The sequence below is a fragment of the Sminthopsis crassicaudata genome, chromosome 3, assembly GCF_048593235.1.
Source record: "Sminthopsis crassicaudata isolate SCR6 chromosome 3, ASM4859323v1, whole genome shotgun sequence".
In the NCBI taxonomy this organism is placed as follows: Eukaryota; Metazoa; Chordata; class Mammalia; order Dasyuromorphia; family Dasyuridae; genus Sminthopsis; species Sminthopsis crassicaudata.
In genome coordinates this window covers 249355867-249500045 of record NC_133619.1, presented here as the reverse complement: position 1 = coordinate 249500045, position 144179 = coordinate 249355867, and the positions used below count along the sequence as shown (strand labels likewise).

The window sequence follows — 144179 nt, the reverse complement described above, 5'->3', positions numbered from 1 at the left end:
ACTTTTCATAGTCCTACAAATTCAGTTCAAAACCTTCTATTGAAACTGAATCCAAATTTCCAGTTCCATTCCAGCAATAACTCACATTCTGCTTCTCTATCTGTTTTCCTCTGTTTTTTTTTCTCTCTCTCTGTCTCTCTTTTCTACTTTTCTCTCCTCTTTCTTTCTTTCAATTGCAATCTTTTAAATTTTATCTTAAGAAAAATTGTTCTGTTGCATTTTTATCGTCTACAAATGTCTCATTGCATTATCATCCTGAACCTACATCACTGGATTGGCCTGAGTCCTGACCCAGTGTAATTTGATGTTAATCTGCAGTGGTTCATTGCTATGATTTCATGATTAAATTCACTTTTGAATTGGGAAAAGGATGGTATGGAAGTGGTATGGATTCTTGCATGATTGGATGGTTGGATATAGTACCTTAGCATTCTATAGTGATAACAAGTGTTTTAGGCTGGTATAGGAAACCCTCTTAATGGGATAAGAGAGAAGTTCCCTCTGATCCTGGAGGGAAAGCAGAAATAGTACAAGACTGATTATCCCCTGACTCTTATTAACTTTTTTTAAAAGTGTATAATAGCATAAAGAAAATGAAAATAAATTCTCTTTGGGTTTTCAACAATTAGAGGCAGAGGAAAATGCATTTTTTTAAAACTTTTTAAGAACCATGCCTTGAAAGTAGAAAAGATAATGTATCTAATAATAATAACAAAAAGGACCATGTAGATGGAAATAGGAATTGATAGGCTGAAGATAGGAAGCATGATTTCTGATCCTTAACTGACTCCTGAGGAAATCAGGGCCATAAAGGACACAAATGAGATAAATCCTACTACCCTCTGTATCTGCATTCACCACAACAGCCCTATCAGAATGTCCCTATAGGGTTCTGGGAATTCCACCAAAAACTCTATGCTGCAGGCAAGAAGAAAGAGAAACTAATGATGATCCAGAAAAGGGCTTCCCTACCCTCTTAAAGGGGAACTAGTCAGGTCTATATAAAACAGACTCCACTCTTACCAGAGTTTTTCTTTTCTTTAAAGTGAAAGTATTGGACTAGGTGGTCCATCTCTGAGGTCTCATCTATTTCTACTTCTATTATTACTGTATGATCCTATCACCAATATGTGTAGCTGCAGAACTCACCTGACTAAAATAGGCCCAATTTTATAAAATTTTATACATGAATCTGGTATTTTAGGGTCTTTATAACACTAAAATCATTGGAATAAATGGATCTTTCTTTAATGAGTATCTTCCTCCTTTGCAAAAGTTGGGGGTCATGGATGTGGAACTCTGTCAGATTATTGACAGATTAATCAGTTTTACTCAACAACTATTTTTCCTTCCTTTTGTATTTTTTGTTACAAGGATGGCTTCTTGGGTGGGTAGATGGGAATGCAGGTAATGGAAATAGAGGTAATTAAACAAAAGATAACAAAAATTAAAAATTAGAAATATTCCATCACGTTGGTTATTAGGCAATGCATTTTTTTCTTTTGGTTATACCAAATCGTGAATATGGCATGACATGGAAATGTTATATCCTATAAAGGTGGAGAAAGGACACATTTTAATGAATCATAGACTTATCAGGTATTGGAATCTTGGTCTTGCACAATGTGCTCTAAGGTGGGAATTTGAGGAGAAGGGAATGCTCTAAACATACATAACCAAAGATGGATACCTACCTCCCAAGACTATTGTGACATTCAAATGAGATAATATTTGTCAAGTGTTTTACAAACCTTAAGACATTATATTAACTGATAGTTTATTATTATTATCATATTCATTATTGTTATTGTTGTTGTTTTTGATATAGTTCAGAAAGCAGTTGGAGAGAATAAATCTTTTAAATGGGACAATAATGAATTTTTTAAAATAAGTGCTTCAAATTTCCCTATTTTCTTGCTTTTTTTTGGTGGAGGGGAAGACAGATTGAAAGAAGGACAAAAGAAAAAAGGAAAAAGAGAATAAAAACTCTATAAAGAGGCATTGCTTTTAGCTCTAGAGGGAGAAAAAGAAAGCCTGGAGAACTGGAATGAAGAAGAAAAGGATGTATTCCTGGGCTTATGCTGAATATACATGTCCAAAGAAAGACTTCCATGAACTGATGCTGAGGGAAGTGAGCAGCACCAGGAGAACATTGTACACAATAAGAGCAACATTGTGAAGATGATCAACTTTGATAGATTTAGCTCTTCTCAGAAATACAATGACAAAGACAATTCCAAAAGACTCATGATGGAAAATGGTTTCCACATCCAAAGAAAGTTCTATGGAGTCTGAATGCAGATTGAAGCATGCTGTTTTACCTTTTGTCTTTCTCTTGCTTTTTCTCTTTCTTTCATAGCATAACTAATGTAGAAATGTGTTTAATATAATTGTACATGTATAACACATCTGATTGATTGCTGTCTTGGGGAGGAAAGGAGAAAAAATGGAAACCAAAATCTTATAGATGTTGAAAGCTAATAATTTGCCTCCCTTTTATAATAACAGTCTTTTATTTTCTTTTTAAAAATTTTTATTTTTTTAAATTAATTTTATAACGATAACATTTTTTTTGACAGTACATATGCCTGGGTAATTTTTTACAACATTATCCCTTGCACTCACTTCTGTTCCGAATTTTCCCCTCCTTCCCTCCATCCCCTCACCTAGATGGCAGGCAGTCCCATACGTGTTAAATATGCTATAGTATATCCTAGATACAATATATGTGTGCAGAACTGAATTTTTTGTTGCACAGGAAGAATTGGATTCAGAAGGTAAAAATAATCTGGGAAGAAAAACAAAAGTGCAAACAGTTTACACTCATTTCCCAGTGTTCCTTTTCTGGATGTACCTGATTCTGTCCATCATTGATCAATTGGAATTGAATTAGATCTTCTCTTTGTTGAAGATATCCACTTCCATCAGAATACATCCTCATACAGTATTGTTGTTGAAGTGTATAATGATCTCCTGGTTCTGCTCATTTCACTCAGCATCAGTTCATATAAGTCTCTCCAAGCTTCTCTGTAATCATTCTGCTGGTTATTTCTTACAGAGCAATAATATTCTATAACATTCATATACCATAATTTACCCAACCATTCTCCAATTGATGAGCATCCATTCATTTTCTAGTTTCTAGCCACTACAAAAATGGCTGCCACAAACATTTTGTGGCACATACAGGTCCCTTTCCCTTCTTTAATATTTCCTTGGGATATAAGCTCAGTAGTAGCACTTCTGGATCAAAGAGTATGCAGTTTGATAACTTTTGGGGTATAATTCCAGATTGCTCTCCAGAATGGTTGGATTCTTTTACAATTCCACCAACAGAGCTTCAGTGTCCCAGTTTTTCCACATCCCCTCCAACATTCATCATTATTTTTTCCTATCATCTTAGCCAATCTGACAGGTGTGTAGTGGTATCTCAGAATTGTGTCTTAATTTGCATTTCTCTGATCAACAGTGATTTGGAACACTTTTTCATATAAGTGGAAATAGTTTCAGTTTCATCATCTGAAATTGTTCATATCCTTTGACCATTTGTCAATTGGAGAATGGCTTGATTTCTTATAAATTAAAGTCAATTCTCTGTACATTTTGGAAATGAGGCCTTTATCAGAACCTTTAACTGTAAAAATGTTTTCCCAGTTTGTTACTTTTACTTCCTTTCTAATCTTGTTTGCATTAGTTTTGTTTGTACAAAAGCTTTTTAATTTGATGTAATCAAAATGTTCTATTTTGTGATCAATAATGATCTCTAGATCTTCTTTGGTCACTAATTCCTTCCTCCTCCACAAGTCTGAGAGGTAAACTATCCTCTGTCCCTCTAATTTATTTATGATCTCGTTCTTTATGCCTAAATCATGGACCCATTTTAATCTTATCTTGGTATATGGTGTTAAGTGTGGGTCCATGCCTAATTTCTGCCATACTAATTTCCAGTTTTCCCAGCAGTTTTTGTCAAATAATGAATTCTTATCCCAAAAGTTGGGATCTTTGGGTTTTTCAAACACTAGATTGCTATAGTTATTCACTATTTTGCCCTGTGAACCTAACCTATTCCACTGATCAACTAGTCTATTTCTAAACCAATACCAAATGATTTGGTTACTGCTGCTTTATAATATAGTTTTAGATCAGGTACAGCTAGGCCACCTTCATTTGATATTTTTTTTCATTAATTCCCTTGAAATTATTGACCTCTTGTTCTTCCATATGAATTTTGTTATTTTTTCTAGATCATTAAAATAGTTTCTTGGGAGTCTGATTGGTATAGCACTAAATAAATAGATTAGTTTAGGAGTACTGTCATCTTGATTATATTCACTTGGCCTATCCAAGAGCACTTAATGTCTTTCCAATGATTTGAATCTGACTTTATTTTTGTGGCAAGTGTTTTATAATTTTGCTCATATAATTGCCGATTTTCCTTTGGTAGATAGATTCCCAAATATTTTATGCTATCAACAGTTATTTTGAATGGAATTTCTCTTTGTATCTCTTGCTGTTGGATTTTGTTGGTGATGTATAAAAATGCTGAGGATTTATGTGGATCTATTTTGTATCCTGCAACTTTGCTAAAGTTATGAATTATTTCTAACAGCTTTTTAGTGGAATCTCTGCGGTTCTCTAAGTATACCATCATATCATCTGCAAAGAGTGATAGTTTGATTTCCTCATTACCTACTCTAATTCCTCTAATCTCTTTCTCGACTCTTATTACCAAGGTTAGCGTTTCTAATACAATATTGAATAGTAATGGTGATAGTGGGCAACTTTGTTTCACTCCTGATCTTACTGGGAAAGGTTCCAGTTTATCCCATTACTTATGATGCTTACTGATGGTTTTAAATATATGCTCCTGATTATTTTAAGGAATAGTCCATTTATTCCTATACTCAGTAGGAATGGATATTGGATTTTGTCAAATGCTTTTTCTGCATCTATTGAGATGATCATATGATTTCTGTTAATTTGGTTATTGATATAATCAATTATGCTAATAGCTTTCCTAATATTGAACCAGCCTTGCATTCCTGGTATAAATCCCACTTAGTATTATCCTGGGGATGAATTTCTGTAATCTTTTTGCTAATATTTTATTTAAGATTTTAGCATCAATATTCATTAGGGAGATTGGTCTATAATTTTCTTTTTCTGTTTTCAACCTGCCTGGTTTAGGTATCAGTACCATACCTGTGTCATAAAAGAAATTTGGGTAGGACTCCTTCAATTCCTATTTTTTCACATAGTTTATAATAGCATTGGAGTTCATTGTTCTCTAAATGTTTGGTAGAATTCACATGTAAATCCATCTGGTCCTGGGGATTTTTTCTTAGGGAGTTGGTTAATAGCTTGTTCTATTTCTTTTTCTAAAGTGGGACTATTTAGACTATTTACTTCTTCCTCTGTTAATTTGGGCAAGGTATATCTTTGAAGGTATTCTTCCATTTCATTTATCAAATTTTTTGGCATAAAGTTGGGCAAAGTAACTCCTAATTATTGTTCTAATTTCCTCTTCATTAGTGGCGAGTTCTCCCTTTTCATTTTTAAGACTAACAACTTGATTTTCCTCTTTCCTTTTTTAAATCAGATTTAGTAAGGGTTTGTCTATTTTGTTGGTTTTTCCATAGAACCAACTCTTAGTTTTATTAATTCAATAGTTTTTTTACTTTCAATTTTATTAATCTCTCCTTTTATTTTTAGAATTTCAAGTTTCATGTTTGTCTGGGGTTTTTTAATTTGTTCCTTTTCTAGCATTTTTAGTTGTAAGCCCAATTCATTGAACTTTTCTTTCTCTATTTTATGTAAGTAGGCCTCTAGAGATATAAAATTTCCCCTTATTACTGCTTTGGCTGCATCTCACACATTTTGGTATGATGTCTCATTATTGTCATTTTCTTGGGTGAAATTATTATGTCTATGATTTGCTGTTTCACCCAATCATTCTTTAGTATGAGATTACTTAGTTTCCAATTATTTTTTGGTGTATTTTCCCCTGGCTTTTTATTGAATGTAATTTTCATTGCATTGTTGTTTGAAAAGGATACATTTATTATTTCTGCCTTACTGCATTTGAGTTTGAGGTTTTTATATCCTAATATATGGTCAATTTTTGTATAGGTTCTGCTAAGAAAGTGTACTCCCTTCTGTCTCCATTTAGTTTTCTCCAAAGATCTATCATATCTAACTTTTCTAGTATTCTATTTACCTCTTTGACTTTTTTCCTATTTATTTTGTGGTTTGATTTATCTAATTCTGAGAGTGCAAGGTTGAGATCTCCCAATATTATAGTTTTACTGTGTATTTCTTCTTGCAGCTCTCTTAATTTCTCTTTTTAAGAATTTAGGTGCTACAACACTTGGTGCATATGTTTAATATTGATACTGCTTCATTATCTATGCTACCCTTTAGCAAGATATAGTGCCCTTCCTTATCTCTTTTAATTAACAATTTTTGTTTTGCTTGATCTGAGATGAGGATGGCTACCACTGCTTTTTTGGCTTCACCTGAAGCATAGTAGATTCTGCTCCAACCTTTTACCTTTATTCTGTATGTATCACCCTGTTTCAGGTGTTTCCTATAAACAACATATTGTAGGATTCTGGCTTTTAATCCAGTCTGCTAACTGCTTCCTCTTTATGGGGGAGTTTACTCCATTCATATTTATGGTTAAAATGACTAATTCTGTATTACTTGCCATCATGTTAACCCTTGCTTATGCTTTTCTCCTTTTCTTCCCTCTTCCCCCCCTTCCCAGTATTAAACTTGTGAGCACCACTTGCTTGTCACAGCCCTCCCTTTTTGTATCCCTCCCCCTATTTTACCTCTTTTCCTCACAATTTCTGTATTCCCTTCAGCTTAGCTTACTCCTTGACTTTTCACTTTTCACTGAAGTGGAAGGAGTTTCACCATAAGTCGAATGTCTATATTTTTCTCTTTAAGCCAATTCTAATGAGAATATGATACACACTTTGTTCATCCCCCTCCATTCTTTCTCTCAGATATAATAGGTTACCTTTGCCTCTTCTCAAGATGTAGTACCACCACTCTCTCCTTTTTTCTGATATAATTTCCTTTCCACTTCTAGTTTCTAGAACAAATTATACATGTGATCTTTATCTATCTTTATGGCAGAAATATAGTTCTCAAGATTTCTTTTTACCTTTTTAGAAATCTCTTGAGTTCTGTATTTGGAGATCAAACTTTTTGTTTAGATCCAGTTTTTTCATTAAGAATAGATGGAATTCATTTATTTCATTTAATGTCCATCTTCTTCCCTGAAAAAAGATGCTCATTTTTGCTGGGTAAGTTATTCTTGGCTGCACATTGTTTTATTTTCAAAACACGCACTTTTGCATACATATTTGCAAAACCCTGTGTCATAAATTTTTCCCTCTCTTTTCCCCACTTTTCCTAGATAGCAAGTAATCCATCCTGAACATACACAATTCTTGTCTTTGTTTTTGTAAAATGTCTGTTATGTAAAACGTCCGTGTAAATTCTGTTACTCTGAAAGATTCAAAATGCAGCCAGACAGAAAAAACTGTGGACTTAGTATTTTATTCTCCCCCAGTTACATGTAAAAATAATTTTTAATATTCATTTTTAAAACTTTTGAATTACAGATTCTCTTTCTCCCCTTCCCCCACATTGAGAATGAGAGCTGCCACAAACATTCTTGCATAATACCCTTTCACCCAGCAGTGTTACTCCTGGCCTTATATCCCAAAGGGATCTTAAAGAAGGGAAAGGGACCTGTTTGTGCAAGAATGTTTGTGACAGCCCTCTTTATAGTGGCCAGAAACTAGAAACTGAGTGGATGCCCATCAATTGGAGAATGGTTGAATAAATTGTGTTATATGAATATTATTGTTCTATAAGAAATGACCAACAGGATGATTTCAGAAAGGCCTGGAGAGACTTACATGAACTGCTGCTGAGTGAAATGAGCAGGACCAGGAGATCATTATATACTTCAACAACAATACTATATGATGATCAATTCTGATGGATGTGGCCATCTTCAACAATGAAATGAAACAAATCAGTTCCCATAGAGCAGAAATGAACTGAGTCAGCTATACCCAGCAAAAGAACTCTGGGAAATGACTATCAATCACTATATAGAATTCCCAATCCCTCTATTTTTGTCCACCTACATTTTGGAATTCCTTCACAGGCTAATTGTACACTATTTCAAAGTCCGATTCTTTTTGTACAGCAAAACAACTGTTTGGACATGTATACATATATTGTATTTAATTTATACTTTAATATATTTAACATGTATTGGTCAACCTGCCATCTCGGGAGAGGGGGAGGAGGGGAAAAATTAGAACAAAAGGTTTGGCAATTGTCAATGTTGTTGTAAAATTACCCATGCATATAGCTGGTAAATAAAAACTATTACCCCCCCCCCCAAAAAAAAAAACCACAACATTCTTGCACATACAGGTCCCTTTCCCTTCTTTAAGATCTCTTTGGGATATAAGCCCAGTAGTAACACTGCTGAATCAAATGGTATGCACAATTTGATAACTTTTTGAGGATAGTGATTCTTCTATTCTTAAATGGGATTTGGCGGACAAAGACTTTAAGTAAGTAAAAGTCTGGTAGCTACTATTAATGGTTGGTTATAAGGAGAAAAGATGATGGGAAAGGACGGTTTAAAAAGATCAGTTTCTTTACCTAATCAAGAACTGACTTTTGACAACTTCTTTGAAGGTTGTAATTCTGGTCTTTGATTTATATTAAAAGAATTTTTGAAAGCACAGTTGAATATTACCTATTAATTGAATAATGGAAAAGATTACTGTTAGCAATTCAAACATCTAAGGAGGAGGCTCAGTTAATGAAGACAACTGATGTTTAAAACATTTTAATAAAAATGTGAAGAATATTTAAAGAAAGTAAGGAAGCAATTAGGCCTTAATTGCCTTTTGTTGCATTGGCTTTAGATGCCACCGAACTACTAGTTCACCTGTGGTCTTGAGGCAAGTTTCTGACATATCTTCTTCTGTTGGAAGTCCTTGTGGTAATTTTAATGGCTGGATTCTACAACATTAAAAAAAAATAGTATTTAAATTAAATTTAAATTAAAATAGTATATAAAATGTTATTAAAAGTTATTTATAAGAATGATCAAAATTTTAAGGGAAGGGGCAGCTAGGTGGCGCACTGGATAGAGCACCAGCCTTGAGTTCAGGAGGACCTGAATTCAAATTTGATCTCAGACACTTAACACTTCCTAGCTGTGTGACCCTGGGTAAGTCACTTAACCCCAGCCTAAAAAAAAAAAAAAAAAAAAAAAAAATTAAGGGAAAAAAAGTAATTATTCTTAAAATTCCACAACAAACCTTACTAGATGCTTAACCATTTTCAATTTTGCATTCACTGAAGGGATATTCTTATGCACTTGTGGAGTATGTGCCTATAAAGAAAAGACAATTTTACAAACTCCTGAAAGTACTATGAGATTAAAAACTACACAACGCAGTCACTAGCTTAATAACAAACTTAATAAAAAAACCCTGCACCTTAAAGTAAGAAACAGACTAAATTCAAAACAAGTATAACCATCAAAAAAGGTTATTTACTTTTTCCAGTCCAAGAACCTTTATGATTTCCTTTTCCCAATATGGTCGTCTTTGCACACTTTTAATTCTGGTAACAATGTGTAATTTATGAGGGTGTTGAGGGTCCCCACCATATTTTTCATGAGCTTCAGGTGAAGGCTGAAAAATCTGTAAAAATAGAATAAAAAATAAAGTACTTTCAAATTTTTCAGAAGCCTTTTATATTCCGCCATCCCCTTACTCTCTAAAATAAACATTTTATTACTACATATATAAACTAGTTGCAAACCTCCCAGCTCAAACTTTTAATATGAAAATTTAAAAATGAGCTGTTTTCAATTTTTTTCTTTCCTAAGTCAACAGTGGTTTTGATATACAGTAACCTGAAGTTATAAACAACTGTGATAATTTGCCCAGATATATATGGTTTCAGATTTTTATTCTCCTTAGAAATATCATAGATGTAAGATGACTGTATGACTATCACTAAAGGAAAAGTGACTAGACTACACCAGAGTTCGAAATGAGGAGAAAGTGATTATTTTTCTGAAATCTCCAAGTTTACTTGTTTCCATTTGCCAATTAGTTGCTTAATACTGATTTATCTATGATCACATTAATGTGTTAAATTATCTCTTCTTTAAAGTAAAAGTAATCTTAATTCCAACAATTACTAGCTGTGAAACCACCACTTATCTCTCCTAAGCTTACTTTTTTTATTAGCCAAATTGGTATTCTAATACCCACACTATCTACATTAAAGTAATATGAATTTGCAAATCACAAACCAGAGTTTATCAGTACTATCATCATCATCATTTCTCCTAGGAAGATATGACTTAAGAGGAAAGCTAGAGGACTGTTTAATTGTTTAAGGGGCCAAGACAAACATATGTTTTTGGGACAAAAACAGACACTGTGAAAATGGTTATTATTCCCATTTCATGGATGAGAGATGTTGCAGGAGTAAGATCACTAAGACTTGGCAAATATATAGCCTATATTAAATTGCTTACTTTCTAGAGGGGAGTAGAAAAGGAAGGGATAGAATGGGGAACTTAAAATTTAAACTTTTAATATGTAATTAGGGAAAAAAATTTAAAAAAAGAATTAGCAAATAATTAGATATAGGGGCTGAAGGAGAAGTTGAGTTTGATGCCAAGTTAGTGAACTTGAGTGAATTCAGAAATGTCAACAACATTAACAAAAATGGGGAAATTTCAGGATGGGTTTGGGGAGCTTCCCTACACAAGTCTGAAATGTCTTTGGGATATATCTGAGTGGAAATGTCTAATAGGCAGTTGATGATGCAAGACTTGAGTACAAGAGAGAAAATGCAACTGAATATATACATATGGGATTTATCTGCTTAAAGTTAACTGAGTCCAGAGGACCTAAAAACCAAGATAAGTATAAAGAGAAGAGATAACCCAGGATTAAGAGTTATTATTGCAATTTCTTATCCTCTTGCCAAAACAGTGGTTTTAATACAATACAATAACTTGTGTATTATTAACACCAGAATTCTAAGCATTAGTTCATCTCTGCCTTTACAATAGTGATTTCATAATTTTTCAACACAATGACATTTATCTCACAAGCAATTTCACATAACCTTTGATTAAAAAAAAAAAAAAAAAAAAAAACATACACTGGAAATTTTTAAAATGTAAAAAGATAAAAATCACACCAAACTCAAAAAATGCTCTTACTTTATCTGGAATTCTTGACTTGGTAAATTTATGCCGAATCCAATCAGTTGAGGAGAGAGATTCCAGACTTTTTGTCACATTCTAGAAAAAGTTAATAATGTCAGTTTTTGAGTACTTGAGCTAATACAGAAATCTACCAGTCACTTCAAAAATATAAGTTTATAATACTTTTATACTCATGAATACTAAAAGCTTCATCCCAATTCTCTTTTAAACATGATTATATCACATTCTACAATAAAATAAGCAGAAAGCTACAGTTCACCTTTCATATCTTTTCCACAACTGATCCATAAAAAAAAAGTTCACTAATTTTCATCTTGTTTCTGCCTAATCCCGTTTGCTTAAATAAGCCATTAAATTTTGTGTTACCATCACTACTAGTTTCCAATAGTCATGGTACAGTTTATGAAAATTTATTTATGTCTACAGTTAATGCCCTTTCCTTGCCTGAGGATATATGCTAATCCAGTGTTTGCATGCACAAACTTTACTTCCTATACTATCTCCTTATTTGCATACTCACTTTTTTTTCATGCAAAGAACCTATACAGCAAATGTATTTGGCCTAAGGTTCAATCCATACATCCATTCCTAGAATGGCAGAACTAAAAGTAATGTGTGGAATTTGCAAAGAAGTAGATTTAAACTAAAGAAAAACCTCCTAATGATTAGAACTGCTCAAAAGTAGTTGTTTTCTAGTGCAGGCTGGATGACCACTTGGTGAGAAATTTGGAGAGGGGATTCCAGTTCAGGTAAGACAATCTAACTCAGAGAGGACTTCTTATGGAACTCTGAAAATTTTCTGCGACCCCTGTATATAGGCATATAAAATAGGTATACAAATCAAGTATTTATTCATGATAAATTATAATTTTATGACCCCCATATTTAGTTATGAGACCCCATCAGCTTAAGAAGCTGGGGATTAGTTGACCTCTTAAGTAATTTCCATTTCTGTGGAAATATAAAATTGAGAATGAAGATGAAAAGGAACTGGAATATACAATGAGAACTGTTAAAAAAAAAAAAATACATACCTGTACTCTACCTGGAGGGCTTTGGGCCACTAAGCGCAAAATCCCTGCCATTAGATATCACCACTAATGGTATTACTGTCCGAAAAGCTTCAAGTTAATTCCAAGTGAATATCTGAAAGTGGTCATAATTTACTGTTAATAATTAAATAACATTATGCAAAAGTATAACAGCAAAGTTTTGGTTATACTTAGAAGATAAAAACAAAAGCTGGAATGGATTTTCTATATTTTAAAAAAGAGCTGAATACATATAATATGGTAAAATACATATATAATACATAATATGGTAAAATAACTTTTGACAAAATGAGTAATAAACCAAATCATTGGAAACTGACATTCAAAAAATGTTTGAATCATATTAGAATTTCCTTATATTTTATTATTTTGTAGTCTTTAAAATATTTATTCTGAACATATTTATTTGTGGTCATCCCCTATTAGAATGCAAACTATTAGAGAATTGGAATCATTTCATTCTTTGTATCCTAGTACCTGGCACACAGTAGTTGCTTAATAAAATGCTTATTGATTGACTAATGAAAGACAAGAAATATTTTATAGCCTAATAAATTAATTAGGGGGGCAGCTAGGTGGCGCAGTGGATAGAGCACCAGCCTTGAATTCAGGAGGAGCGGAGTTCAATGGACACTTAACACTTTCTAGCTGTGTGACCCTGGGCAAGTCACTTAATCCCAGCCTGGGGGGTGGGGGGAATAAATAAATAAGGATACTATCACTTTATTTATTACATGAATACTTCATAAACATCTTAAACGTTCAGCAATCACTTTCCATTTTATACAACTGGCATTTGTTAAAACAGTATTGTACAAAAAAGGAACTTTGCTATAACTTTTATTTGTGTCATTCCTTGTCAGAAAATTATCAAATGGTAGAATGTCAAAGTTTATCCAACTTCCATATTTTACATGTGATGAAAATAAGGCCCCAAGTCAGACCACAAATTGGTGGTAGAAGTAAAACAAAAAACACAAGTCTTCTGATTCCCAGTGTGGAATCAGGAAGACTCATCTTTTTGAGTTCAAATTCAGCCTCAGACACTTACTAGCTATATGACTCTCAGCAAGTCACTTAACTTTTTTTTGCCTCAGTTTCCTCATCTGTAAAATGAGCTGGAGAAGGGAATGCAACTACCAGTCTGTGCACCACACTGCTACTAAAAAAAAATGAAAGAAGCTAGCTATAGCCAGTCACCAAGAATTTTGTATGTAAATAACTATGCATAATGTAAATATTAAGTATTATCAATGAGAAGATATCTGAGAGTATATCAGAAAAAGCCTGTTGCAGGTAGAATTTGAAGGAAACCAAGCTGAAGGTGAGGACATATTTTCCAGGTTTGAAATCAGCTGAAGAAAAAGGCTGAGAGGAGATGGGAGTGTGATAGAACAAATGCTAAGTGCCTGGGGTAGTTAAAGTACAGAATTCATGGAGTGTGTAGGCAATGGAAACGTATTAAGAGGCCAAGTTATGATGGGTTTTAAACTCAAACAGGATTTTACATCTGATTCTGGAGATGAATTGCTGAACAAATTATGATTATGTTATCTGAACGATAAAAATTAAAATGCAACTTAAACAAATTAGTATTTCTCTTTTTTTTTTTAATTTTTATTTTATTTTATAATTATAACATTTTTTTGACAGTACATATGCATGGGTAATTTTTTACAACATTATCCCTTGCACTTACTTCTATTCAGATTTTTTCCCTTCCTCCCCCAACCCCCTCCCCCAGATGGCAAGCAGTCTTATATATATTAAATATATTACAGTATATTCTAGATAAAATATATGTGTGTAGAACCGAATTTTTTGTTGCACAGGAAGAATTGGATTCAGAAGGTAAAAATAACAGTTTACATTCATTTCCCAGTGTTCCTTTTCTGGATGTAGCTGGTTCTGTCCATCATTAATCAATTGGAATTGGATTAGCTCTTCTCTATGTTGAAGAAATCCACTTCCATCAGCATACATCCTCGTACAGTATCATTGTTGAAGTGTATAATGATTTTCTGGTTCTGCTTGTTTCACTCAGCATCAATTGATGTAAGTCTCTCCAAGCCTCTCTGTATTTCTCCTGTTGGTCATTTCTTATAGAACAATAATATTCCATAACATTCATATACCATAGTTTACCCAACCATTCTCCAATTGATGGACATCCATTCATCTTCCAGCTTCTAGCCACTATGAAAAGGGCTGCCACAAACATTTTGGCACATACAGGACCCTTTCCCTTCTTTAGTAGTTCCTTGGGGTATAAGCCCAGTAGTAGTATGGCTGGGTCAAAGGGTATGCACATTTTGATAACTTTTTGGGCATAATTCCAGATTGCTCTCCAGAATGGTTGGATTCTTTCACAACTCCACCAACAATGCATCAGTGTCCCAGTTTTCCCACAGCCCCTCCAACATTCATCGTTATTTGTTCCTGTCATCTTAGCCAATCTGACAGGTGTGTAATGATACCTCAGAGTTGTCTTAATTTGCATTTCTCTGATCAATAGTGATTTGGAACACTCTTTCATATGAGTGGAAATAGTTTTAATTTCATCATCTGAAAATTGTCTGTTCATATCCTTTGACCATTTATCAATTGGAGAATGGCTTGATTTCTTATAAATTAAAGTCAATTCTCTGTATATTTTGGAGATGAGGCCTTTATCAGAACCTTTAACTGTAAAAATGTTTTCCCACAAATTAGTATTTCTCATCAATTGCAATTCCTATGCTCAGCAAGATTTTCTGGGTATGTCATTTTCTATCATTAAAGTCCAAAACTGACAAGGAGATCCAAGTTTAAGCCCAGTAAACCCAATTCGGGGCTTCCAATCACTGCTTTTAGCCTTCCCTGGATGACAAGCTAACTCGGTTTTTGAAAGACTAAGGAAAAAGCCAGAAATGTTTGTGTGGTTTTTTGTTTGTTTGTTTTTCCTAACAAATAATCCACTATACTGGATAACCTATCCATTACAGAAAACCGCATGCAAAGATAACAAACAGGTTTTCGGAAGAATCATCCCGCACCACTGGGACTGGAAGGGGCTGGAACACCGGGACTGAAGTCCCGAAGTCTCACCTTCCTGAGTTCAAATCTAGCCTCAGACACTTCCTACCTAGTGGGATACAGGGCAAGTCACTTAACTCTATTTGCCTCTTTTTCCTTATCTGTAAATGAGCTGGAGAAGGAAATGTCAAAACACCAGTCTCTTTGCCAAGAAAACCCCAAATCAAATCACGAAGAATTGGAGATGAAAAGACTAGCAAAAAAAAGGTAGTCACCCCGCTCCCGTTACCCCTCAGGAGCCCTGGGCGGCTAAGTGACCTCACTCCAGGGCCACAGGAAACGTTCCAATCTAGCCACAGGCTGTTCCTTGGGCGTAGTGGTTTCCCAGAGTCCCGACCTGGGGGGGAGGGGGAGTAGGAGGGGAGTTAGCCCGGCAGAGAGAATTAACTAACAATAGTCCCTAGCCCTGTTACTTTCCTTTAGATTTACGGGCCCGTAACGCCCGGGAAGTGAGGGAATTTTCGGAGGCGTCTCCCCCACTCGTCCCACACTCACCAGCTCCGCCCAGCCACGGACTCTTGTGGTTCTTGCCTCCGATTTATTTCTCCTGAAAGTGAGAGAAATCATGGACCAAGAGATCTTCAGGAATCACCCGGCCCAGCGCGCGTATATCACGCTTTCTTCCCAGGCCTGGATTGAGAATAAGAGGTCACGACTTTTTTCGGCCCAGGACAACGCGCTCGAGTGTCCCGCCCCACATCAGACGCCACGTGACTGCTATTCGGCCGCGAGCGGGCGCATGCGTGCTCCTGGCCGGGGAGGGGAAGCAGTGGGGCGGAGTGAATGGGCTATCGGCTGGGATGGCGGCCAAGGGCTCGGTGCAGCAGCCCCAAGATGCGGCGGCGGCCAGTACCCTCTTGAAACGAGCAGTGGAATTGGACTCTACTTCCCGGTACCAGGAGGCTCTTGTGTGTTACCAGGAGGGTATCGATATGCTAATGCAAGTACTTAAAGGTGAGTGGAGAAGGAGGCACACGCTGGAAGTGCAGGGTTCTGTGAACATTTAACGTTGGTTAAAAAAAAATTCTGAAATTAAATAGCACCAAACAAGACAGAGTCATATATACATCACTCAGTTAACCAAAAAGTATTTTTATGTTAAATGCATACAACCTTAGAAATTCTAGTATTGAGGAACACTTCCTTGCAATTAGTTTGTTCTGAAAGAGGACGGTACCTTTAAAAGTTTGCTTTTTTCTTTTAAAACGTATCTCAAGTTCAACAATTTACTTCCAAAGTCGTTCTGCTTGACTGTGATTCTCTCGGATTTCAAGTGCATTTTTTTTTTTTAAAGATTTCAGTAATCTCTCAATTCCTTCCTCCCTCAGTCCATTCCTCAAGGTATTCTTCCTTGAGTTGGTGTGGAGAAAACGAAACCCAAACTTCTAAGAAAACACCTACAGCTGCAGTGTCACAGAACAGATTCCCACACTGGCCGAGCCCTAAAACTATGTTTTATTCCGCAGTGAGGAGTAACATGCTTCATCGTCACTCCTTTGGAATCGTACTTGGCTATTGCATTGATTAAAGATCTTGTTTTTGTTTTTTGTTTTAATCTGTTTTTCTTTGTGACAATGGTATTGTGTAAATTGGTTTTCTAGTTCTGCTGTTTGTGTATACATCCTCCCCTCCCTTCTTTAGGGAAGCATTTTGTCCTATCAATAACACAGTATCTGGCAATAGTAAGCTATTATAATAAATAATATTTACATGTTTGTTGATTGCTTTAGAGGAAGTGGTATGGGGCAGTGACAAAAAGATGTAATTACCAATACACCAAGTACAAAGGGCAAAACTTGATACATTATAAAGAAAGTGTGTGTCTAATTTGCTTTATAAGCAGACTATACACTTTTTGGCCAGGAAAAGTGCTGGTGCTTTAGGGATGCAGAAGTATAAAATCTGGCCCTCACTCTAAATGAATTTATAATCTAGAGAGTTGGGAAGACAAAACTAACCCACATTAATAACAGTGTAACCCAGCGGTGGAAAAAGATATTTGCATAACACTTGAACCTGATATATAGTCTCATAGCCAGCTTCAGAAACAGAATATGAGCCAAGGTCTTCCTAACCCTGAGGCCAGACAGACTCCTAAATAATGTATTTACCTTAATCTACAATAATAATAATAATTGATTTTTAAAGTTTGCAAAGCATTTCAATATATTTCAGTTGGAGCCTCATAGCAAACAGGTGGGACAGATGGCTTCTCCTCATTTTACAGATGAGTAAACTCTCATTTCTTGTGTATCTGTACTCATTCTGACACAGATACAAATTTGCTTTCAAATGTCTTGTCTTCATCCAGTTTCCTATTTCTGGAATACCTTCCCTTCTCTTGTTTGCTGGTATGATGCCTCAAGTACTTCTTGTAGGAAAGCTTCCTTCTGGTTTCTAACTCCCAGTCCCAGCCAGTAGTGGTCATTCCCTTCATATCTCATTATAGCATTTTGTTTTGTGACTTTGTGCCCCTTAGCAGACTGCAGTTGTCACTAAGACAAGCATACTCTCCCAGGTAAGCACCATAGGATAAAATGTTTTGTTCCATAATAGTTTTGGCTCTGACTTATTTCTGTCTGGAACCATAGATTGTGGAATGTAGAAAGAATATTGGGTTTAGAGTTGGAAGATTTGGGTTCAAATCTTACCTGTATGACCTATTTGTGTGACCTTGGGGGATGGCAGTTTTCTTATCTAAAAAGTGTAGTTGGCCTAAAATTTCTTCTGATTCTAAATTCATAATCCTATTTTCCACCAATTTAGGTTGGTGTTTGGATAGCAGCAGTCTTTCATCAAGACAGCATGCTGGCAATCCCTATGCTTGGTTGATTTATGGATCCACCTGGGTGAACCAGGCATAGCAGACTCCCTTCCTAGGAGGGTTTGTAAGGGAGATAAGACCCTCCTTAATTATATAAGGACTTACAGTTTACCTTTTGGAAATAAACCAGATTGGTTTGTAGGCCTTTAAAAATTACAAACATTTTACAAGAGCTGAAGGTATGGTAGACAAAAGTTTTGAAATGGATGAACAAATTATGATATCTGAATTAATGGAATATTTTAAGAACAAAAGGGACAGGAACATGAGAAAACTTATGAATTTATGCAGAATGAAGCAAGCAGAACCAGAAAAGGTTTATATGATTACATTATTGTAGGACAAAAGTTCCTTTACAATTTCATTTTTTCTGTCATGGAATCTCAACTCCCCTGGATTAGTGACTCCAGCATACATGTGTTATGTGGTGTGTTTGTATGTAAATATTTGTACATATAGTCACTATACATATGCTAAAACTTCAAGATTACTCATCCTGTCCAAAACAGAATTCATTCATTTCTCCATTTCCCAAATCTTTCTCCGTTTCACTATTTCTGTCAAAGGCACCACCCTCTTCCTGTTCACCCACATGTTTGAAACCTTGGAGTGATCTTTTCTTTTTTTCTCCTAATCTTTCCATTTCCACATACAAATTAATTATCAAGGCCTGTTATTTGTCTTCCATTGGTCCTTCTGTCAACTTTGAAAAATGACCAAAGAATCAGAGAATATGCAACTATTGCCAACTCAAAATAATAATATACATACCAGAGAGCTTCCACAGGTTATTACAACCACCAGTAACTCTAAATAAAATAAAAACAAACAAAAAAGAGCCAACAGTGGTCAGAGGTAAAAATCTTTAATCCCACTGGAGAAGGAAAACTAGATACATACCAAGGCTTCCTTTGATATCAAGGAGACCTGCTTTAATGTGGGCAGGTCTCAATACCTATAGCAATGGTCACACAGTTAACTGTAGCCCTGACAAAGAGGGATAACAGCAACAGTGACACAAGTTTGATTTGCAGGACTTAGTGATCCAGAACATAGGTCCTGCAGGTGCTTGTTCTAGCTTGGGGACCACCTATTGCTGATATGAAACAATTCTGGCATTTTGCTGCAATTAAGTTCATCCAGAGAGTGGATGCAAAGGCTTATTGTGCCAAGTTGAGGGAACATCTTTTTTTTTTTTTTTTAAATTAATTAATTTTTACAAAAATTTTATGCATAGGTAATTTTCCAGAATTGACAACTGCAAAACCATTTGTTTCAACTTTTCCCCTCCTTCTCCCAGACGGCAGGTTGACCAATGCATGTTAAATATGTTAAAGTATAAGTTAAATACAATATATGTATACATGTTGAGGGCACATATTGCTTGCTGGACCTTTGCTGTGGAAAATAGGGTATCTCCTAATAGTAAAAAAAAATGGTAGTCTTGGCTTGGGGATCCTAAGAATCTCCATACTGTCATCACTCATTTAAGTCTTCATCACCTCTTATCTCTTGTCATATTGTAACCTCTATTTTTTCCCTAAGTTTTTAAAACTCTAGTCTTAACTCTTTTCAATCCCTCTTTCAGAAACACAAAAGATTGTTATTGTTATTTTTAAATCACAAGGTTGCTCACTTCATTCTCCTGCTCTAGGATCCTCCTGTTGTCTAAAGAGTAATAAAATACAAACTCCAAAGGCCTGGCATTTATGGCCCTCCAGGGTTTGGTCCCAAACTACTTTCTAGCTTTATTTCACATTACTTCCTATATTCATTCTTTATTCTAGACAACTTGACATAATATCCCTCATGAATGTAGTGTAGTCTTTTCTTGACCCAAACTAATTATTCAAAACTGTCTTTAATAAATTTATCCCAGAAATGAAAGCAGATTAGCATAGGTGAATTAGGAAAAATTTTAAATTATAAATTATGCTTATGATAAGTGAAAATATTCTGAAAATTGGAATATATATAATTTTTAAATTATAGGCACCAAAGACACCGCAAAGAAATGTCATTTAAGACAAAAAATTTCTGACTACATGGACAGAGCAGAAGACATAAAAAAGTTCTTGGAGCAAGAAAAAGAAGGTAAGAAATATACTTTCAAAAACCAATTGTAAAAAATAAATAGTATACCAAGTCCTCTATGACTAGATCTCCACTTACTTTGAAAGATTTTATGGGATCTCATAAAATTTTGTTGTCATCCTCCTTCCTCAAGAACAAACTTTTATATAAAATCAGTGTTGTGTGTTTTGCTATAGTGTCCTTTATTAAATTATCAGTACAAGAATACCTAAATGAGCTTCTGTGTCAACCTTGCAGAGATTTCTTGATCCCTATGGTTTATAAATGAACTGAATGTTTTTTTCTTTTCTCCTTCCTTTAGTAAAGCACTTTATAAATCATTAAATGTTACACAGATATAAGTAATTATTTTTGCCTATAGCAAGCCTTCTCTAGATCTTCCTCTGTATCATTGACTCTTCCTAATACATTTTGCAAAAAACAAGACCAAAATAAAAAGACAAAATATCCTGGTGTTCATACTTTAGCTCAACTCTACCTATGTCTCTGACTATTCTTCTAAAGGAAGAATTCTAAGAAATAATCCATATTTGTCTCCTTTCCTATTGCTATGATTTTTGTTCATGGGGGACTTTCCCTATCTTTTCTGCTAAATCCTAATACTGGGTTCCAAAGGTTTCACTAATCAGCTGTACCACATCATCTTTTTTAGCTCCTCCTCAACGATGCCAGTTTAGTTTGAAGAAGGCAAACCTCTATAGCTGGGCTTCTTAAACTTTTCCCCTTTGTGATCTCTTTTCACTGAAGAAATTTTTAAGTGACCCCAAATATCTAAATATTTAAAATAGGTATACAAATCAAAACGTTTACTGATAATAAATCATAATTTCACAACTCTCATGTTCAGTTACAAGACCCCATATGCAGCCTCAAGCCATAGTTTAAGAAATTGGACCTTATAGAATAGATAGGAGCTGAGATGGGGTTACAGCTATAACTAAGAATACATTTTGCCATTGAAAATTTCTTATTATGGAGATTATTAATACTTAATCTATTTGTTACCAAACTCTTGAAAATACTTAATTAGCTAATAATAGTTAAACAACTTAAATAATGAACTAAATCTTTCGAGAGGCCTTGCTGGACTAGGAATTTGTCATAATCTTACTTCTATATGAAAATGCACTCAAGTATATTCTACACACATCCAAAAACATGACTTGAACCAAGTTATAGGGCATAGCTTTTTTATAAACTGGGGAGTAACTATATATTATGACATTAAAAAAAAAGATTTTTGAATCATTCATTAATATTTATTTATTGTATCTCATACACTGGACTAAATATTAGGGATATCAAGATCAAAATGAAACAAACTGAAATTATAAGAGATAATTAAATTGAGTTAATAGGATTGATGAAGAGAAGTTGTTAGGATTTCCAAGACTGGTTTCTCTAATTAAAATCAGCTTTTACAGGGCTTAAAGCAGACTTGAAAGCAACATAAAATACAATAGTAAATATATCATACTCCATCCATGTCTAAAATTGTAGAACTAATAGGGTTTAACTTCTAAAGAGAATAACCAGGATTTAATAGGAATTATGGTTCTGCTGAGCCAAGAAAAAATGACAGCAGATAATTATCAGACAACTTTATAAATAACTTGTAAGAACCCAGCTGAGGAGAGCACCCTAAAATTTGTTTAAAATATCAGAATCATGAAACTATCTATATTGTGCTACTATTAATTTATATGTGATTGTTTTCAGTATTTTCACCATTAATTAAAGGAGTGTTTGTTAACCATCAATTAAACCATTTAGGTATATGTTTTGTTTTCCCAATCCTTTGCCTTGACCTTTCTGGGCTATCTGATACTATTATGACATTTTCTTCCTTTTCTTGAAATCTGTTTAAACCAAATGTCTCTACTTCCTTAACACCTGCTTTCTCATGAATCCTCTGCAGTCTGGTTTGGTTTTTTTTTTTTGTTTTGTTTTGTTTTTTTTTTGTCCCTACCACTTCTTTGAAATTGAATTCTCAAAAGTCAGAAATTGCCTTCTGTCAAATTCAAAAGCTTTTTTGTTTGTTTTTTTTTTTTGGTGTTCATTTTCCCTGATCTTTCTCTAGTATTTGACACTGATTTATCAGCTCCTTGTGGATACTTGGGCTTTCCCCAGCTTTGACACTTGGCACTCCAGTTCTCTTCTAATCATTCTTCCATAGCTTTTTTTTCTTCATAAGGTGAGTATCTCACAAAGTTCTGTCATTGGTTGTTTTTTTTCCCCCCTCTTTCTTGTTATTTGCATTCATGGCTTAATAGATAACGCTGAAATCTGTAGGTCCTGCTCTAATCTCATGAAGTCTCAAGTTTCAGCCTTGCATTACTGCTTGTAGCATACTTCCATTTGGCTGCTACCTCTAGTACTTTAAAACTCATTATCTAAGAGCAGTATATTTAAAATTCTCTTTCTCTCTGAAAACTTAGTTTTTTTAATGTTACCATTCATTGGTGAACCTTTGGTGATCTTCCTATCTTTCCTATAACTTCATTTCTTAGTTTTACCAAATAAGACTTGTTAATTCTACCTTTAGCATCTACCTCACCTCCTTATTGACACAGCTATTCTAAGACTTCAGTATCAGTCCCTTGCCCAATTATAATAGCTTCCAGAAAGGGTCTTTCAGTCTCTAGCTCTTCCCATTTTTAAACTGCCCTTGTTACCTCTACATGACATCTGCCTTGGCCCTATCATTCCTTTACTCAGTGAGGGGACTAGACTAGATTGTTTCTAAGATACTATTGTATCCTATTGTCTTCCAAATCAAATTCCAACTCTTCAACCTCACCAGGCACCACTGCAACTTTTCAAGCATTGTGCTATTATTATAGATGCTATATTCCAGGAAATTGTACAACTGGATAAGCTATTGTGTCTCTTGAATTTATTGTGCATTCTTGCCTCTGAGCATTTTTCACAAGACTCCTGATTCCTAAAATTCACTCACAGATTCTCCCCTTACTAGTTATAAAATTCAAATGAAATGTCACCTCCTCTAGGAAAGTTTTCCTGCTCTTACCCCACGTATACTTCTTAACAACATATATCACTAACTGCAATTATCATCATTATATTGACCTTAGGATGATCAGTTTTTTGGCAATAATAGCTCAAAAACACCTACTAAAATGTCAAGAGGTAGTGATCTGTGTTGATGGTACCAATGAAATTACTGATCTTTGAAATTACCAAAGTGTCTTTCTCTGTCTTACTACCAGATTATAATCTCCAGGAGAGCTGGAATTTTGTTTCTCTCTAAATTCTATATCTCCCCCACCACAACCTAACAAAGTGTCTTTCTTGAACAAAGTACTAAAATATTTACTGAACTTAATATGTTTTGTCAGATGGAAAATACCACAAGCAAATTAAAATAGAAGACAATGCAACGGGCTTTAGTTATGAATCACTTTTTCAACAATATCTTAATGCAGCTGTTACTGAAGTCTGGATAGAAGATCCTTATATTAGGCAAACTCACCAGGCAAGTGAAATATAACTTAGAAACAAAAATGTAATGATACTTGTTTTGCTGGCTAGCAAAATTTTATTATTGGTATCTTTTAGCTATACAACTTTCTTCGATTCTGTGAGATGCTTGTTAAGCAGCCATGTAAAGTGAAAACTATTCATCTTCTTACTTCTTTGGATAAAGTAAGTATTCAAATATTTTAAGCTTCCCTTATTTAACTAGTTATAAAATATAGCACAATCAAGGGAACAAATGTAACATTTTCTGTAAAAATGGACTAGATTCATAAAGCTGTAAATTATCTTAGAAACAATCTAGTCTAGTCTCCTCACTTTACACACGAGTCCCTGAGAGGAAACTCAGTGGGTCTCAGTCGCAGATATGAATCTAGAATCTTAATGAACTTTAAGCCTTCAATCTTCAAAACCACCGTGTTCAATCATGCTGCTTTCTTAATTTTTTTTTTTGTTTTTAATAATAGCTTTTTATTTTTAAAATACATGCAATGATAGATTTCAACATTTACCTTTGCAAAACCTTGTGTTCCAATTTATGCTGTTTTCTTTAGAAATAAGCTTATATAACAGGAACGACTGACATAAAGCAAATTACATCTAGTTGTATTTCTGATGACATATATTGGTTAATTTCCTAAGATGGAATAGCAATTTATATTGACTTAAGATTTGCTGCTCCGTTCATTTAGATTATTCTTATAACAAGCATGAGAGTTAGTTGCTGTTATGATGTCCATTTTTTGATGGAAAAATTGAGGCTTAAAGAGATTAAGTGAGTTGTCTGGAGTGACATGGTTAGTAATTGTCTTATATGGATTGTTAATTGCAAGTTCTACATTTTCTCCACTTCCATTTGTATGACTATATGTGTTACAAAATTGTAAACAAGGTTGAGTTCTTGTTAACACTGGAAAGGGAAATTATTTAAAATACATTATTGTTCCTTGTTTTTTTAATACACATTTTAATACAACTGCCTTTCAGTCATCTACACTGTACATACAAAAGTCAGAATTAGAGAAAAGAAAAATATAGTGTGTATACATATTACGTGTGTGTGTGTGTGTGTGTGTGTGTGTGTATGCATGCATGTATGTATATATATATATTTGCTGTTAACAGGGCATTGGGAATAGTCAGCAGACCAGTGGCCTGGAAGAAATAAGAGAGTCACTTAGTAAACATGGAATAGAGCTGGAAATACAATTCTCTTCTTCAATTCACGATCGAGAAATTAGGTTGGTGTCAAATTTTTCATTTTTAAGCCATATATACATACATATATATAAATAAAACATCCAGATATTAAAAACTAAAGATAATCTTTTTCCTTCTCACTAATTTTTGCATAATTTTATAAAATGAATAATTTGGGGGTTTAATGATTACAAATTTAAACATAACTAAATTTTACTGTTCTCATGGTTTTTTAAAAAAAGGAAGAGTTGATTCATTTCATGACATATGTAAGTTTATGGTTTCCTAATGGACAAGATATAGCTTATATATGTATACTCATTCATACACAACACATACAAAGGACTGTTTTTCTCATTCACCAAATCATTACAAGTAGTGATATGATTATTATGATAATTTCATACTTCAAGTATACAACACTTAATAGTTTATTGATGTGTTAAATCAGTTTGGATTATTAGTTTTTAAAATGAAATGGCCTGGGCCATATCAACAGTATTTTTTAAAATGCTATTTTCTAATTTAGACCTTTTTTGACCTCTTTAAAACAAATATATGCTTACCAGATTACTGTCCCAATAACTAGAGTTTAAGAGTTGAATATAGACATGTTATTTTTATTATTAATTCACTTTGGAATGATTGATAAGTCTCACCCATATCTCAGTTTGAACACATTCCCATATGAATCTTGTATCATGAGATCTTTTGGAATAGCTATAACTTTTTTCTCTCTGGTATTAAGTTGAAAGATAACCTTTGTTTATACAGAAAAGGATTGTTCTCATTAATTAACTCCAAATGTATTGAATCAGTTTTTGAGGGGGGTCATAGTATAGTATGGTAAGATGGCAGAAGAACAATGAGCAAGATAATAAGGAAGATAGGCTCAATTGGAAATGGGGGGTCACTTCTCATTCAGGTCATAATAACACAATATATGAAAGCGTATGGCTGATGTTTTAAGTTGTCAAAACAAGTTGCCCTTACTGAATCCAGTGAAAGATTCAGTTTAGTTTGGCAGAACAGTACCATATTGACAACAGGCTTAAATTCAGTGGTTCACTTAGCTAAACTGTTATGATATTTGCCAGCTCATCCAAACAACTAATTTTTTTTGCAGCTTATCCCTTTATATAGACACAGTCCAAGATTAAACCTGGTGTTGCTTCCACTCCCATACACCTGATCAAGTAAGAGACTTCCCTTGGCTAGAGGAAATAGGCACAATCACTTTAAAATTTTTCATTTAACCTTTGTGTTTATACATTTACATTTCTAATTTCAATAGGTTCAACAATGGATGGATGATTAAGATTGGAAGGGGACTTGATTATTTTAAGAAACCACAGGTAGGACATAGTCTTCTCTTAGTAATGAATGACATAATTATATGCCATTAATAACAAATTCTCTTTTTTTTCCTTAGGGACATTTTACACTTGGATATTGTGATTTTGACTTGAGACCGTGTCATGAAACAACAGTGGACATTTTTCATACTAAGCACACAAAGAAAATATGATGATTTATCTCTGACCTCATGTTTTAAAAGTATATTTTAAATGAATATTGAATTTTAGACATTTTTTATACAGTAATCATTCCTGTAAATGAAAATGTAAAATAGTAAATTTAATTTTATATTTCTATTGGTTTGGATACTGTTTTGTTTTATTAACATGCAATTTAATATGACTGACATTGTTTCTTCTCTAGCATCATCATTGGTTTAAAAATGTTACCTAAAGTAACTTGTATAGTTTAAAGCAGGGCTTTTAAAACTTTTTTGTTTGTGACCCCTTTTCACCCAGGAAACTTTTACATATATAAAGGTATATAGAGGTAAAAAATAATTTACTGATAATAAATTAATATAAAGAAATTTATTTTAAAACAATTCTTTGAGAGCAAATTTTCATACTGATAAGATCAATGTGCTTGTTCATTTTTATATAAAGAATTAAATTGGAGGGAATATTTGATACTGTAGGATGTAGAGCATTCAGAAACCTTTTACTATTGATGATTTTTCAAGATTTCAAGAAAGGTCAGAATCCACAGCTTCAGAAGCTTCTGTCTAAAGCAAAGTAAAGAGTACTAAATTAAAATCAGCATTTTACTAATTCTGACTTCTCTTTCTGTTCCAAAAATTAGATTTTTAAGAAATACATATAGAATGGAATATGCTATTAAATTTTACTGTACCAACATTGTCATCATTACAAAAAGTAATCACTGTTTTCTTGAATTACATTATTGTCTTAACTTTTTCACAAAGAAGATGCCATTTGCTGTATAGTTCATGGTCTTTTGGACATGTTCTAAGTAATGCATTTAATAGCATTGTGGCTTCACTGTGGCAAAATTTATTGCCAATAAAGCTTGTTTTTAGTTTGTCAAGCATTTCCTTTGGTAACCAGTGACCAGGTGCATCAATATTGCAGTCTTCAATTCTTCCATTTTTTACATCTACATATATTTTCATTTCAGAACATGATTGTTCACTTAACAAATTAAGAGAAGTATTTACACTAAACTTGGGCGTTTTGCCATATATCCATTCCCAAGTTTGTAGTTCTTCTGCTTTTCTTTTTATCCCTGGGAACATTATCTCATCTGATGGACTTATTAGAATAATGTTGCTATCAATTTGATGATAAGCAGCAAACTCTGCTGCAATAGATTCCATCAATACCTCACAAGTTAAAGTATTGTTGTTTTCTAAAAGATTTTTCACCAAGGAAGGCACACTAGGAGTAGCATTACTCTTAATCCCATGGTAAGGACTCTTCAGCACAGAAGATAAAGCAATCCTATCTGTACTACACAATAATGTGCAGTGGTGATAAGCAGCAGTCCGTCCAATCTTAGAAGCTGTTCCTGAGATTTTAAACTGTCCCTCTAGTAGAAGGTCAAATCTGTCAGTAGCTTGGACATCCAATTGTGGTTGGACAGCATTTAGTGCTCTAATAACCAGTTTCAGATTTTCCATTCTATTATACTTTGTCTTAGTTGTGAAGAAAGTCAGGTTGATATTACCCATATCATGGTATACTGTTCCTCCTCCACTTCTTCTCCGAGCCAATTTTATGCTCTTTTCTCTCATTAGATTTAGGTTACATTCTTGCCAGGGATTCTGATGCCTGCCAATTACAACAGTAGGGGAATTTCTCCAAAGGAAAAGAACAGGCTTGCCTTCTAAGTTCATATGATCATGGATCCAATCTTCCACAGCCAGATTTTGGTAAATATTGTTAGAGGTTGATTGTAAAACGAGCCCACCTTTTGCTGCATTTTTTAAACCAGCTATTGGGACTTTGAAGATATAAAGTAACTGGAAGCAATTCTTCATAGAGAATGGGATCAGCATGCTTTTAAAAATGGAGGAAAGAGCAGTTTTATTACTATGATAAAATTTTACATACAATTACTTAAAATACAAAGTGTACGTAACAGAAATCCAGTTTTTATACAAGTCTCTTTGTATGGTAAAATATTTATGAAAATTGAAAATAAAAATTTAGTTGCCTTTTTTAAAAGCATTTATTATATTGGCTTTATTGAAATAGAAATTTATTGCTTTATATTTTGAACCCTCATGTTCTGGTGTACATGTGGGAATTTTTTTCCTATTTTGTATTTAATTTTAAAATAAAATAACTAAGAAATAATTTACAAGTTCATCAGATCTGCAGGATATAAAACGAATCCACCTAAATCATTAGCACTCTTGCATTTCTTTACAATAATAACAAAACCCAATAGGAATATCTGGAAGGAGAAATTCTATAAAAATAGCTATATAATATAAAATATTTAGAAATATATCTATCAAGATTATTCAAGAACTATTAACTGAAATTTTATAGACAAAAATTTTTGGAGAAATTAATTGCTCTGGTCAAGTTAATAAAATAAAAATGACAATACTACTTAAAATGATCTATTTTAGTGCCTTCATCAAAGTATCAAAGGATGATTCTATAGAAATAAAAAATTTTCAACAAAATTCTAGGGAAGAGTTTATAACTAAATGAGTGATAGCATCAAAGAAGATAAAATGGTAGTTTTAATTGTATAAAATTTAAAAGGTTTTGCACAAAACTGCCATTAAGATGAAGAAGGAACCACATAACAGGAGAAATCTTTGCAAAGGTTTTATCAACCCCTGATAAAGTTCTCAAGTCAAGTAAGAAACTGACTCAAAATTATAAAACTTTTTATATAACATTATTATGTTACATTATATTAATATGTTGTTTTCCAATACATATAAACAGGCAATTCAAAGAAAGAAATCCAAGCTAACAACTGTTCGAATCACAAATGTAGAAAATAAGTTGCATTTTTTTTTTTTTAAGGAAAAAGTTAATTCATCTGTGGTGAACTTTTGGTCATGTAGGAATTATTTATGTAGTTTCAATTAGACAATCTTAGCCATGATTATAATTTTATCTAGAATAAAATTAATCTGCATTCCTCTGGGGGACCACTGTATAGAGAAAACCATGAAGAACTGTGCTAAATGATATGGCAGTTAGTACAAAATTTTTCTCTGACATAATTATGCAATCCAATTGTTAATAAAGCCGATGATTGGTCGGGTAGTAAGATGCTGAAACTATTGGTTGCAATGAATAATTTGAACTACAATTTTGGATGACCCATTCCATCCCCAAATCTAATATATAACTGAAAACATAGGCTATGTGTAGCGTTTACAGAAAAGGCACTTGTATTAAATTGTCTACTTTCCAACTATTAATACAACTCCAAATAACTTTCTCCTTATTAAAATTTGATTAATTTCAGCACATTAACGTGTGTAGTAAATGGGGCTCGAGGTCAGAGCGATCATAGTGCTTAACCAACTGGCTATAGTCAAGTCACAACCTCTTGAGCCTCAGAATATTTCAATAATTACTACGATAATTCAATGACACCTGGTCGTTCCAGTCTCTCTCCTGTAATTGTTATTTGGTTATAATTGTCGGTTTTAGAGGTATTTAGGAAGTTAAATGCCAGGAATTTTCCCATACTCTTTAACTCTTGGTAATCCACGTGGTCTTCTTTCCTCCTCCCTCCTCCCATCCAGGGGAGGCTCGGGGAATGAGCCTCAGGCTCCGCCTCCGCCAATCAATCCCAACACTAATCAGAATGATGCAGGGCACTGGGGATGATAGAACAAGGCGGATAAAGTTCCTCTGCACAAAGCCCTTGTGTTCTCAGCACTCCTGACAATTACTCTGACATTCAACCACTTTTTTGCCTCCGATGGATTTCGGGTCCGGATCCCAAGAAGAGACACCCCTGTGACTCCTTGCGCCATGCCCGAAAGATCCCAGGGAAGCTGATGGGCACTGGGCGGCCCGCGCAAAGTGTTAGGGAGCATATTAACGTGGATAAAATAGTATCCAGATTTTTAAAATTCTTTTTCCGGTGATGGCTTACCTGCTACTTCCGGCGGCGACTCCTCGCTACAGCGTGAGCTCCGGTCGGGCTACGAGGCGGTGACGAAATTGTGCAAGCCCCTTCCGTCCTTTCCCGCCGCGCATGCGCGATCGGCGCCCGAATACTACGCCTTTCCTGCGGCCTAGAGTCCGAAGGTCCCACCCTCTTTTGTCTGGATCCTGGCTCGAAGGCTGGCCGTCACAGGTTCCCCCACCTACTATGATCTCAGTGATAAGGGACGCCCTTCTGCAAGAAGACTGAGACGCCTAGGCCGAGGCTCAGGACACCGGGTTTCGGCCTCGCTAGCCTCGGGTTCAGCTTCCTCCCGAAGCCGCAGGAGGGTGTGGGAGCTGGGATAGGGAGCAAGTCGAGGGCTACGGGCCGAAACACTTTTATCTCCTGCTGGAATTCTTGGCCTGGCGTCTGGGAATTGATTTGCAGTCCTAGTAGTTAATTGATGAGTTTAAATAGCATGATCCCGGAAGTCTATTGCCTCACCAGTCTATCAAAGCGAGTCTATATGGCACAAAAATGAATCAGAATCCTAGATCTATTGGAATGAAGGATAGGCTTGAGGCAGACCTACAGCTGAATTTAAAATCCTGTGTAATGCAATTAAAAGAGCACCTTGTTTTTCGAATCACAAGCTGCCGGTTACTATCTAGTTGTATGACCTTAGGAGTTGCAACATTGTTTTCAAAAGTGTAGTTTTAATAGAAACTGATTTATTAGTATCAACTTCTGGAAGAAGTTCTCACTTTACCTATGCAAATCAGCCCCGATTTGTCAACTAGTACTTGATCTAGTTTCTATCCATTATCCCTGTAAGGCCTGATCTGTAAATAGCTTTTCTAGGAAAAAAAAAATATATCTTCTGCCAGCCCTATTGATCACAGATCAGAATCTTTCAGAATCTCAACCATTCCTGGGGAAGGCATATACTTACTCTCCAGATAAGTTATCTTTCCAGGATGCCAGGGCCTGGGATTCAATTAGAGATCCTGGTCAAACACCCCTTTGAAGTGTTCATTCCAATAGGAGATCCAAGTTGTCCCAGCCTCACTGGGTTTGACCTTCTCGGGCTGTCCCACCCCCCATCAAGACACCCAATATAATAGCTTCCATCAACGAAGGCCATTTGCAGACAGACCCCGGTAGCTCACTCAGCTGCCAGGACTTTCTGTCTACTGAGAACTGCATTCTCAGTGCAAAATTCCATTTTCCCATAGATCTGCCACTATAGAAGTCAGTGTCTTGGTAAACTGATTTCTATCTAACAATAAACTTTCATTTTGCAACTAATAATTCAGGAATGAGTGAATTCTTTCACTCCTAAAACCTGCAGCTGATTTAAAGGGGATTCTTCACAACGGGATTCTTCACAACTCTCTTATAGCCACTAACTTCTAGAACACCAGGAATCTAGTCCATTCAAACACAAATCACTACAATGTTTGGTCCTTTTCAGAATTGCATGTAGTCAAGTACTTTGCCTTTGATGAGTGTAAGGCTACTGCTAGGAGAATAGGGATGATGTAGAGTAGGAGGTTTAGGGTGAACATTTGTTAAGAAGAGAGTCTGTGAACCTCTGGAAATAAAGGTTTAAGCTTTACACAATTACCAATTCTGCCATTTTAACTGCCCTGTTCTTGGAGGTGGTAAAGATTGAATTAGGATATTAAGATGCATTCATATATTGATTCTAGGACTCATTGAGGATGTTGGCCCTATTTCTGTTGTCCTTTTTACTGGGAGAACTGAATTTACAGATAGAAACTGACCTGGATTTCTCCAATCTGAACTCAGATCACATAAAACTTTAATCTTTGAACAAATGAGCCATTAATAGCAGTTGTCTGAAACAATTGGGGTTGTCTGAAAGTCTGAAGTACTGATAAAATTACTCTCTGAGGCAAGCAGGGAAAGGTGCTGATGGGGATCAGTTCAATCCTATAGTCCCAACCTCTATGGAGCTAGTAGGTAGTCCCACCTTGCTATGTCCAGTCAGAAATCCTGAGTTATATCAAATTCCTGAGGTTAAATTTCCCTATAAATTTGTCCAGAGATCTGCCTCCTGATGTCTCCCTTCCCCACTATGCCTCAGGGTGTCTCTCCTTTCATCCCCCACACCTCCTCTCATGTTGTCTAAGGAAATACTCCAACCTCATGGGATGTTCCTTTTCTCCTGGTTAATTGTGATTTACATTAGGCAATTTCTCTTTTTCATTGTTGTTAAAACCCCTTTCTTTGCTTACTATATGCTCTCCCAACTTTATTTCATATTTATCATTCCTGGTGTCTATTCTATCTCTTCATTTTGTTGGTAAATTTTTCTCCTAAATAAACCTACCATTTGCCAAAGAAAATGACTATTGTGAATTCTTCATAGGACCAAACCCCAACATTTGGTGTCTACACCTCAAATGCTGTATCTCAAACATTAGGAAGCAGAAATTGCTCTCCTAGGTGTAATGTTCTGTTTCTCTAGATGTCATCGTTCTCTGGGTGCAGATCTCTTGGGGGAGCTTCTGGAAGGCATCCTTCCTTTTTATTCAGTTCAATAATCCCAAAATGCAGCCAGGAGTTAAAGTCCTTTACTGTCTCTTTCCAAATCTTATCTCCAGGTCCTTTATTTTCTCCTTCAAGTCTTGTCTCCTTCACTTGGGGGCTCGGCTAGCTTTCTGGAGGTCTTCCTCTCTCTTTGGTTTCCAAGAGCTCTCGTCCTCCCCAATGTCTCCAGCCAGCACGAAGGTAAACGTGAGAATGAAATATTACCCCACCTCCAAGAGTGTGGGATTGTGGGTTTCCCAGAAGTCAATCCTAGTTGTGAATCTCCTGGAAGTCCATGAGCAGGCTTTTCCTTTAAACTTGTGAATCTGCTGAACTTGTGATTCCACTGAATCCTGGCTCTGAATCTCTTCAAGCTTCTCTGAAGTTCTCCAGGGAAGTCTTCTCCTTGACCCAATCCAGACTGCACTGAATCTTGGCTCCTTATATCCTCCCAGAGAATGGGTTTGTGGGTACTCTCTGGGCTTGTGGGAGCTCCTTAAAGGACCAATGAGCAAACTCCTTTAAAGGTTTGAACTCCTTTAAAGGTGGGAACTCTGAACTAGAGAATTGTTAAGTACTATGTTAAATTAGATAATTATATCCATTCCAGTGTCTTAGCACCTTGTAAGAATCCTAACACCTAGGCCACATTCCTTCCCTTCCCAATTGTTGGGGTTGGGAAGGGAAACCCCAAGTTTCCCTTGTGTCACAAAGACCAGTGTAGCAAGGTGTCTCAAAAGAATTTGCAGGCTTGAAACCCATCTCCTAGTCAAGAGACAAAGCTGTATTGCAATATAATACCATTACAAAGCATACTAAATTGTAAGGGAATTCAGTAAAGAAACAGAAGCAAGGAGAGTCATTTTATCCAGCTTCTACCATAGATTTGATAATTCTATGGGCAAGGGTAGGGCTAAGGACTGACCAGGTTATCACTCAGCAGTGAATTGAGGGGTGATCTCCTGAATCAGGCAGATTGGGTGTGGGAGTTTCTTGAGGCCAGAAGCTATCTGACTAAGGAGTGGTTAGAATCAGATAGATTGGGCATGGGAATCCCCAAAGTCAGAAGATTTAGGACTACTGATTTATGTATTAGAACAGAAGCCACCCAAGGTCAGGGGACCCCAAAACTACTGCTATAGTTCCCTAGAAGGTATACCATATCAGCATCCTCTGACCCCTTGATTTTATCTAATCACTCTCAACACTTTACTTCAACAATCTGTCATGTATATCCATCTCTTGGATGATTCCAATGGGGGAAGGGGGGAAACAGCAAAGGAGCTTTATTGGGCCCTTTCCCTAAATCTATGAATAGGTTTCCCCTATTCTAAAAATATCTTATTCTTTGACCATCCCCACTGTAGGCAAGGCAGCCTAGAGATCAAAGCAATAAAGCACTATGAGGGATAGACCTTGAGCTCAAAAGCTCCAGGAATAGAAGCATTCCTCAGATTATAGCCTTATTTCAATCCAGAACTCAAAACCACCAACCAGTTGTTAGAAATGATTGATATATTTTCACACGTAGTTTGAGAAGGATGAGAAGTAAGATTTAAAACATCCTGTTAAGATATCTCCAATCAATCACCTTGTGAGTCAGGAAGGGGAATCAGACCTAAAACTGGCTGGGGTGAATGACTGGACAAGCTTTTTCAAAGCATGAATGCTTAATGAACTTCATGTATATTAATTAACATACCCCAAGGGTGGGATTAGTTGCCATCTTTGAACATGGGAAGATCAGGGAGGAGAGACATATTAAGGAGTATATATGGTAGAATGATATGTGAGGTTTTTGAAGAACCTCCTTCAACAGAAACTCTGAGGAGGTAGCAGCAGGGTTAGGGCAGGATTATAAGGTATAATTGTTGGCTCTGATATCTGTGAGTTGTGTGGGTAAATACTCAAACAGTTTTCACACCTACTCCTATAAAAGTGTATTAAAAGTTTAAACTGCTTCACATATCTTGAGTCTGTTCATTCACTGTGCCCTTTTTGGGGTTCAGAGTATTATTTCTAACACAAGGAATCAGCTTTTGAGAGATGGAACATGTTAACTGCAGATATTCTAGGGTGTTTTTTTTTTAATTATTATGTAGTAGTTTTTCAGTCATATCTGACTTCATAACTCCATTTGGGGTTTTCTTGGCAAAGATACTGGAGTAGTTTGCCATTTTCTTCTCTAGCTCATTTTATAGATGAAAAAATTGAGGTAGGATTAAATAACTTTCCCAGGATTACACATCTAAGTGTTTGAGATCAGATTTGAACTCTATCCACTTCACCACCTAGCTACTCCAGGCTTTGGAAACCAAGAAACTGAAGTTCTCACCACCAAAGTGCTTGGCACTTTGAGATCTTTTGTGGAGGCTGGATGTAAACTGTATCCCCTTCAGGGAGCTCCCAGATCCTGGGAAAAGCCTGCAAACTCCCAGTTAAATGGTTTCATTCAATTGGAGATCTTGGTCAATCATCCTCCATTAAACTGCCACAAACAACTCTCAGTGGCTCAAACTCCCTTAAGTAATCTCATTCAATTTTTTCAGTCTCTCAGGAGTTGGCCCTTGTTTCCAGGCCAAAGATCAAAGCAAACCTCAATATATCTAAGGCTACATGCCTAGATATCTTTGCAGAAATCCTAAACAGGATTATGCTTGCCAAGGAAGCTATCTTCTTAGCAAGCTGTCCTTCCCAGGACTTTTGCCCACTGGCGAAGATATTCTCTTCTCAGTGTTAACCTTTGCTATCTTCCTAATAGGACCCTTTGCCCAATAAAGAAGTCTATCTTCCTAGCAAGCTGGCTTCTCAGTGCCAGTACCGATTTTTGCCACACAGATTTCAGATTTGTGAATGCTTTCATAAGGGATCTTCATCTCTGACCAGAGGGGATTTCCCACCCCAATTCTCACACCTCGTGACTACTACCATTAACCTCATTTGCACCTCATCTTTTGGTTCCCTGACCTCATCGGCACTGTTGAATGTTTCAGTAACAGAAGTGATTGTTTTTAATCAGTGAAAAATTAAAGAAAATGTCCTCTTTTTTGCCTTGATGACCTAAGGATCAAAGGAAATTTCCATCCAATTTGCAGCTGAACCACCATTAGTGTTGATTCCTCCAATTAGAATGTGAGCTCCTTGAGAGGGGAGATTAGATTGTTGCCATCTATCATACAGCAAAAGGCTTTGTATATAGTAAGCTCTTAATGTGTCGCCATTTATTTTTTCCTTCTTTACAAATTCTTAATATTTTTCCAGCCATCACATTCTCTACTTCATTCTTATTCAATTATTTAGAATGTGATTTGTAAACCCAATAAGCTAATGACATAGTTCTCTTCATGGTGTCTAATGCCATCCTTATTGCTTTTTTGTTGTTCATAGCCTCTGAGTGCTAAGCAACATTTGTTAGCCTTCTGGATACCAGCTCTTCTCTGGGTTTATCTAACCACTTAATTTCATACTTTCTAACCCCTAAACAGAATAAACCCTCAAGGAGATAAAATAAATCTTAATCATCACATTCATGCACTGATTCTCAAATCCAGTCTCTTCTAAAGATGTGTAGTTTCATATTTCCAAACCTCAGTTTCACTATTAATTTAGTTAGCTCTTGTTTTATGTGAGTACTTACAAATGACCACTGTGATAATTCAGGTCCTAAACTGATTCAATTCTGTAATGCTTTTTTATCCTTTTTTAATGTGTGCCCCTTTCTCCCTTTCCTACCTTTATATAAAAACAGTAGTGACATTTGAGATTATTTCTTCCTTGCTCATTCAATATTTATAACCATAATCAAAGAATTCCTCTTTTCCATCCTCCTTTCCTTTACTCTTGTTTCATTAAAAAGATATAAATGTTACTTATGGAGTCTTTCCTGTGATTGTTACAAAGGAGGACATCATATACATTCAGATTCTAACCCTGAGAACTTTCCAGAGAAATTTTTCCAGACCATCTTCATTGGAGATGGAGCATAGATGTAGGGAATCATATTTCAGCTTTTCCTGATGATAGGTGAGTAAACAATCCTGTTTTATTTAAATCCTAGCTCTTTGATGTGATGTTTTTCTTCTCAACTGCTTACACAAGTTCTCTTGCTTTCTCTTGTTTTTCGTTCCTTTGCTTATTTTTAACTTTTTAAAAAATATCTTGTTAGGTGATGTTACCTACTCATACCCATCACATACCTCTCCATTGGCCTCAGAGTGCTATACTTTTAATTTTTAGGAAACTATAGTATTCTACAACTTGTAGTCACACACCACTGGCAGAATAATGACAATAAGATTAAAAGAAACACTTCAGCCCACTTTCTTTCACCAGTTTATTTCTGGACTTAAGTCACTGTCTATTCACTATATGGGCTTGCACACATAATTTCTACTTTTTGAACCTTGGTTTCATCTGTTACCTGAGGAGGTTGGACTTAGAACATCCCTAAGAGCCCTTCCAGAAGTCCTACAATTCTGGTAATCCCTCCTCTTCCTAAAATAAATATAACTTTTAAAATTACATTTCAATGAATCCATAATGGCTAAAAATGTATTTCTGGATAAAATTAAGCCATTTTCAACTTACCACTGAAGTTCTGGTTAGAATTATTTTTGAAAGTCCACAAAGTCTCCAACTACTAATTTATATTACTTTTAGAATGATTATTTGAATACATGCTTAAGTTTAATAATCAGTCTAATATTGCTGATGTTTTATTTACTCCTTTGCCTTATAGTTTAACTTTTTATGATTTGGGAGCACTATTTTTTTTTTTTTTTACTCCACAAGCAAACATTAATGGCTTGTTTTTATTGTCCAGAAGCAGATTCTTTAATTTGGTATCTGAAGTAGTCACTGGCACATTTTTTTTTTTTTTTTTTGAGTTTGTATCCTAAAGAGATCCTTATTTATTTATTTATTTATTTTTAATTTTTTATTTTATTTTATAATTATAACATTTTTGACAGTACACATGCATGGGTAATTTTTTACAACATTATCCCTTGCACTTACTTCTATTCAGATTTTTTCCCTTCCTCCCCCAACCCCCTCCCCCAGATGGCAAGCAGTCTTATATATGTTAAATATATTACAGTATAATTTAGAGACAATATATGTGTGTAGAACCGAATTTTTTGTTGCACAGGAAGAATTGGATTCAGAAGGTAAAAATAACAGTTTACATTCATTTCCCAGTGTTCCTTTTCTGGATGTAGCTGGTTCTGTCCATCATTAATCAATTGGAATTGGATTAGCTCTTCTCTATGTTGAAGAAATCCACTTCCATCAGCATACATCCTCGTACAGTATCATTGTTGAAGTGTATAATGATCTTCTGGTTCTGCTCGTTTCACTCAGCATCAGTTGATGTAAGTCTCTCCAAGCCTCTCTGTATTTCTCCTGTTGGTCATTTCTTATAGAACAATAATATTCCATAACATTCATATACCATAGTTTACCCAACCATTCTCCAATTGATGGACATCCATTCATCTTCCAGCTTCTAGCCACTATGAAAAGGGCTGCCACAAACATTTTGGCACATACAGGACCCTTTCCCTTCTTTAGTAGTTCCTTGGGGTATAAGCCCAGTAGTAGTATGGCTGGGTCAAAGGGTATGCACATTTTGATAACTTTTTGGGCATAATTCCAGATTGCTCTCCAGAATGGTTGGATTCTTTCACAACTCCACCAACAATGCATCAGTGTCCCAGTTTTCCCACAGCCCCTCCAACATTCATCGTTATTTGTTCCTGTCATCTTAGCCAATCTGACAGGTGTGTAATGATACCTCAGAGTTGTCTTAATTTGCATTTCTCTGATCAATAGTGATTTGTCACTGGTACATTATAATACATAAAAAAACATAAGCAAAATAAATATCAACAAAGCATTTCCCATCTGAAACAAACTTCCTGATTTGATCTAATATTACTTGAGTCAATACCCCTGTTGTCTAAGCTACTATTCTGGGAAGATTATCAACTGACTAGTACAGAAAATAAAATGGCTTTTTGTTTTGTTTTGTTTTGCACTTGAAAGTGTATCTTTTATATCTAAGCACCAAATATTGATGGTACAAAAATGGCAGTATCTACAAAGTAAAAATTAACATCTTAATACTTATCAGCTATTTGATTTGAAATTTTTTTTTTTTAAATTGTTCAATGAATTAAGGAAAAATCACCTTCAAAAGAAGATTTAATTAAAGGACTCCAAAGGTTTAAAAAGTCATTTGTAGAGATTACCTATCTCTATTTTAGGGAGCTTGTAAGCTTTCATAATTATCACCTTCAGGTATTGGAGAATGGTAAGGAAACAAAATAAAATTTCAATGTTCATGGGCTCAAATAAGAAATGGTACAAAGGCAAAAAGCAGATTATAATTTTTAATCTATCAAGTATATTTGCCTACTAGAAGCTGTCTGTACTATTTTTTGGCAATGAAGATAAAACAGGTCAGTAATTAACCTTACAATTATTAAATTCTATAAAATAACATTTGATTATGAAAATAAAGAGTCAAGAAAAAGAAAAAAAGAAAAGAAAAATGAGAAAAACTCTGCAGGGTTTACTAGATGCTAAAATAGCAGATTTAAAATTAGTCTTAGATGTATAAATACCATTATGGCAAAACCTCAATATTTTACAAAGACATACATAATACAAGACTGTATCTATTATGACTAATGGAAGACTTTTTCCTCAAAGAGGCTTTTCGTCATCTATTTTTTTTTTTTTTTTTTTTTTACCAAATGGAATTAAACAATTTGACTCACCAATCAGCCAAAAGGATTTGTTTATTAATAATGTAGAAATAGCCTCATTCCACATCAATCATTTCTAGTCCATCTCTTTCTTTAACATATGTCACAGGACTTAATGATTTTCTTGAATGAGATTTTTTACCAGTCTCTTCATTGGTTGTAAAGTTTTCTCCTTGAATTAGGTCTTCTAACCTTATTTTTCTGGTATTTTGAAATAACCGAGTCACTGGTCTTAACCTGCTTTTCTCAGTCCTTCGAATTAAATGATCCTCCACTTTTGAGTCACTGTGTATAGCAGATACTTGAGTAGATTTACTAAGAGAGAATCCCATTCTGGGACCATATCTTCACAGTCTGAAAAAAATTGCCAAGAAAATATCTATGTAGTTTAAAAACAAAGCTCACAAAATTTTTTTCGACCTGATCACTAAAAACTCCTATTTGAAAGACAGGATATCAATGAAAATATCAAAAGCTAATATTTTAAAATTTTTAACATTTTATTATTTTAAACATGATTTTCTTTTAAAATATTGAGTTATAAATTTCTTCCTCTTTTCCCTGCCTCCCTCACTGAGATGAAGCAATATATCAATTTTAAATGTGAAATCATGTAAAACATATTTCCATATTAGTTATCTTTTTTAAAAGCAAGAAAAATGGTGGGAAAAATTATACTTCAGTTTGCACTTAGTTCATTAGTTGTCTCTCTGGAAGTGGATAGCATTTTTTCATTATGAGTTCTTTGGCACTGTCTTAGGTCATTGTATTGATCAGAGTAATTAAGTATTTCACAGTTTATCAATACAACCTTGCTATTATGCACAATGATCTCCCAGCTCTCACTTTATATTGCATCAGTTCATATAAGTTCCTGCTGTGTTTTTCTGCAATCATTCTCCTCATTATTTCTTAAAGCACAATAGTGCTCCATCACAATCAAATGTCACAATTTGTTCATCCATTCCCCATTTGATGAGTATTGTTTCTATTTTCAATTTCTTGAACGACAAAAGAGCTGCTATAAAGATTTTTGCACATAAAGACTTTTTTTCCCTTTGATCTCTTGGGGATATAGACCTAGTGGTAGCATTTTTGGGTCATAGGATATGCAGAATGTTATAGTCCCTTGAGTAAACTTTCAAGTTGGTTAGACCAGTTCGTTCCAACAACTGTTCATTAGTATACCCACTTTTCACTCATCCCCACCAGCACTGACAATTTCTGATAAGTATGAAGTGGTACTTCTGAGTTGTTTAAATTTGCAATTCTCAAATCAAATCAAAAGTGATTTAGGGCATTTTAGAAATATTACTATAGATAGCTCAGATTTCTTCCGAAAACTACCTGATTATATATTTTGGCCATTTATCATTTGGGGAATGGCTCATATATCAGATATACATCTGATTCAGTTCTATACTAAGTATATATTTGAGAAGCAAGATCTTTTTCAGTGTAAAAATAAATTTGATGTTATATCATTGTCTCTAGTGCTTTATAGCAGATTGTAACTTTTCTGATTATGTCTTTTCATTAGGTCAAGTTTTTGCTTTTCTTTGAGATAATGATTGCTACTCCTGCATTTTTCAGTTAAATTGAAGCATATTGAATTTTGCTACAGATCTTTAACTCTGGGCATGTGTTTCTGTTTCAAGTGTGTCTTTTTGTAAACAATATTTTGATGATTCCTGTTTTCTAATACATTCTGCCATCTGCTTCTGTTTTATAAGAGAGCATATCTCATTGACATTCAGTTATGATTACTGCTTATTTCCCTTCATCCCATTTTCTTGTTTCTTTTTATTCACTCCCTCCTCAAAAGTCTTTTTACTTCTGATCATTGCCTCCCTTAATCTGCCCTCTTTTTTAATCATCTCTGTCCCTTTTCTCATCCTCTTCCCCTCCCATTTGGATAAATTACATTTCTATATATGTGTGTTGCGCACCCACATTTATCAATATAGATATATATCTTCCCTCTTTGAATCAATTCTAATGTAAGGTTCAAGCACTATCCGCTACGACTTCTCCTATTTACCACTCCATTATAAAAAAAACTTCCTTGAACTCCTCTTTTATGTGAAAAAAATCTCCCCATTCTACTTATCCCTTTCCCCATTTTCCCAGTATATTCCTTTCTCATCCCTTCATTTTTGTGAGGATCATTCCAACATAATTGACTTTCATTCATGCCCTGTATGTAAATTCCTTTTAACTGCTTTAATGATAAAGTTCTTAGAAGTTAGATATATCCTTTTCCTCTATAGGGACCCAAGGAGTTTAACTTTATTGAGTCCCTGATTACTCTTTCAGTTTTTCTTTTTATGCTTCTCTTAAATCTTGTGTTTAAATGTCAATTGTTCCATTCACTTCTGGGTTTTTTTCATCACAAATGCCCACAAGTCCTTTATTTCATTAAATATCCATTTTTTCCTCTAATGGATTATATTTAGTTTTACTGAGTATATTATTCTTGGTTGTAATCCTAGCTCCTTTGCTTTCCAGAATATCATGTTCTAAGTTCTCTGCCACTTTATCATAGAAGCTTATAATCTTGTGTAATCTAACTGTGACACCATGATATTTGAATTGTTTCTTTCTGGCTGCTTCAGATATTTTCTCTTTGACTTGGGAATTCTAGAATTTGGCTATAATATTCCCAGGAATTTTCATTTTGGAATCTCTTTCAGGAATTGATTGGCATTTTCTTTTTTTTTTTTTTTTTTTTTTTTAATGCTTTGGACCTAAGACATCAGAGAAGCTTTCCTTGATAATTTCTTGAATCATGATTCTTTCTTTGATCATGGCTTTCAGGTAGTCCAGTAATTCTTACATTATCCCATCTTAATCTATTTTCCAAGTCATTTGTTTTTCTAATGAGATACTTTATATTTTCTTCTATTTTTTTTCATTCCTTTAATTTTGTTCTATTGTTTCTTGTGTAGTCATTAGCTTCCACTTACCCAATTCTCATTTTTAAGGAATTCCGTTCTTCAGTGAACTTGAGTGCCTCTTTTTCCATTTAGCCAATTTTGCTTTTTGAGTTCTTTATATTTCAGTTAATTTTATCAGTAGGCCAATTCTTTTTTTTAGATGTTATTTTCTTCAGTGAGGTTTTATACTTAAAAAAAAAATCAAATTGTTAATTATCTTTTCATAATTTTCTTATATTATTCTCATTTATTTTCCTAATTTTTCCTTTACTACTAATCTCTTTAATGCTTCCAGGAATTCTTGTCAGGTTTGGATCCAATTAGCATTTTTTTAAGGTTTTGTTGATTTCTATTTTCATATTGTTGTCTTCTAAGTTTAGATCTTGGTCTTTTCTGCCACTGAAGTAACTTTTTAATGGTCAAGTTCTTTTTTTTTTTTGTTAATTGCTCATTTTTCCAGTCTACTTCTTGACTTTGAACTTTATGTTAAAATTAGGTTTTGCTAATCTCATCCTTCAGGCTTTTGGGGTGTAGCTATTTCCAGAGCTAGTTCTAGGGGGTCTAGAGATTTATATTGTTTCCATGGTGGTGTGACCCTGGGAAAAATGTGGTCACTGCTCTCTTGATCTGCACTCTGGTCTTTACCTCAGAAAAGTCTGTATATGCATCTGCATTGTGTTTTTAAAGAATTGTTTTCCTCAATTGTTTTCCTTGCTTTTCCAAGCTTATGACTTTTCCTTGCATACCTCTAGTTTCTTTTCCTCATTTTTTCTTCTACCTCTCTTATTGGCCTTTTAAAATCTTTTATGAGCTCTTCCAAGAAGTATCTTTGTACTTGAGATCAATTCCTATCATTCTGATATTTCCTCTGTAAACATTTTCTACTTGTCTGAGTTGGTGTTTTGGTCTTCCTTGTCACAATAGTAACTTTCTATGGTTAAGGTTCTTTTGTTTCTTACTCATTTTCTTTCGTTCTTTTTTCTATATCCTCTTTTGGGGGTACTCCTGGGATAAACGGGGTGCTGTCCCGAGTTTCCTGTGCAGCTCTGAGCTTTGGCTTTTAGTACAAAGACTCCTTGTGTTTGGTGTCTTACTCATAGCAGAAGATAGTTATTCCTGTTTTCCAGAAAACAGACTAATTTCCCTAACTGGCAATTTGCCCTATGAACTGGGACTGGAGGCTGCCCCACTGGCCTGCTTCACTACTGACCCAGGATCCAGGGTTTTCAGTTGCTGATTTGCTGTGATTAAGATCCTCTCACTGGCTTTCCCAAACACCATCTCAGCTGGGCTGAATACCCTTTTCACCCCAGTGACACTGACCTTTCTTGAAATTCTTCCAACTCTATCTTGGGCTGCAGAGTAGTTTCATTCTGTCAGAATCTGTTCAGAGGTTTGATTTCATGTGATTTTCAAGGAAAACTGAGAGAACTCAAGAAGCTTCCTGGCTTCACTCCATTCCTCTGAACTCTGGCATATTCTTTTAATTTCTACTTTGCCCTCTGGTTAAATGATATCTGTGCAATTTCTTGAATTATGATGTTTTGATCAAGGCTTTCAGGTAGTTCAATAATTCTTGTTATCTCTCCTTGATCTATTTTGCAGGTCAGTTTCCTTTCTGTTGATATTTCATATTTTTTTAAAAAGTATTTTATTTAAAACAGAGAAAGAAAAAAATTGCTATGTGCACAATAGAACATGAGAGTTCAAAATATGAAACAATTTTCATTTCAAGAAAGCTTATATATTGCCAAGAAATTGCTTTAGAGAGCTAGAAAAAAAGAAAACAAAAGTCATGTGGAGAACAAAAGGTCAAGAATGTCAATGAAATTAATGGAAAAAAAAATTCAAACAAAGGTGGTCTAACTGCACCAGACTTAAAACTATATCATAAAGCATCAGTCATCAAAACCATTTGGTACTGGCTATGAAATAGAGTAGTTGATCAGTAGAATAGGTTAGGCTCATAAGATTCAATAGTCAATGACTGATAAACCCCCCAAAAAAGAATCTAACCAAAAAAATAGCTTATATAATAACACTAAACATTGTATGAAGGACTATCCATCTTTTCTTTGCTTCCTCGTGGGTTTTCTTTTATTCTCTGTTGTGCACTTTGTATTTTATTATTTTTTTCTCCTTTCCTTCCCCTACCTCTTCCAAAAAGACTAGAATTAAACTCAGATATATGTATATATGCTATATATATTTACACAGGTACATAGACATATAAATGTCTATAATCCTACACATAGACACATTTATAAACATCTATGAAAGGCCTTAGTATGCTTTAGTTGTTCTCTGTTTCTCTCAGGTATTTAACATCCATACTTCTTAAGTCCAGGTCTTTCCATGTTTTTCTAAATCTACCAACTCATCATTTCCTACAATCAAAGCATTATTCCCACTTTCAACTGTCTAATTATTTTAAATAGTCTAAAACAATATTAATATGGCTGACATATAGTGTAATTTTCCTTTATCACTTTTAGATTAAATCTACTTTTGTTTTAACTTTGTCTGAGATCAATGATTATGACTTATGCTTTTTTTTTCTAATAACTTCTACTCTTGAACATTATATTTGTGTGTATCTCATATTTTCTATCCCTGCTGACTCCTATGTTTTATTTCCACCTGATGCCTTGCCTTGCTATTTGCCTCCCTCTTCAGGATCCCTCCCTTATCTTTTCTCCCCCCATTCCTTCCCCATTAATCTCCACACTCTTGTATATCCTACTTTATCCTATATCTATATGTACCTATATATCTATATATATATATGTATATCTATCTTATAATGTATAATAATATATATCATGGCATCAATAAGATTAAAGGAGCAATTCATATCCACATTTATATATATATACACACATATGTATTGCTCCATATATACATATAGATATAGATATGTATTGTTTCTTTTTTAATGTGAGGAGATTCTAGAACTATTATTTCTGCCCCCCCCATTTAATTCCTCTGTGCCAATTCTTGCTCTTATATTTCATTTGTATAATGTAATTACTCTTTTTATCTTTTTCTGTATGGTATTACTTTTTAGAATTACACCATACTTAGCTCTATCCATTTGTCTTTTAAATTATAGAATCACTAATGACAATCTTGGGCATGTGATTTACATTTTTATGGACTTTTTGAGTCCCTTAAATTAGTCCTTGATATTTACCTCTTATTTCTCTTGGATCTTATGTGTCAAATTTTCCATCAAGTTCAGGTTTTCTTTGTAACAAAATCCTAAATATCTGACAGTTCATTGAATATTTTTTTTCACCATTCTGGATTGTTTAAATTTTCTGGCTATGAAATTTTCAGTTGTAACCTTGTTCTTTTGCTCTTTGATATAGTGTTCCAAGACCTGCAGTCTTTTAATGTATCTACTGTTAATACTGTGATTCCAATTGTGGCTCTACCATATTTAAATTGTTTTTTCTTGTTACCTGGGGATTGCAAAATTTGGCTATAGTGTTCCTATAGGTTTTCCTCAGAGGATCTCTTTCAGGTGGTGATTCATGGATTTTTTCTACTTCTATTTCCCCCTCTTGTTCTACAGTTTCAGGACAATTTTGATTATTTCCTGTATTATTGTATCAAAATTCTTTGATAATAGTTTTCACATAGTCCAATTATGTTTTCTCCTCTTGATCTGTTCTCCAGATATGCTATTTTTATGAAATGTTACATTTCCTTTTTTATTCTTTATATTTTGCTTTATTTTCTCATAATTTTGCTGACTTTCCCTTGCCCAATTCTAGTTTTCAAGGAGCCATTTTCTTAAAGATTCTAGATCTTTTTCTAATTGGTTGACTTTTTCATAATCTTTTTCTTGAATTTAAAAAAAGTTTTTCTCAAATCTCATTTTTTAAAAAGTCTTTTTAAAGTTCTTTAAAGTCTTTTTTAGGCAAGTGACCATGTAATGCCTTTGGGATATGAGGCTTTTTTGTTTGTTTGTTTCAGTGTCCTTTTTGGAAGATGAACCCTTGTCTTCCCCATTCTCATAGTAACTAATTATGATTGGGTTTTTCTTTGCCTGTTTTTTTTTTTTTTTTTTTTTTTTTTTTTTTTTTAAATAGCAGATTGTTAGTGTAGTGATCATCTCTAGTCTTAGGGCATAGGGTTCAGTGTCTCTAGCCTCAGGTCTTCCTTCACTTTTTCCCTCCAGTCTGGAGCTGGAAGCCAAGGATCCTTGCCCCAGTTTCTACACTCACTGGACATGTCCTTCTTGCCTGAGGCAGTGTCTCAGTAGGATAGCTACTGTCTATCAGGATAGCCTGATGTCCCTTATTAGCAGAGGTTCCCTCAGTCTTTCCCCACTCAGACACTAGACTCTGCCCCCCAATACTGATCAGGAGGTGAAAATTCCTGAAGCTGGACCCCGAGACTACCTCCAACCCAACTAGCCCTAGCTAGGGCTAGCCATTTGCTGTTTCAGCAGAACTAGCTTGGAGGTGTTTACATACATTTCAACCTCTGACCAGATGTGCTTCTTGAGATCTTCTGACCCAACTTATGCTTTTAAATGTTTCAAGTTGTCCTGAGGTACTATGTTTTTGGGGGTCCTGTAGGTTTTTGGTGCTTCCAAGGAGTATGAACTGGGAAGAGGTCTGGTTACTATCTTCATGGTCTTCACTCCAGTCTTTACCTCAATAGGGTCTCTGCCCTTTTCTACATCACAGAGCGGAATGGCTCCTCTCATCCCTGGATCTGCAATCCCAAACTGGGTAATGGGTGATAGTTGCCAAATGGTCTCTAATCCTGTGCCCAGTATTAGTACATGGGTCGCTTGTAACCCTTTTCTGACCACATTTTATTCTCTTACTGTCCTTAACACCAAGGGCTCCCTATGCTGCCACTGCTGCCATTTCCTCCAAGGCCTATAGTCAGTGATGCTTCTGCCATGCTATACTCCTATCCAGCTTCCACTCCAGTATCCACAGACTTCTGTTTCCCTAAATTGTCTTGGCTGAAAAAAAGTTTTATTGTAACTTGCTTTTTGTTATCCCATTCAGAATTTAACACACTTTTCACTTAGGGGTTGAGACAGCTTAGCAGAAATGCTCTCTGTACTTTGTCTTCTTGGTTCCACCTCTCCCTATTACTGTCAAAGACTCTATTATCCTTCCAATTCCCTGGATCACAACTTGCAATCATCCGATACTCCTAATTCTCTCTCCTTTCTATCCCCCCTAATGCCCAATTTGTTGTCAAGGACTAGCAATTTCAGCTTTGCGACATGCCTCTTTTGCCTTCTTTCTCATCTGACACTGCCCTGGTGCAAGTCCCCAATCTCACCAAGCCTAGACTATCCTAGTAGTCTGCATGGGTGATGTGCAGGCCACAAGTCTCTCCTTAGTCCAGTCCATCTTTCATTCAGCACAGTGATTTTACTAACACACAGATCTGACCATGTCCCCTCCCTACTTGATAAACTCCAGTGGTTCTTTATCACTCCCAGTGTCAAATGTAAATCCTCTGCTAAGATTCACTTCTCTTCTCACCTTTCCAGTTTTCTTACATATACCATCCTCCACGTACTCTTTAATCCAATGACATTGTCATTGAACAAGATACTCAACTCCACCTGGCTATTCCATGGCCAGAATGCTCTCCTCCCTTGTTTCTAACGTCTACATTTCCTTGCCTGGCTTCCATCAAGTCTCAGTTAAAATCCTATCTTCTATTGTAAGCCTTTCCCAATTTATTAGAGTGCCTTCTGTTTATTACTTCCTATCTATACTGTATATAACTTCTTGTCTCAGCTGTGAACTCATTGATGGTACACTAGCTTTTGACTTCCTTTTAATCCCCAGTATTTAGGATAGTTCATGGTCATAGCAGGCACTTCATAAATGCTTATCAACTGACTCTAGGATTTAAAACTCTTTATAATTTTCTTTCTAGATTTTTGCATATTGCTACTCTCTACAATTCAGCTTTACTGGTTTACTTACTTTTCACACAGAGCAGTGAATTGTTTATTTTCCTGCTTTTGATCTGGCTATCCCCTATTCCTGGATTTTATTACCTTCACTTCTCTTAGAATCCCTGTTCTTCCTTCACATTTCAGTTCAAATGTCATCTTCTGCAGAGATCTTTCCTAGTGCCATTACCTGCGAGTGCCTTCCTCCTCTAAAATTGCCTTTTATTAACCTACAATTATTTGTATACATGCTCTCTCCTTCATAAGAATGTGAGCTTCTTGTGGACACAAGGGCTGTTTTTACTTTTTTTTTTTCCCCCATAATTAGTATAATACCTGGCACATAACCAGAAATTAATGAATTTTTGTTGACTGATTGGGGGACATTTATTCCTATATTGTTTTTTTTTGCTTCATGAGCATAGTTTATTTCATTAAAAGGGCATTAAGCTTCTCAAGGACACAAACCAGTTTTGTTTTGTCTCTAAAAATGTCCAGAGTAATGCCAGATAAGTCGTAAGTGGTTAACAAATATTTGTTGAACCAGAATATTTGACATAAAATATGAAATCATCTGCTTCAAAACTGAAGCTACTCCTATGTAACTTCTAGGAGTAAAAGAAAAAAGCCTTTTTGTCAGTGAAATGATGACCTTTGCCTACAAGGTGAAGATTTACTTTTCACATAGACAACATTCTTTGTAAACTGTAAAGTAATATAAATGTAGTCATTTTTCTAGTATTCAGATCATATAGAGCCACTTAATCTTTATCATAAAAGTCAAATACCAAGAGGCTAAATACTTTATGTTTATAATTGTTTTAGCACAGCAAGAACTTAAAATTTTTAGAGGCAATATTCTGAGTGTAAGACAAGTATAACATTATTTTTCAGCCATTTTTTTTCTCTGTTTTTGTACCTGTCTGGCAATACCATTTCCTACCACCATCTAACTGGTTGTACAACAGAAATAAAAATTGTTTGGCTTCTTTTATTAGATCTTTTCTCCTCTCAATTATCAAACTTTTTTTTTCTTCCTTCCTCTTATCTTATCCCCATATTCCTGAAAAATTAAATAAATTTTAAAAAAATGCTAAAAATAAACAATAACTTAAAATATATATACATGTGTGTCATACTATATCTTTAGTTCATTATTTCTTTGTTAGAAGATAGACAGCATTCTTCCTCAATGTTCCTCTGGAATTATGGATGGTTATTGTATTGATTAAAGTTTTAAGTCTTTTAAAATTTTTCATTTTTACATTATTAAAGTACATATTGTTCTTGTAGTTCTGTTCACTTCACTGTAAAACAGTTCATACAAGTCTTTCTGTGTTTTGAAAGAGTGATTATTTTTCTATTACATTAATAACCAGTTATTAAATTATGATTAAGGCTTTTTCTCTTCATTGTCTCATTCAGTGATCAGTCCCTGTAAGAATCATATCTGAAGAACATTGCTGATAAGATGAGATGATCCAAAATCCTCCAAGAATGTGCTTTTACATTTTAGGCAGGACCCCGCCCAATTAGGAGACCTTCCTTCTATTAAGAGTCTAAATAGAATCTAATCTCAGCCCCAAAAGCATTATGCCCAAATCCTGGGACCCCTCCATTGGAGGTTATGGCAACTCAATTCCTGAAGAAGAAAGCAGAGTGGACTAGGTAGAAATGAATTCCTCTGTTCACAATGTTGGAGGGGGTCGAGTCTCATGATCAAGCCATGTTCCCAGAAGGAGAAGAAAACTGTTAGCCTACCTTCTCATTAATATGTCTACCCCTTCATTAAATGTTCACCAATCAGCCTTGATTTTTCCTGTCAGGGGCATTCTTTTTTTTCTAAAAATATTTAAGGCATTCAGTCTCTGCATTAGGTATCTAGCTACCTTGAGAAAGCACTGACTATCAATTTATTATCAGCTAGACTAATTATTAATCAGAATACTCAGACTTTTTATTCTTTTCAGTTTCTTTGAAACCATTTTCTAGCAAAATAGTATTCCATGACATTTATATACAATAATTTGTTCAACTACTTCCCAGCTGATGTGCATTTCCTTAGTTTATAATAGTTTGTAACTACAAAAAACCTTGCTAAAAGGGAATCCTTTTTCTCTTTCTTTGATCTCTTTGAAAGATAAGCTTCTTACTGAAATATAAGCATAGTATTAGTATCACTATTAATCAGTCAATAAATAATCTACCATATACCAGGCACTAAGCACTGAGGATACAAAAACAGGTAAAAGAGGAGGCAGCTAGAGGAAGCAGCTAGGTGGCACAGTGGATAGAGCACTAGCCTTGAATTCAGGAGGACCGGAGTTCAAATTTGATCTCAGACATTTAACATATCCTAGCTGTGTGACTCTGGGCAAGTCACCCCAGCCTCAAAAAAAAAAAAAAAAAAAAAAAAAGAAAGAGGTAAAAGACAGATTCTGCTGTCTAATGGACAACAAACTAATAGAGGCAAAAAATAATTATGCACAAAAAAGCTATTTGTATAACAAATAGGAAATAATCAAAAGGGGGAAGGTAATAGAAAAAAGGTATTGGTCTGGGGGAAGGGGTTGGGGGAAGGAGGGGAAAAGTTGAAATAAAAGGTTTTCCAATTGTCAATGCTGGAAAATTACCTATGCATAAAATTTTTGTAAAATGTAATCAATTAAAAAAAAAAGAAAGAAAAAAGGTTAGGAAAAGCTTCGCATAGATGATTTTAAGTGATACTTGGAAGCCAAAATGTTCCCACTGGGTCAAAGGATACAAGCATAGTTTAGTAACTGTTGGAGCAAATTCCAAAGTGCTTGCCAGAATGACTGGATCAATTCACAACTTCACACAGTAATCAATTAGCCTATTTTTCTATGCTTCCTTCAACAAGTAATTTTTTGGTTGAGTTTGCCAATCTAATAGGTATGAAGAACTTGGAACTGTCTCTATTTATATTTCTCTACTTACTAGTGATTTGAGCATTTTTTTCTCACAATGTTACAGTTTAAATTTATTCTTAGATCATTTATTAAATAAGAAATAATTTATTTTCATAAATTTGAATCAATTCCTTATATATTTTGAAATTAGATTTTTTTTTCCTTTGTTTTTTGCCACAATATTTGTTCCAATCATTTTTACCTCCTTCTAATATGGGTTACACTGAATTTGTGCCAAAACTTAAAACAGTTTTATAACCAAAACTATCCATTTTCTCTTTGTATCACATTTCCTTAGGTCATGAACTCTTCTATTTAGATTTGAAAGATTGATTCTTTAATTTATGGTATGATCTTTTATTCACTTCCCCCAAAGACTTTACATTTTCCCTTACTTAAATAAATTTTTTTGCAAGGCAATTGGGGGCAAGTGATTTGCTCAAGGTCACACAACTAATAAGAGTTAAGTGTCTGAGGCCCCATTTGAACTCAGATCCTTTTGATTTCAGGGCCAGTCTTCTATCTACTGCACCATTTAGCTGCCTGTATGATCTATTAATTATGTTATGTATACATTCAGAACTCATCTTACTATGAAGCATTGTTCTAAACTTAAATTCTGCTAGAATGTTTTCTGGTTTTCTCAGCATTTTTTCTTTTCAAATAGTTCTTATTCTAATAGAATATTTATGATATTTTAATTCATCAAATACTTGTTGGCTCCTGTCTATTGAGTACCTAATTTGTTGTATTGAGTGATCCATTTATTTTTTTTTACCAGTATCAAATTGTTTAGATAATTATTGCTTCTTTAGTATAATTTTAAATCTGGTATTAGACTCCCATCCTTCCTACTTTTTAAATTATTTCTCTTCTTAGTCTTAATCTTTTGTTTCTTCAGATTACTTTTTTCTTTTTTTTAATACATTTTTATTATTCTATTTTTAAAATTAATTTTATAATTATGATTTTTTGACAGTACATATGCATGGGTAATTTTTTTACATTATCCCTTGTACTCACTTCTGTTCCAAATTTTCCCCTCCTTCTCTTTACTCCCTCCCCTAGATGACAGTCAATCCCATACATGTAAATATGTTATAGTATATCCTAGATACAATATATGTGTGCAAAACCGAATTTCTTGTTGCACAGTAAGAATTGGATTCAGAAGGTAAAAGTAACCTGGGAAGAAAGACAATAGTGCAAACAATTTACACTCAATTCCCAGTGTTCCTTCTCTGGGATAGCTGAGTCTGTCCATCATTGATCAACTGGAACTGAATTAGATCTTCTCTATTTTGAAGATATCCACTTCACAGATTACTTTTTTCTATTACTACTTCTAGTCCTATAAAGTAATATTTTGGCAAACTGTCATAGATGAAACATGAAATATTATTTTCATTTTTATTTTATTGGCATAATATACCCATAATAATATTTTCCCAATTATTTAGGGCTATAAAGAATGTTTTAGGTAAAAAGTATTTTAAAGTTGTATATATATTTTTGTCTTAGGACTGTTTAAATTGCCTATTTCTCTTTTTGCCAGTCTGGGTATTTTATATTTTTTGTAAAAATTCATCCATATCATTTAAGTTAGAGGTTTTATTGTCATATAGCTGAGCAAAAATTCTTAAGAATATCTTTTATTTCTCTATTTGTTATGAATTCTTTTTTCATTTTTTATAGTTTTTGCTCTTTAAAAATCAAATTAGTTAATGATTCATCCATTTATTATATATTCAGAATTATTAGCTGATTTTTTTCCTGATCTTCAAGGTTCCTTTTTTGATGTTTAATGATGTTAGGGTTTTTAAATTGTTTTTATAGGCTAAATAATCCCATTATGCCCAATTCTTTGATTTTCTCTTCCCTTCTTTTCTTGATGAAACTGTTAAGTGCTACATTTCTCCCTAGAGTATTTTAATCACATCCTAAAATTTTTGCTAATTTATCCCATTGTTTTGTCTTTAATGAAATTATTTATTCTTTAAATATTTTTTTAAGATGAAATTATTTAGTCTATAATTTTAATGGAACTATGGTCAGTCAAGGATGTGTTTAATATTTTTTTTCTGTATTTGTCTGTGAGAATTTTATGCACTAATATGTGGTTAATTTTTATAAAGTTGCCACACATACATGAGAACATATAAGATTTGTCATATTTAACTTTTAAAAAACTCTATTCAAATCCTTAACTTTTTATTTTTGGGTTACTTTGGTTCTGAAAGAAGTACATTTAAATCTTCCATTATACTTCCACTATTTCTTCCCATAATTCACTTAACTTTTCTATTATTTAGAACACTCTCTCTTTCTCACACACACACACACACACACACACACACACACACACACACACACACACACACACATATGCAAGTACATACACACAGTATTGAAATTATTTCAGCATCTATGGCAATTTTCAGTAAAAAAAGTTTCATTTCTCTTTTAATTAAGTTCATTGTTGCTGTTACCTGAGATGACAGCTACCAATGATTTTTTTTTTAAAGTTAAAAAATTTAACAGAATTCTAGTTCCATAGTTAATTTTTGTAAAAATCTTGGTGTTTCTAGTCTTATTTCTTGAATTGAGTTTTCAATGTTCCCTGGGTTTTTTGTTTTTGTTTTTTTCTTTTTAAAATAATTCAGTTAAGTTGCCAGTTATGAATCTGAAGTGATTGGAGAAGAGTTCTATTTTTATTAGAAAACAGAACCTCTCACTCTCTCCTTCCTTCTGATTGAAGAAAGTGGAGGGCAAAGAACTTCTCTAAGAACCTCCAACCAGCCCAGCCATCTCTTCACTTCCTACCACACTACCTTCTTCTGGACTTCAACATGCTCCTAAGAACAGTATCACCCTCCTCAATAATTCTAGCCTCTGGGACTCTTCTTTCCCTCTTACTGGAGAGGGCTGAGAGAAGCAAGCTCACCCTAGAACTTCCATATATGTGTCCAGGCTATCAACCTCTTCAGTATTTACTTGGTTGCACTCTTCTTTAACTCATCCTAATCACTTAATTTTCCAGATTTCTTTTACGTGTTAACTTCTTCCCTTAGATTGTGAAATCCTCAAAGGGAAAGACTTTTTTCTTTCTTTGTATCCTTAGTGTTTAGCACAATCCCTGGCACACAGTAGTTGTTTTAAGAAATGTTTATTAACTGACAGGAAACTTACACAGTTCTTTCCTTCAGCTTTTGAAAACTGCCAGCTTCAAAGAGTCTTTATTTAAAATAAAACAAAAAAAAATTTACCTGAAATTTCAATAATAGGAGGAATAAAACTCATACTAAACTTCTTAAATTGCTGTTTTTGGTGATTTTCAATTCTTTCTGATCCCATTTAGGGTTTTCTTGGCAGAGATACTAGAGTGGTTTGCCATTTCCTTCTCCAAATCATTTTACAGAAAAACTGAGGTAAACAGGGTTAAGTCATTTGCCTAGAGTCCCACAGCTACTGACTGGGGTCAGATCTGAATTCCGGAAGGTGAGTCTTTCTTATAGAATTATCTATAATTATCCTATGTATGTTGTATTGCATACTGATTACATATTATCTCCCATGTTAGATCCTGTTTGAGGGCAGAGACAGTTTTTACCTTTCTCTATATCCAGAGTCCTTACACAATGATAGTAGGTAATGTATCTGCTTAATAAATGCTTGACTAGATTTACATACTTTAATGCTGCAGTACCACTACTGAGCACATAGAGGACAATGACCAAAACACATATATTATAAGAAAACATCCATTGAAGCACTGTTTTGGGTAGCAAATTGAAAATAAAATACATGCCATCAGTTGGGGGTTGGCTGAACACACTGTGGTATATGAAAGTAAATGTATTATACTATGGAAACAAGAACTATGAGGGACGTAGAGAAATATGAAAAAAAATATGAATGATACAAATCAACTACAGCAGCACTAAGAAAATATACCCAATAATTATGATGATATAACAACAATATTAAAATATTCCAGATTGATAATAAAATACACTGCCCCTCTCAGGAGAAAGGTGAAGTCCAGGGTTGTGGAATATGGTATATGCTGTATGGAATATTCAGGTGGCTGTGTTGGTTGGGTTTATTTGTTTTTTTGAAATGTTTTTCTTTACTACAAGGAAGGATACAAAGTTAAGTGGAAATGACAAAGTATGAAAACAAAAAGTATCAGTAAGGAGGGAAGAACTGTGATCTGTTGGATTGTGGGTTTTTCCAAAATAATCAAAATTTATCTCAAAGGTGAGCCCCAGTCCAGAAAATAAGGAATACTTCCATAATGATCGGGGTTACAAAAAAAAAAAAAAAAGTTAAAAAGAAAATCGAACTATTGCAAAAACTTTTAATATATCGCATATACGTACACATAAAAACATAAAGAAGCCTAAAAAACAGAATTATGAAGTTGGGGATATAGGAAGCATTTGTATTACAATAATTTTTTGAAGAAACATCCTATAGAAGAGATACTCATATCTATGGGTGTAAAATATAATGCCATAAAAATTATTACTCACCTTTCTAAATCATGAATTATCAATCTCTTCGAGATGTGACCTGGCTTTTTAAAATGGAGATTTGAGCTCTTTCAGCAACACTGATATATACTCGGGGAAAAGTTAGACATCATCCTAGCTGTAAGAAAAAAAGAAAGAAAAAAAAAAGGAAAGGAGCCACTATGGTTCAAATATTGTTTCTGTTTCTTATAAGAGGGTAGATAGAAATTAACTTATTTCCCCAGAGTATTTTTTAATGAAAAGTTTGTCTTCTCTCAACTTAATTTCTCACTTTTAAGATAATTTATACGAATTCTTTTCCATAGTGCCTAAGCTACTTCTGTCATGGTCATGAATAAACGAAGGCTTATTTACTAGATATTAAAACATGCAAAAAAAAAAAAGCAGAGTTATTTTTCTTGGACATCATATAGCAGGAGATCAGAACATTCTTCCCTTTCCCCCCTTAAAAAAATGTAGCTTTAACGAAAAGGCTCGGCATTTTCCGCTCACTTTCCACAGGGCCTCAGGAAACAAAGGAAAAGGGGTTATGAAGTGTTCTACAGCACCCTCCGTTCTACTCCCCAGAAGCTTGTAGAGAAATATTAAGAAACCGAAGCTTTGGCTCTGCCAGCCTCCCGCCCTGGCGTATCTGAAATGGCCAAGGCCAATGTCCCGGAGGGGAATGAGTCCGGCGGCGGAGAAGCGGGACAGGAGATAAGGGCGGCTGCTTCAGAAGCCCCGATGCCAGGCGCTCACTTAGACCTCCCGCATCCCGCAGAGGCCACAGCCGGAGACTTCAGGAGGCTTAGCGGCGATCCGCAGCGCCCAGGCTCCGGCCGGAAAGTGCACTCCACGCTCAGATGCCCACCAGCGAGAATAATCGAAAGAACCTACTCTCTAGACTTGAATTCCGTAGATTTGGGAATGATATCGGCGCCTGGTCGCGGAAGAGATAAAAAACCAGGTTAAAGTTGCCACAGCTTGCCCTCGCCTCGGCAAATGGAGCAGGTGTTCCAAAACGGATAGGGACCGGGGAGAAATGAGCGGAAAAATGTCAAGGCACGCATGCGCACTCTACTCAGGTGAGGCTAGGGAGCTGTGGGAGCCAGGGGGAAGAAGGTTGATGAGGTGGAGAGAGGGCGCGTGTCTGGTTACTAGGAGACCAGACGCTGGTGTAAGGGGAATGAGAGGGAACAGCTTTTGAACTACGAGAGGGAGGCTGAATGGGGCGGCTAGAACGAAGGCGGAATCGCGGGCACGCGCCGAGAAAGAGGGCTACTAGAGGATCGAGGGAGCGAGCTCGTTGGAAGGGCGGGTGAGCAGGTAGGCAACACGTCGCCAGATGCGTGTGCGTGGCTGGCAGCGCGCGTCCTAGGAAGTGGGCGTACGGGCGCTACCGGGGCGATCCCGTCTGAGTGCACGCGGGCCGCGGGAGAGAGGCAGAGCGAGGGCGCCGCGGCCGAGGAGGAGGAGGAGGAGGAGTAGGAGCCCTCCGCAGGTACTGAGGCGTGTGGGCGGGGCCCAGTGCGTCGGGCGGTTAGCGCCGCCTCCTCCCTGGACTGTCCCGCCTCCCCTTTCCCTTTCTCACCTTCCCTTCGCCACCCGCGCGGGCTCTGGCTGGTTTTGGTGTTGGGGGTGGGGAGGGAGGGGTAAGGAGGAAGGAATGGGAAGGGGCCGGGACCTGACCGCGGCCGCCCGCTCCAGAAGTAGTGGGCAGGCCAGGAATGGTCACGGCTTCCACTTTTGGTGCGAAAAGGAGCGAGGACGAGAAGACACTGACTGGATTTCCTTCTGCTCTTCTTGTCCTCGCCAGCGGGGTACTCGGGGAGGGGACTAGAAGGAGGAAAAAGGGGTTTCTGCTTGGAGGCTGGTGGCCGGGTAGGCGGGGCGTGCGGGCCGGAGGGAGGGAGCGGAGGAGGTCTGAGTGCAGGCCCCGGGTTTCCGGTCTCTTGAGAGCCCGGGGCCAAGCCCAGTTCCTATGGTGACCGCTTCACTTCTTCCTCGCGTCTCTTCGCTGGGCTGGTGGGAAGACTGCTCTAATCGGGGTGCGTTTGGGAAGAGGTGAGCACTGTGGGAGTAGGGACGCGGGCATCCCGGGACCTCCTTCCCTTTCCCCAGAGTCCCAGGAAATTGTCTCTCTCTTGGTAGACGAAGGGTTTATTCCGGTGCATGAAAAGAGGACGCTTTTTTCAGAAATTAGAATTTTAAGTACTGAAAAACAAAGAGAGGGAGAGCTGATTTTCTTTTTTTAAAAAGTATTTAAAGTTCTAATTGAATGAATCTCTGGGGAAAAACCACCTCCCTTGGGATTTTGCTAAATGTGCTAGGAACCCAGTAATTTTACTCTCCCTCCTGAGTTTCCACGATGTTGATTGTTTTTAATCTTGTGCATTTCACCCTTTAATGTCTCGCTTCCCCTGTAGAAATGAACAGAATAACAAGGCTGACTTAGACTGAACTCGGTCTGTTGTAAATTGTCACCTTCGGTGAAAATGTGTATTACTTCTATTTTAACTGATACACAGAACATTTGCGAGGATAAATAGAAACATGTGCTTTTTAAACTATGCTTCGAAAGCTTTGTATTTGAGTAATTACTTTGTATTTAATTAAATTAAACTAATTTAATTGTATTTGAGTAATTAATTACTACTTTTTTTAGTTAAGAATGGGGTCGGGGCTTTTGTTTTAGAATAACTTGATTATAAGGTCCTACATATTTAGTAAAATTTCTTTGATTCAGAAATCAATGCACTGAAAAAGGTTGGAATTAGGCAATGATTCGAATAGCAGTGTTAGTTGGAATAAGCTAATAACAGTGTTGGGATTAAATCTTTAATAATATTTGATGTATATGTGATGTCATTCTTATTTTAAATATGAAGAAATTTAACTGGTACAGCTAAGGCTAAAGTTTTGGGGGTGGGACCTAGAATTCAGTAGTGAAGCTGTATAAATTTAGATATTATTGTTTTTTGGTCCAGACATACTGTCATTAGTGTTGGCAGCACTGGATTTAGAAATTCCCTTTAGATTGCAGGGCAGCTTTGTTATTTAGTTATCAAGTTACTTTAAAGTTTTAGAGAGTTGTTTCCAGGCCTGGAGAGGTTAAGTATCTTAATTCTTACCAGCCTTGTGCTGTGCTGTTTTTCATAATATAACTATTAAGGCTAGGCCCCTCACTATCCAAGTTATTTACATGTGATGGCACCATCTACCTGACGTCATAGGCCTCTTCAGAAGTGAACAACAATTTTATTATTACATATAATGATATTTCCAAAAAAATGTGTGATTTGTCCTTCCAAATTGGCAGTTCAACATGTGAACCTGTTCAGTGATGGAAATTTTTTACAAGCATTTGTATGGTGTATGATTGCCTTTCTGTGCGAATCATTTTCTGTTTGTTTTATTGTGCTTTTTGTAGATTTCTTGTTTGTGGTAGGGTTTCTCTACATCTTGTGAAATATTGAAGTTACTTCCTATTAACAAAAACTAGGCACTTTGTAATAAAATACAATGATCTGTCAAATTTTTTATCTTGCAATTTTACTGTATTAACTATTGCTTGCAATATTGTTATTTGTCCTTTGTCTGGACCATGATATCAGGGAAGTGATGCCATGACATGAAAGTGAATTGAATTGAAGTGAGGGAGGGTTGTGCAAGGTTACCTATCTCACTTTCGCCTCCAGAGCCATCTTGTTCTAGTATCCAAGTATAGATCTGGAGAACCGGAAATGGTCCTGGATGCACTGGAAGGCTCTGATCTTTTTAAGTTAAAGTCTTAAATATGTGGACCATTAGCTGGTGTTTGGAAAATCTGCATGTATTCACTTAAAAGGCCTTTGCTGTGACAAAATTTATCTTGTGCTATGACCAATAGTGTTATCTAGTCAACTCGTTTTGCAAAGGTTAGATACCACTTTCTTTATGATTTTTCCTGATTGTGTCAGGTATAATTTGTCTAGAGCCACCTTGTCTGGAAATTTTTTGCATCACAGTCGGGTGTATCTATGTATTTGCCTGCATCTTTGTGTATTTTATGTGTGTCTATGCAAGAGATCTCCCTTAGTAGATTGTAAATTTCTGAAGAGGAGGAACTATGTTCTTTTACCTAAAGCATGAAGTACTGTGCTTTGTAAATAGGTGTTTAATGAATATGTTTTATTTAGTTGAATTGTGTGAAAAAACACTCAAGTGTTTTCACTTAGGTAGACAATAGCTTAGATAGTCAATTGCCTTGAACTAGGTTTAGGAAAGAATAGGGGGAATGAAGGAACAGCTTTGAGTAATTCCAGGCAATTGGATAGTTAGAGAAATCCAAAAGATATTCAGAGCAGTATTTCCTCCATCAGCTAGACAGAGGAATAGGAGTCTTCTTCTATACAGCTCAAGCTACTTGTTGTTGTTTTAAGATTTTTTGTTGTTGTTGTTCAAGATTTCCCTTAATGTTTCTTTTAACCTGGTTACACTTGAATGAAAACATTGGTGTGAAGAAAGATGGGACATACAACATAAAATTTGCTGTAAATCCTGTGGAAGAAAAATAATCTGTACTCTAGTTTTTACATATGAGAAACACAATTTAGTAATGTATAAAGTCTGTTTGGAGGGAGAGGTTGGAGTCTAACATATTTGTCTAATCAAATCACTGATTTGAATTAAGTAAAACAACTTCTAATCACATTTTATTGTGGAACAAGTAGTGGTATTTGTTAAATGCTTATGTGTCAGGCACTTTGCTGAGGCCAAATTCAAGACTCCCAGATTAAAGAGAAAGTACTTCAAGCTGCAAGAAAGAAACCATTTAAAAACAAACCACAAATAGAATCACAGAAACTTTCTTTGCAGAAGAGGCTTAGGATATGAGAGGCTAGAAGTCAAAGAAGCTAGAATTACAACCAAGAATTACAACAAACAAGCAAAGCTGAGTAAAATCTTTCAAAGAGGGGGAAATGGATATTTAATGAAACAGAGGATTTTCAGCATTCCTGATGAAAAGTCCAGAGCTGAATAGAAAATTGGACTTCCACGTTCAAGACTCAAGAAAAGAATAGAAAAGTAAACATGAAAGTGAAATCATAAGGATCTCAATAAAGTTAAAACTATTCAGGAGTCTGAATGGGAAATACATTTTTTTCCTCTGAGGCAATTGGGGTTAAGTGACTTGCCCAGTGTCACACACAGCCAAGAAGTGTTAAGTGTTGAAAGCTGGTTTTGAACTCAGGTCCTCCTAACTTCAGAGCAGATGCTTTATCTACTGTGCAATCTATCTGCCCCTTAAGTCTTTTAAGAATTTATCATTATTTGGGAAGTTGGAAGAATTATATATAGAGGATAAGAGTGAATAGGTTGTGTTGGAATGTTCTAACAAAAAATATATAGTTGAGAGATATTCTGGGATAAAGAGGGAAAGAGAGCAATAATGGGGAAAATTATCTCATCTAAATGAAGCTAAAGCCAGGAAGAGCATTCATAGTGGAGGGGAAAATGTTGGGAGATAGAATGGGCAGTGCTTGAACCTCACATCTAAATTAGTTCAAAGAGAAAAAAACATATAAATCTGTCTTACCCAAAGAGAAAGTAGAACAGAAAGGAGATAAGAGAAAAGGAGGACAGATAAAAGAAGGCAGTAGTCAAAAGCGAAGTAAACTTTAAATACCATTTTTAAAAATGACCAGAAACCCAAGTATTTTGGTAATTAGTAGTTTGTTTTTTCATAATAATTATCAAGTACTATATCATTATAAAGTTAGGCACCTGCCAGATGGTACCAAGGATGTCTCTTTCAGGACTTTTGCCACTGATGAGGTGCAAATAATGAGGTGTGAGAATAGAGAGAAAGAGATCTCCCAACAGCAATGGGATCCCCTTGACTGGTGGCACGCTTTGCGAAAGAATTCTCAAACCCCAATGAATATAGGCAAGAGGTTTGTGTCAGAATGGGATTTATTTACACTAAGAAGCCAGTTTGCTAGGAAGACAGACTTCTTAGTGAGCAAGGAATATAGCAAAGGTAGATTATACTGAGAAGAAAATATCTTCAGCAGTGGGCATGATCCTGTTCGGACTTCTGTGAACATTGGGGATTCAGAGTTGTCTTTTATTAGCTGTCTGAGGCTTAGGGCATCAATTCAATTCAAAATTGAAAAAAATTACTTAACGGGGAGTTTGAGCCACTCATTATTGACTATGCTCCAGGGCCTAGATTTCCTATTGAAAAGAGATTACTTATTTTGGGAGTTTCCCTTTTGGACAGAAGGGTGTGGCCCCTCCCAAGAGTCTGGAGAGTTTTAGACTCCAGAATTCCCCCCCCTCAAAAGGTTAAAGGGGGACACAATTTACATCACCATCATAACTGGTAGAGAAAAGAAAGGAGGAAATCTTGTGTAATTGTAATAATACAACTGCTTCCCCTTTTACTGATGAGATCCTAAATGGTGGAAAAGGTGGGCAAATAGAAACTATAGTATTGATAAAATATTGCCTGCTTGGAGCGGGCAAGAAGAAGATTCTGATAATCAAGATCTGTTCAATTCTTTGATCTCACTCTCTGGAAATAATCCAGTCCGAAATCTAAGTTATGTCAAGTCCCTGAGGCTAAATTTTCCCTATAAAACAGTTTATGGGCGGTCGTTTCTGCTACTGCCCTCCTTTGGGTCTTGGAATTCTGCCTCAGGGTTTTTCTCTTCTCCCTCCTTCCCCCATGCTGTGTGGGATCTTCCTTAATCCTATTATGCCTCTCAACCCCAATTCTTATAGCTAATTAACTCTTTTTGGGTGCTAAACCCCTTTCAGGATTTGCCCTGCCAGCTAAAGGCATGTCCCAACTTTATATTCCACTAGGGAACTTGCCCATTCCATCATTAATTATTGAAACTCTCTAGGGGCAGCTAGGTGGCCCACTGGATAGAACACCAGTCCTGAAGTCAGGAGGACCTGAGTTCAAATCTCAGGTCAAACACTTTAACACTTCCTAGCTGGTGTGTGTGTGTGTGTGTGTGTGTGTGTGTGTGTGTGTGTGTGTGTGTGTGTGTGTGTGTGTATACCCCTTTACTTTCCCAACCATATTTCATATTTACCATTCCTGGTATCTATTGTATTAATTTTACTTATAACCTCTTCTACTAAATAAACTTTTGCCAAAGAAAATGGCCATTCTGAATTTTTCTGTGAACACCTATCATTAGGTGTTTTCTAAAGCACATCATCTGGTGCCTACGCCAGCCACATCATTATTATTGCTGCCGGCTGTCTGGCCCTTAAACCTGTTCTAATACATTCCCAATTCCTGAATAAACTCATTGCCTCTGCAACTTTATAGTCTACTTTGTTAGTGTAAGTATTTTTCCATTTCTCCTCTCTTTAAAAATCCTTGAAGTATTCCTATTTATTTTTTTAGATAAATATTGTTAAAGCATTATTTAGTTTTCTGAAGCACCTCTATTGTAATTTTCTTTGGTATTAAACATATAAATAAATTTAATAATTGTCATCTTTAGTTGTAACACCCCTTCTGGACTACTCTCCCAACTAGTACTGAACCAACACATTATGTTCCCTTAGGGAAATGATTTTTTCTTCTTCCAGGATTCTGGGAGTAAACCTGAGATATTGGGGATTTCAGTATTGTTGCTCATGAGCTAACATCCTTTATTGAATAGCCACTTGATGTCGATTAGATTAGCTTTTGCAAAGTGTTTTTTACCAAGAAAGCCTTGTAAGAAGGTAATTTTTATCAATAGTTACAAAATAATCTTCTCAGAAATGGGGAGGAAGCACACTCTTCCCTTATGCATTTGTATACATGCATATAAACAGACGTAAGTTATCCAGAGAAAATGGGCTCAAGTACAAAAGGTTGTGAGGCACACATAGCCACACCTGTTGACCTAGTCAGAGTTTTCCTGTAGAAGAGTCCCTTGTCAGGTTTGCTTGGGGAAAAAACAATTGTGATAAATAAGTCACTCTTCTTGATCCACTGGAAAAGAAAAGAAACAGAATTAGTCATTTTGCATCTTTGAAACCTTTTGTAATACTTAAGAATCACCACAGGCAACTATTCTCTCCAGTTTAGAAAGAAAAGGTATGTTTAAATCAGAAAGTAAAACAGCAGATACAGAGCAAAATGGAATTAGTTGTGTCAGCTCTTAAAGCTCTGCTCTTAAAAATCCTTTTTTAACAATATCAAGTGGATTATAGGATTTAGAGCTGCAAAAGCCCTCCAGGATCTCAGCCTAAGATTTTTAACTTGTGAACTTAAGTCCATGAATTTTTAAATCTTGATCAGCTACTCTGATCAAAACTGATCCAATACAATAATTTCAAAAGACCCATCATGAAAAATGCTATCCATATCCAGAGAGAGAACTGATAACCTTTGAGTGCAGATGGAAGCAATACTTTTTTCAGTCTTTACTTTGCACTATTTTTGTACTTTGTACTACTTTTTTTTGGCATTATGCTTAATGTGTAAATAGATTTCACATGACTTCACATGTATAATTGATGTCATATTAATGTGGGCTGGGGCTACCAAAGAAGAGATTAGGCAGGAATGGGTGAGGTTCCATGTTCTCCAATGCACGAGTTTGCATCGAAGGAATTTCGCTAAACTCCAAAGCTATGGTAAAAAAGCTTTTATTGTTAGAGACACCAAGAGAGACTTTCTTAGCGGGCATATCATTCTCAAGAGAGAAGTGATCTGCAAAGACATTTTCTGAAGACCCATTTTATACATGAGTCCAAGAATTGACATCCTGTCAGGCTTCCTCCAAGTGCTTATGCAAGATCATTTGGGTTTGTATGTCAAAGGAGACATTTTCTGAAGATCCATTTTATGCATGAGTTTTGGAGAATCCTGTCTCCAGAGGATGCAAGACCATTTGGGTTTGTATATACATTTTGTTGGTGATTTTACATAACTTTACAGGAATGTCTCAGATCAAGCAAAGTTTTACTCTAATCATCTCCCCCCTCAAGTAATAAGCACAAATTCTTTTGTGAAAAAGGGTCAAAGGTCTAAGGTCTTCTATAACTACTTTCTGCTGAAAAATGGCCGTAGAGCTGACCCTAAGGGGGTTGTGCTTGGAGGAGAGAAACAAAATCTCAAAACAGCAGCTGCAGCATCCAGTGGATGTTGAAGTTGCCCATCAGTTGTCTCAGGATCCCCTGGTGGCAGGAGAAATTGGAAGTTTGCAGTTTGAAGCCTAGAGGAAACAAATCTCACAAGCAATCTGAAAATGCAGGGGGCAGAGTTTAGAGGAGGTAGCCAAATCAAGGTCCTGAGAAGCAGCTGTGGTGGAATCAGGCTCCCGGGGAGAAGGATAGAGGCTTGAGGGCAGGGCGGCCTCAGAGGGAGGTGGGAGGGAGCGGGATGAGGAGAAGGAAGGGCCACTTCTCTTCCGAGAAGGATTAAGTAGTGGGGTAGTCCTAGAGTCCAGCTCTGGGGGAGAGGAGAGTTGGATAGTGTGGGATCTGAAGTCTCCTTTCTGATAAGGGAGCGGCTTTGGAGGTAATTTGGGAGCGTCCTGCTGAGGGCCGGGGGGGGGGGGGGGGAGAGGGAGGAAGCTTCCTTGCACCCCCAGAGGAAATCCAGAAGGTCATAGGAGTTCTTACTCAAAAACCAATAGAAAAGTGACTGATCTCTCAATCTTCTTGAGCCTCTGTATGCATACTAAGCTCAAGTTCTGCTGCATCTTTCATCCTTACAGCTCCTCCATCAACCAGAAGATTTTTCATCATCATGTAGTATTAACCTTGAATTAGCAAGGCTGAACATGGCTTCCAGAGTGCTATATGTTAACATAAAATGTTTATACTTACTTTGTATTAACAAATAGAAAGAGCAAACCTAAGCATATTCTAAGGGCTGGAACCTCATGGCCAGAACCATTTTATATATTATATTAGCTCACCATGTTAAATGAGCAGTAGGAAGGCATAGTGGATAGAGAGCTAGTCTCAAAGAAAAAACCCAGGTTCATATTCTACTACTGCTACATATTGGCTATATGACATATCTCTTATCTAATTCTTCCTTTATTTACATTAAAATTGCTTTATATTGTTATTTGTGTAGGTCTTGGTAGTTTAGTACTAAAATACTTGATATATTCATCATTATTAAATTCTTTGGTGTTTTGTTCTTGTATAGAATTAATTTTTTTTTCCTTCTCCCTCCCTTTTTTTTTTTGTTACAGTTTAATTTCCAAATTATCTGTCTGTCTCCCTCTTTAGCCTGCACTAGAGAACACTACTATATATTGCAGAAATATAAGTATATATAAAACCATGGAACTCAGAATAGCTGGGCTGTTTACAATTATTCTTCAAACAAATACTGCTGTTACTATATACAATGTTTTCTTGGTTCTGCTCATTTTACTTTGCATTATTTCATACAAGTCTTCTCATGTTTTTCCAAAATCAAACAGCTCATAATTTCTTATAGCACAATAGTATTCCATCACAGTCATATACCACAGCTTCTTTAGCCATTTCCTACTTGCTGGGCATCCTCTTAATTTCTAGCTCTGCCACCACAAAAAGATCTGCTATAAATATTTTAGAACAGGGATTCTCACATTATGGCCGGAGGGCCAGATGCAGCCAGCCAGGTTTGGGCAAATGGGCTGAGGGGCGGAGACAGAGTGTGAGTTTTTGTTTTTACTATAGTCCGGCCTCCAACAATCTGAGGGACAGTGAACTGGCCCCCTACTTAAAAAGTTTGAGGACCACTGTTTTAAAACATAGAGATTCTTTTCCTTTTTTCCCTGAACTACTAGTGGAAAATACTTTTTGGGTCAAAGGATATACACACAGTTTTAAACTCTGGTCTTAATTCCAGATTGTTGTCCAGAATGGTTGAATCATTTCAGAGTTCCACTGATAATATATTAGTGTTTCAATTTTTCTATATCCCCTGCAACATTTGTAATTTTCCCCTTTTGTCATTTTAGCTAATCTGATAGGTGTGAGATCCCAAAGTTGTTTTAGTTTACATATCTAAGCAGCAGTGATTTAGAGCATTTTTTCATGTATTTGGTTTTTTGATGCCCTAATACATAGCCAGTTTCTATAAAGATATCTTGTGTAGTTGAGAAAAAAATAGCCCTTTTACTCCCCCTCCCTCACTTCCCCCCCCCCCCAAGGCACTTGGGGTTAAGTGACTTGCTCAGGGTCACACAACTAGGAAGTATTAAGTGTCTGAGACCAGATTTGAACTCAGGTCCTCTTGACTTCAGGGCTGCTGCTCTATCCACTGTGCCACCCAGCTGTTCATTTATAATTCCTTTTTAAAAATGCCAGATGACCATCACATCTAATTTTTCTAAAATTCCTTTCAAATCTTTGTTTCTTTTTGTTGTTGTTAGATTTCTATAGATCTGAAAGGGATACGTACATTGAAGGCTCCAAGTATTATGGTTTTACTATCTTTTTCCCCTTGTAATTTTTTATTTAAGTATTTAAATGCCATGCCATTCAGTGAATATATACTAAGTAATAAAATTGTCTATTATGTTTTTTCTGTTCATCTATTTTAATTAAATCTGTTTTCTGTAGTCTAGACTATTATTTTTTCTAACTCAGCAAAATATTTTTTAGTATTTTATAACATTGAATAAATAAATTAGATAAGATTGTCATTTAAAAATTATATTGCCTTTATGAACAAAAACATTACTTAAATTATTTTGATCTAAGTTTACTTGTATAAGTGTTTTATGTTCATATAGTTCCTGAGGCTGTTTTGGCATTTTGTCTAGGTATTTTAAATTGTCTAAAACAATATTGGATAATATTACTGACAGTGTAATTTCTCAAATTTTCACTTTTGATTGAATTTTTTTTTAACTTTAACTTTATCTGAGAGCATGATTATTACTACTGCTTTTTGTACATTAATAAATTCTACTTCTGCCCTTTATTTTATTTTTGTATATGTGTCTCATTCTTATAATTTTCCTGAAAGCAGCATAGTGTTGAATTCAAATTTTTAATCTGCTATTCATTTCTGTTTTATGGGTAAATTTGTTCCACTGATAATCTAAGCTACAGTTTCTTGTGTATTTTTCTCCTTCCTAGTTTTCTTCGATATCCTCACACTATTTATTTACCCTGTGTTTTATTACTCCTCTTTACTTCTACCTACTATTTAGCCCTTCTATTCCTTAACCTATCCACTCTTCTAAAAGCCCTCCCTTTATTCTCTCCTCCAACCCTTTCCCCTGGCCTTCTTATTTCTTTCTGAATTAAAAGTCTCTTATTTTATTCCCTTCTATTCACACCAACACAGAATTGCCTTTTTTAACCCATTCTACATGAGAGAAAGGTCTAGCATTGCCTGCCCTTCCCCCACTAGCATTTTCTGTATCAGTTTTTCCTTTCATCTATCATATGGATGAGAGAATTATTCCTTTTTATCTCTCCCTACATAGTTTTTTTTTTAAGTTTTTTTTTTTTAATTTTCAAAACATATTCATGGATAATTTTTCAACATTGACACTTGCAAAACCTTGTGTTCCAAATTTCTTCCTTTCCCTCCACCTCCTCCCCTAATGATATATAATCAAATATATGTCAAACATGTTAAAATATATGTCAAATCCAATATATGCATACATATTTATACAATTACCTCGCTGCACAAGAAAATTCAGGTCAAAAAGGAAAAAGAATGAGAAAGAAAATAAAATGTAAGCTAACAACAACAAAAAGAAACAAAATGCTATATTGTAGTCCTCCCTCAGTTCCCACAGTCCTTTCTATGGGTATAGATAATGAAACTGGCTTGAGTCATCTCATTATTGAAAAGAGCCACATTCATCAGAATTGTTCATATAATCTTGTTGCCATGTACCATGATCTCCCAGATCTGCTCATTTCACTTAGCATCAGTTCATGTATGTCTCTCCAGGCCTCTCTGAAATCATCCTGCTGATTGTTTCTTATAGAACAATAATATTCCATAACATTCATATGCCATAAATTATTCAGCTATTCTCCAACTGATGGGTATCCACTCAGTTTCCAATTAGTTGCTTGCCACTACAAAAAGGCTGCTACAAACATTTTTGCACATGTAGATCCCTTTCCCTGCTTTAAAATCTCCTTGGGATATAAACCCAGTAGTAGCACTGCTGGATCAAAGGATATGCACAGTTTAATAGCCCTTTGGGCGTAGTTCCAAATTGCTCTCCAGAATGGTTGGATCAGTTCACAACTTCACCAACAATGTATTACTGTCCCACTTCGTCATTATCTTTTCCTGTCATTTTAGCCAATCTGAGAGCTCTGTAGTGGTACCTCAGAATTGTCTTAATTTGCATTCCTCTGATCAATAGTGACTTAGAGCATCTTTTCATATGATAGAAATTGTTTCTTCATCTAAAAAGTAGGTTGAATTTTTTTTTTTTAATTTTACATTTCTTTATTCTTTCCCCTTCCCCCCCCACCCCCCTGCAATTGGGGTTGTGACTTGCCCAAGGTCACACAGCTAGGAAGTGTTGTATCTGAGGACAGATTTGAACTCAAGTGCTCTTGACTTCAGGGCTGGTGCTCTATCCACTGCCTCACCTAGCTACCGGTGATATTTTCATATATAAAAAGTAAACAGTTTGACCGTACTGAATTTTTTATAATTGGTCTTTAATATTTACCTTATATTTAGCCTAGATATTTTATGTTGAATTTTCCCTTAAGTTCTGGAGTTTTTGTCACAAAAACCTTAAAGTCTTTTAGTTTGTTTAATGTACATTTTCTTTCAATACAGGATCACACTTAATTTTGCTGGGTAAGTTACCTTTGGGTATAACCCCAACTTTTTTTTTTCCTGTGGAATATAGTATTTCAAGACTTATAGTCTTCAAAGTAGTAGCTGCTATGTCTTTGTAATCCTTATTGTAATTCCATAATTTTTAAATTCTTTTTTTTTTTTTCTCTTGTTGTTTCCAATATTTTCTCCTTAACCTGCGAGCTTTGAAACTTGGCTATGATATTACTGCAAGTGTCTTACCTGAAATCTGTTGCAGGTGGTGATCATTGGATTTTTTTTTTTTTCCTGTTTCATCTTTTTATTCTAGAACTTCAAGGCAATTTTCCTTGACAGTTTATTTTTTTGTTTTATTTTTTCTTGGTATCTTAGAATGCCACTAGCTTTCCCTTGCCCAATTTAAGTTTTCAAGGAATTATTTTCTTCCTTAAATTTTTGATCTCTGTTTCTAGTTGATTGATTTTTCATAATTTTATTGGATTGATCTTATCTTTTTTTTTATGTTTTCCTCAATCTTTCTTTTGTGATTTTAAAAGTTCTTCTTTTTGTGTTGGATACCAAATGGAGACATTTTTTCATGGAAAAAAATTTTTTTTTTTTTTTAGCTCTATTAATTTCCTCTGAATATGAACCCAGATCTACTCTGTCCTCACAGTAACTATCTATGGTTGAATTCTTTCTCCTTTGCTTGTTTTTACTTATTTATTTTTGGTTTTAGCAGTTATTAGTGTAGTCAAGTTGTAGTCCAAAGTTAGAACTCAGGTTCTTCTTATTGTTATTTCTTAAATTGTGTCCTGAGATGCAACCTAGTTCTTTTCTCTCCATTCCTAAACCGTTTTCAGGGCCCCAGCCACACTTACCTCTTTAAACTATTTCAGGGATTCTTGTTTTGTTTGGATCTAATTGAGGGTTTGTAGCTATTTTCACATTTTCTTCTTCCTAATTTATGTCTTCAATCTTCCCTGTTACCATAGTAGTTTTTCCTACCTTTTTTTTTTTTTTTTTTTTTTTTTTTTTTTTTTTTGGGCTGAGGCAATTGGGATTAAGTGACTTGCCCAAGGTCACACAGCTAGGAAGTATTAAGTGCCTGAGAGCAGATTTGCACTCAGGCCCCCCTGACTTCAGGGCTGGTGCTCTATCCATTGTACCACCTAGCTGCCCCACTATAATAGTTTTTTATGGTCATTTAAAAAATGTTATTTGCTCATTTTTCCAGCCTATTTTTTGACTTTTAACTTATGTTAAAATTGGGCTCTGTTTAATTGAGGTTGGGGAGATGCTTTCCAAACTTCTGTTTTTTTAGTGCTTCTGTTTACAGAGGTAGCTCTGGGAGTCTGCAAGTTTATAGTTCTTCCAAGGTGTATGAGCTGGGAGAGATGTAATCATTGCTCTCCTGGTCTGCACTCTGGTCTTTACTCAGGAAGGGCCCCTGCTCCCCTGCAGCCACAAGTGCTACTATTCTCTTTGTCTTAAAACAGAAACCATGGTGGGCTCTTGTTCCCTTGTGATTGACCTCTGCTCTCCTCTGCTCTGGAATTGTGATTGCATATATTGTATCTTGAGAACTGGGTATAGAGTTGCTAATCAATGCTAGCTGAATCCAGTGCTAGCAAAAGGTGCCCTGGACTGACTTTCTGATTGCTTGTATATGACTCCCTTACTGTTTGTGGGTGGAGAACTTATGAAGCTGCTACTGCTGCTGAAGTTGCTGTTTTCTGTGGCTATGTTTGTGCACTCTGAACAGGCTTCCACTTCCATGTCACAAATTCTCCTACTGACCACTAAATTTTCTTAGGCCTAAAAAAATGTTTCTGAACTTTTGCTGGCTCTGCAACTCCAAAATTGGATTTGAGACATTATTTTAAAGTTCCCTAGAGGGTAGTGTTGAGATAAGTTGGGTTGCCTTTAGCCTGCCATTTTTATTTCCCTTCCTTCGCCTTCATCTGCATCTGTCCCCACAATTTTATTTTAACTGAGTCCTCATTGTTGCAAGACAAGTATTTGTTTCCTTCCTAATCAATTAGCTATCTTGTTTCTCTTGGTGTCTGTTCTAAGATTTCTTATTTATCTTTGAGTTACCCATGGTATCCTTTTTGCCTGTTCTCTTGATGAAATTTATTATTTTCTTCACTAAGAAAATTGAGACGATTTGCCTAGAACTTTCCCAGCATCTCCCTCCCCCCAACTTCTTCAAGTCATATTCATTCATCTTCCTAGCTATCTCCTTTATTCTGTCTTATGAGGTATAGGGGATGTTTGAAGAGGGCCACCTACTCTGGTGTGAAGGCTTGCTGCCCAGCCCTTTTCATGACTCTTCTTTCCCTCAGGATTCTAAAGGGGGGGGGGGGAGATGAGGGAGGGACACTTATTCGTTCCCATTGGTAGACTTTGATTATCATCTGCTTTGACTTTTAGAAAGGATGTCTACTAAGCAGGTATAGCAGCAATGGTTGTTACAGAAACATCTCCCTCTCTTCCCAAATTGAGGATGTACTTTGCCTTGCAAATGGAAGAGTGGGTTAAAATTTAGAGAGTGCATGTGGATAGAGGATAAGCTTTTTTATTACTGGAAGTACTTTTGTCTTTTCATGAAATCTTCCTGGAGTTACCTAATGTGCAGTTCTTTGAGTTGCTTTCTGAGAATCTGTGCCTGACAGAATTTTAAGTTTGGCATTCAAAGCCTTTCTTAAGTTACTTCTCCTTCCCTTAAATACTCACCGATCTACTGGCCTAAACTATATTGGGATAGTTCTGTCTGCTTCTTCATATTTTCACTCTGCACAGTTGCCTTCTGTTGACTAGGGATGCTCCCCACTCTGAAATATTAGGGCAGAAAGGAGACTGTCTCTGAGTTTAGGTCTTTTCCTCTGTCTGACTAGAGGTCCCCTTAGCACTTTAAGTTCTCTAGAATTTTCCATCCTTTTGTTTTCACTAAATTTGTTTTGTGTACTTATATTTTTAAAATTATTGGAAGAATTGCACATATTTAACCTATTTCAGATTATTTGCTGTCTTGGAGAAGGGGTTGGTAAGGGACAGGGAGAAAATATTTGGAACACAATATCTTTTAAAAATGAATGTTGAAAACTATCTGTACATGTATTTGGGAAAATAAAATATTGTTGAAGAAAAAAGATTTTATATATATATGTGTGTGTGTGTGTGTGTGTGTGTGTGTGTGTGTGTATGTATAATGTATGTATATCTTATTTTGAAATCTGGCAGTGTTTCACATCTGTTTCTTAGTTTTCCTGTCTTCCACCATGATTCAATTCCACCTCTTCTCTCTGTTTTTTGTAAGGGGCTGAAACTGAGCAAATGCACTTAGATAACCAAGCACCTAAAGCTAATTACCAATTGGACATATTAACATATGCTTGGAGAATGACCCTGCCCAACTATTCTGTGCTGGCTGGACAGAGAAGTGTGAGAGAGATCCGAGGGTGGAGTAAGACAAGTGGGATCAGTCTTTGGGAGGGAGAAAGGAGGTGTGGAGATTCCCATATCTAATCCCCTGATGGCTATCCCCAAAAGACCAAGAATAAAGACTTTTGCTTATCCCGACTCCGGCTGACTCTAAGGTATCCAGGGTACTAATGCAGTCATTACAGTTTTTTATTTATATCTAGTTATTTTCATGTTTGTCTCCTCCATTTCATTAGGATGCAAAATCTTTGAGGGCAGGGACCGTTTTTTGATTTTCTCTATAACCTTAACACTTAGCACAGTTACCTGAAAAGTAGTAAACAACAATTACTTCTAGACTGTTGATTGATCAACACATTTGATCCAGGTCTACAGGGAAAATTACTATTTTGAATGGTATTCATAAATTTTACAAATTAGGAAGGTTTGATAGCTTTTTTCTATATAGGTATTCCTCTGTTAAATTCTTTGATTCTTTCAAAATAATTTGGAAATCATTTTTATAAAGGTCAAACATTTGTTTTTGAATTTTTTTCTAAATATTATTTTTTCTTATTTTCTAAATTATTTTCTAAATATTATTAAAATTTAAAAAGAAAAGAAAATGTGATTTGGTCTGCATTCTTAGTCTATTATCTTTCTTTTTCAAAGTGGATAGCATGTTTCCTTACAAAGTTCTTTGGAAGTATGGTTGATTATGAGTCTTTCAAAGTTAATTATCTTTACATTATTATTGTTATTATTGTAGAATTTGTTATCTAGATTCTGCTTATTTCACTTTGCATCAATTCGTATAAATCTTTCCAGTTTAAAAAAAATCTATTTATATAACTTGTTTTGTTTCTCAATTTCTCAATTAATGGACAAGTTTCCAATTCTTTGCCACCATATATGTGTGTGTGTGTGTATGTATATATGTATATATATATATGTGTGTGTGTATATATGTATACATATGTGTGTATATATTTATTCTCTTCCCTCTTTCCCCCCCCCCCCCCCAAAGGGATCCCTTTCTTCTTAGTTCTCTTTCAGGTAATAACTTAATAGGATATTGCAGACTCAAAAGATATACTTAAAAACATAAAAGATATGTTAAAAAAAATTTTAGGGCATTGTTCTACTTTGTTTTCCAGAATGGTTGAACCAGTTCAAAATTCTACCAATAATACATTAAAATCCCTGTTTTCCCACAGCCCCTTCAGAATTTATTTTCCCTTTTTTTGTCAACCAATCTGACAACTGTGAGGTTATACCTCAAAGTTGCTTTAATTTGCATTTCTTTAATTATTAGTGATTTAGTGCTTTTTTTCATGTTATTATTGATACTTGTAGTTCTTCTGAAAATTGCCTGTTCATATTCTTTTTTTCCAGAAAAACTTGCTGCAAAGATTTGTCCCTCCCAGTTTCTTCTTTCTCTTCTAGTTTTAGCCTTGTTAGTTTTAATTGTGTAAAAACTTTTTAATTTTGTGACAAATCTTAAGGTAATTTTTACATGAAGATCTGTATTTTTTTAATCTTCTTGACAGGTTACCACCAAAGAACATGATTTTGGCCTAGGGGCTCCAGTAAATAAAGCTGAGAAATATCATAATACTCCCCAAGAAGTGAGGAACCAAGAGAGACTCATCTATATGCTAAATTTACAGGTTATAACAATTAAATAAACATGTATGTCACTTTCTTGCAATAATATGTGTTAATATATAGCAAATAAGGCTAAAAAGAAAAATTTCTAAGTCCTTAAAGGCCAGAAAGTTTAGCCTTAAATGCATATTTGTTATTGACAGTTTAGTGTCAAGAAGTAAACTATTAGTATTGTTTACTGCATTTATGTCTTGCTATTAAGTTATAACAAAATTTTCTTCTAATTATTTCATATACAAATGACCAATTCTCAGAACTGAAATTTTTTTGTGGGAAATAGGAATTAGTGTAGTCTAGAAGAAAAGTGAGTGGATTATGATTCAATAGAATTACATTTTAATATTATGAATAGTCAAATTTATTTTGTGACAATCATGTGCTTAATTTTTCCATTTAAATTTTATCAAGGATATTATTTTAATTATATGATGGGATGCAACAGAACATATGAGGTTAAGTAATTTTAAAATTTCCATTTGACATATTGAGGTCATTGTGTTTGCTTATGAGGATTTAGGGTTAACCCATAGGTCCATTGTAAGGATTTTCCTAGGTTATTGGGTGGAATCTATTAGAATCATCATAGCCCTGAAAGTATTCTAAGACCGTAATTCACAGTTATCTCTAACATAAGATTTTTAATTATATATTTAAATACTTCAATGGACTGGTAGTCTCATTGATGAAGATATTATCTTTATTAGGATAATTTTAAGCTACCTATATCTTTTTATCCTATAATGACCTTTTTTTTTGGGGGGGGGGGCTGAGGCAGTTAGGGTTAAGTGATTTGCCAGGGGTCACACAGCTAGGAAGTGTTAAGTGTCTGAGATCAAACTTGAACTCAGGTCCTCCTGATTTCTGGGCTGCTACTTTATCCACTGCGTCACCTAGCTGCCCCCAAGAGCTCATCTTTAATCTAATTATTGCTTTTATAATTTTTAATCATGAATATTGGTTGAGAAGGAAAATTACATGGTCTAAGGGCATCTGAAGCCCACAATTTCTCTTCATTAAAAAATGCTGCCTTTTTTTCATTGTTTTGTTGGAATAAAAATCTTAACTTCCTATTTTAAAAAATCATATAAAGTTTCTATTGATTAAAAATAGCTTTTTATCCACCATCAAATAGAAAATCTCTGATACTTGTTTATTAGTAAATGTTGAAAAGTGATTTGTATAGTTAAAAGCTTGATTTTTAAAATAGGCTATTTAACTTTATTTAACTGCTCTTTAGCAGTTTAATATGATTAAAGAAAAAACAGTGCAGATATTATAGGTATGTAGGTTAAACAATCATTTTTAAGAAATTATTATGGGTTTCTATGTTTTTGGAGTTTTTTCTATTTGGTTTTTTGGGGGCTGGGATTGGGAAGGGGAAATGAAGGAGAATGAAGCTGAAGCTAAATAACTAGGGATGCTATAATGTTTATAAAATTCTTGAATGCATGACCATATTTTATTGTTTTAGTATTTCATTACAGGGGCATAGCATATATCTTGCAAATAATAGTCTTTTATTTGTAGAATGAATTCAAAAGAGTATTAATTCAATAATTCAATTTCTCCCAATCCTCTCCTACACTGTTCTTTAGCCTAATAGATTGAAGACATTTGGACAGTTATAGAGATGGAAGTAATCTGTTTTTTTTAAGCCAGGTATCATCATTCCCTGGGGAATGATAGATTGTAGCAGGATGAGATTAGATGCCTTTCACAACACTTAGCAAGGAGCCTTACACAGTGAGCCCAGTGAGTGTATGCTTTTATTGAAAATGCTGCAGGTGAGAGGGCAGGTAGATGGTACATTGGGATAGAGCACTGGCTCTGGCATCAGGAGGACCTCAAGTCTGGCCTCTTAAAACTTAAAACTTCCCACCTGGAGGCAGTTAGGTGGCACAGTGGATAGAGCATCAGCCTTGAAGTCAGGAGGACCTGAGTTCAAATTTGGCCTCAGACACTTAACACTACACTTCCTGACTGTGTGACCCTGGGCAAGTCACTTAACCCCAATTGCCCAGGGTGGGGGGCCAGGGGCAACTTCCACTTGTGTGATCCTGAGCAAGTCATTTAACTTCAGTTGCTTCACCCCCCCCCAAAAAAAAAAAAAAAAAAAGACAAGGAACAGTTGGTGGCATATTATAATTCTAGAAAATACCTTAGAGATCAGAGAATCCAACTCAGGCCCAGTGTAGTTAACTGATGTGCCCAGGGGTACAGAGTTATCAGAGCACAGTCAGACTGGAACCTAGTCTTTCTGAATTCACTCTTCCTCCCATTCTTTTTTTTACCTCACATTAAAATTATCCCTGCAAATGGTAATGGCATTTCATATGTTATCCCTTTAGCCAAGAAAAATTTACTATTCAAGTAATAAGGAAATAATTTTTGAGTTGTGACTTCGTTGCTACCAAAATGCAAAATGAATGAAGTTGTTTTTATTGCATACTTCTCTGATTATAAAACATCAGTTGATGCTATGAAAAAATATCTAACTGTAGAAACTTTCTGATTCTTTTCTTCCTAATTCTGATAGATTGAAGATCTCAAGCAGACAAATCATGACTTGGAAGAACATGTTAGGAAATCTTTGGAACTCAGAAAGGTGTTGACCAGTTAGATAGATGGTTTAACCAGCCAGAATGTGCAGCTTTGTAAAGAATTGATTAAACTAGACCAACTAACAGCACCTGGAAAAAGAGAGAATTGTTGTTGGATACAACACACAGGGACTTTTAAATACTCAAAGGTACTAATAGATGTATAACTCACCAAAACTGAATTTTATAAACATAGGTAATTGCTACTTAGAATGCAAGAATGAAATCATACATCAACAAGCATTTATTATTTATTAAGTCTCTATTATGTGGTGGGTACCATGCCTCTTGAGAAGCTTATATTCTTGTAGAAGAAATTAACATGTGTATACACACATACACTCATTTTTGTATATGTGAATATATATACCTTTGTGTTTATGTATGTACATAAATATATATAAGTATGCATGCATGTTTATTGGGTGATAGACACTAGCAGGTAGGAGAATCAAGAAGAGCATTATGTAGGAAGTGGCTTTTGAGCTTTATAGAATTTGGAGTTTCTCAGAGCTGTAGATAAAGAAGGGAATGTTTATTCAAGAATGGGGCATGGGCTGGGTGCAAAGGCAGAAAGGTAGACAGGAGTTAGAGTATGAAATAGCAGCTAATTTGGCTGGATTAAAGAGAGCATAAAGAGGAGTAGTGTTAATCATAGCCAAAAATAAATAAATAAATAAAATGGGATGGAGACAGGTTATGAAACATTTTAAATGACAATTTGCATTGGATTTTAGAGGCAATAGGGAACCACAGGAGTGTCAGTAGTTGAGGTGAGATGGTCAGGCCTGTGCTTTAGGAGTGTGATGCAAGTAGCTTGGTGAAAGATTAGAGAATGGAGAGACTTGAATGAGAGGATATTAAGGGGTCCCCCGAACTTGGCTTTTTAGTTGTCATATTTCTCAGAGACACTGGACCCAGAGCATGCAGGAAGCTATGAATGTGTCAAGAATAAAGGTCCCGCAGTGACATAGTTTGCTGTTTGCATCCCAGAATTGACTTCCTATGTGTCCTTGGGAATCAAGATATGTGCCAGACAGCCTAGACTAGGCTTGTGCATCTGGGGACCTTGTAGATAAGGAGACCATTATATCTACATGATCTAACAGTTCTCAGAAAGAAGAATGTGATAATTGTTGTCATCTTGCTTCTCTTTGGGAGAGATACTTTCTTCCTATCATGCAATGCCTCTCTGAAGATTCTGGCATCCTTTTTTTTTTTTTTTTTTTTTTTTGTCCTTCTATTATAAATTTGCAAACTTTTGTATGGATTGTGAAATTTGTCAGTTCCTAATGCATGTATGATAATTTCTTTTATAATAAATGTAGTTTTCACATAAGTTTCTGTGAAGTTGTGATTGCCTGTTAACAAAGGCTATCATTATCACTTTTTATAACTTCAAATTGGCATCATGTTTAAATTTTAATTTTAAAAGCTAAATGTTGTTTTTAAGTCATATTTTTATTCCTTGGTCCCACTTTGTATGAACTGCATCTGTTAAAAATTCAAATGTATTTTTAAAACAAAATTCTGGTATCATTTATTAATGATCATTAATTAATAGCCTATAATAAAAAAGATATAAACATTAAAAAAGTAGAAAACAAGGGATAAAGTATAACTAGTATAACTTCCCTTGCTGTTATGAATCTCTCTTTTAGTTGATTATATCTATGAAAAAAAAACTGCCTGAGGTTGTTAATAAAGATATTATTTGTTATAGCATCCACACTATACAGCATTTTAACAAAGTAGTGAAATCAATAAATGACCTGAGGACAAAATCAATTTAAAAGATAGTTGCTAGTTTTTTGTTAGGGTTTTTTGGAGGCATGTTGTTATATCAGACAGTTGATAGATTTCAATAAAACATCACTGATTTAGATTATGTGAAGTATAAAATAGTCTGAATGATAGAAAAAGAATTTGAGTTACAGGATATCAAAAGAAAATAATAGTACTTTAAGATATATATATATATATATATGATCAAACTAGGTTAGAAGAATTAGAATTCTAGAGGATTTATTTTAATGAAGACCTAAGAATTATTTGTATTTAGTTTATCAGTTGTTTATATGAGACATTTTCTAAAGTGTTAAAGGTACTAAAAGGAGTTTTAACAGTTTAAACATCATTCTCACAAGATTATTTTTTTGAAGCTATTCATTTTCATAGATAATATAAATAGTAAATTTCAGTATAGCTTATCTTAATTGAGAAGTTTTCATTAAGCACCTAATTATATGCCAGATACAAAAAGAGGAAAAAGTCACAACCCTTAAAAAGTTTTCATTCTAATGGGGGAGACAGTATGCATACTTATACATCTTTAAAGTAGATACAATATACTTTACCCACTAGAAGCTGGATATAAAGGATGTCATGCAAAAGATGTCAATTGAGCTGACTTTTGAAGGAAGCCAAGAGTTTTAAGAGATGAATGTGAAGAGGCACATTTAGGAACATGTATCAACTAGTGCAGAGGTCCACAAATAGGAGAAAGAATAGCAAGAAAGCCAGTTTACCTGAATTGGAGAAAGGGAATAATGGCTATAGTAAACTTGGAAAGGTAAGATGAGGCCTGAAGATTTTTAAATGCCAAATAGATAAGTTTATATTTGATTTAGAAGAGGGACAAATTAAAGTGAGGTGGAGGTTGGAGGTAGGATGAGGTGACATGGTCAGAATTATAATTAAAAAATTTTTTTTAGTAGCTAATGATAAGGAGAGACCAGTTACAAAGTTGTGTATTTTGGATAAGAGATGATGAGGGCTAAGTGAATGGCTATAAGAGGAAATATTTGAAAGGTATTGTGGAGACAAACTAATATATGGGATGAGTAAGCAGTTGAAGATACTAGACTATAGACCTAGTCAACCAGAAAGACAGTGGTTCATTTGACAGAAGTGAGGAAGTTCAGAAAGCTAGGTTTGGAGGAAAAGACAAATACTTTTGTTCTGGTTATATTGAGTTTGAAATGTCTGTAGGACATCTAGTTGAAAGTGGTAATAGGTAAGTTGGTGATACAGGCTTGAGCTCAATTCATCACAAATAAATTGAGTTATGCTCAAATAAGATTTTACAGTATAAACTCTGTAATTATTCAGTCTTTATGAACATCTGCAACAAACTGAAATGTGATATAGCATCAGGAAGAGAGACTACTTTAGTAGGCAGTATTCCAAAGGATGGTGTGTCCTAGTCAGAAGAAAGTTGTCAAATGTTTGAAAGGATGTGATGGAACAGTGTTAGAATGGAAAAATATGTTTTAGAAGGAATAACTACCCTGCTACAGGTTTTGAAAGTGGGAATGCCAGACATACAAAATGGCATTACAGTGTAATGGTTTCCTTTTCTATTTGAGCTTGACAGTACTGGCCCACAGTAAATAGTAGGAATGCTAATAAGAGCAAGAGAATAGCTCAAATAACTTTAGGATCCAATGAGAAAAGTACTTTTTGTTTAAAAGAGTGACATTAGTGAAATCATTGTTTGTCCCAAGAAATGTACCCCAGAAAGAAATGTTTTACTAGATACGAAACTTGGAGTACCTGTACTGAATTTTGCAATGTCAAGATTCAAAGAACTAGGTTATATATTACAGGCTTTTTATATTTTAACTTTATTGCTACCAGGTAGACCACAGGTGTGAACTCTTGAAATCCTATGGGTCAGGATTTTAGTGTAAGAATTTCTCAAATGAAAGAGGCTATCTTGAGCTAAAAGAAAGCAAGCTGGGTAGGGTTTGAAGCGCTTTGGGATTCATATTCACGATGAATGGAGAGAATATTTGGCTTTAAGATATCTCACTTTGAGATAAAAATGTCACAGTGTGAGATTTATTGAAAAGAATGAGTTTTATTTCTTCATTATACCATTTTTAATGGAAAAAACATTTCCTCCTTTGCTTGCTTTTTTCTTTAACTCTTTGTATTTTTCTGTTTTACCTTCAGTTTGAGGTGCTTTGAATTTGTTTCCCATTCTTCATTTTTGGACTTTTTAGACTTTAACTTAGTTATTTGAAATAGGGCATATTTTGTTTTGGCCTTGGTATGTTTTTTATTTATGAGGATGGGGGGGATAAGTTTTAAGTTTTATGTGTTGATTTTGAACTATTTTTCTTCTCATCAGTGTTTTTATTGTTATGGGCTTTACCATTCCCCTTTCCTTTCTGGGCAATCATATTTATCAGCAAATAATTTTATTTGTTTTAAAGTAGTAAGTATTTAAATAGTGAGCTTCTTATATATATATATAGTATAGATATATATATATATATATGTGTATGTATATATATATATATACATATATATATATATATACACATATATATATATATATATCTATATCTATATATATATAGATAGATAGATAGATATATATATATAGTATTTTTGCTGCTCAAGTGGTGCTCTGGTACTTCATCGTAGCATGGAACTGACACTAATTTCCTGAAGGTAAAAGGAATAGGGTAGATTAACAATTAACTACCAAGTTGAAAAGCTATGAGTTGGGTCTAGCAACAGACTCCATCTGTCAGATATCTGAACACCAGCCTACTTATTCAGAAAGGTTCATAACAGAAGTTTAGAAAGTTCAAATGATAAACATATTTAGCTGCTGCAGCTCATGAAGACTAAAGCATAGTGGGGTTGTGAGCTGATCTGTATATGTATGTTGCTGAAGGGAGTAGTCATTTAAGTGAAATCACAAATCTTAAAAAAAAAAAATTCTTTATTCAATATACTAGACATTGATTCTTTGGGCCACTGTCATTTCTGTTGTGTGCCTTTAGCCTAGAATCATTTCATCCAAATTTTACCAAAATTATATCTCTAGAATTTATTGCCCTTGTCATTCATAAACCTAAATTTATCTTTTAAACTTTTCCTAGTGGAGATCACTAGACTGAGGAGTAGATCAGTTAAACACAACAAACACTTATTAAGTGCCTAGTGGAGTTATGGGACTATACTAAGATGCCAGGAAAACAAAACAAGAATGGAACAATTCCTGCCCTCAAAGTGTGTGCTATATACTTAGGGGAATACAACATATACATATATACATGGTAAATTAAAGATAATTTAGGAAAGGAAAGAAAACCTTAACGTGGGGAATCTGATATTTTTGAGGAGGTTATGATTGAAAAGAAATAAGGATTCTCAGGTGGTTTATGTAAATGTTTGGAAGCAGGAAGTAGAATGTCAATTTCAAGGTTCAGCTAATAATTCAGTTTGGGGAGGATATAGAATATATATATATACACACACACACACACACACATATGTGTGTGTGTGTGTATGAATATGAAAATAACATAAGATAAGGTTAGAAAAATAGCCATATTTTAGAGAATCCCATATTTTAACCCTAAGGACAATATTTGAAGAAAGCCACTTTTAAAGTAGACAAGCTTATTAGACATTTTATTTTTAAAGAAGGGGAATTTTACAAGTTAAAACTTATTAGAATTCTTTTATTCTGAACAAATTTTTAAAAATCAAGTACCTTTTCTTTGGAAGTTCAGATGGGTGATATAAAGATAAATAAGAAATACTCTCTGCTATCCAAGAGTTTAGATGCTGGTAGGAGGAATAACCCATGCCCATAAATATCTGTAATGAAATCTATCATACATTTTTTTTTTTTTTTTTTTTTGCTGAGGCAATTGGGGTTAAGTGATTTGCCCAGGGTCACACAGCTAAGAAATGTTAAGTGTCTGAGATCAAATTTGAACTCAGGTCCTCCTAACTTCAGGGCTGGTGCTCTATCTCCTGTGCCTCCTAGTTGCCCCCTCTCATATTCTATACATGGTATAAACATAATGAAATGAATGTTGAAAATGAGAAATTAATCTCATCTGTTGTCAGTAAAGCCATCCAAGAAGTCTTTCCCTTTTCTTCTTTAGAGATGAGATTTGTATAATTTGCTTGTGAAAATATTACCAGTTTTGAATTATTATATCATAGAAATATCTATACCTGAAAGCAAAATAACCAAAAAGACCTGATTTTTTTATGTTTCAATTCAAATGCTTTTGAATTCCACAGTTTTGCTAAATAGATTTCATTGTCAAATGCTGTTTTTCCAGTTTAACAAGCATAAAAACTACTCTTAGCTTGAAGATCAGGAATATAGATTTTAGATATTAATTATATGCTTACACTTGTTATTTTTTGGTTTGTTTTTCAGACTGAATTAGATGCCAGCAAAATAATATTGTAGTACTAGAAGATAAAATAAAGTCTTAGATCTGTAAGTATGTATCTTAATATAGTTTTAAATACTTAAAATACATTCTAATTATTTTAAGCCATTACTTTTTGTGGAATTTTTAAGAATACAGAAGAAAGAATATTTACCATATAGCCCATTTGATCTTTTATCTCAGTGGTTAGATCCTCATGCCAGATAAAATTTCAAATGAATAGAAAGCTGCCTCTTTTGACCACCATTAGCTTTCCAGTATTACAAATGGAACTTGATAGAAAAAGATTGCTTGCCTGCACCTTAAGATCAAAAATAATCTATGAGTTGGTGAGTTTAAGAAGCATTATCATACTATTTGGGTTTTAACCATTATTTTTATTTTTATTTTTTTAATTTTTTTTTCACAGTATATATGAATGAGTAATTTTTTTATAATATTATCCCTTGTATTCATTTTTCCAAATTATCCCCTCCCTCCCTCTATTCCCTCCCCTTGATGACAGACAATCCCATACATTTTACATATGTTACAATATAACCTAGATATAATATATGTGTGTAAATACCATTTTCTTATTGCACATTAAGTATTAGATTCCGAAGGTATAAGTAACCTGGGTAGATAGACAGTAATGCTAACAATTTACATTCACTTCCCAGTGTTCCTTCTCTGGGTGTAGTTGTTTCTGTCCATTCAACCATTATTTTTAATGACAGTGTTTTCAAAATTTGTATTTGTCTTTTTATAACGCTCTTAATGTTGAGTGGATTTTTTTTTTAAAGCTAGCAGTATTAAGTTAGTTGATTCTTCATTGAAATAGTTTAAATTCTTCTTATCCATAGAAAGATATTACATCAGTAATTATCTTAGATGAATCCTTTTTTTAAAGCTTTATAAAAGAGCACAAAACACTTTATCTAAAACAACTTGTTTTGCTGTTATTCATATCCACAAATATTTCATTTTAAAAAATAATTTGTATAAAGAATATATTCAGATAAATTTTAAAAGATGGGAGTTCATAGGACTGAAACTCCTAACACTCAGAACTAAGCCAGCATATAAACATTTAGCCATATTAAGTGATAAGCTAGCAGCAAGCAGTGCTACTAAAATAAGTAACATGCATTTCCATGGCTAGTTCTAAACCTATTGAAATTAAGAAGACCTTTCTAATCAATATAAATCTTTTACCCGTCTTTTCTTAAAAATTAAATGAATTCACAGGGGGAAAAGCAATAAATTAAAAGAAAAGGTAGAATTATACAAAGAACCTTTTTAAATTCCAGAAATTAATTAGATTTAGTTTGGCTCTTGGGTCAGGGGAGAAATACTGGGGATAATTATGATGATGTAAGAAGCAAAAGATGTTAATAAAAACTTACTTTAAACAGAAATTAATTGGAAATTACATAATTTTAAACTTTCATTTATAATAAGATTTAATTTTAGTGATTGAGTGATTGTCAATTTTCATCCTTTTAAAAAAATACTGGTTTCATTTGGCTTGTAATAAAGTACTTGGCAAAATACTTGTAGGCTGAAAAAAGTGTTAAATTAAATCTTTTTTAGATTTGATTCCTTTGTCAAGCAAGACTTTAGGAGCAGACAAATCATCATAAGAGTGAAGCGGCAAATTTGGGAAAGATGATTCGAAGTAGATCTAAAAGTCCTCGACGCACTTCTCCACCTCCTAGGGTATGTATGGTATCTTGTGATATATTAAATTATAGTGCAAATAAAATAATCTTTGACCTTTCATTTTTGATTTAGCAGTAAGTACTTGGTGGATGATTCATAGAGCTACCCTTGACTGGAGTAAAGACAAAAGAGCAGATGTATCAGGCTTTGTGAAAGTAAGCAAACTGGTTGGACAAAAATCAGTCAGATGAATGAGAACAATTTCAAAAAATAAATTTTTTTCAAAATATTTTATTTTGTATGGGAGCTATTAATTTCACTTGCTTATTAAATACTAGTGTATATATTTAGATTGAGGTTACATACTCCCATCATTGTTAGTGGAAGGAGTATTGAATTTATAATTAGGAATATCCTGGCTTCAGTTCCCTCTTCAGACACTTAACAAACAGCTGTGTTTTTTCCTGATTAAGTTACTCCAGTTCTCAGACCCCATTTCCTCAATGATTTCCTAATGGTAATAATTGAATTGTCTATTTGACAGAGCGTTGGGAGGAAAGTATTTTGTAAACTGCAAAAGTTGTTTAAAAGCTTGTTTGTGAAAAAAGAAAAGTAGAGCCAGCAAAGGCAGTATAGTTTTTCCATTAGAGAGGAGACTATGAATATTTGAAGGTACAGTAAGGAGAGATAGAGTTGTTTCAAAACTCGTGTGTCAAGATTTATAATATGTTTCTAATGATTTTAGGGAGCAAATTGTGATTCAGAGCTTATGAAGACAAGAGATCGTGAGGAACTTAGGTGTATGTTGGAAAAATACGAACGTCATTTGGCTGAAATTCAGGGTAACGTGAAGGTTCTCACATCCGAAAGAGACAAGACTTTTCTTCTTTATGAACAGGTAATTTTATTTAGTGAGCAAAAGATCTGAGTAGTAATTTATCCAGCTGTAAAAGATATCTTTTTTTAACTTCTAGCTTTCTTAAGCCATTAAACTAATGAGAGACTGCAAATGTTCTTTTTTTTAAATTTTTTTTTTTTTTTAAGTTTTGTTATTTGGGGTAGATGGTGTTTTTCATATAGATGAGAATATCATTTTAGTAAAAGTTAGTGGGTACTTTAAAATGATGGGCCTGGGTCAACAAAGTGTGGAAAACTCAGGTTTCTTGAAATAGTAAAGTACTGAAACAACTTTTGAGACAAATAATTACTTTGTAAAATCCCATATTGTTGCTTAGTAGGCTTATTCCTTTAAGATACAGCTTAACCTCTTTTGCATGAAATCTTTTCTGACCCTCCCAACTATACTAGTATCTTTCCTTTCAGAAATATTTAGTTACTTTTTGTGTGTGAATGTATACAAGCCTATATATATGTTATATGTATTTTTAATATACTTGTTTCTCTATTAGAGTATAAGCTCAGTACAGGCAAAAATCATTCTATTTTTTGATACCTTTATCTGCAGCATATACTACAATGCTAGCACATATCAGGTGCTCAGTAAACACTTGATTAGTTGAACAAGGGCTCATAAGAATGCATTTGCCAAAATCTCAAAAGATCTGAGTTAAAAGGGCTTTCAATAAGCGGAAAGAGGCAAAAACTATACATAAATCCACTAACACACTTTATTGATAACCTGAAGAGTGACTATAATTTAGGAAGAAGAGAGCTTTGAGACACAACATTTTCACTAGAAACAAAATTCAAGAAAGCAGATAATGAAACAAATAGTTTCAGAAATCTGTGTGCATATATGGCCAATAAGCAAGATGAATGCTTCAGATCTTAACATCAAAAGGAACATTTCACCTATTAGGTCTAGCAAAGCTTATTTGGATAAGAGCCATGACAGAATTAGATTTTAAGGTGGAACAATATTGTATATTTAGACAATTTATGTAAAGAAAGCTGGTAATCAGAGGGAAGAAACATAGTAGGGAGCATTTGCATGCAAATTAGTGAAAATAGAGAAATGGCAAATCATCAAAGTCTTCTGGACATTACCTGGACAGGAAAAGGAAATACATGAAAAGTTTTAGGAAAAGATAAAAAATTTGGCATGATATAGTCATGATGGAAACATAGATAACTTACTTGGAGTTTTACTTAATCTGTCTATGCCAAAAGCAGAACAGAATATGCTTTTAGATGTACCTTTATTACAGTTTTATTCTTCCCACAAAGAGAAATATAATTCTGGGTGAGATTCTCACTTACTTACTGATGAAACTTTAGAGGAGAGTGATTGTCTTAGAATTCTTACTGGAGGAAAAGGAAAGCTGGGAATAGCTGGGAGTGCATTGTGGATTTTGGAAGAGCAGTTTTTTAGATATTAGGTTCTTACTAAGTGCTAAGTCAGTACTTAACAATTCTCTAGTTTGGCCTTTACTGGGAGTTTAACCCCTGTGAACTCCTGGGGAGGAGCTTGCATGCTTAGGAGGAGCAAGTTCATTGGTTGAAGTAATTTTTCCCAGAAGCCCTTGCGTTATCCCACGCCCATTCTCGGGAGGATAAATGAGGGCACTCAAGAGATAGAGAGTCTTATCTGGGCCAGACTTGAGGTGGCTCTCTGGAGGAAGAAGTCTCTCCTCTAGACCAGAGAGCGATTGGCAGTTTCTGGAGACGACAGCACGTTACATTTAGACTTCTCTAATCATTCAGAAAAATTATTGAGAGCTTCTGGTAGACAAAAATTCTTCAAAAAAAGCTTGGTTCTGTAATGGTAATGGTGAGCAAAATTCTGAAGACAGAAATGGAAACAGTGGTGGGAGGGGAAACATTTAGGGCGGAAAATACTGGATTTGGAGTCAGGAAGACATGAATTCAAATCCTCCTTAAACCCTTGACAGCTGTGTAACTGTGGGCAAGCCTCTTAGCCTTTCTAAGACTCAGTTTCTGCATTTGTAAAATAAGGGACTACAAATCTTCTGGTACCTTCTAGATCTAAATTTATGAACTTTTTTTTTCTTTTTTTTCTGAGGCTGGGGTTAAGTGACTTGCCCAGGGTCACACAGCTAGGAAGTATTAAGTGTCTGAGACCAGATTTGAACTCGGGTCCCTCCTGAATTCAGGGCTGGTGCTCTATCCACAGTGCCACCTAGCTGCCCCCGAAATTTATGAACTTTTGAGAAAGTTAAAAAAAAATAAGAAAAAAAAAGACTGATGTGAAATATGACACTCCCCAGATTTTAAAAAGACATACCCAGAAAATAGAAGCAAAGAAAGAAGAATGTGAATTTTTTTTTTTTTTTTTTTTTTAAATTCCCTTTCCTCATAAAAGTGCTAATTCCCCTAAGAATTAAGCTGAAATTGGTGAGGAAATGTACGAATAAATAAGTTTAGGTTTCTTTTGCAATATTGAATAAGGTATCAAAGCAGGAATATGTTCATTGCTTAGGAGGGATAGGCTTATGAGACTAATGAAAAAGAGAATTCACAGTTTATAGTTGTAAGAAATCTCAGTAAGTCTTGGCCATGTCCTTGGAGTACTTTCTGTGATTGTAAGGAATCAATGAATGTCAGTCAGTCCTTTTGTATAATTTTATGCTGAGAACAGAAGAAAGTGTTTGCAATTATTTAATAAGACACTGGAGACCACTTTTCCTTGTGCTTGATTTAAGCCTTTGAGCCTTGGTGTATTTCACCCCACAAACCTGGCCAGTTTCCTGAGTGAAACCAGTCGGTTTAAAGGAATGAATGAACTACTTCTCCTGGTAGAAGCCCTCATATCTGGGAAGCTGTTCTGCTAGGGTCATATATGACATAATAAACTTGACATAGTGTCTACTTTGTTCTCAGCCTATATAAACCCCATAATGGGGTAGACACTTTGGACCTTTACCCAAACCATGATGGTGAGAAAGGCATGGCTAGAAAGCAGATTGTCTAAAAAAAACACACCATGAATATTTTAGTGAACTATTATAGAATTAATCTAAGTTTAGAATTCTCATTCAATAGGCATTGACTTAAAGGTCAGTACTTGTACTCAGTATAAGTTTATTACTTCTCAGATTCTTGATTCAAACAAGACATAAAAGAAAAAGGAAAATTGTAATAGAGAAATAATACACAACTTAATGTCATTATCACAGTAATAACAAAGACAGATAAAAATGTAACATGCCACTAATTCAGGAAACATCAACTCCTGCCTTTTCAGTCTGGGGAAAGAGGGAAAAAATTCCAGGCAAGGCCATCCCCCCTTTTGGGTAAAGGTCCAAAGTGTCTACCCCATTATGGGGTTTATATAGGCTAAGAACAAAGTAGACACTATGTCAAGTTTATTATGTCATATATGACCCTCTAGCAGAACAGCTTCCCAGATATGAGGGCTTCTACCAGGAGAAGTAGTTCATTCATTCCTTTAAACCGACTGGTTTCACTCAGGAAACTGGCCAGGTTTGTGGGGTGAAATACACCAAGGCTCAAAGGCTTAAATCAAGCACAAGGAAAAGTGGTCTCCAGTGTCTTATTAAATAATTGCAAACACTTTCTTCTGTTCTCAGTACAAAATTATACAAAAGGACTGACTGACATTCATTGATTCCTTACAATCACAGAAAGTACTCCAAGGACATGGCCAAGACTTACTGAGATTTCTTACAACTATAAACTCAATATGTGTCAAAAGTGTATTACTTTTGGAACATGAATTCAGTCTTATGCTACATTGAGAGATATCTAGGAAAAGGGAAATAGTCTCAGTGAATTTTGTCCTGTTCATATGATATCTAGTATGTTTTAAAACTTTAGTTCCACACATTTTAGGAAGTACTTTAATAAACTAGAGATGGTGGCTTACCATGATGAGGCTCATTCCATGTGAGAAATGATTGGCATCTATCCAAGATGACTGCCCAAGAGGAGGCAAGTAGATTAGCTTGCCCATACCTAATCAAGAAATCCAATAGTAAATTGCTTCTTCTACTACAAACCACACAAAAAGTCAGCCACCCATTGGGAATAAGAAAAAAAGGCTGCCAGCCCAAGCCAAGTCAGGAATAGGCACATAAACTAGTAGTGTAACTAGATTCCAGCCAAAGGAATATATATGTTACCAGAAGGGCTCTGTCTTCAGATGCAGCAACAGCAGAATACGCTCTTGAAAAAGCTCCAGGATGATCAAAAGGTCTTAGGTAGAGACCTGGGAAACCACCAGAAGTCAAAGTGAGTAGGGCAGGTATGATAATGCTCAAACTGAGTCACCTCAGTACTCCTAAGATCCCCAGTGTATTGGAACTCAAAGATTCAGAGTGGTATAGGTGGGGAAAGGAATAGCAAGGGGGACAGGGACAGGGATTAATAATGCCTGCATCTGAGAGAAATCAGTGCAGTAACCCATATAACTAATGGTAAGACTAAGAGAAACTCTTACCTCACCAAAAAAAAGAAATGCATTAGAAAACTTGGCCTTAACACAAAGCCCCAAAAGAGCTAAGGCAAGAGAGATGAATAAAACTTAAGGTAGCTTTGACTTGGTATTAAAAAATTATTGTAGATCGAGAGATGCCCCAAAAACAACTTAGAAAGAAAAAATAATGATCTCTAACAACTATAAAAAGACTTAAAAAAAACCTCATTTCCTATAAAAAATTTTATGAGTACTTAAAAAAAATGAAAAAATTTTTAAAAAATGAAATAAAAGTTCTGAAGTGAAAAAATTGTTAGAAGAATTAAATCTCTTAAAACAGAAAATGGTAAACATTATCTGAATTAGATATCTAAATTAGAATAGACCAAAGAGAAATCAATGACAATGATGAATGGCAGCCATGGGATACAGGTAGATGGAGCCCTGGCCTTAGAGTTAGAAAGATCTGAGTGAGCTATCTGTTTCATTTCTGTTTCAGTTTCTTCAGTGTTGTCAGGAGCATCAAATGAGAGATTATTAGTAAATCACTGAACACAGGGCATGACACATAGTAGGCATTTAAAAAGTGTTTATCCCTTCCATTTTCTGTTACCTGCCCTTTCATATTACAGCAAGATGCATTAGGACAATCAAATTATTGGAAAAATAGAAGGAAATATGTCTGCTTCTAAGAAACAATCAATATAGAAAACAGATCAGAGAAATTATTTTAACTACTTAAAAACCATTTAAAAAAAGCCTTGAAATTATTTCAAGAGCTTATAAACATATCTATATAAGTTTTAGCTAACATTTCTAACATTACTGTGCCAGGCACTGTGCTAAGTACTTTACAGTTATTGTCTCTTTTGATTGTCAACAATAATCCTGGGAAGCAGGTGCTATTTTATTCCCATTTTACAGTTCCCATATTACATTTTACAAGACAAATAGAAGTCAAATGATTGACCTGGTTGGATCACATTGCTAGTAAGTATTGAGGGCATATTTGAACTCGAATTTTCCTGACTCTACATTCAATGCTCTATTCACTGTGCCACTAGTTGCCTCATTTGATTTATTAGAATCAAAAGGCAAAGTGAAGATAAAAAGAAGCTACTTATTACTTCCTAAAAGAAACTTCAAAAAGAAGTTCCAAGAAGATCTTTACCAAAAGTTAGACTACTTCAAAGAAAAAATACTGCAGAAAGAAGGAGATCATATACCAAGTAAGTCAGGAAACCAAACATCTTGGCAACTTATACTACAATGTGGGGAGAGCTTGGAATCTAGTATTCCAGTAGGCAAAATATTTAGGTTGATGACCAAGAATAATTTACCTTGAAAAACTGAGTTTAATCTTTCAAGGGGAAAAGATGAACCTTTAATGAACTGGAAATATTTCCAGTATTTTTGACTAGATCTGAATAAAACCTTTTAAGAGTCAAGAAAAATCTAGAAAGATAAATATATTTGAACATTTTAAGAGGGTATGTAAGGTGATGAAATACTAACATTCTCATGGAGGGGGAATGAGAAACAATTTAAAGATTTGTAAAGGTTTTTTGAGTGTTAAATGAGAAAGAGAGGAATTGGGGTAGATTGGTTATGGTTTCAGGATTTTTAAAGAGGGGATAGAGAAAGGAGGGTAAAAGGAGAAATTGCCATTTCTTACAACTGGGGGCTGACAGATAAAGAATATTAAATATGGAAGAAGGGTGGGAGGACTATAGATCTTATATGAACCAGACACAGAGTTAAAACACATACACACACACACACACACACACACACACACTCTCACATAATTTATGTTGAAATACATCATATTTTGCCCATCAGTTGGAGAATGGCTGAATAAGTTATGGTGTATGAATGTTATGGAATATTATTGTTTTATAAGAAACAACCAGCAGGATGATTTCAGAGAGGCCTAGAGAGATTTACATGAACTGATGCTGAACGAAATGAGCAGAACCAGGAGATGTACATGGCAACAGCAAGATTATACAATAATCAATTCTGATGGACATGGCTCTCATCAAAAATGAGGTAATTCAGACCAGTTCCAATGGCTTTGTGATGAAGAGAACCATCTGCACTCAGAGAAAGGACAGTGGGAACTGAGTGTGGACCACAACATAATATTTTCACTCTTTTTGTTGTTGTTTGCTTGCATTTTGTTTTCTTCCTTATTTTCCCTCTTTTTGGTCTGATTTTTCTTGTGCAGCATGATATTTGTGGAAATATTTATAGAAGAATTGCACATGTTTAACATACATTGTGGGAGGGAATGGAAGGAAGAAAGTCAAAATTAGAACACAAGATTTTGTGAGAGTGAATGTTGAAAATTACCCATGTATATATTTTGAAACTAAAAATCTTTAATAAAAAAAGAAAAGAAAGAAACATATCACAGTTAACAAGAAGGTAATTGGGGCTTAAGGAGAATGTTAAGGGAAGAAAACAATTGAAAATATAACAAATTTCTTGATCCTTAAGAATAAGAGGGAAAAAGAAAAGAATCTGAGGGAGAGGTGCTTATCAATTGAAGAATGGCTTAATCAATTATGTAATATCAATTAAATAGAATATTATTGCACTTTAAAAAATGATAAGACATTATTTCAGAAAAAAATAATTTGTACAACAATATTGAAGAAAACCAACTCTGAAACTTGGGAACTTTGATTAAAACAATGATCAACAGAGGACTTATGATAAAGCATGTTATCAACCTCTAGACTTACAGGTGATGGACTTTTCATGCAGGAAGAACATTTTTGGACATTACCACTGTTTAGCTTTGGGTCTCCCTCTCCCCTCATTTTAAATTTGTAAGGGAGAGCAGAGGATGATTAATAATAATGAGCCAAAGGGAAAAATGTTTTTTAAAATGTACAAAATAGACTCAGGAGGAAACAGTTAAGGCCAGTTTTTAAAGTAACATGTAGAATTATATCCTTCAGAGTAAAAGAAAAAAAAAAGTTCAGAATAAAAGAAAATATTTTAACAATTAGTTGAAGAAACCTGAGATACTCAACATATAGTAGAGAAGTCTTTGTGGTGTGAAGACAATGGTGAGAACTGTGTTCAGGTTTCAGAACAGTATGTTGCTATCCAGAAGAAAGGTGAGTGAGATGGTTTCTTTTTGGGAGGAGAGGTTGGTGATAGAGGTGGGGTTAGCCCAGAGAGCACTAGAAATAGTGAGTAGGAATTGCAAAGAAATAAAATGAGAAGACTTCAGGTTACACTTCATAACAATTAATGTCATCCATATTTCTGTGTGTAAGAGATCTTCAATGAAAATCAAGATTATAGATAAAATCTAGATACTTATTCAGGGTGTCATAGTAAACATTCTTTTTCTGGTGTGAAGTGGACTAGATGACCACAGAAGTTCCTTCCACATCTGAAATTCTGTTGTTCTAATGGAACATAAAGCTACTCTGAGCTTTTCCCATCACTAAGCTTTCTCCTCAGAACATTATTTTGAAAAGTGTTAAATTCTTTTTTTTTTTAAATTATTATTATATATATATATTTTTATAATATTATCCCTTATATTCATTTTTCCAAATTATCCCCCCCCCCTCTGTTTACTCCCTCCCCCCGATGACAGGCAATCCCATACATTTTACATGTGTTACAATATAACCTAGATACAATACATGTGTGTAAATACCATTTTCTTGTTGCACAATAAGCATTAGATTCCGAAGGTATAAGTAACCTGGGTAGATAGACAGTAGTGCTAACAATTTACATTCACTTCCCATTATTTCTTCTCTGGGTGTAGCTACCTCTGTCCATCATTGATCAACTGGAAGTGAGTTGGATCTTCTTTATGTTGAAGATTTCCACTTCCATCAGAATACATCCTCATACAGTATCATTGTTGAAGTGTACAGTGATCTTCTGGTTCTGCTCATTTCACTCAGCATCAGTTGATGTAAGTCTCTCCAAGCCTCTCTGTATTCCTCCTGCTGGTCATTTCTTACAGAGCAATAATATTCCATAACCTTCATATACCATAATTTACCCAACCATTCTCCAACTGATGGACATCCATTCATCTTCCAGTTTCTAGCTACAACAAAAAGAGCTGCCACAAACATTTTGGCACATACAGGTCTCTTTCCTCTCTTTAGTATTTCTTTGGGATATAAGCCCATTAGTAGTACTGCTGGGTCAAAGGGTATGCACAGTTTGATAACTTTTTGGGCATAGTTCCAAATTGCTCTCCAAAATGGCTGGATTCTTTCACAACTCCACCAGCAATGTATTAGTGTCCCAGTTTTCCCACATCCCCTTCAACATTCATCATTATTTGTTCCTGTCATCTTAGCCAATCTGACAGGTGTGTAGTGGTATCTCAGTTGTCTTAATTTGCATTTCTCTGATCAGTAGTGATTTGGAACACTGAAAAGTGTTAAATTCTTATGGAAAATATTTTGTAAATGTACCATTGCTGACATTTTTTTTTTTTAATTTAAAAATTTCCAATTAGCAGCAATTAATTTTTCTCTTTAATCTTTTCTTCATTATCCAAAACAAAGAAAAAGAAAAATTCCTTTTAATAAATATGCATATTTTAACAAACAAATTCCCAGATTGGCTATGTCCCAAACTCATCTCATTCTGCCCTCAAAGTTCCTCACTCCCTATGTAGCATACTTTAGGACTGGACCTGAAATCAAGAACACCTGACTTTAAAAAAAAAGCCTCAGAGGCTTATTACTTCTACTGGGCAAGTCATTTAATCTCTATCTGACTGGGTTTCCATACTTTTTAAAGGGGGAGAGTAATAGCACCTAACTCCCAAGATAATATTTGTAAAAGTGTTTTACAAACCTTAAAGAAATACAACTCCTCTAAAGTTGTAGTTGAGCATTGTGTTGATACAAGTTCTTAAGCTAAGGTATTATTTTGAAAAATTCCCAATTCTTATGAAAATTTTTAACGTTATATATACATTCAGATGCAGCCATTAGCTAGGGCTTTCATAATATATTTGCTATGTCAAATTAAAAAATAATACTATCTTAAGTGCATTATTAAATGGATGTAGTCTTCATTTAACAAATATGTATTGAGCACTTCTTATGTGGAAAATTAGGCCTTTGAGAGAGATGATCAAGTACAAAAAGGTACCTGCTTTGTAGGGGCTTACAATTTAGTTTTAGAGATATGACCTATATACAAATAACTTTAATGTAAGTCTCTTGTATCCTCTAAATGGTAGAGGCAATAATGACTATAGGAACTTTAAATAGATTCACTTCTATGAATGGTGATAAGGGAATGATATGTGAAAAAAATAGACTTTCAGCTGGTCTCTGAATAGTTTCTTTAGGTTGGAGAAAGATTTCCATTATCCAAAGGATAAAGGTGGAAAAGTATAAAATAAACATTCAGGAGAAAGTAAATAGCTCATTTTGAGCTAAAGAAGGTTTCTGTAAAGGGAAACATTTGAGATGAAACTGTAAATTTGAGAGTTATAATTTTTAATCTAAAAATCTGTAAGCTTTGTAAATTATATTCATTAATCCAGCAGCTTCAGGAATGTGGGAATATCAATATATGGAGTATTTTTTTTTAAACTTTAACATTTTCTTCCAAATTACATGTAAAAATAATCTTAACATTCTTTTCAAAATTTGAGGTCCAAATTCTTTCTCCCTTTATTCTTACCCCCTTCCTTGATAAGACAAGCAATTTTACATAAGTTATATATAAGTAATCAAGCACATTTCCATGTTAGTCATGCTGTGAAAAAAAAAAAAAGAATAAAGTAAAGTATCTTTGATCTACATTCAGGCTCCATCAGTTATTTCTCTGGAGATGTGTGACAGTACTTTTCATCAAAGTTATGGTGCATTTCTTAGTGACTCAGTATCTCCCCCACATTCAATACTTTGGCTTCTTATTATAGTCCACATGACTAAAGGGAAGCACAAATTATGGAGGGTCTATAAATGCAATGCCAAGGAGTTTGGACTTTATTCTTTAGATAATAGAAAGCTGTTGAAGGTCTTTGGACACTGAAGCAAGAGTATAGCAAAGCAATTTTATAGGAACATTAATATGTTAGTGTAGAGGAGGAAAAGGCTAGAGTAGGGATTCTTATTTTAGAGTCCATGGACCCTCAAGGCAACTATGGATATATTTCAGGAGTTCAATGAAGTTGGATGGAGAAAAATTTTTTTTTTACTTTAACATATTTGGCTTCCATTTAATTCTGTGGATTTAATACATTTTAAAAGGTTATTCAGTTGTTTTTCTATAAGAAATGATGAGCAGTATACTCTCAGAAAAACCTGGAAAGTCCTCCATGAGCTTTTGCAAAGTGAAATTTACTGTGTATAAAGTACTAACAATTGTGGGATGACTAGCTATAAATGACTGCCATTCTCAGCAATACAAAGATCCAAAATTACTCTGAAGGACTTGATGAAAAATGCTACATATACCCAGAGAAAGGAAGAACTGATTGTGTCTGAATATGGATTTAAGCATAATTTTTTTTAAAAATTATTTTTCTTAAAGGATTTGTTGTTTTTTGGCAGAGGGAATCTATGTTTTTTCCTCAACAAGACTTTTGTGGAAATATTTTGTAGAACTTCACATGTGCCTTTTCAAAGGTGGGCATGGGTGGGAAGAGAGGAAGGGAGAGAGTTCCCTAGAACTCAAAAATTTTAAAACATGTAAAAAAATTGTTTTATGTGTTATCAGGGGAAACATGAAATACTAAATCAAATGTGTTTCTTGTAAAAGGTTATTCTGAGAATGGAATGATAAGTTTTACCAGACTACCAAAGATGTCCATATCACAAAAAGATTTAGAACTTTTTGGTTAAAGATAGGGAGACCAGTTAGAAGACTAGATAATAATCTAATCTTAACTTTATAATAAAGACTTGAACCTAGTGTACTGAGAGTTGGAATGTAAAGAAAGGGCAAGAAACATTGAAGGAAGGGTTGATTGAATATCTAGTTAAAAGAAGAATGAACGATCACTCAGTTATTTTTTGAGACTGAGTGAATTGTGTTAATATTAACCAGGAAACTGAAAGAAGTGTTTTAATATTAACAGAAATAGGGAAGTTAGTTTGAAGAAATAATTTGAGAGAAAATATGACTTTGGTTTTAGATATTTTGAATTTAAGCTAATTGCAGAAAATCCAAGAGGAAATGTGAAACAGACATCTGGAACTGGGGCAGATATGCACCTTTGGGAGTTATTACATAGAGGCAATAGTTGAAACCATGTGAATTACATGAGAATTTGGAGTCATAGGAAATAGAACTGCAATCTGAATTAAAACACTGAGAAATCCTTCTAGAGTCAAAAAGGAAAAAGAAAACCAGTGAAGAACTTGGGGAGTACTTAAAGAAATAAGAAAACAAAGTTATTGCAATATTATGGAAACCCAAGAAAAAAATTGTTCAACAGAGAATATGATATAGCAGAGTTAATTAGAATGAGTTCTAGAATGATCTTGGGTGATTTAGTGGTATCACTAATCACCTAAAATTTTCATTAATGAATATTATTATTAATCATTCATAATGTTATTATAGTGAGAATGCTTTGATCAGGAGCCACACTGGAAGTTAAGGGAAGGAAGGGATAGTCAAAAATCAGATATAAAAGAGATTCTTCCTAAGTTTGACCTGTTCTTATTTAGTATGGTGTAAGTACTATGACACTCAAAAGTTGTAGAAAATGTAGCCAGAAGAGATGATAGGTTCAAAGAAATGTTTTTCAAAGGGAGGGAACTGTACTTCTTTGAGGGGGAAGCCAGTATAGATAAAGGTGTTTGAGAATAGTTGAGAAAGAAGGGTACTAAAATAATTTGGAGGGCATGGAATCGAGTATAATATGTGAAAATATTTGCTTTGGAGATAAAAATAGCTTTTCCAAGTTACATGAACTGATGTTAAGTGAAATGAGCAGAACAGGAGATCACTATACACGGCAATAACAATTCTATATTATGATCAATTCTGATGGACGTAGCTCTCTTCAATCATGAAAGGATTTCAACCAATTCCAGTTGTTCAGTGATGAAGAGAGCCATCTACACCCAGGGAGAGGACGGTGGGAACTGAGGGTGCACCACAACAGAATTCTCACTCTTTCTGTTGTTGTTTGCTTGCATTTTGTTTTCTTTAATTTTTTTTTCTTAATCTGATTTTTCTTGTGCAGCAAGATAATTGTATAAATATGTATGCATACATTGGATTTAACACATTTTAATATATTTAACATGTATTAGACTACCTGTCATTTAGGGAAGGAGGTAGGGGGAAGGAGAGGATAATTTGGAAGAGAAGGCTTTGCAAGGATCAGTGTTGAAAAATTACCCATGTGTATGTTTTGTAAATAAAAAGTTTTAATAATAATAACAATTAAGATACCTCTTCTTATGAGTCAGAAGGAAAGCTAAAGGAAAATGAAAGAAATTGAGGTGTGGAGTTAGTGAGAAGAATGAGAGCTCATATATAAAGGCCTTGGTTTTTGTTTATTTTGTTTGGTTTTTTAAGCAAATAAAAGGCAAGGCTATTTGCTAGTTATGGGATTGAGATGAATTAGTTTGATGTCTTATGGAGATATTATGGTGTTAAAAAGGTGTTCTAGAGAATATGTGAGGACACCAATCATCTAGACTTTCTTCCCACCAAAGATGTAGTGATATAAGCTATCAGCAAGGGATATGAAGTAACATTTTAGAACTGGATATTTCTATGATATTTTATTTAAAATATTCTTTATTACATTAAAATGTATAAAGGAGAAGGAATAATTATATTGAAAACATTATTTGGAAAACATTCTATTTTGCAATGACCTTTTTACTTATAATTTCTGTTTTGTATTTTATGTTGCCTTAATGCTTGATTTATGTCATTAAAATGTGTGTAAACAAGTTTTTTTTAAAAAATATATATGTATATATAAAATTTGTCTCATTCTTTAGCAAAAGGCTTCCTTTTCCATAGTTGGCCTGCAGAATAACAATTCAAATATTCTTTTAAACTCATTAAAACAAATTTATACTTGATGTTTAAAAATAATAGGCACAGGAAGAAATAGCACGACTTAGACGAGAAATGATGAAAAATTGCAAGTCTCCTAAGTCAACATCAACAGCACATGCCATCTTACGCCGGGTAGAAACAGAAAGAGATGTGGCTTTTACTGACTTAAGAAGAATGACCACGGAACGAGATAGTCTGAGGGAGAGATTAAAGGTTAGGAAGACATTTTATCTACACTAATATTAGCGAAGCACAAATGCAACAAGACTGAAGGTACTATGTTTTTGTATTTGAAACAGATTTCCCAAGAGACTGCATTTAATGAGAAGGCTCACCTGGAACAAAGAGTAGAAGAATTGGAGTCTACAGTTCACAGTGTAAAAGAAATTAAATTTTGTCCATAACTAATTTTCAAAATTAAATAATGGCATGTTTAATTTTTATATGTTCAAAAAAGTAGCAATTTTTAAATCAAGGATATAGGACCTTCTAAGATAAAAGTATTCTCTATCCTTTGTGTTTCTACCAAGTAAAAGTGAAAAGTGTAGATGTAGAAATAGATTTCTAAAAAGAAGATTTAATGAAATCTCTATTTTTCATCCATAATTCTCAGTAATGTATCTTTACTAAGGTTAATAACTTAGATGATTTAATCTTTGTTATTAACAAAGATTGTTAGTGCTGTTCTCTACTTTAGTATAGAAGAAGAGAAAAAATGTTTTGTCTTTTAAAATAAATTAGGAAAATAATTTGGGAAATTTTGGAAAATATTAAATTTAACTTATAAAGATTCATGTTTATAAGATTTTCTGTATATGAATACTAGGAACTTATATACTGAGAATACATAAAAGAAATTAATGGAGGAATTTGGCTTAATTTACAGGTTTACTTTATCATGTTTGCATTCTTATTAGTTGTATCCTTTTATGACAGCAAAAGTGGGGGAAACACTGCAAGATATGTAGATCACATATGTAAGAGATTTTAGGCCACTGCACAGAAAAACCATGAAATTAACATATTGTGGTCATGTTAAATTGTGAATTGAAAATGTAGTCTTGCTGAAACCACAAAAAGGTCTTTATTGCTGAGTTGTTGAGTGTGTATGAGGATATGCTGGTTCCCCCACTTGTTGGGCATAAAGGCAATTCAGTGAGAGAATGGGCCAACAAAAGTGTTCAATCCCAGTTTGGTTTATTCATCATGTAGACCAGGCCTAAAACTGCATTTTGGAAAGGAGATGTGTGTCCTGTTTGAAAGAAGAAGGAAGACAGGTTCCAGTGACTACCAGCCTTGTTGTTTTACTTGTGTAGCTTGATGATGAACGTCTAGAACAAATGGCAAATATGACTTTGATGAAAGAAACCATAACTACTGTGGAAAAGGAGATGAAAGCACTAGCACGAAAAGCAATGGATACAGAAAGTGAACTTGGCAGACAAAAAGCAGAAAACAATTCATTGAGGTAAAAAATTTATTTACAGTAAAACTTTTACTTTAGCTCATTAGTTCTAAGATTATTACTATTTTAGAAATAAGGGAAATAACTCACATTTTATATATTATTTTTTATGGTTTATAAAATTTTTCCCTCATAGTACTTCTCTTCTTTTGGGTTTCCTGTCTATTTATCCTCACACTGTATTATATATTCTAGTGGGGGAGATTATAAGTACATATAAAAACATAAATAGCACAGATATAAAGTTTACATATATATCTATGTACATACATATATATGTTACATATATATATAGTTATACAAAGTAATCATTGGAAGGGAGGAAATCAGGAAAGGAAAAACTTCAGAAGATAGTGCTTGAGATAATCTTAAAGGAAGAAAATGATTCTGTTAGGCAGAAGTAAGATACCAATGCATTTGTGGCATGTGGAGGAAGTTTGTGCAATAGCGTGAAGATAGAAGATGAGTAATTTGTGTATGAGAAACAGAGAGAACCAAGAAGGTCAATTTGGCTGAATCACAGCATGCAGGAAGTAAAGTAACATCCAGTGAGGTTTGAAAAGGTATGTTTATCTAAGAGGCTATAGATGTGGTCATTTCTATATTTAAAGAAAATAATTTTATTATTCATGAGTTGTTAAATAATATTATTAATAAGTTTTTTATTTAGCATCACCCTAGTAAAAGAACACAAGAAAGGAGGAAGATGGAACATGGATAGATAATATAATTGAAGATATAGTGTGAGAATACTGGAAGCTTTGGGGTGGGGTTGGGTAGCAGTGCATAAGGCAGACTGGAACAGAAGGGAGAGCTCCAAAACAGATCAATTAAATGAACCAGCAAAAGATAGATAGTGGTTGAATGAGGAAAGAATAATGTCATAGAAACATGGAAATGAGAGTTAGAATCCAGAAGGGAGAAGGTGGCCAGTGGCATCAAATGGATCAAATAGTTTAAGAAGAATTAAAATTGAAAAAAGGAACTCCATCCCTTAAATGCAGCAGAATAAGTCAAGAAGAACTAGAATTGAAAAAAAGACAAAGTTTTAAAAAATCCTAATGATTATAATCAGTAAGGGATATATAAACACAGAAGACTGAGATTTAAATGAAAACTGAATAATGTAATTCTAAAAAGTGGTTAGAAAATGCATAGACAGTTTTGAAATTTTTAAAAAAGAAAGCGACAATGATGCAAGAACATGTCATAAACTGATAATTCTCAAACTTGAAGAGTAGAACCCCTGAAAATTGAATGCATACAATTAAAAACTAAAGGACTGTTTAATGATTTTTTTTAAAAAAAAAAAAGACTTAAAAAAAATAATTCCAACAAAATAGGCAAATCCTTAATTAATTTGATCTCTCCCAAAAGAGAAAAAACAAATTCCAAAATTTTAAAAAATGAGAATGAAGAATCAATAAATGTAGAAAACGGATAGAATGGGATTAGTATGGAAGTTTTTAAAAGAATTTTTAAAAATTTTAAATCAAACACCAAGGAAAATGAGCATTTCAATAAATAATAGAATAGCAAAAATAGCATGTGAAACTGCAAATCTCTGTTATATATGTATCTTGCTTTTCTTTTTAAATATATTGTAAAACTGTCCTTGTCTGTGATTTTTTTCTGGCCTTCTCTTCTGTCCATTTAAAAAAATACTTTAATCTCCTTCCCCTTCTCCTCTCAAATATATGACAATAAATATAATAAAAGCAAAATAAATTCCCACACTGGCCACATCATTTTATACATCATCTTTCAGGAGAGGTATAGCTGGTTTCATTGTCATGGGCTTATGATTTCATTTGTATGAAGAACATCCAAGTAAGGAAACTCCTTCAACCAATTCAAATCATACCCTTTCTGCAGCTTGTCATCTTAGGAAATTTCTTGGAATGCTGAGAGGTGAAGCATATTATCAATGATCACCTGATTAGTGAGATGCATAAGTGGAGCTTGTGCCCAAGCATTCCTGGCTCTAAGACCAGCTCCAAGCTACTGCAGCACACTATCTCTCCTTGACAAAGGACAATATTTATGTAAAATGTGAAAAAGCACAAGAATAAGAGGCCTTTTAAGTCATATGATCAAAACTCTCTTCTAGCATTATTTTTAAGTAATCTAGTAAGAGCTAAAAGCATAAAAATGCTAGCTATAAGCTAACAATAAAAAAAAACACAAGTAGGAACTGAGGGGTAAATTTATTACTATTTATACATAATATGATGGTTTATTTGGAAAATCCTGTAAACTTCACAAAAAATTAATTGAAACAAAGTAGCAGCATATAAATTAATCCTACAGAAATCATTAGCATTTCTGTATTTCTGTCAACCCATTTATTAAAATGTTTACTATGTTTGTGTGCTGGGCACAGTACGAGGTATACATAGAAAGATAAAGCACAACATTTGGCCTCAAGGAGTTCACATTCTAATGGATAAAACAACATACAATTGTATACATCTAAGATGTATGTGTATAGATACAGATATTCACACATATGTATATACATGGAAATTACTATGTATATGCAATAAGTAGATGTGCGTGTATACACACACACACACACATACACACATATATATATGTGGAAATAGGCCTGTAGTATAAATGGAAGATCATCTCAAAAGGAAGGCACTAGCTTTCATAGTGGGGGGGGGGGTGAAAGAAATCAGGAGATGGGTGGCATAGTGGACAGTCATGTAAATATATTAACAAAACCAAAGAGAAAAAAATATTTAAATGTTCACTTGCTAGGACATACTCACGACTTATATAAACATAAAGATAAATGGTTTTGTGTGTGTGTGTGTGTGTGTGTGTTTTTTAATAGAAATAAATAAATGCAAACTCATTTATTGATTCTATTTCTAAATTAATTTAGGGCTATATTAATGAGACTAGAGCAGTAATTTTATAATAATTTATTTGGCGGAATAACCTAGACTCTCAGGGAAATAAGAGAAAGAAAAAAGGAGGAGCCAGCGTACTAATTTCTTTTTAATTTGAACTTTTTAATCTGTTATACACGTTTTTGAGCTTAATCTATTTTTTTTTCCAAACTCTGTTCTAGTTTTTTTGTTGAATAGAGAGAATTCTTAAATCTAAGATTAAGGGAAGAATGCTAAGAAGGAATTAATAAAGGAGAACATAGAAGATAGTTTTCTTCACATAAGGTTAAATAGTTTAGTATAAGCAAAATTTGTATAGCAAGAAAAGAATAGTTGATTGGAGGGAAAAGAACCTTTATTTGAAGTCTCTCATTAAACTATATCTAACATATATTAGAAATTGACCCAAATATCTAATACCAAGAGTTATTCCCTATTAAGGGGTCAAAATATATCAATAATTTTCAGAAGAGTGATTGCAAGTTATCAAAAATATGAAAAACCACTGAGATTAAATTAAAACAACTTTCAAGTTTTCTCTCACACTTGCAAATTTGTAATTGTTGCAGAAGTTATAGAAAGATAAGCATATGAATCTCTCACTACTGGCTCTGTATCCCAAAGAGATCATAAAAAAAGAAAAGGGATTCAAATGTGCAAAGGTGTTTCCAACAGCCTTTTTTTGTGGTGGCAAGGAATTGGAAACTGAGTGAATGCTCATCTGTTGGGAAGTGACTAAAATTACAGTATATGAATGGAGTGGAATATTATTATTTTATAAGAATGATCAGCAGGATGATTTTAGAAAAGCCTGGAGAGATTTACATGAACTGATGCTAAGTGAAGTAAGTAGAATCAAGAGAACATTGTATACAATAACCACAAGATTATATAATAATCAACTGTAATGGACTTGGCTCTTTTCAACAATGAAATGATTTAGGCCAATTCCAATAGACTTGTGATTGAGAGAGCCATCTGCATGCAGAAAGAAGATTATGGGGACTAAAAGTGGATCATAACATAGTATTTTCACCTTTTTTTTGTTGTTGTTTGATTCCTTTTTTCCCCCCTCACTTTTTCCCCTCTTTTTTGATTTGATTTTTCTTGTGCTGCATGATAAATATGGAAATATATTTAGAAGAATTGCACATGTTTAACCTGTCTAGGGTTGGGGGAAGTGGGGAAGGAAGGAGAAAAATTTGGAACACAAGGTTTTGAAAGGATGAATGTTGAAAGGTATCTTTACATGTATTTTGAAAATAAAACACTTATAAAAGATAAATAAAAATCTTAGGGAAAAAGAAAGATAGGCATATGTGTTGCAGCCATCTTTAAGAGCTCAAAGCATTTAGGGTTAGGATTAGGGTTAGATCTCAGAGGCTAGATGAATGAGGCAAGAGACTCATAGGGTGTGAAAAGAGCTCCAGTTTATTATGCCCTACAGGCTTGTTGATATACATTTTTGCAAGTGTGATCAGCTGGTGAACTGTAGACAATCCCCAGTCGCAGTTCAGAGAAACAGCTCATGAGCTTTGCATATACATGGTTTCTGCCAATGAGGGGAGAGCCAAGTCAGCAATTTAGCAACTCACTCACCGGTGAGAGGTCTTGTTAAGGCATCCCTGCTCATCAGCTATGTTCCTCCAGCTCACTCATTCCCATGATTACAAATCATTGCTCCTTGGTTAACAAGGGCATTTCTGCCACATGGCAGAAAACTTATTTTGCACCCAAAGTCGAGGTGGCTTCAGTATTCTCTCTTGGTAGAGTCCCACAGCTTAGCAGTATGAATCTAAGATAGGGAAAAGGTTCAATTTTTTCTACATACAGTTTGAAATAATAGGAGAAATTACTAAATTGTGTCCTGTGAATCAGTGATTCCACTATATCCCAAGGCAAAGTCAGTGATAGAAAGAAAAGTACCATACATATTAAAATATTCAGAGTAGTCTTTTTGGGACAGAAAAATAACCTCAAAAAAGCAAAAACTAGAAACATAATGGGTCCTTATCAATTGAGGAATGTTTAAACAAGTGGTATATGAATAGACTATTTGCATAAGAATCTATGATTATGAGATGTTGAAATATGAAATTATATAAAGGGACCCTGTATCAAAAGAAAAATACAGTAGTAACTTGAGAAGTGTACATGAAGACAACAATTAAAGGCCACTTAATTTAGATTAATTAAAAATGTTAGTCTTGATTCTGGAAAATGGGGGGAAACAAATTCCTCTGCTGTAGAAAAAAGTAAGGGTCTTATGGATATTGGATGTTATATAGTCAGACAATATTTTGCTCAACTTTTTTCCTTTGCTTTAAAGGTGAAAGGAAATATATAATGATATTTTTGAGATATTTTAAAGACATCAATAAAAATTGTTTTATTTTAATGAAATAATCTTCTTCAAAAAGCAGTGGATTACACATCATTAGAGAGCTTCAGGTTATGGCTGGGTGGTCACTTGCTGGAGATGATGTAGATAAGATTCCTGATCACATATAGATTGAACTAGTTGCTCTCTGAAATCCCATCCATCTCTGAGGTTCTGTGATGATATAATAAAGGAATTTAAGCTAAATTAATAGCCTAATGTTAACTTTCTCAAGTAACTTTTACAATTTAATACTGGCCATCTTGTGCCTAAGTCCTAAGGAATAATTAATGCATATGGCATTTCCCTCCTTACCCACCACCCAGAAGCCAACCTCACCTGTAATCTGAAAAAGTTTTATTAAATCATAGATCATTAGATTTGGACAATAGCTTAAAAATCTTAAAATCATATTCCTTTATTTTATAAATAAGAGAATAGCCCTAGAAAGATTAAATGAGTCCATTAGTATCTTGAGATCCTGACAGCTCATATTCTTATTTTAAATGATGTTAGCCATATCCTTTTAAGTGATATTTTCTTAACTTTTTTGCTGAATAATCCCACATCCCACATCAGTAAATGTACCTCTTTGTTTTTAACCTTTTATAACTTTAAAAGTTAAAGGGAAAAGTTTTAATCTTTTAAAGTTTATAATATAGCCAGAATTAAAGTTTGTCAATATGTTTGCAGGCTTTTATTTGAAAACACAGAAAAGGATCTTTCAGATACTCAGCGACATCTTGCTAAAAAGAAATATGAGCTACAACTTACCCAGGAGAAAATTATGTGCTTAGATGAAAAGATTGGTGAGTGCTCACTGTCTAATAATACTTTTATTTATTTGACTTTGTGATGGTAGAAAAATAAAACAAAGTTGTATGACATTAGGCTCTTTTTAAAATATTTGTTTATTTACAAAAATTTTATGCATAGGTAATTTTTCAGCATTGACAATTGCAAAACCTTTTGTTCCAACTCTTCCCCTCCTTCCCCCCACCCCTTCTTCCAGATGGCAGATTGACCAATACATATTAAATATGTTAAAGTTATTTTTGTTTTTTAGAAAAAAGAAAAGGAGATATCTAAGGTTTAATACAAATCTGCCTGACCACATCTTAAATTTCACATTTTATAGCTATAAATTACACAAATTATTTTAAAAAAAACCCACCACAAACTTTGACATATTCATAGAATTTATTCAAGGAGCCAAGATTAAGGGTATCTTAATTTTAAAAGGCACAAGGGGAAATCCTTAAAAAAATCAATTGTTTATGAATCAAAGCAATGTAAATAAAATTACTCTTCCTCTACATTAAAAGAGGTACTTTGGGGATTATAAGTGAATGGAAATCATTAAAAGTTTTCTGTTTATACATTTCTCATTGGGTAATCCTGGACTGAAGTCTTAAGGGAAATGTCTTCTATAATTTTAAAACTATTAAACAAATTTTTAATTTACATATATTAATTGGTATAATTCTGATGCGGAAAAAATTGCCTTCCTCAGTGCTCCACCCCACTCCTTTCTCCAAATCTTTCTTTTGGAATTTTGGATTTTTAAAAGGCTGGGTTAGGAAAAAGTAGGGATAGTTAGACAGTACACAATGATGGAGATTGGCTTGCATTGTTTAGATGTATTGTAATTTGTTGCTACTGTCACCAAAAATATCTTCATGCTTAGTAATTCTCTTGAAACTTCCCTAAGTAGATTTAGTGACTAATGTGATAAGCTTGAAATCAGAGTTAAATGATCTTAGTCAACTGTTTCTGCTTCTCAAGCAATATTTGATGTTAGCCTCAGTTAGGATGTTATCAATATTGGTGACATAGATCTGTCTAGATGAATCAGGGAATTTGATTTATTGGTTAAAAATAGAGTATAGAATTTATAGGAGTCTAATGTGCATTAACACAAATGCATTTTTCCCCTAGAACATGTTTGTCCTAAGCAATATTTCTGATTTACTTGCTTCCTGTTCAAGTCTTTGGGAAGAGTTTAGTTCCTACCATCCAGCCCTGAGAACCTTGAACCTGGAATTTCTATGAGAAGTAGGGCTCACTTGAACTTAATTCAGTATTAATTTTTAAGTGCCTATTATGTGCTGGGCATTGTTCTAAGTGCAAAAGAAAAAGAGAAACTCATTACTATCAAGAAGTTCATAACCTAATGGGGGAGACAACATACATAAGGAAGCTGAAAAGGGCTGGGGTGCTAGGACGTACCCGGTGGGGAGGGGGGCATGTGCCTTGAAGAGGAAACCAAGCCAAGCTGCTCGTGGAGAATGGAGCTACCAGGATGGCTATGAGTTCTCTATAAAGGAGGCCTTTGAATTAAAAACAATTTTCCCCTAACACTGGATGGCTTTGTAATATTTAGCCATTGTACCAGGGATTGGTCAGACCATTTTTAGTCTTGGACCTTCCATGAGATCTGGTACACAGAAAGATTTATTTGGAAAGCTAAAAATAATCAGAAAACTACAATTTTAGGGGGCAACCAGATTTTCTGGGAATTCCCATCATCCCGACTTTTTATCCCCACTTATTTTCATTCTTTCCTTTTTACTGGCCCATTCCCTACTGCCTATAAATATATCCATCTTTCTCTCCCCCCCTCCCCATTCTGAAAACAAACAAAACATCTTCAATCCTTGCATTCCCACTATTATCCTGTATATTTTCTGCTCTTTTTAAGCTAAATTCTTCAAAAAAGGCCATCTATAACAGTTATATCCACCTTCTTTCCTCCCATTGTGTTCTTTATTCCTTACAATACAGCTTCTGACTTTATCAGGACACCAAAACTGCTATCTCTTAAGTTATTCCTGTCTTAACTGCCAAATTCAGTGGGACTTTTCCAATTCTCCTTGTCTTCTTAATAGTCTTTGATACTGTTATCACTCTCTTCTCCTTAATACATTCTTCTCCCTAGGTTTCGCCACTCTCTCCTGGCATTCCTACTATGATCATAGGTAAACATTTTTATTTTGGACAATTTTATTATTCTACTTAATATTTTAGTGGCCTCAAATAAAAGAGAATTCATTACAAAGAATATTAGAGCCTACTTGAAATTTTTCATTTGATTAAAAACTACACCTTTGTGGTTGCATGTCTAGATAATTTTACAAGGCAAAGTATTGCCCAGCGGGAAGAACTCAACCTTCTTGGTGCGACACTCGGTGATATGGCTAAAGAAAAGGAATGCCTGCAAGCATGCTTGGATAAAAAATCTGAGAATATTGCTTCCCTTGGAGAGAGCTTGGCAATGAAAGTATGTTCTGAGATTTATTGGGTGTTTAACAATTTGTCTAAGTATCTTAGTTGAAAAAAGTAATTTGAAATTTAATCTTAATTTCATAAAATTCCCACAAAACTTTCATAAGCATTTACATTTCAGATTTTGCATTAGTTAGAATGATTTTAGGAAGCATGTTAATAAACTAGTTAGTGATTTAAATTTGTTTTTCTTGTCATTATTAAGTTGTGATTAAATATTCTGACTATTTTTGAAAAAATATAAACAATATTAAATAACAGGGCTAATTGTTAAGAAGACACAGGGCTTTACTCATCAAAACGAGGGTCATCTCTTTCATTTTAATTACTTTGGACCTGGTGAAGAAGGTAAGTAATGACCCTTGATAATACTGTTTTATATCAAAAATGAGATATAACTATGAATATTGGAGGTTTTGTTTGTTTGTTTGTTTTACCACTATGGGTTAAAACCTGAATATAAAGGTGGTTGAAAAAATGTTTTAGAGTGACTATATTATAGTATATGTGATCTTTCAAGGTATGAATATTTGAAATCTAGCATAATTGGGATGTATAACTTTTAGTATGCCTGTTACTATAGCTGTATCCCAAACTTAAATCAATAAATATTTATTATGTTTTATCCAAGCCACTCTGTCAGGAACAAGGAACAAGCAATTTTGAAAATCAAGTAAGAGAGATAGGAAAACATAGGAAAAGAATTAAGAGTGGTGCAAAAGAAATTAAGACAACTCTGAGATACCACTACATACCTCTTAGATTGTCTAGGATGACAGGGAAAGATAATGCTGAATATTGGAGGGAATGTGGGAAAACAGGGACACTGATACATTGTTGGTGGAATTGTGAATACATCCAGCCATTCTGGAGAGCAATTTGGAACTATGCTCAGAAAGTTATCAAACTCTGCATACCCTTTGACCCAGCAGTACTACTACTGGGCTTATATACCAAAGAAATACTAAAGAGCAGAAAGAGACCTGTATGTGCAAAAAATGTTTGTGGCAGCCCTTTTTGTAGTGGCTAGAAACTGGAAAATGAATGGATTCCCATCAATTGAAGAATGGCTGAATAAATTGTGGTATATCAATGTTATGGAATATTATTGTTCTGTAAGAAATGACCAGCAGGATGAATGCAGAGAGACTTGGAGAGACTTATATGAACTGATGCTGAGTGAAATGACCAGAAGCAGGAGATCATTATAAATTTCAACAACAATATTATATGATGATCAATTCTGATGGATGTAGCTCTCTTCAACAATGAGATGAACCAAATCAGTTCCATTTGTTCAATAATGAATTGAACCAGCTACACCCAGTGAAAGAACTCTGAGAAATGAGTGTGAACCACAACATAGCATTGCCAATCCCTCTGTTTTTGTCTGCTTGCATTTTTGATTTCCTTCTCAGGTTAATTTTACTTTATTTTAAGCCTGATTCTTCTTGTGCAGCAAAATAACTGTATGGATATGTACACATATATTGTATTTAACATATACTTTTAACATATTTAACATGTATTAGTCTACCTGCCATGTCGGGGGAAGGAGGGGAAACGTTTGAACAGAAGATTTTGCAAGGGTCAATGCTGAAAAATTACCCCTGCATATATATATTTTTTGATGTGAGGAACACTTTTTAAAAATCACTTTTTATTGACGTACATGTGCATGGGTAATTTTTTACAACATTACCCCTTGCAGTCACTTCTGTTCCAACTTTTCCTTTCCCTTCTCTACCCCCTCCCTTAGATGGTAGGCAGTCTTATACATGTTAAATATGTTATATATAATATATTATAGATACAATGTATGTGTGCAGAACCAAACAGTTCTCTTATTGCACAGGAAAAATTGGATTCAGAAGGTAAAAATAACCTGAGAAGAAAAACAAAAATGTAAATAGTTCACACTCATTTTCCAGTGTTCCTTCTCTGGGTGTAGCTGATTTTGTCCATCATTGATCATTTGGAACTGAATTGGATCTTCTCTTTGAAGATATCCACTTCCATCAGAATACATCTTCATACAGTATCTTTGTTGAAGTGTATAATGATCTCCTGGTTCTGGTCATTTCACTCAACATCAGTTCATGTAAGTCTCTCCAAGCCTCTCTGTATTCATCCTGCTGGTCATTTCTTACTGTACAATAATATTCCATAACATTCATATACCACAATTTACCCAACCATTCTCCAATTGATGGGCATCCATTCATTTTCCGGTTTCTAGCCACCACAAAAAAGGCGGACACAAATATTTTTGCACCTAGAGGTCCCTTTCCCTTCTTTAGTATCTCTTTGGGATATAAGCCCAGTGGTAACACTGCTGGATCAAAGAGTATGCATATTGTAAATAAAAAGCTACAATGAAAAAAAAAAAGAGTGGTGCAAAAGGAAATACAAAAAGCTAATAAGGAGAAGAATGCCTAAAAAAGCAAAACTGACCAAATGGGAAAGGCGGTATAAAAGCCCACTGAGAAAAAAAAAAATTAGAATTGAGCAAATTGGAAGCTAATGATTTTATGAGAAATCAAGATACAATAAAACAAAAGCAAAAAATGAAAAAATAGGGGAAAAAGTTAAATAATATCTCATCGGGAAAAGGACTGATTTGGAAAATAGATAAAATAATTTGGAAAATAGATAGTCATGATAAAAAAGAAAGATAAAATAATTTGGAAAATAGATAGTCATGATAAAAAAGAAAGAGCTCGGACATTATCTTTCAAGAAATTATTAAGGAAAACTGTCTTAATATTCTACAACTAGACAGTAAAATAGAAATTGAGAGAACTTACATTCACTTCCTGAAAGAGATCCAAAGATTAAAACTCTAGGAATATTATAGCCAAATTCCAGAACTCTCAGGTCAAGGAGAAAATATTGCAAGCATCCAGAAAGAAAATGTTCAAGCATAGTAGAACCACAGTCAGGATAACACAAGATTTAGCAGCTTCTACATTTTAAAGGACTGGAGGATTTGAAATATGGTATTCCAGAGAGCATTGGAGCTAAGATTACAATCAAGAATCACTTAATCTGCAAAACTGGGTATAATCTTTTAGCAGAAAAGGGGGTCATTTAGTGAAATAGCATTTGTGATGAAAAGACCAGAGCTGAATAGAAAATTTGATTTTCAAATACAATACTCAGGACAAGCATTAGGAGGGTAATCAGAAAAGAAATAATCATAAGGACTTAAGTTTAATCTGTTTACATTTCTATATGGGAGGGTGATGCTTTATATCTCATTAGAACTTTCTCATTATGGCAGTATATACATCCCAAAGGCACAAGTGTGAGTTGAATATGAAGAGATAATATCTAAAATAAATAAAATTAAGGGGTGGGAGAGAAATGGGAAAAGGAAAGGCGGAATGGTAGGAAATAGCTTTATAATAGAGAAGAAGAGGGAGAGTGGAGGGGAGTATGTGAACCATGTTCTAATCAGAATTGACTCAAGGAGGAAATAATGTAAACATTCAATATGGGTATGGAAATACACCTTAACTTTCAGGAAAATAGGAGGAGAATGGGATATGGGAAGGGAGGGGAATGATAGAAGATAGGGCATATTGGGGATGGAGTGGTTAATAGCAAAATACTTTTGAGGAGGGTTAGGATTCAAAGAGAGAATAGAATAAATGGGGAAATAGAGTTAGCAGTAATACTTGGGAATATAATTTTGAAGCAAGTTTCCTATGATGAATACTTCATTTCTCAAATATTTAGGAAACTGAGTCAAATTTATTAAAAAAAGAAAAGCCATTTCCCAAATTGATAAATGAACAAAATATATGAACTATGCCCAAAGGGCTATAAAATCATGTATATACTTTGACCTAACAGTACTAATCATGCATCCCAAAAGAAATTTTTTTTAAAAATAAAAGGACCTATATGTACAAAAATATTAATAGCAGCTCTCTTGTCAGGACAAAGAATTGGAAATTGAGGGAATGCCCATCAGTTGGGGAATGGTTGAATAAATAAATTGTGGTATGTAATTTTGATGGAATATTATTGTTTTATGAGAAATTAGTAGGATGCTTTTAGAAAAACTTAAAAAGTCTTCTAACAACTCAAGCAAAGTGAAATGTGCTATGTACAAAGTAATAGTAATGTTGTGGGATGATCAGCTAGCTGTGAATGACTTTGCTATTCTCAGCAATACAATGATCCAAAGACTTACTCTGGAGAACTTATGATGAAATATATTATCCATAGCCATCGAAAGAACTGATTGTATCTGAATACAGATCAAAGCATACTCTTTTTTTTTTTTTTAACTTTGCTTTTCTTGAATTTTGTTTTGTTTTGTTTTGTTTTGTTTTGTTTTTTGGGGGGGAGATCTATATTTTCTTTCACTTTTATGGTAAGGAGGAAGGGAGAGAATCTGGACTTCAAAGTTTTGTGCTTGTTGTTTGACCCACTCATTTTTTATTATTTTTTTTTTTAGTTTCTTATTGAAGTTTTTTTATTTTCAAAACATATGCAAGGATAATTTTTCACCACTGACCCTTGAAAAACCTTGTGTTCTAATCCCTCTCCATTCTTCCCCACTCCCTCTCCTGGATGGCATGTAATCCTATTTTTTAAAATGCGGTAAAAATATATGTTAAATCCAATATAGGCATACATATTTATATAATTATTTTGCTTCACAAGAAAAATCTGATCAAAAGGTTAAAAAAAATGAGAAAGAAAATAACATTCAAGCAAACCACAACAAAGAGTGAAAATGCTATGTTCCCACAGTCCTCTCTCTGGATATAGATGGTTCTCTCCATCACAAGTCTATTGGAACTGGCCTGAATCATCTCATTGTTAAAAAGAGCTATATCCATCAGAATTGATCATTGTATTATCTTTTTGTTGCCATGTACAATGATCTGGTTCTTTTCATTTCCCTTAGCATCAGTTCATGCAAATCTCTCTAGGCCTCTCTGAAATCATCCTGCTGATCATTTCTTACAGAACAATAATATTCCATAACATTCATATACCATAATTTATTCAGCCACTCTCCAAATAATGGGTGTCCATTCAGTTTCCAGTTTCTTGTCATTACAAAAAGGCCTGCTACAAACATTTTTGTACATGTGGGTGGACCTCAAAGTTTTAAAAAGAAATTTTTATTTAAAAATTGTTTTACATGTAACTGGGAAAAATAGAAAATTTTAAAGTAATAATAAAGACAACAAAGCAAATATGCTGACTATTGGGAACTCAAGTTTATTTCCCCAGAGATGATCCAATGTTCTCATCTCTGGAGATTCAACTTTCAAGTTCAGATGAGAATTAGGGGGGGACTAGATCATATAGTTAACAAACATCAACAAATGTTTTGAAGTAAGGGTATATAACAACATTCTGTCATACCAGCTTTTCTGTCTGATCTGCCTTCTTTGGAAGGAGAAACACCTTCACATTGAGCACTAGACTTTTCTTCCAGAAAAGAGGAGAAAGGATATTCTGTAATGTCTTCAGCTTAACCATTTGTCTTGAGGAAAGAAAAATAACATTCTTCCTTCAGCTACCAGCACCCTGAGACCAAACCCTTATCAAAAATGAATATATACCTTAATGCATTCCTCTGTGATTGCCAACAACTCCTTGGTCATATCCTTCCTATTTCAGTGATTCTGAAACCCCAGCTGTCATCATTCAAACCTTTTTCTCCATCTCCCACCCACTAATCTCCTCAACCTCCTTTCTTAATGCCCTTCTCACTCTCTAAAGTTATCTACTATGGTATATGAATATAATGGAATATTACTGTTCTATAAGAAATTATGAGCCTGAAAGGACTTATACATGACCTGATGCTGAATGAAGTAAGTAGAACTATGAGAACATTGTACACAATAACAGCAAGATATGTGATATCAGCTTGATGAACTTGGCTATTCTCCACAATTCAGTGATTCAAACAATTTCAATAAACTTGGAAAATGTTATTTGCATCCAGAGAGAGAACTATGGAGATCAAATATGGATTGAAGAAATGTATTTTTATTTTGTTTTTTTGTTTTTGTGGTTCTTTCCTTTTTTTGGTCTGATTTTTCTTGTACAACATGACAGATGGAAATATGTTTAAATGAATTGTACATATATAACCTATATCAGATTGCTTATGTTTTGAGGAGGGAATAGGGGAGGAAAGGAGAAAAATTTGGAACAAAAAAAGTCTTAGAAAAATGAATGTTGAAAATATCTTTACATATATTTAGAAAAATAAAATATTATTGAGGGAAAAAATGTTAACCATCACTTTTATTGTGTTTGCTAGGATGCCTATTCTATATGTGACAAACTTGTTCCATTTTCTAGCTGTCAACAAGACCTGGCTCTCTTCTGATGACTTAACCTTTCTTTCCAGTACTAATTGCACTTTTAATCATTCCTTTCTCCCTTTACATAGTGTTTAAGGTAAAGGAGCTGAAATACTCCTTGCTCTTTTCATTGCCACTTCCAGGTTTTACTTCCAATATCATCACTTTCTTCTCCTTTGAGATTGACTCAATCTGTATGTCACCCAATAAAAATCTTAGTAGCTTTTCTCTACCAATTTCCAGAACATTCCCTTTCTTTCCTCAGGAAGTTCAGTGCCTAGCTCACAGACTTTCCTTTTTCAATTTCTCTCATAGTGGGGAACTTTTAATGTACATTTTGATACTCTCTCAGACGCCTTAAGCTAACAATTCAACTTTCTTATTTCATATGACCTATTCCCCTACCTTTTCTACTTCAACTACACAGAAAGATGGTCATACTTTTAATTTTGCCATCACCCACCCACATATATACCATTTACATGTTCATAAATTCTGACATTCTTTTATTTGATCTTAACCTATTTTCATTTAATCTTTCCCTCTGCCTTATGACCACAGATCTTATTTTTCATTCACATCATGACTTTCAGTTTAACCCCTTAGATCTTTCACCACTATACTATGTTTTCCATCCTTCACTGCCATCACCAATCTTACCTTGCAAAGTCTTCCTTGTATCACCTCTCCTCTCCTCTCCTACCTCCAATCTGCTGCCTTTGTTCCTATACATACTGTTGAATGAACTTGGAGAAAATTACAAAACTATGTTGATTGAGTCCACTACAAGTTTGTTACATAACTTCCACTGGGCCTTCACTGCTACATGGCAATCCTTTTATATTTCCTTAATTAATGCACTGTTCCACTTCTATATCTAATCTTCCAAACCTTTTCATCTCTCCAACACTTCCCATAACTCCACCTACCTACTCAGCTATATCACTTTATCTCATATTTTACTGAAAAATTGAGGTTATTCCTTGAAGGTTCCCTCATCTCTCTTCTCATCTCATGTCACTTTAAAACAATATTAATATCATTGACATAATGTAGATTTCTCTTTTGATTAAATCTTTTTTAATTTTGACTTTGTCTGAGATTAATGATTACTATTCCTACTTTTTTCTAATAAATTCTACTCCTGATCATTATTGTGTTTGTATATATCTCTTGTTTACTATCCCTGATAACTTTTCTACTTTACTTCTATGTGCTAGTTTTCCCTGCTATTACTTGACATCTCACTCAAGGATCCCTTCTTTATCCCATTCCCATTAATTTATACAATGTATCCTTCTCCCATATTAATCTACACATCCTTCTATACCCTGCCTTATCCTCTTCCCTACCCCTCTTATTTATAAATTTTGAAGAGTGTTATACCGTTCTAGATATCTATCTGTCTGTCTATCTATCTATATATATGAATTGTTCCCCCTTTAATCTATTCCCAATGTAAGTAGGATTTCAGAACTACCAGCCCTCCTCCCCCATCTAATTCCTGTGTCATCCTATGGATTCAATTTTCTTTTTTGCTGATTATTTTCAAAATTACTTAACTAGCTGTAAGTGCTTTACCAGTCCCCAGTTTGATATCTACAATGGTCTTATTAGACTTCTAGAATTACTGTCTCTTGAATGCCTTAGATTCAGCATTTCCAAAATGAAATTCACTATTTTTTTCCCCAAAACCTTTTCTTTTTTCTAGCTTTCCTATCATTGGGAAAGGTATTACTATTCTCTTAGTTACCCAAGTTCACAACTCAGCAACCATTTTGCCTCATATCTAACCTGTTCCGAAGACCTATCAATTTTACCCTCATAAAATTTCTCACGTAAACCTTTTCTTCCTTCTGATACCTTTATCACCCTGGTTTAGGCCCTCATCCCCTTTCACCTAGATTATTGGAATTGTTGGTTTCTGCCTAGTCTGTCTTCCACTCAGTTGTCACACTGATCTGAAGGACTAAGTCTCATGTTACCTACTCCAGTGGTACCCTTTTCCTCCATGATAAAACATAAAATCCTCCTTGGCATTCAGAACCTCATAACCTGACCCCAGCTTTCACCTGTCAGTCTTAACCTTTCAACCCTCTTTTCCCCTTGATTGAAGGGCATTGGTTTCCCTGCTAGCCCTCAAATAAGAAATACTCTCTTTCTTTATCTTTGTTTCTCACTTTCAAGTCCCAGTTGAAACACAATCTATCAGTAATCTTTCCCAATCTCCCTTAATTCTGGTACCTTAATTCTCTGTTGCTTATTCCCAATTTATCCTGCATAGAGCTTGTTTGTATATAGCTGTTTGCTGTTGTCTCCACCATTAAAGTGTAAGCAACTTGAGAGCAGGGACTGTCTTTTGTCTTAATATCCCCAGCACATTGTAGATTTTTAATAAATTTTTATTGACTGAAATAAATGTGAACTTTAGGATATAAAAAGGAGGATTACATATGAAAATAAATTTCTATTACATGAAGTTCACTTCTTTAAATTGTCATATTTTAAATGATTATAACAACATTGTCTTGCTTGTTTGTATATTCAGAATTTTCTATAGGGTATTTTTTTCATTAATATTCATTTTTTCCTTTTTTCTCCATTACCATCCACCAACCTGTCCAAACTCCTCAATAAAAGTCCTCCTGCTTGTAAGAAATGAACACGGCAGGACAATTCTGCTCTTACAGACACAGTGGCCCTCTCAGAATAAGGTTTCTCTCTGTATCTGTGGTTCATTGCCTGCCATGGGATTGGTAATATGTTTCTTCATGCCTACTAATGATGTTACTTACTAGATATGCATAGTTTAGTGATGCTTGGGTCCCAAATTACTTTCTAGAAAAGTTGTAACTAATTCACAGTTTCGACAGTGTGCCTGTCTTCCCATGCCACTCCAACAATTGTCATGTTTCTCTTTTGTCATCTTTGCCAGTCATAATGTTGGTTTGAATCTCAACTTGTTTTAACTTGCATTTCTCCTAATAGACTCATATATTTGAACCAATTTCTTATATGTCTTATACCTCTAACAGAGAAACTTTAAAAAGATTTTTTCCCCAGTTATATCTTTCCTTTTAATTTTAGCTTCATTTTTCTTATTTGTGCAAAATCTTTTCAAATTCACAATGCCAAAAATGGTTCATTTATCTTGAATGATCCTTCCTATACTTTGTCTGATATGGAATATGGCCTAGCCTATATCTTATGTCTTCCCATTGTTGCAAAACTTATTCTTTACTTGCTGTTCTGATTTTTATTATACCAACCTAGGTCATATAATTAATTGCAACTTATTGTGACATATGTTAGGAGATTTTAATTTAAACCTCAATTCTGTCAGACTCCTTTCCAGTTTTCAAAGCAGTTGAATATATAGTTAAATAGCATTCTAGTCCTTACCTCATTATTTGTTGTCTTTGGGTTTATGTGACTATGTCTTTTTCTATAGCCCATATCTCAGACTTACAATTGAACAGCAATACCTATGTCTTGCTGCTTGCTGCTATCCTCTATTTTTTCATCTCCATTTTTCTTTGTCTCTCTCTGCCTGGCTGGCTCTCATCTATAGAGATAATGGGGAACTTTCTGTTAGTGAACACCCAAGACTTTGACCACAGTAATATTTGAGACAATAATCCTATGTAATTATATCAAAGTATCTTTCTTTTGATGAGGATTTTTTTTTTAAAAGCAGTTTATATATACAAATTGATTAGACTTGTTATTAAGTGTTGAAGAGGGTAGAAAGAAGATTTATATCCCAAGTAAGTGAGAGAGGACCAAATCTAAAAGAAGAACATTTTGTGTTTGGATCAATCTTAACAGAAAAAATTTTTAAATAAACTTTATTTAATATTTTTTTTAAAGGAAAGGACAATTTCGGGCATGAAGAATATCATTGCTGAAATGGAGCAGGCATCAAGGTAAATTTCACTTATATATTATTTTGGTAAAGAACCAAAGATTTACAGAATTGACAAATAAACAATCAAATTACATTGTTATTTTAAATTGTAATAATGTTACATACATTTTTTACATTTAGTTTTCCAGTTTGGGACACATCTGTCTCTGTAGACTCAAATGTTTTGGAATTGTCCTTTTTTTTTATTGTTTTTATTATGCATTAGTAAAATACTTCTAATGTCCCTCTTTGACTTGCAAAATAGACAATCAACTGAAGCTCTTATCATGTGTGAACAAGACATTTCCAGGATGCGTAGACAACTGGATGAAACAAGTGATGAGCTTGCTCAGATTGCTAGAGAAAGAGAGGCCTTGGCTCGTGACAATGATAAACTCCAAGAGTCAGTCTCTAGAAATAAGCAGGAAAACCAGGTATTTTGCTGATGGAATCTTTTTTTTAAATGCAAATTCAGTTTTTACCTTAATTGCAAAATGTAGGTTATAATTACATAAATTAGGATTAAGAAAATGTGGGTTGATTTAGACCTTTGTCTATAACTAACCTCCACTTACCTTTTCAATGAAAACCAGAAGATGTGACATGAATGACAGTGAACTACTATTTTCTATTAAAAAGTAAGAAAAAACTCTGTAAGGTAGGATATGCAGATGTCTTAGTAAATGGAGATCCTTTTTTCTTTTCTTTTCTTTTTTCTCAGTAGTATTTTATTTTTCCAAATACATTTAAAGATAGTTTTCAACTTTCATTTTTGTAAGATGTTGTGTTCCAATTTTTTTCTCCCTCTATCTTTTACCTTCCCTCTCCCCAAGACAGCAAGCAATCTGGTAGGTGAAATATTAAACGTTTCCATATTTGCATGTTGTACAAGAAATATCAGACCAAAATAGGAAAAACCACAAGAAAGAAAAAGTAAACAAAAATAAAAAGGTGAAAATAGTATGCTTTGATCCACATTCAGTTTCTGTAGTTCTCTCTCTGAATGCAGATGGTATTTTTAGTCCCAAGTCTATTGTAATAGTTTCAGATCACCTCATTTCTGAGAAGAACTAAGCCTATCTAGTTTATCATCACATAATCTTGCTGTTACAGTGTACTTATGTTCTCCTAGTTTTGCTCCCTTCACTTAGCATCAGTTCATGTAAGTCTTTCTAGGCTTTTCTAAAATCAGCCTACTCATCATTTCTTACAGAACAATAATTTTACATTACATTCATACATGCCAACCTATTCAGCTATTCCCCAATTGATGGGCATTCACTCAATTTACAATTCCTTTGCTGCTACAGAAAAAGCTGCTTTGCACATATGGGTCCTTTCCCCTCTTTTTTTTTTTTTTTGAGATTCTCTTTTAATGACAGGAAAAAAGAATATTCTGTCATAATTTAAGAGCAATTCTACTTAAAGGAGTATTAACTAGATTGTATATTTTTTTAGACTGTATTTTTAGATTCTTTCTAACCTAATTCTGTATTTGAATGTTTATTTTATTTTTTGTTGTGTGTAGTTCATTTTATGTATCTTTTTATTTTAATCATAAAATTTTCTTGTTTCTCTTCTTAATATCAGCTAGTTCCTTAGGCAGTTTGCACCTGTTATTATTAAACATTTCTTTTTCTATATTTTTATGCTAATTTTTGTACCTAGTTGAAAGATTATTTCATCATTTTTAGTATCCACTTTTATAGCTCCCTCATCACTGAATTTTTTTTCACTATCATTAGTTGTATTCTGATTTTTTTCACAAATTTTATACTTTGAAAAGGTCTATTTTTTTGTGATAGTTACATAAACAGCCATCAAGATAGATCAATATATTAATTACATGTTTTCTCTTTTCATTCAGTATATATTTTAAAACCAAAAGGTATGAATTTATAGGATCTTCCTATATTCTTTATATTCTAACAAAATAGGTGGAAAAAATAAAGATACTACATTTGTGAAAAATGGCTTTTGGTTTTGTTTTTAAACAGGTATTATCCAAAAAATTGGCTGAATGTCAAGCTGAGCTTAATGATTTAAAACAGAAGAACCAAGAGAATCACAGTGATATTAATAAGCTAAAATCTTTAATAAAGGCTGAAGTAAGTATATGTATTTTTGTTTTGCTTTTAATTATCATGGTATTTAAATAAGAGTTTTTAATAGAGATGAATTAAGTAAAAGGTACAACTCTAATAAAAAGTGAGCATGATTTTTTGAACATATCTGTAATATTTAGCTTTCAAGAATAATACTGAAAATGAATTTATTATAGCTTTAGAATTTCATCATCAGTATCATCATATCAGTGAAAAATTTTGGATAGTAGTAGTATTTTAAGGTTTGCAAAGCACTTTATAGATATGTTCTCATTTGATCCTCACAAAAATGCTTTTTTGTGGATGAGAAAACTTAAGATTTATAGAATAAGTAACTTATTTCATGGTCAGTCACCTTGTAAATGTGGGAGGCAGAATCTGAAGTCTTGTCTCCTTTGAATACAACTGTAAAGCTTTTCATTGTGTTTTACTACTTTTTGGGGATCTAGTAAGATGATTCAAGATGACTTCATACTAAAAAAGCTTTCTGTTACAGTTTTGGAGGAAGTAAATTAATAATTTCCAATCCAATCCCTGACCTCCCAATAGAAGAATCATCATAATTAGAAAATGTTGGCATGGTCAGGGCTTCCTAACTATTTTGTGGATCACATTGGTCTACTTGTATATGTATTAAAATGTAGCTGCTTATCTAAAATAATTTATTAGTGAATGCATTATAAGATAGCTAGCCAAAAGGTCTATCTGTGAACTCAAAGGAAAATCATTTTTTCCAGAGTATAAAAGAAAAGGTCATAGTTGCCTGGATCAAACCTTGAGTGTGTAAGCCCATACCTATAGGCAAATAATCTTTGTTCTCTATGACAGAGAGAGCGAGACCCATGAAGTGACTGCCAAGGAGTCTTTTACTCAAGTCTGATAATTACTACATCCTCTTCTCTGTTCTACAATAAAAAGGAGTCAAAATTGATGAGCCTGGCTCCTTTGAGAATTGGAAATGGTGACATTTTTAGTTCCAAATCTGTTTCTATACACAAGAAAAAACTTTATTTGCCTGTAACAGCAAATTCAGAATTGATTATTCTGTTCTATGGATATAAGTTTCAAAGAAGTAGAGAGAACAAGGATCCTGTTCTCTGCCTTTTTTTTTTCCATCTTCATGGCTACTTGACATAGTTGTGTTCATTAAGATTTGTGTGTCACATATGTCTATTCTAGATAAATATAAGAGGAATTTGAAAATTCCTGAACTGGACAAACTTGAATAAGGACAATGGATGTAGGTATATTTCCACTGGGAGAAATCATATCATAAAACATATAAAATGTAATTACTAAATTGATATAGTTACATGACATCCCACAATAGCAGCACTTTAATTTTGATTTATTTATGTAGCTTTGCTGGGAGAAATCATACCCCAAAACAAAAACTGTAATTACTAGTTTGAGTACCTACATGGCATCCCACAATAACAATACTTTAATTCTCATTTATTTTTATTAATTTCTTTTGCTTATGTTGTTTAATTCTTGATATTAGTTAGTCAAGAATTACTTTGGAGGCTCTTACTACATGTTTATCACTGTGCTAAGTATTATGGGACAGATACAAAAGATATATTCTCTGCTCACAATAATAATAGCTAATAGATTTAAGGTTCATAAAATAATTTACATATATTATATCATTTGATCCTCAAAACAACCTTGTCCTCATTGAGGTGTCTACCTTTTTATCATCCCTATTTTAAGTATTTAAAAATGAGGTTGATATATATTAAATGAGTCACACAGCTAATGTGTCTGAAGTGCAATTCAAATACAAATCTTCCTGACTCCAATTCTTCTGCTTTTTCCACTGTACTCAAAACCGGACCATCATTTCTGGATTACCATATATTTTATGTTTTGAGGGACATCTATAGATCTTTTTCATAAGTACATACATAGGGGCATTTAGGTGGCACAGTGGATAGAGCACCAACCCTGAAGTCAGGAGGACTGGAGTCCAAATCTGGCCTCAGACACTTAACACTTTCTAACTGTGTGACCCTGGGCAAGTCACTTAACCCCAATTGCCTCCCCAAAAAATAAATAAATAAGTACATACATATTTTATAAGTCATTCTACTTGGTTATCTAAGTTTTCATCATTAGAAATTAAATCTTTTGAAATTTTATCTTTAAGGAGTGTTCTAAATTATAAAAACTATTTTGACCCAGCTTTATAGGGCAAAAGAAGGACTATAACTAGGCAACATCATGAGAGTACTTAAACCTAAGGAAAGGGACTAAAAAAAGTGAAGGCAGAAGAGGGACTAATATTGAAGTTTGTGGGGTAAAGTCCTAGAGGGCAATTTTGCCTTCTTAACAATTTGGATTAGGAACCTTTCACACCTGCTGACCATTATTCAATTTTGGTGATTGATGTATCAGGAGAAACTTGAAAATAATTTGAAGGGACTTTGAAATCCTGGCCAGGAAGCTGAAAGAATTGGGGGGATATTTTCATCATACTTTGTCATTGATATTTGGTATCTTGGGGAAGGAACATTCACATGAGAAATGGTAGTGGTAAAAAAAAAATAGTGTCACCTTTTAAGATTTGGTTTTTCTGGAGTATGATTTAAGAAAAAGAAAGTGAAGGAATTTTAGCAAGAGATGGAGTATATATTATACAGAGAAAGAACATATTTGCCTGAAGAATTGCTCATCTGATCAAGATTCGGAGCTAATAAATGTTGGATGGATTTAAACTGAAAATGGAGATGAGAAAAAAAATCTGCACATAAAATTATAAGAAAGTTATTTTGAGCAATGGGTATGAAACAGGAAGAATAGTAGAAGATACTTCTTATAATTAATAAAAGAAAGAGGAACAGGAATACAATACTAATAGTTATGGCCTAATATATTTTACATTGTGTCTATAGAGTCTAATTTCTGTTGGGAGCTCCATGGACCAATTTGTCATTAAAAAGATACTATGGAAAGAGTTAGACTTGAGCCCAACAAACTATCAAGTCTTTTAATAATACTAAATTTCAACATTTTCTTTGTTCTTTATTGATAATAATTTATCCTTGAATTTTTTCTCAGCCTCATTTCCAGCTTGTGTTTATGTTAGTATACTAAAGAGACATTGGCTTTACACAATCACCTTGCTTTGATCTTTTTTGATATGTTTCTCTAGATCTTCCAATCTTGTCTGTGAACGTAGTACTCCAATTTTTTCCTTAGTACTCTTCTGAGTCTTAGTTCCTTCCTTCTTACAATACATAACTGTTTACAATCATTGTGTCTACTTCTGGGATGGTAACATGAGGTGGTTATATGTGACAATTTCTGTGTTTCATTGTGTACAACACAATTCTGAGAAAACAAAATACTTCTCTTCAGGGCCATCTTAAGTAAAAGAGAATGTGTTCATTTATAAAGAATTCTTATGGGTTTGTTGTTGTTGTTATATATTGTTGCATTTTGTCAGGTATTCGTTTTTTTATTAAAGCTTTTTATTTTTAAAACATCTGCGCAGATAATTTTTCAACATTAAGCCTTATAAAACTTTGTGAATGATTTTCCCCACCCTTCTTTCTCCATCCCCTCCCCTCGATGGTAAGTAATCCAGTATATGTTAAACATGGTAAAAATATATGTTAAATCCAGTATATTCATACATAGTTATACAATTGTCTTGCACAAGAAAAATCAATGAAAAAGAAAAAAGTGCAAGCAAACAACAATAAAAAGAGTGAAGATGCTGTGTTGTGATCCACATTCAGTTCCCACAGTCCTCTCTCTAGGTGTAGATGACTCTCTTCATCACCATTGGAACTGGCCTGAGTCACCTCACAGGTGAAAAGAGCCACGTCCATCAGAATTGATCATCACATAATCTTATTGTTGCCATGTACAATGCTCTGGTTCTCCTGAGTTCACTCAGCATTAGTTCATGTAAGTCTCTCCAGGCCTCTCTAAATTCAGCCTGCTCCTCATTTCTTATAGAACAATAATATTTCCATAACATTCATATACCATAACTTATTCAGCCATTCCTCAACTGATGGGCAGATGCCCATTCTGTTCCAGTTTCTGGCCACTACAGAGAGGACTGCCACAAACATTTTTGCACATACACGTCCCTTTCCCTTCTTTAATATTTCTTTGAGATATAAGCCCAGTAGAAACACTGCTGGATCAAAGGATATGCACAGTTTGATAGCCCTTTGGCCATAGTTCCAAATTGCTCTCCAAAATAGTTGAATCAGTTCCCAATTCCATTCCCTCCAGTATTCATCATTATCTTTTCCTGTCATTTTAGCCAATCTTACAGAGTTGTCTTAATTTGCATTTCTCAGCTCAATAGTGATTTAGAGCACCTTTTCATATTACTAGAAATGGTTTTAATTAATTTCTTCTTCTGAAAATTGTTCATATCCTTTGTCAGGTATGTGTGTGTGTGTATGTGTGAATTTTTTTTTTTTTTTTTTTTTTGCCAATTTCCATCAACTTCTAATCATTTCAAGGAAAAGTTATAATGAAAGCTTATTACAACTCGAATTATCTGACCTCAACAGTGATCCATTAAGAGAGTTTTAGTTTTAGCTCTATAAAATTATTTTCCATCAGTTTGATTGTAATCCTAACAGCTTCCCAGAATTCTCTTGACTTTTAATATTAAATGGTTACTACTGCCCTAATTAAGGGGGAGTTCAACTTTTAGCCTTTGCTTTCGCCATATGACTAGCTACTTAGAGTGAGTTCATCTGGAAGAAGTAGCAAGTATTGGTCTAGATTTAAGAATAATACTGATAAGGGCAGCTAGGTGGTGCAGTAGAGAGAGCACCAGCCCTGAATTCAGGAGGACCCCAGTTCAAATCTGGTCTCAGACACTTAACACTTCCTAGCTGTGTGACCCTGGGCAATTCACGTAACCCCAGCCTCAGAAAAAGAAAAAAAAGACTAATACTGACAGCACTTTATCCTTTAATTGCAGCATCAGAGTTCATGTCCCCAGCATCCCATGGAATATGGGTTGCTTAGCTGGCATTTACATACTAGGTTTGTACTATAAGTAAGACTTGCCTCTTTTCTTCAGCATAGCTCTGATACATCGTGTTAATTATCTGACTTAAGCTTTAATTATTTACTATTTCAAATTCATACAAGTAAAATCTAAGATAATTTATTTTAGGAGGCTGAGAACCGGCAACTTATGGAGGACCTCCGAAAGGCTGTTGAACAGGCTGAAAGCTGGGAAGCCAAAGCCCGCCAAACAGAGGCAGAGAACAACAATCTCAAACTGGAACTTTTAAGTGCAGAGGCAGAGAATAATAGACTAAAAGAAAAAGTGGAGTCACTCAATAGAGAGGTTGAGCAAGTAAGCCGGGAATATATGTCGGGAATTGATCTTGAATTATACTAAACAGTATTTTATAAAGCTTCAAAAACCCCTTAAACACCAGAGTGATTCTTTAATTTTTCTAATGAGGGCAAAAATTAAGTTGCGACTAGAGGACTTTTTCTAGATACAGCTTGTTGTTAGAATAACAGTACCTTAGTTTTAAATTGTACTTCATAGTTTTGAAAGCATTTTCACATTCATTGTTGAATTTCATCCTCAATGTTACTATTAATTGTAGAGAAAAAAAATCTGAAAATAATTGAGAATGATTCCTCAACATTCTTAAACATTTAAAAGCACTTGACTTTTATTTTTAACATAATACTGAAGTTTTTAACATGCAGTCAAACATAACAATCATTGATGGATTTAATTGATGGTTACTCAGGTCCTTGATTTTCAAGATTCTGAAGTAAGCACTAGAGACCTGTCAGTCTCTTTTTATTTTATTTTATTTTTTTTATTTTTACTTTTCTTTATTTTTTATTAATTTTATAATTATAACTTTTTTTTTTTGACAGTACATATTCATGGGTAATTTTTTACAACATTATCCCTTGTACTTACTTCTGTTCGGAATTTTCCCCTCCTTCCCTCAACCCCCTCCCCTAGATGGCAGGCAGTCCCATACATGTTAAATATGTTATAGTATATCCTAGATACAATATATATGTGCAGAAATGAATTTCTTGTTGCACCAGAAGAATTGGATTCAGAAGGTAAAAATAACCTGGGAAGAAAAACAAAAATGCAAACAGTTTACATTCATTTCCCAGTGTTCCTTCTCTGGGTGCTCTTTTTTATTTTAATAAGATCAGTGTCACTGTGATTTACATTAAGAACTGGATGTGAGAATGTAAGATTTTTTTTAAAAAAAAATTATTTATTTTTTCTCAATAGTATTTCATTTTCCCAATTACATGTAAAAATAGTTTTCAGCACTCTTTTTTTTTTTTTTTTTTTTTTAAGATTTTGAGTTCCAGATTTTTTTCTCTCCCCATCCCTTACCTCCCCCTCTTTCTAGGACAGCATGCAATCTGATATAAGTGATACATGTACAGTAATTTTAAACATTTTCATATTAGGTTGCAAAAAAAAAAATCAGAATAAAAGGTAAAAACTATGAGAAAGAAAAAGCCAAAAAAAAAAAAAAAAGTGAAAATAGTATGCTTCAATCCACATTCAGTCTCCATAGTTCTCTCTCTGGATGTAAATGGCATTTTCCATCCCAAGTCTGTTGGAATTATCTTGAATCGCTGTATTGCTGAAAATAGCTAACTCTATCATAGTTGATTATATAATTTTTTCTGTCACTGTGTATAGTGTTCTGCTAGTTCTGCTTATTTCACTCAGCATCAGTTCATATAACTCTTTTCAGGCTTTCTTAAAATTAGCCTGCTCATCATTTCTTTTAGACCAAATAATACTACATTTTATTTATATAGCACAATTCATTCAGACATTCCTCAATTGATGACCATGCACTCAATTTCCAATTTCTGAAGGTCAAGATTTTTTTTAAAATAATTATATCACAAAACATCAGGTTAGGCTGCTGACAGTGTAGCCAGTGTGATCAGGCATTCAGATTTCATATTTGTAGTCTGTAAAGCTTTTAAAAGTGAAGGTTTTTATTTCTTTATCAAGAAAGAATAACCCAAACCTTCATTTTAGAGTTTCTATAAAAAGCTTAAAGATTCTAGTTTACCTTTTTCTCTGATGTTATGAATATACTATCTACATATCAAAGAATGAACCTTATAGTATTGGTAATTAAGTTTTTTTGTATTTTGTTTCCTAAATATCAGTTGCTTTTCTATGCTCTCTCTCTGTCTTTCCCTCTCCCGCCCTTCTTCCCTCCTCTACTTCCCCCTTCTCTTTCTTTTTTGACTTAAATTGTTATTTCTCTGTGACTAACTTAGTCATCTTGTCCTGCCAGCACCTAAATGCAGAGAGGTTGTACAAGTCTCAGATTTCCACTTTGCACAAATCCCTTTTAAAGATGGAAGAGGAACTTCAGAAGGTTCAGTTTGAGAAAGTCTCTGCCCTTGCAGATTTATCTTCCACACGGGAACTCTGTATTAAACTGGATTCTAGCAAAGAACTACTCAGTCGACAGCTTATTGCCAAAGACCAAGAAATAGATATGGTATTTAAAGCAGACATTAAAAACAGTTATTTGTTTATATCACATATGTTCTCTGAAGAACCTAAGGGACTCCAGCCTTTTGTAGAAAAATGAAATTTCATTTTATAAAGGTTTTTGGTTTTGTATCCAAACATTAAAAGATGGTTTTCAACCAGAGAACTGTATTTTTGAGGTCCATAAATTTCATTTTCTCTGCTGTTTTCTAAATAGCTCAAAAAATCTGTTAGTTCTTTATTAAGATTTAAAATGGACCTTGAAAAAAAAAAGATTTAAAATGAAATCTTATTTTAAATTTGTTATTTGAATTTATTTTCATTCAGAGGAATTTAAAGGAACATATGATACATTAAGCAGAAGAAAATCTTTTAAGTTTCTACAGCTAGCATATAGTTATGATTATTATTATCATATATGCAAATACTGTATGTCATGTTATCAAATTATAATTTATTTTTTAGTGAATGAAAATAATTTTTTAAAAATATTAAATAAATCACTTTGATGTATGATGAAGAAACAAAGATTTGTTTCATAAATCTGGGCTAGTGTCTATAAAGAGGGAACAGATATTAATACATCATTTGGAGTCGTTTTTATACTTTGATTTAAAGACATTTTTTGGAACTCAGGTCTTCTTTAGCTTTAATCAATATTTCCTTTTAGTAAAAGTAATACCTGCTTGAGTTTCTTAAGTAAATGAGAATTTTTTGTCTTTCTTTTTTCCTTGTAAGGGCAGACTTTAAATACATGTTTTTATGGAATGGCAATTCTCAGAGAGGCCCAGCATCTTTTGTAAGATGTTAAATACTTATTCCCTTAGAACATTCAGTTCTAACTAATAAATGTACTAAAAGCTATTCTTCATTAAAATTACATTAACCTAACTTTAGTCTTTAGCTGAGATGATACACACACAGACATATCTAAAATTGGAGGACTTAAAAAGCAGCGAAAGTATAATTCCTTTGGTCTTTTATTGTTTTTTGCTAATTTTTATTTAGAATTTGTGAATTACAGAATACTGGTATTTTTATCTCTTGTGGTCTAAATATCTGCCTAAAAAATTAATCTACCTAGATACATTTTTATACTTCTTCAATATAAAGTTCCTATCATTTATATTCTGCATTCTGTAGTAATTCATTCTTTTACAAGTGAGGTTTGAAATTAATTTCATATTTCCTTAATCCTATATAAATTATTATTGTCCATAGGGTAGTTAGAGATCATATATATCCTCCTCAAATTATTTCCCATAATAGAACTACTTTAGTTTTGTAGAGATATAATAATAAATACAGTATTACAGAGGAATATCAAAACTGGAAACTTCCAACTTCTGGCCATTGATTCTCTGTTTAAAATTAGTGATAAATTTAGTTTGCTCAGAAATGGAGAAGGAATGCTTTCCATTCTTCAATTTTGAAGAGTCTGATGTGCCCTGCAAATATAAAAGGGGTGAAGTAGGCTAATATGTTGAAATAGAGGTTCAAGAAGCAGTGATGAGTGAGATACATAATCCTAAAAGTGTGGCCAGATAGCATATTACTTAAGTAAATATATGGGAGTAATTTTAAGTGTCTTCCTATACTTGTACAGGTGGAGAATGAGTTAGATTCTGCACGAAATGAAATAGAGCTTCTTAGGAATCAGATGGCAAATGATAGAATCTCCATGCAGAATCTAGAAGCTTTGCTGGTGGCCAATCGAGACAAAGAATACCAGACTCAAGTAGCACTTCAAGAAAAAGAATCTGAAATTCAGCTTCTAAAGGAGCATCTTTGTTTGGCTGAAAATAAAATGTGAGTCAGCCAGAAATATATTAACATAAATACCCATTCTGATTATCTAAACTCATGGAAAAATTATGCAGTCATAGGATTTTGGAAATTGAAGAGATCTTCAGGCTTTTAGTCCAGCTCCTTTATTTTGTATATAGAGAAACTAAGAGACATATACAGTTATCTGACCAAACTGTGAGTTCACAGAATATGCATTTTCATATCTGAAGAATTTTTACATATGTGGACCTATCTCATCTTTGGTCCCTAGTCCTATCTGTGATTATACCAAAGATGTTTTATCTATATGGTTGAAGATAACATCATGATCTCTTTTCACAAGACCCTATTCTTAGCCCACAATCAAATTCTTTCAGGCTCAATATTGAATCAGCTTTAGTATAAATGGAATACAGAATGGAAAATTAGCACTATGGCAAGGAAACATTTTCACAAAATCTAGGATTATAGGGTCAGTGATAATATTCATTTAGTAACTTTTTTTTTTTTTTTTTTTTTTAACTATTTTGGTACATTGAGGCCCTGGAAACTATGTTTTGGACAATATTTTTATTTTGATGTCTTTATTATCAGCCGACAAATGACAACTGACAGATGGGGATCCTAATACATTGGGAACATAGGAATATGCCCAATTTCAGCTGTCCATGTCTATTTTGATGTGGGTACATACGTTTGATGGAATAAATGAAAAAATGATTTAAAATAATATATTTTTTTACTTAGCTAAGAAACCTAGGTTTTAGCAGTTTGTAATACATAAATAAAGATAACAAAGAGAAGAAGCTGAATCTAATTTTTTTTTGTTGTTTAACAAGCATTTATTAAGTACTTATTATGTACAAGTTACTATGCTAACTAAGCTTCACAGATATTATCTCATTTTATTCCTACGACAACTTTGGAAGGTAGGTGATAATATCCCCATTTTTCAGATAAGGAAACTGAGAAATAAAGTGACTTGCTAAAGCTCACGCAATAAGTGTCTGAAATCAGATTTGAACTTAGATCTTCCTTATTCAGGTCCAATGCTTTTAAGTGTATATTTTAAGGATATCAGTTGTGCCAGGTGGCCTCCTGCTACTTTGTACTAATATCCTCCTAAAATATAGAACCCAAGCCTTGGGGATTTAGAGGTTGTCTTCAGTCTTACAACCAGTATAGTAACTATGTAAGTGTTTATATGTATATGTGATGCATATAAATGTACATGTACATCTGCATACGTAATTGTAATGATATACTGAAGAATTCACTTAAATTGATAATATTTAGTTTTAAAAATGTTATTTCACATTTTGTAGGCATCAGTAAATATTTTCAATATACTTCTTTCATTCAACTAATATTTATGAAAGACACTGGAGATAAAAAGAAAAAAGCTCCAAAATAATCCTCTCAAGGAACTTATCTTCTTTTAGGAGTCAAGAATATATGTGCAGCTAAGTAAATGTGAATTAATTTCAAGTGGAGAGAGTACAAATAGTTGAGGGGAAATCAGAAAAGAGAGACCTCTGTAGAGGCTAGCCTGAGCTCTGAAGAAAGCTAAGGATTCTCTGGGGGCAGCAATCGCCAGACAGAGCAGAGAACACCTGGGCCAAGCTTGGTCCACAGGCCAAAGCCAAAGTATCACAGGGAAGGGCAATCTGAACATTGACTATTTGAAGGGGAAGAATATGGCACAAGGCTGAGAAGTAAAAACCTTAGCATCAAGACCTTTTAAATATGAGGACAAGGGTTTAGTATGTTTTTCTCCAAAAAACAATAAGGAGCTATTGCTACAGTGGAAAAAGCATAGGCTCTAAAGCCAGAGGATCACAGGTCAATTCCCTCTTACCTCTTATGTAACTTAGATGACTTTGGGATATTCCCTCATGTAACTGCTTTGGGCCAGAGTTTTCTTGTCTTTAAAAAAGAAAGTATGACAAAATAAACTTTGAGATTCATTTCAGCTGTATTATCTATGAGGCTAAAAGTATTTTAACAGAGTTGTGATTTAATCATATCTATATTTTAAGGATATCAATTTGGCCTTTGAATTTAGAGTAGGCAGAGAGGAGAGAGACTGGAAGCAGAGAGGCCATTGACGATGCTATTGCAATAGTCTAGGTGAAAGGTGTTCAACTTTGTTTAGTCACCTAAACTAAGGTAAAAATCTACAAGAAGAAAAAAAAAAAACAGATGAATGCAGAGTATAGAGGTAGACTTCACAACACTTGGCAATTAAATTGGATGAAAAAGGAGGCTAAAGGTTGTGAACTAAAAGATTGGAAGGTTAATTTTGCTCTCAACAGAAATGGGATTTTAGAAGAATAAAATGTTTAAGGATAAAGATGATAATTCTGGACGTGATGAATTTGAGCTGTCTGGGAGAAAGCAAAATGAAAATGGTCAGCAGGCAGAGGCATGGATCTGGAGCTGAGGAGTGAGATTAGATTAGGGCTAGAAAGTTACAATTGAATCTACAGAAACTGATGAACTCTTCAAAGGAGAATAAAATTTAAATAAATGAAAGTGTGATATTTTATTCAAGTACATTTAAATATTTAAAAGTAGCTAAGACATATTTTACAGTAATCACTTTCACTGGTGAAAATGATAAACCTATTAGGAGATGGTACTAAAAGCATATTAAGTGTCAGAAAAATTGGAGTTAACAGTAATAATAATACCATCTTGCTTTTATAGAATGGTTTTATTTTCAGTGTAATAGTTATAGGTGGTACAAGTGGTATTCACATTTTCCTAATGAAGAATTTGAGGCATAAAGAAATTGTTATTAGTGGAACTAGGATTAGACTCCAAATCTCTTAGCTAGACTATTTTTCTATTTCATACCATGTGTATGTATTTAATTTAGATATAATTAGGAAGTCATTAACCATATATTTTATTATATTGTAGGCATTAGCGATATTTTCAGCTCCATCATATCTCCTTTTAACTTTTTTTTACACAGGGCTGTCCAAAGTCGAGACGTTGCACAGTTCAGAAACGTAGTAACACAATTGGAAGCTGATCTAGATATTACAAAAAGACAGCTAGGGACAGAGCGCTTTGAGAGGTAAGTTGACAGCCATTCATTGTTCATCTTTCAAAGTATTGCTTTAATAGAAATAGTGGAGTTAGAGAAATTCATGATAAGTAAATCTTAAGATATAATCTGAGTAACAGTTTACCATGAAGCTAGTAATTCTATTGTTTTTAAATGTTAAAATATCACATTTATCTCTTAGGGAGCGGGCTGTACAAGAACTTCGCCGCCAGAATTATACTTCTACCAATTATTATCACATGAGCTCTACGATAAAACCAACTCCTAGGTGTCATTCACCTGACCGTGCCCTTCACCGATCCCCTGATCGAGGCCTAGACAGATCACTGGAAGAGTAAGTGGTTCAAGGATCCATTCTTGTGGAAAAACACATGGAGATGTACCCTGAACATTTAGGGGAGGTAGGAAACCCAAGAAACAGCATATCATTGCTAATGATTTTTTAAATTATGTCATGATTGCAGTGCTCTATTTATGTAGAAACCAAAAATGTACTGATAATTACAATGTATGTCTCAAAACATTGAAGTAAATAAAATGCTTTGTGGTATCTAATTTTGCCATAAATGGTTTTTTTATTTGTTAAAGCATTGATTTGTATGTGTATGTATATATACATATATATACTTACATATATGTATATACACACATATACATATATAAATATATTACTTATTTTTATGTATCTCTTATTAACTTTCATTTCAAATTGACAACCAATTATTTCAGTATCATTGACTGTGGATACATGTACATATTGTTCAGGTAACATAATAGAACAAATATTCAAGGGAAAATACTTTCAAATATCTTTAAGAACAGGAACCATATACAGAATGGATTTCTGAGAAGAATTCATATCAAGCAGAGAACCATATATTTGGCTTGCATATAAATTAATTGATTGGAGAATAATAAATAGGTGTTTTATATCTAAATCATTACTTTGTAACATTTTTATTCCCAGTAAAAAGCACCAGATTAACCCAAGTGATGGTTTACATTATCTCTTCTTTTTACCTTAGTTTTCCTTAGTTATTTTTATAACAATGCATTTAAGCTATACAAAGCTAACAACTACTTAATCCTCTCATGAATTTTGTAGAAAAATTATTTTATCTGTCTTTAACTGCAAATCCCTGTTGCAGAGTTCTCTTCTCCCTTTGAAAACCTAAAAGAGAGATCCAGAAGTTGCTTTTCCCATGATTATGCTCCTGAGAACAATTTTGTCCTAGACCAACTTTTCTAAGTTGACAGAGCTCTGGAGCACTTGAAAAGATAAGTAAAAAATGTTGTTTTGACATAGTCTAATATGAAAAAAAAATTAGTTCAGGTTTGTGCTGAATGATCTTATCTTTCAATAAAGTAAGCACATTTTTAAGCCAATGTAAGTTTCTAATGCCCAGTTTGAGAATTGTTAAGAGGCTTTAATATCATTTCATCTAACCCCTTTATTTTACAGAGGAGGAAATGGGAATTAGAATGTTTAGTGCCTATCCTAGTTTTTAGTTTTTTTGTTTGTTTGTTTGTTTTTATTTTGTTAGTGATAATTCCCTAGTCACAACCTACAATTTTAATATTTGATTTATAGGTTGGATTTGTGTTTCATAATTTATATTCAGTAGGATTACTAGCTTTATGACAGGGAATTCCCAGAATTTTCTTCTTATTTGTAACCAAACATATATCTTGGGATAATCAGAGAGCATAAAAACATATAGATACATCTAAATTTCTATCTAGGGCAGACCTTACATTTGATTATTGGAAATTTGTTAGTTTACAAATGAAAAGTTTTAAATGGCTATGTGTTTAATGAATATGTTTTTAAAAATAAGTCATGTAACAATCAATCAGGCACTGTAATTCTTTTGTCCAAAAAAAAAAAAAAAAAAATTACAAAAAATAAACATGTGCCAAGATCCTTAAAGAAGAATGAGACCTAAGGAATATTATGACTTTCCATTATCCCATTCTAATTAAGTTTATATTCATATAAACTAAATATTCTTGACTAACTGTATATCCAATTCTCTTGATTTTGCAACATGGTTTGCCATAGGAAACAATGAAGGTGGCAAAAGGAAGGTGAAAACAGCAGTTTGTGCAGATTTAGTAAACAAGAGAAAAAAATTGCAGTTTTGTTAAAAAGCATCTTTATCTATTTGTTGTAATGAAAAACACAATATCATGTAAAACTCAAATCTCATTTTAGCTAGTAATGTCTACATTTTCCTCAAGCATTTTACTAGCAATAAAATAACAAGATTATGGATTATTTTTATTCCTGAATTCTGAAAAGTTAGCAAATTTTAAAATCTTGCATATAATAGCCCTAGAATACATTTTTATACATGGTAAAATATACATATATATGTTTGAATTTGGAAATTTTAAATTAGTATTTTTTTTTTTCTTTTATAGGAATCTGACCTTTAGAGATTTTTGACACATGAAGGTTCTTCATCCTCTGGAAAGCAAGGTTAAAAAACTGCACTCAAGTTTATGCTATATAATTGATTTTATCTTTTGAATGCTTGACAATGTTAAATGTATTTATTGACCTCAAGAGAACAAACTCTGAATCAGCTATGGTGTTGTGTTTCATACACCTGATTTCTGTTGTTATGCCATATTGCAGAGTCTTGACATTCAGAAGGAAAAATGCATATGGCTGTATCAATCCACACATTAATAGTGAGTGTAAAGAAAAAGATTTGCCTACTCCACTATTGAAGGCTGTGGAATAACATTGTTCCTCGAGAGAAAATAAAGAAACTTATAAAAAGAGGGAAAAGTGTTTTACAAAACTGATTTCTTTTCCTTTTTTTGGTATCTAATGTGGTTGGTTAAATTTTATCCTTGTGATTTGTGCTGTCATGTCTAAAAAAATTGTGCCAAAATTGGCAAGCTTTTTTTTTTTATTATTATTATTTTTTAAAAAATTGATCAATACCGGCTTGGGACCCTGTATTTCTCTCCATTTTGGAACCAACTTGATAAGTTCCATATCATCTGATTTCAAAGAAGCAGAAAGTACAAGTGTGTCAGTAATATTTAGTACACTGTTTTCTACAATTGTGTTTACTCCCACTATTTTTAGAAAGGTAGGTGATGATATATCTGTAAAGAATGTAAGATAACAATCTGTATTTTTAATAAGTTTTCTTAAAAAAATTAAAGTACTGTAATCAAATTTTTTGCTTGTGACAGATTTCTGTAGTCTGAAGTATAACTGAAATTCAGTGACAAGTTTCAAATTTTTCTGAAACCTTCCTACTTACTATGTTCTTAATCTGTTGATAGGCTTCAATTTAATAAGAATTTGAATGCCTGAGCACTGTTAGTCACTTATATTTTACTTCTTTCATGAAAAAAAAGCACAAACTTGTTTCATTGAAATTAGACATTTAATGCAAATAATTTTCCCATTTATATAATTTTTGGCCATTATGACCACAGTGACATAAATCAAATTATTTTAGAGAATGCCTTTTCAAGAGGTTTAGCATTCTGGTAATTTATTGTGGACTCATGCTATATAATCACTTAGTTTAAATCAGAAAAACGGACCCAAATTCACTAGTCTAATATGATGATGCTTGATCAACATTAAAGTAATAATAATAATAATAAAATTGAAACTTTAGAGATATTTTTGTAAGCATTTTGGGAAATCTTATTCATAAAAGCTTTCTCAATAACAAGTAATATGGTTATGCAAAAGAACTCATTTCAGGGTATCAAAGAGGCCTAACCCTAGATTGTTATGACTGTGGTAGAAGAAGAGTATTTCTTGGTTTTACCTAGAGGAGCTGATAAAGAAATAAATCTAAGAGATATTATGGCTCAGCTTTGTGTAGGAAGATTGGCATGAAGAAAGTAGAATTGCTGATACATGAAGACATTTAAAAAGAAGACTGTCATCAACAGTGAGATTGAACAAGAATATTCTGCACAGGCTTAAATTATTTAAAGAGGGCAAGGGCAGATAACATTAATCCAAATCTGATAATATTCTAAGGAGAAATCTTATCAGAGTAGAACACCTATTCTTTTAGAACAGCTCTTTTATTATTTCTTTAGAAAACAGTTTAATGATATGAACTATATAATCTTTCCTCATTTAAAGTATCTAAATATTAGTGTAAAAGTTTTATTGTTTACTTGTTATTACAAGAGAGAGACAGAGAGAGGTCATCCATGGTATTTCAGCTATTATATGTGTAGGTCTATATAGGTATGTAAAAATGACTATATGTTTGTATGGTGTTGGTGGTTGTGTCCTTCATGACCCCCATCTGGGCTTTTCTTGGCAAAGGTAGTGAAATAGTGACATCTCCTTCTCCAGCTCATTTTATAGTTGAAGAACTGAGGCAAACAGGGTTAAGTGACTTGCCCAGGGTCACACAGTAAGTATCTGAGGCCAAATTTGAATTCAGTTCCATCCACTGCACCACTTAGCTGCCTGTGTGTGTGCGTGTGCGTGTGCACATATGCATTTATGAACATACATGTTGAGATAGGATATGTTCTGCTACATAGCATATTCTGTGATGAATATTCTTATTAAGCAAATAATACCTAGCATTTATGTAGAGGTTTACAAAGCACTTTACATATTATCTCATTTGTGAGATAAGTCCTGTTCTTATCTCCATTTTACAGATGACTAAATCATACAGTAAGTGTCTGAGGCAGACTTTCAACTCAATTCTTTCTAACTTCTAATCCAATGCTGTATCTATACTGTTTCATTTAGCTGCCTAAAATATCCTTCTTGCTTTAAAAACATATAGTTCATCCATATCCTTGCATTGTTTGAAAATTAAAATTTAGGCAATTCTTAATTTTCAACAATTATCATTTACTTAATATATAACAAACTGCTTCAGCTAGCAGTGGTCTAAAAAATTAACATTCATATTAGCTTGAAGTTACTAGATTTATACCACAAGATGGCACTTGGTATGTGGGTAAGGTAAACTGCTTAAAGCTTCCTAAATATCTGTTTTAAAAGACAGAAATTTATATAAAATTAATTAAAGAGTAAAATATGATTAGGTTCTTTAGCAATATCAGATACCTTTAAAGGGCAAGAAGGTCTGTATAGCAAAATCCATATTGCTAAAACTTCTTTTAAAATAGCTTACTCTGTCTTTGATCTAGAAGTGTCATCATGAAATGACTTGAAGAGCATCAAACTTGGAATGTCATATCTGTGAAAGATTCTTTGATAACAAAGCTGAGCTTGATATTTTTAAAAACAAGATTTAATAAGTATATAACAAAAATGAATAAATGTTATAATTTATGATAAAAAGTACTTAAAGTTCTCCCTTACTTTCAAGTAACAGTTGTTAAAATTTGAGTCTGATCTTTTCAATTTCAAATGGGAACTGGTTTTTATTCCAAAATGCACACATTTTCTGTGGTTTTTTGTTTCATAAGTAGGAGAACTGTTGTGACCTTTTTGAACCAGCCCCGTGATGTAGTTTCAGAGTGGAATATCTCAATTGTTTTAGCCTTTACTATTATGATAATAGTACTACAAATTTCACCTCTCTATCTTGTATTTATACAACTATGAACAAACAAGGCAATATAATTTTCCAGCTAAGGGAGTTTTCTGGTTGGAAGAGGTATGCATGGTGCAAATTTATTATATCAGAAGTGAAAATATTGAAGCTATAAAGTAAAATTCCAAAGGAGAAGTCCATAAAAGAATATTGACAATAATCATTTCAGCTGTTTCAGGCTTAAAGAAGCATGACAATGGAAATCATTGAATTTATTATAGATTGTGAATCCAAACATTTTATGACTGAGAAACAAATTCCTTGTCCAATGCTGATTATTATGATTTAGAAATACTTAGAATATTAATCCAGGTATCTAAAAATACATATTTTTAAAATTCCTTTTTTTAGGGAAAAAAACACTCTCCATTTATCTTTTTCGTACTTCACTGCTCATAAATCCACATTTTCCCTGTATTGTGGCTGCTTTAGATAGCATCCCATTTTGGAGCTTTGGCAGTATGACATTTTACTTTTAACAATCTCTTCCTTAGTTAGAAACAATATTTTATGTAGTTTGACCACTTTATTTAGACTGTGTCAATATAGAAAGATAACTACTAAATAAAGAAAGATTCTTTAGATTTTAAGGATTTCAAATTAATCCTTGAACAGCTATTACAGAAAAAAATCTGTTGAGATTCAAAATAGTCAAATTAGGAGCTATGAAAGTTTTCCTATAGCTATAATGCTCATTGTCTTGGACTGTATATACATATATATATATATATATATATGTATATTTTATTATTTTATTTTTCAAAACATATGCATGAACAGTTCTTCAACATTAGCCCTTGCAAAGTCCTATGTTTGGACAGTATTTTTAAAAAGGACACATTATGGATGTTTAAAACTACCTGTTTTATTTTCATTAAAAATTTTATGGCTTTTGGTTTAAATACACATGTTAATTAAAAAAAATAATTTTAAGACTTGAATTTTCACATTATAGTTTATTTTCCCATCTTAAAGCAAAATTACAATGTAATGTATTCAGTTTTTCTTGCAGGAAACTGTCTACTTACTGTACTTTTTTGAGATACATAGACTTGTGTATTTCTCCTTCTGGATATTTTTGCTTAAATTTAATGACATCAAATAATTTTAAATAGGTTTAGGAATTTTTTTTGCTTTAGTGTGGCATCTTCCTGTTATATTTTTGTTAGTTGCTTTATGAATTTACTTTTAATTAAACCATTAATTTATAGTAATTATGGATATGTAAGTAATTATTGTAATTTGTATTTTTATCAGTTAATTTTGTTTATAAATGATTTTATAAAAAGAATTAAATGGCTTTTTTATTTGAAATTGAGAACATATTTTTATTAAATGAATGAAATACCTCAAATAGATACATAGTATTTATCTTTATAGTTGCTTTCAGATATATATAATTTTGTTATTAGCATTATATTAGGATTCCAGGATAACAGATATAGGATGGGAATGACATCTATCTAGTTATCTAGTACAACCCTCTCCTCCTCACATTTTATAATTGTGGAAATGAAGATCCAGAGAGAGGAAATGATGTGCCCAGGCTTACAAAGAACATAAGTGGCATTCTAGATTTAATCTTAAACACTCCTCACTGTATCATGCTTGTTCCCTATTGTTTAAAGCAGTAGGACCACAGTTATATGGAACATTTGGAAAATTATCTGTTTATATAGCAGGTTTATCCTTTAAATACTAAAACTTTTTTAGTTGTTTTTGATAGAAAAATGCCTAAAAAAATGTTTTAAAACTTTCCATAAGTGGAGCATAATTTTAACATTTTCTTTGTTTCCTTTTTTTTTGGTGGTTTAAGTAAATATGTAACATATTTACTAGAAGAGTTTTTTTTTCTACCATGGTATTTTTCAGTAGATCAATGTTCTCATTATTTTACCCATTCCTTCTAGAACTACAGAAAGCATTCTGTTCAGGTCTTTTCATACTGTATTTCCATAAAGTAGAGGATTTACCCAACCCAAGAGACAATTTCTTCTAATTCTTTTACTATCTTGTTGATATCAGTGTAGTTCCCAAGACTGTCAATCTGTTATCAACCACTTTTTTTTAGCATAGGATTGATTGATCCACAACTCCTTCTCTAGTCAAGCTTAGAATCACAGAAGCCATTTTAGTTCAATCGAAAGAAGAGCAAGAATTTCTTCAGCATGCCCAACAACAGTTCTTCCACTTTGCTTAAAGACATATCCTTGATGATGTACCTTTCTACCACTTTTCAAATGCTGAAAAATCAGTTTTATTGATGTTTTGTAGCCATACTCATTGTGTGTGTGACTGGTTTTTTTCCTCTTTGTCCTTTAGGTCAGTCTTAAATCTGTATTCTTAGATTCCATAATTCTTATTCATATGACATCACTGAGAAAATATTAATGTTAAGAAGATGGAATTTTGTACCAGAGATAATTTAAACATCTGTTTTCTCAAGTGTGTTTGATCTTCCTCATCTATTCAGTTTTGGTCCCAACATTTGTCTGCAGTGCCTGTTAAGGTACATCTATTGTTGGACTATTTCCAGTATGTACTTTTCATCTACTTAACTTTACTTGAATTGAGTTCTGGGTTTATCTTTGAGTGATCTTATTGAGGAGCAACATGGTATTCTTGACTTTTGAAATAAATCAGCATAATGTTATTAGCAAACAAGAAAAAGGAGCCTCTGGAAAGTATCTCCATTTGAACCTTGCTCAAGATATCCTCTGTGACCATGGCAAATGTCTCTGACAGGCCTAATCTCCCTATTTTATGTTTGCAGTGCATACTCAAGACAGTCATTTATTTGAGACTCTGAAGAGCTCAGGAATTACCTCAAACAGATAATATTTTCCGGTGCATTAGATCGAGCACTGGTGTTGAAATTAGGGTTCAAATCTGGCCTCAGACACTTATTAGCATTGTGATGGCAGTGAACATCCTTACTTCATTTTGCTGATTAGAAAGAATTCTAATTTATCTCCATTTATTTGTCATACTGGCCCTGAATTCAAGAGGATTTGAGTTCAAACCTCAGACACTTAACATTTCCTAACTCTGTGACCCTGGACAAGTCACTTAATCCAATTGCCCCAGCCATAAAAAAAATTTGAACTAAATTCTGCAATAAACCAAATTTGTTATATATTATCTAAAATATATAAATATATATTATATAATCTTTGTGATACTTTGCTCTCTAGAATGCAGTGTTCATTAGGGCTATTTGTAGGTTTTTTTCTAGTTTAGATTTCAAATATTTGTGTCAAAGAAATAATTTGGTAGGATTCTTTTGTTATTTTTGCAAATAATTTATATAACAGTGAAACTAATTGTTCTTTGAATGTTTGAATCTTTATGGTTCTTGTTAATTTTTTCCCCTTTGGAAGTTTATGGTTTGTTTAATTTCTTTTTCTGAAACTTTAGATTTGTTTAAATTACCTATTTCAAGTTCTGTTAACCTGAATATTTATTTTTTGGTAAATTTTCATTTAAATTATTTTGTTGACAGATGGGCAAAATGGGTTATCATAATTTCTTTTTAATTGTTGTCAATTCTTATTTTTTATACCAATAATTTGGTTTTCATTTGTGAGTAGGGGAATATTTACACTATTAAAATATTCCTCCTAGAGAGTCTTATCTCATAATAATGAAGGTAACAACATACTTCACTCACAAGAATAGCAATATCTATGCTTGCTTAACATATATTGTGCCAGCAAAGTAGTCATCATCAAACAACTTGCAACCAAAGACTTTTCCACAAAACTATCGCTACCTAGCTATTGACATTTATTATATTGTTCCTCATTGCACTTCAATGTGTCTTTGAATGTATGTGTGTATATGTATAACTTGTGAAATTGCCGTTTCAGCTTAACGTATATAACATTAGCATCTTAAATCGAGTGGAAAAAATTACCAGACAAATATATGGTTAAAGAAAAAAAAAATATGATCAGATAAGAGATAGAGAGGGAATTACAA

The 144179-nt window shown here is 34.0% G+C and overlaps 5 protein-coding genes across 24 annotated transcripts; 2 read left to right on the top strand and 3 right to left on the bottom strand.

Annotated features, from left to right (window-relative positions):
* Nucleotides 1-8871: 8871 nt before the first annotated feature.
* Nucleotides 8872-16140, bottom strand: MRPL30 (mitochondrial ribosomal protein L30). Its single transcript, XM_074300385.1, has 6 exons — nucleotides 15925-16140; nucleotides 12337-12448; nucleotides 11297-11377; nucleotides 9606-9752; nucleotides 9366-9439; nucleotides 8872-9063 (listed from the first exon to the last, which is right to left on the bottom strand). Exons 2-6 carry the CDS (start codon nucleotides 12385-12387, stop codon nucleotides 8931-8933), a joined length of 486 nt encoding a protein of 161 aa, XP_074156486.1. The 5' UTR covers nucleotides 12388-12448; nucleotides 15925-16140; the 3' UTR covers nucleotides 8872-8930.
* Nucleotide 16141: 1 nt separating this feature from the next.
* On the top strand, nucleotides 16142-28424 carry MITD1 (microtubule interacting and trafficking domain containing 1). 2 transcript variants are annotated; one of them, XR_012487981.1, is made up of 8 exons: nucleotides 16142-16383; nucleotides 20246-20347; nucleotides 23707-23843; nucleotides 23927-24013; nucleotides 24971-25086; nucleotides 26172-26241; nucleotides 26340-26400; nucleotides 26478-26556. XR_012487981.1 is itself a non-coding variant. In XM_074300384.1 (7 exons), exons 1-7 carry the CDS (start codon nucleotides 16230-16232, stop codon nucleotides 26571-26573), a joined length of 753 nt encoding a protein of 250 aa, XP_074156485.1. In that variant the 5' UTR covers nucleotides 16142-16229; the 3' UTR covers nucleotides 26574-28424. The 2 variants fall into 2 exon arrangements, 1 of the variants encoding a protein (XP_074156485.1); XM_074300384.1 differs by lacking the exon at nucleotides 26172-26241 and having other exon boundaries at nucleotides 26478-28424.
* Nucleotides 25456-28421, bottom strand: LIPT1 (lipoyltransferase 1). The gene has a single exon (XM_074300383.1). It carries the CDS (start codon nucleotides 28419-28421, stop codon nucleotides 27300-27302), a length of 1122 nt encoding a protein of 373 aa, XP_074156484.1. The 3' UTR covers nucleotides 25456-27299.
* Nucleotides 28425-39837: 11413 nt separating the features above from the next.
* On the bottom strand, nucleotides 39838-56279 carry C3H2orf15 (chromosome 3 C2orf15 homolog). The gene is made up of 2 exons (XM_074300386.1): nucleotides 56168-56279; nucleotides 39838-40176 (listed from the first exon to the last, which is right to left on the bottom strand). Exon 2 carries the CDS (start codon nucleotides 40152-40154, stop codon nucleotides 39879-39881), a length of 276 nt encoding a protein of 91 aa, XP_074156487.1. The 5' UTR covers nucleotides 40155-40176; nucleotides 56168-56279; the 3' UTR covers nucleotides 39838-39878.
* A 1077-nt stretch (nucleotides 56280-57356) lies between these two features.
* On the top strand, nucleotides 57357-137429 carry TSGA10 (testis specific 10). Of its 19 annotated transcripts, none has more exons than XM_074300368.1 (20): nucleotides 57376-57472; nucleotides 74882-75023; nucleotides 77536-77748; nucleotides 83799-83861; nucleotides 85390-85515; nucleotides 86204-86356; nucleotides 99899-100072; nucleotides 100159-100236; nucleotides 101176-101327; nucleotides 107298-107413; nucleotides 109730-109884; nucleotides 120104-120159; nucleotides 120406-120574; nucleotides 122138-122248; nucleotides 127404-127589; nucleotides 129553-129762; nucleotides 131362-131564; nucleotides 134524-134628; nucleotides 134801-134953; nucleotides 137044-137429. In XM_074300368.1, exons 5-20 carry the CDS (start codon nucleotides 85465-85467, stop codon nucleotides 137066-137068), a joined length of 2097 nt encoding a protein of 698 aa, XP_074156469.1. In that variant the 5' UTR covers nucleotides 57376-57472; nucleotides 74882-75023; nucleotides 77536-77748; nucleotides 83799-83861; nucleotides 85390-85464; the 3' UTR covers nucleotides 137069-137429. The 19 variants fall into 19 exon arrangements, 17 of the variants coding, with proteins under 17 accessions (XP_074156477.1, XP_074156469.1, XP_074156465.1 ...); XR_012487979.1 differs by lacking the exon at nucleotides 57376-57472 and adding an exon at nucleotides 57496-57647 and having other exon boundaries at nucleotides 74882-75001; nucleotides 134801-135020; XR_012487980.1 differs by lacking the exons at nucleotides 57376-57472; nucleotides 137044-137429 and adding exons at nucleotides 57496-57647; nucleotides 135768-136994 and having other exon boundaries at nucleotides 74882-75001; nucleotides 134801-135020.
* Nucleotides 137430-144179: the final 6750 nt, after the last annotated feature.

Bases quoted from the DNA above. Each gene is read 5' to 3' on its own strand.
- MITD1 (XM_074300384.1), top strand. From the start codon at position 16,230: ATGGCGGCCAAGGGCTCGGTGCAGCAGCCCCAAGATGCGGCGGCGGCC. The intron at 25,087-26,339 runs GTTGGTGTCAAA...TAATTTCAATAG, and splicing joins ATTCACGATCGAGAAATTAG to GTTCAACAATGGATGGATGA. The intron at 26,401-26,477 runs GTAGGACATAGT...TTTTTTCCTTAG, and splicing joins ATTATTTTAAGAAACCACAG to GGACATTTTACACTTGGATA.
- LIPT1 (XM_074300383.1), bottom strand. From the start codon at position 28,421: ATGCTGATCCCATTCTCTATGAAGAATTGCTTCCAGTTACTTTATATC.
- TSGA10 (XM_074300376.1), top strand. From the start codon at position 85,465: ATGATTCGAAGTAGATCTAAAAGTCCTCGACGCACTTCTCCACCTCCT. The intron at 122,249-127,403 runs GTAAGTATATGT...AATTTATTTTAG, and splicing joins AATCTTTAATAAAGGCTGAA to GAGGCTGAGAACCGGCAACT. The intron at 129,763-131,361 runs GTATTTAAAGCA...ATACTTGTACAG, and splicing joins AAGACCAAGAAATAGATATG to GTGGAGAATGAGTTAGATTC.
- MRPL30 (XM_074300385.1), bottom strand. From the start codon at position 12,387: ATGGCAGGGATTTTGCGCTTAGTGGCCCAAAGCCCTCCAGGTAGAGTA. The intron at 11,378-12,336 runs GTATGTATTTTT...AACTTTTTCTAG, and splicing joins GCCCTCCAGGTAGAGTACAG to AATGTGACAAAAAGTCTGGA. The intron at 9,064-9,365 runs GTTTGTTGTGGA...TTAATGTTGTAG, and splicing joins ATGGTTAAGCATCTAGTAAG to AATCCAGCCATTAAAATTAC.
- C3H2orf15 (XM_074300386.1), bottom strand. From the start codon at position 40,154: ATGGGATTCTCTCTTAGTAAATCTACTCAAGTATCTGCTATACACAGT.